General features: G+C 39.8%; 1 protein-coding gene across 1 annotated transcript; it reads right to left on the reverse strand.

The window, feature by feature from the left end:
* On the reverse strand, positions 11,075–115,907 carry RYK (receptor-like tyrosine kinase). The gene is given in 16 exon segments (XM_021069472.1): positions 11,075–13,119; positions 14,285–14,421; positions 33,511–33,670; positions 33,826–33,935; positions 35,178–35,310; positions 40,638–40,707; positions 57,264–57,350; positions 58,612–58,737; positions 62,392–62,492; positions 68,277–68,421; positions 72,283–72,336; positions 75,488–75,622; positions 77,625–77,724; positions 88,461–88,582; positions 115,662–115,742; positions 115,745–115,907. Coding segments are annotated over 16 exon segments (1,821 nt in total). The 5' UTR covers positions 115,893–115,907; the 3' UTR covers positions 11,075–13,007.

A 144,179-nucleotide genomic window follows, 5' to 3' on the forward strand; every position in this document is an offset into this window, starting at 1 on the left:
TCCACCGTTCTGGCGAATCAAGCTGTGCCACACTTGTCCACTGTGATGATCCAGCCGGGCCTTTGGTCGGGAGGATCCTGGTCACAGGATGGCTCAGGCAGCTGTGAGAACAGACTAGAGTGGGGGAAGCTGGAAGGCAGCTTCGTTAGGAAGGGGTCATGGTTGTCCAGGAAGCAGTGGTGGAGGCCCAGACCCGGGGGTGGGGTGATACAGTGAAGACAAGTGGGGGATCGAGTGAGGTGGGGAGACAGAGAGGAAACAAGGCTGGTCTCTCAGACCAAGAGGCACTGAACACAGTCATCTGAAGAGCGAGATTGCTAGTAAGTGTACTCAGTAAGTGTGTGACAGTTCAGGGTTTTCTCTAAGCCTGGGCAACCGCAGCCAAGACAGCAGATGTCTGCTTTCCTGGGAAGGGCAGAGGTTGGGCAGGGCCTCTGGGAGACTGACTGGATGGGAGCTCAAGAAGGGCCACTTCTCCTGCCCAGCCTCTGCAGGGACTTCCCTGAAAGATTCAGAATCAAAGTCATTGGGCCAGTTCTGGGGAGGCTGGGGGGAGGTCTAGCCTCATGGGATTACCTCAGGCCTGACCCCCAACTTCTCCCAGCTTCTGCCCTGGGAGCAACCGTGGTGGTGTCAGATGGGAGTCCAGGCCAGACGCCTCATCATCCTGAGAAGAAAAATCCCCCTTGACCTAATGTGATGCAGCTTTCCACAAGATGAACATTTTGGGTTTTTACCTCTGGGAAACGGAATATTTGTTTTCCCACAAACAGATTCTTGGATAGATAGAACTGGATTTGCAAATTAAAGTTTTAATAAAAACAGGGCATGGGGCGGAGAGGCAGCCAGACTGTTTCCAGCCGATGCCACAAATGGTTCCCTTACTGTCAGGATGAGGCTTGACCTCAGGGTGTGTGCAAAGCTGCAGCCATACCCCAGGACCAAAGTGCCACTGGGTTTACAGGGGCAGGGGGTGGGCAATAGAAGTTCATAGACACAGGTTCTCTTCATACCAATTAGAAAACCAAACTCAAGGGCAGAAGTGATGAACTCAGATGAACACTGGCCATGTGTGTCCAGGCAATCCACATCCTAACCCAGGCAGCATTCCTATTAGAACAGGAGGCCACTGTCTACCCCACCCCCATCGGGACCACGCCACATCTCTGAAGATGCTGGAGATGCCCTCCCCAGGTGTCCAGGCTGCGCAGGTTTTATTAGGCCCTTGAAGAAGGCTCTCTGGGGCTGGAACCCTGGGGTGTCCACAGCCCAGACAGAGCCTTTCCTCCATACACATGGCACCATAACCAGCTGGTTATATACCCTCAGACCCCTCTTTTGTTCTCCCTTGCCACCACCAGACTGTGAGAACAGGAAGGCTTCCTAGCCTTCTCCATTCCCAGGGTCTGGCAGAGCTTCTTAGTGCTCTAGTTGGATAAACAGACTAATGACCAAGTACTCAAGCAGCTGATCAAATTCCCTGGCACAATATAAACTTATCATTTCTGAGTGGTGAGGACACACAGCCAACTTTTATCTCCCTAACCATCCTCCCCTCCAGCAAACAGTGAAGATGGGGTTGTACTCCCCATGCCTTGCACCCACAGGTCATAGCCTCAGCACCGAGCCTGGCCTGGGAAGCAGCTGATTCTATCCTCCTGCACATGACTGACTGATGGATGGTAGGTAATACACAGGTTAGCTATGCTCTGGTATGAAAAGATGAGAAGAGCTGAGCCAATCAGATGGTCTGTCTCGGAAATTTGATATGAAAATAAACAAAGAAATGGCCAGTTAGTAGCAGATATGTAGTGTGTACACAGACAGTGAGAAAGGCCAAACTGGCCATATGTTAGCTACAGTTACAAACTATAAATAAGCAGAGGAAGAAGCTAGCTGGTACCCAGACAGAAGCCAAGGGGAGGTTTTAAAAGGCTAGAGATCAAGGACAGCCTCTTGGGCAAGAGAAACAAAAGCACAACTAAACAAGAGGGACTACGTCAAATTAAAAAGCTTTTGCACAGCAAAGGAAACTATTAACAAAATGAAAAGGCAGCCTACGAATGGGAGAGGATATGTGCGGACCAACCATACTCTAAGGAGTTAATATCCAAAATACATAAAGAACCCATACAACTCAATGTCAAACAAACAACCCAATTATAAAACGGGCAGAGAGCCTGAAGAGACATTTTCCCAAAGACATGAAGATGGCCAACAGACACATGGAAAGAGGCTCCACATCACTCACTGTCAGGGAAATACACATCAAACCTGAATGAGGTAGCACCTCACACCTGTCAGAATGGCTACTACCAAAAAGACCACAACAAGTGTTGGCGAGGATGTGGAGAAAAGGGAACCCTAATGCACCACTGGTGGGAATGTAAATTGGTGCAGCAGCCACTATGAAAAAGAGTATGGATGTTCCTCAAAAACGTAAATATAGAACTATATTTACTCCTGGGTATTTTTCCCAAAGAAAACAAAAACATGAATTTGAAAACATTTATGCACCCCCGTGTTCACTGCACTGTTATTCACAATAGCAAATATATGGAAGCGACTGAAGTGTCTATCCATAGATGAATAAAGATGTGGTATACAGACACACGCAAACACATAGATGGATATTAACCACACACAAAAAAGAATCGAATCTTGCCATTTTCGACCGCATGGATCATACTAAGTGAATTAAGTCAGAGAAAGATGAACACTATGATTTCACCTATATGTGGAATCTAAAAAAAACAAAAGAACAAACAAAATAGAAACAGACTACAGATAGAACAGACAGGTGGTTGCCAGAGGAGGAGGCTGGAGGTGGTGAAATAAAAAAGGTAACTCTGTGAAGTAATGAATGTTAATGAGCTTGACTGCAGTGATCATTTCATAATGTATATTTGTATGAAACCATCACATTGTACAGCTTACATATATACAATTTTGGTCAATTTTACCTCAATAAGCTGAAGAAAGATTTTTGAAAGGACACCTCTTGGAGATGACATGAGCAGTGGATTTTGCACATGAGGAGTCGCCTGGATGGACGGCAAGTGGGGGTACGGTGTGGCAGTTACAGAAAGGGTGTGTGTGTAACAACTGGTGGTTTAGTGCACGAGAGGAGAGGAGAAGTTGTGTGTGGGGAGGGAGCAGGGACTAGATGGGGGAGTGCACTGTGCAGGGAACCTCGAATATGCTCTGGGACAGCTCAACTCTGATAACTCCATCTCACCACGTCACCCTCCCAGACCATGCTCCACCATAGGTCTTGTCACCTCCCAGAACTAAGCCACAGCTACAGCCAATGCCAGATCCCACTCTACCCACAAACCACAAAGTCCTGTTCCAACCACTTACTCCTTTTGTCTCACATCTACTCCGCAGCCCTTCAGACCAGGCCCTCAATATCCTGGCCTCACTCCCTTGCCTGGCTGGTGCTCACAGCTGACTGCCCAAACTAGAGCTTACCAGCACCATAAGCACTCCTGCCCTGCTCTCCCCACACCTGTCCAGAAAACCCACACTCCTCCTCAACCCCACAGTCAGCCTTCTCTTGTGTGGCGGACTCCTAGCTGTCCCCCCATTCTCCTTCCACAATAAAAGTTTAAATGGGTCTGCCCGGTTAGATCCATTTCCCAGATTTCTTTGCAGATTTTCATGTCTAAGTTCCCACAGATGGAATGTAGGCAGAAGTGATGTATATACCTTCTCTCTAATCTAAAAGGAAACTGTTTGCTTTCCACTTCTGCTCTTACTCCCTATTAGGAGCTGGAACACTGATGGGGCAGAGACCCAGCTATGACCATGCAGCCACATTAGCACAGCCTATAGACTGGTGGAACAAGACAGAAGGGACCAAGGACCTTGTGTGGTTCTAGAAAATGAGCCCTCTTCCCTTTGGACTTCGATGTGAGAGATAAAAATTGATCTCATTTAACCTATTCCTCATCACAGCAGATTCTACTACAGTCAAATGCGGGGAGAACAACGTTGGAATGACCAGGGCAGCACCACCACAACCTCTCGTCTCCAGCCTCAGCTGAGATCCACCTTCACTTGAGCCTGCCCAACTCCCTTGTGAATTTCTCCTGGTAAAGCTTCCACCTCTCACATTTACCAGGCCCGTGGCCAACCTCTCTCTCTCCAACAGCAATCCTGTCTCTTAGTGCACTACAAATGTCAAGACTGCCATGCGGGGTCTTCCACCAGGTCCTCTGCAAGCCTGCAATCCTCTCCTCTTATCCCTATGGTTGGTCCTTTTCCCTGAGCTCTGATCAGACTCCCTGGATTAAACTCACAGCTCCACTACATACTACCTGTATAGCCCTCCTCGGCCTTTCTTTCCTCATCTGTAAAATGGAGACAATACTACCTAACAAGACTGTGCATATTAAATGAGATAATGTGTGAAGAGCAATAAGCACAATGCCTGGTGCATGGTTAGCGATCCCCACCTGCCACTAACGTCACCGAGACAGTGTGACCACATGACTACCTGATGAAGGCTCTTCACTGAGTCTCCATCACCTATAGAACAGAGTCAAACCACTCAATACTTTGGGCCTTTCATGACACATCTGCCATTTACCCCTGGACTCCTCCCTCTTGCTACTTCTGCCCTCAATGCTATATTCTAATAATACCAAAGTGTTGGCCATTAATAATACCACAGATCTAAAAAAATGAACATTCAATAATTAGGCAAATACATATGAAAATGCCCACTTTGGAGTATTAGTGACTACTCCAATAAATTCTCTTTCCTCAAAAACACCCACCTCCCTAAAAATCATCATGAAAAAAAAAAAGCCTATTTTTCACCTTGCGTATGGGAAGTGATACTGAATTCGGTTTCCTAAAGTAAGAGTTAGGTTACCCTTCTTTCAGATCTCAAGTGCGATGCTATGCGTTTGCGGGGCAAACGGCAATCTTTTTTTTTTTTTTTTTTTTGTCTTTTTTTGCTATTTCTTGGGCCGCTCCCGTGGCATATGGAGGTTCCCAGGCTAGGGGTCTAATCGGAGCTGTAGCTGCCAGCCTAGGCCAGAGCCACAGCAACGCAGGATCCGAGCCGCGTCTGCAACCTACACCACAGTTCACAGCAACACCGGATCATTAACCCACTGAGCAAGGGCAGGGATCGAACCCGCAACCTCATGGTTCCTAGTCGGATTTGTTAACCACTGCGCCACAATGGGAACTCCAACGGCAATCTTTATATCTACTTTTAAATCTTACTCTATTGTTCAAAGGCACTTGAAATGCTGCATCCCATGGAAAAGGAAGGAGGTTCCTTTCAGAGGACATACAATACATGAGGCAGATGGTGAGGCTGGCAACAAAGGGACGCCCAGGAGTAGGAAACGTCCAAGGTGGCCAGCAAGGGCAGTGGAGCCAGAGAAAGCCCTCAGGGCAGAGCTGGTCCCAGGTTTCCACAAAGCCCGGCAGCGCCTGGCTGCAGCCTCCTGTCTCTTCCTCTTCCTGCCTTCCCAGAAGAGGCAAGAAGGGCTCTAGGGAGTACTTACCACGAGACAAGAGTCTGCCTAGCTGACCAAGAATGTCTGTCAGGTCAAGTAAAGCTGCCCTCCTTTCAGTCAGGTCATCTGTGGCTCTTTCTAAGGGGGAAAAAAAGAGCAAAGGCCAGAGGGACACTGCCTAGAGATTCCAACACAAAACTTAAACACAGGTTTATCAAGACACTGCACTTCCTGACAAAGAGATTATAGTCAAGTCAAACCCACTCTGGCCTGAACAAGTCAGAGTTAGAGGAACTTTATTCAGAATATGAACTCTGGAGCTTTTCTGGGGCCAGGGCCTACGACCAATTCCTTCTCAAGTCCACGACAGTGTCCAGAATGTCCTGTTCTCTGAGTTATGCAGACAACATCTAAGGTGTTCTTCAGATGTATATTAAGTAATGCTGTCACCAAACGGTTTCAATTCAAAATCAGCAAACCTTACATGAATGCAAATAATCTAAACAAAGGCATACAAAATACAATCCAATAAATTCATGTGATATTTCATTAAATGAATAAACACATGTTTAAGCTCTTTTAATGAAAATTTTTAGAGACAGATAGCAAATCTCTAGTTTACTTCTAAAGGCCGTAGGTAGTTAAGACCATGAAGCTGGAGGAAAGGCACCTGGTGGGAGATACTCCAGGCCAAACACTGAGGAGAACAAAAATATTCTTGCAGGTCCAAGACTATAAAGTGGTGGCAGAATTATGAGCTGGTGGAAAATAGTAGAGCCAGAGGTCAAAGTAATAGCCATCACGACGGAATAGTGGTTTTGCTGGTCATAGAGGCTAAAATGTTAAACAGTAATTCCTTCCAGGCTTTCTCCTCAGATAATGGCAGTGCTCACCAACCTGATGACAAGCTGACTGGGCAATGCCTATATTGGCAAGACTTCACTGCCACTGCAGTGCCCCTCATACCTGACAATTCTGAAACATTAATACACTGCTAAAGGAGGCCAGACATCAGTCTCTTAGCCTACTTCTTCATGGGGGCAGATGTGGCTAGCTGCCCACCAATAGCCATCCCTACTTTCTTACCAATGGAAGTCCAATTTTATTCAAGGTAAGAATGTCAACTAAAAAGTTTTCTCAAATGTGTATAAACTAATGAACGAATTGTAAGTGTGTGTGTGTGTGTATGTGTAAATAATGGACATATATACCCATTACAAAGGAAAATTTGGCAATAAAAAGGAATGAAATACTACTGATTAATGTTACATGAATGAACTTCAAAAATGTTAGGCTAAGTAAAAAGCCACAAATTGTATGATATCATTTATATGAAAAGTCTAGAATAGACAATTCTAGGGAAGTAGAAAATGAACTTGTGGTTGCAGAGGGCAGGAGTGGGAATGGAATTAGAAGAAACCACAGGGTTTCTTTCTTTTTGTGATAGTAAAAATAAATTCAAGTGTGGTGATGGTTGCACAACTCTATGAATACACTGAAAATCAGTTATATACTTTAAATGGGTGGTATGTGAATTATATCTCAATAAAGCTGTTGAAGAAAATCTGACAAAACCTAATTTTCCAAGATGCCCGACTTCCAAGGTGTTCTTCAGATGTAATATGAAGTAATGCTGTAACCAAACAGCTTCAATTCAAAATTAGCAAACCTTACATGAATGCAAATAATCTAAATAAAGGCATATAAAATACAGTCCAATAAATTCATATGCTATTTCATTAAATGGGAGAGTAACACCTGGAAAACTATCTTCCATTCAAGTCAGTGAATTGCTTCATTTGAAATAATTATATTCATGCATAACTCCAAGTAAAGTTGACTTTATTTGAAACTGAATTTGCAACCAGGCTAATTGTTCCTGTGACCAAAGAAAAAGAAGGGAAAATGGGAGTTTCCATTATGGCTCAGCAGCAACAAACCTGACAAGTACCCATGAGGACACAGGTTTGATCCCTGGGTTAAGGATCCAGCATTGCTGTGAGCTGTGGTTTAAGTCACAGATGAGGCTCAGATCTGGCATTGCTGTGGCTGTGGTGCAGGCCAGTACCCGAAGCTCCAATTCGACCCCTAGCCTGGGAACTTCCCTATGCCCTGGGTGCGGCTCTAAAAAGACCCCCCATACCCTGCAAAAAAAAGGAGGAAAAACGAAGTAAAAACGTGGTGGTAGGGTGGTGATGGGGATGTGCTTAAGCTGGCACTGGAGTGGTATATGGTTTTCCCTACCAATTTGTCTATTTTATGCTTTACTGGTTTATATTGCATAAAACTTAAAGCTTTCAAATTTGAATATAAATATCACATTGTAATAAAACAAGGTATTTTAAATATGAGACAATGAATTAGACAGAATTAGCATTTTAAATTTTTTAAATTATTTTTGGTGTGCTCATGGTATGTGGAAGTTCCCAGGTCAGGGTCAAACCTGCACCATAGCAGTGACCTGAGCCCCTGCAGCAACAACAGATCCTTAACCCACTGAGCCACTAGGGAAATCCCAGTATTTTTTTTTTTTTTTTAAAGACTAACTGCTCTCATTTGCAAATTTAGGTATTTTTACTTACCAATTCATTAACTATTCAGTGCTGCCAGGTGTCAAGCACTAATTAAGCAACAGAGATTCAGACCTGAGCAAAACAAAAGTTCTTACCCTCGAGGAATGCATACAGCCAAGTGGTAAAAATAAGCCCCATTCTTAGCTTTGTTAGAATGCAAACCTAGGTAACAATGCTGAAGAGCAACTGTGGAGCCTGGAGGAGCAGGGTGAGGTGTCCGGGGAGTCTCCTGAGTAGCTGGGTAATCTGCAGGGGAGATGGCACAAGTAAAGTAAAGGACCTGTGAAATAATACCATGCGCTTAGGCAGGAAAACGGTGAGCTGGTTGAAGAACCAGGAGGGCAAACAGTAGAGGTGAGTGAGGCTTTGTATCTCTAGGAGTTCTGAATTCTACCCTGAAGGCTCTGGGAAGTGGCTGAAGGGTTTTAAGCAGGGACAACTGCTCAGTTTAGGAAAGATCACTCTGGCAGAGGCTGGATGGGTGGGTAAGGACCAAGGCCAGTCAAGCAGTTGCAGGGCAGTGGGGCAAAAGATGATGATGGCAACTAGACCATGACGGCTTTAAAGTCCTAAGGAAGTGAACTCACCACAGACAGCTTTGCACATAATGAAAATGCTTCAAGTACTGTGCACCACTTTCCTTCACCCTTGCATGTTCTCGCAGTAAAAACATGACTTTTACCACAACCAGAGACTGGCGCCTAGACTGGAGAGGGCTTCATGCTCATGGACCAAAGGACAAGAAGGAAGAGTGTTCCATACCCAAAGTGACTTTTCTCCCTCAGCTCAACCGTTCCCATCACCTGTGAAACATTTCCTGGTACTGTATCTTCCTCTGGAAAACAAATATGCCCTGTGTCCTGCCCAATACTTCTTTGATCTTGTCTAATTACTGCTCCCCTTCCCTGCATGGCAAAATTTTCAAGAGTGCTGGCTGCAGCAGGGTTCTCCACTTTCCCACCTACTTTTTGCATGTCAACTTGCCCCAGTTCCTACTGCTTCCATCAATAATTCCATAATGCCAAACCCCACACAGGCTTCTTTCTTCATTTTGAAACATCTTCTTCCCTGGGCTTCCATGACACCTCGTTTTCCTGTCTTTGTTAGTGCTTTTTCTAACTACAGTGGTTTCTCATCAGTCTTTGTTATTTCTTCTTCCTTCACTAGACCATTAAAAGTTGGGGTGCTAGGACTCAGTCCCAGGACCTTCTGTCCATCTACACTCTATCCTGAAGCAAGCTGATCCAACACCATAACTTTAAATACAGTCTATATGTTATACGCCTACCTTTATATGTTCAATGAGACCTCCTCCCTGAGCTGTAGATTCTCAGCTATCTACTCAAAATTTCCATTTTGATGACCATCTGGCATCTCAAACATGGCTTATGACAAATTACTCATTCCCCTGCCAAAGCAAAAACCTATTCCTCCTAGAGTTTTTCCATTTCAGTACATAATTTGGCCAAGATGCCCAAGCCCCAAACCAACTAGTCATTCCTGACCTCTCTCTTTCCTTCTTCAGCCCACCCTCCAAGAGCCAATGGATCCAGGTCCAATCTGCCCCTTCTAATCTCATGCACAACTCAAATTGGTCCAAAACCGCTGTTTTCTTTCCTAAACTAGGCACTAGTTTCTTATAGTCTCATTACTTTCACCTTTGCCTCTCTATAATCTAACCTTCACAAAAAAGTTGGCATAATTTTTTTACAATGACAAATCAGATCATGTCACTCCCTTATTTAAAACTCCTTGAACGAAATTCCATTGTATTTAGAATAAAATATAAATGTGTCCCACGGCTAACAAGGCCCTCCGTCTGTTCCTGCATCTCTCAGACCTCTTCCCTAACAATGTTCTAGCCACAACGGCTTTTCAGTAGCAGCAGCTGAAGAATGAACAGGGAGGGCCAGCTCTTCCTGTTTTAAGGCTTCTGCAGCTATGGTATGTCCCTCCTGCTTGGATTTTCTCATAGGTGGCTTTTGGTCATTCAGACCCTAGCTCAAATGTCACCTGCCCAGAGAAAACCTACTAAACAAGACATCCATTCTCTCCAATACCACTCTATTTTTTCAATAGCACTTACCAAAATCTTGCTTATGTTCATTATCTCTTCTCCTAACAAGAATGTAAGACCTATAGAGTTCCCACCGCGGCTAGTGGTAACAAACTCGACTAGTATCTATGAAGATGTGGGTTCAATCCCTGGCCTTGCTCAGTGGGTTGGGGATCCAGCACTACCATGAGCTGTGGTATAGGTCACGGAGGAGGCTCAGATCTGGCATTACTGTGACTATGGCATAGGCTGGCAGCTGTAGCTCCGATGTGACCCCTAGCCTGGGAACCTCCATGTGCCCTTTAGGGTGCAGCCCTAAAGGGCAAAAAATTAAAACAACAACAACAGTATATAAGACCCAGAAAGGGAGGAACATCATCTGTCTTGTTCCCTGCATATCTTGAGAGTCAGACATACATGGGCACTCAGCAAATAGAGACTGATTGGCCAAAAGACAAAAACAAACAAACAAACAAAAAACAAATAGAGATTGAGTGAATAACCCAATCCTCCTCACTTACAATGGAGGTGTTACATGAGCGGACTGAACATAATAGAGCTCTTGGTCACCAGTCAGCTTACATCACATCAGTGCTTTGTTAATTTGCTTCCTTCCGATAAAAATTACATTTTCCACAAAATCTGTTCAGTAATATTTACAAACCACTGGAACCAGACCAGCCATGGTAATCTTCTTTTTTGATCCACAGTGTTTTCCTTTTATTATGTTTCTCAACTGAGTCAAAGGCTTTGCCAGCCTACCCTTGCTCCAGAAACTATAGGACTACCTTCCATTCTTCTCTAAAGCACTTCTTTCCTCTCTCTTTGCCATTCCCATCCCACTCCAGCATCAGCATCTACTCCATTCCCAAATCTCACATTTTACTCCAACAAACTCCATACATATCCTCAGCCATGGTAATCTTGTAACTGCTCTTTTCATTGAAGTCAATGACTCCCAAGTAGTTCCGCAAGAAAAATCTATTTAGAGTCTTAAACCACTTTCCAAACAAATATACATACATAAAATAAAACAGCTTACAAACAAAGAGATATGGTTAAAAGCACCACATATCCAAGCAAACTGAGAGCACCTTTCACTACGTGCTAATTTGGGATAGAAGCCGACAGTATTTTTTTCTTTGAACTGATCTTGTACACAGAACTCTGGTATCTAAATGCACTAACCTGAACACATTAAAAAAATGCACTGAATGTTGGAAGGGATGCTAGAGTTGAACCACTCACCCCGTGTGCATTCAATACATAATAAACACTAAGTAAATATTTACTGACTGAATGCCTTCTGAGACTGTAGGTTGTGGACAAAAACATCTGTAACTCACACAGTTCAAAGAGCTTTAAAAAGAGCCAGCCCCTCAGGGGGCTGAGTATTTAACAAAGAACCAGTGTTAATAAATGGCACACAGAAAGATCATGTTCTTGGCCTGCTTGTGGCAGAGCATGAACTGTGTGAGCTATTTTTCCACATGTGCTACTGATCCATAAAGCTCCTGTAAGAACAGCAAAAGCCTCCAGCTGCTACACATTCTCTCCTCTGAACCTGTAAGGATGGGAGCTATAGGCTTAGCTATTTAAAAGGCCCATTCAACACTGCCTTAGGCCGACTATAGCCAAGGAGAAATATATACACATCCTGAATCTAATGGCTCTGGATAAAAGTTTCATTGCTGTAATACTTCTGTGTAATAATAATTTCAACTTTTTATTAAAACCTGGAGGCTGAGCAGAGTCAGCTGTATCTGGATTAGGGCTTGGGAGCCTGAGTGAGACACCTATGAAGTGAAACAGGGATGTCCAGCTGTTGGGTGTTCAAAGACTTATCAGCCACAATCATTCATTCATTATGAGCAATATTTTCAATACTGTCATAATATAAAACAAATTCTTTAATTTTTCAAGTGTTAAAAAAAAAACAATTTTATACTTAAGCCAGCCTTGAAGATAGTACAAAATTTACCAGTTTACATTTTTTACTCACAACAACTCAAGCACCCATTCTGTGCATAGCACTATTCTAGGTGCAATAAAAGCGATTCTTAGTCTTAGAAACAGGATTTCACTTTCTGGAATTCTGTTATCTCCTTTTCCAGAGAGTAAAAATAAATAAAACTACCATTGTTTACTACTGACCTGCCCCAAATCACTTGCGGCTCACAGAAATGTCAGTTTCTGCCAAATTTAGGATACTTCAAAGAACTCAGTCCCTACTTCCCCCCAAATAGGAAAGTAGAACACCTTTTCATTAAAAACAAAAACAAAAACAAAAAACAAAAAACCACACAATTTTCCACAAAAGCATAGTTTCGGTTTCTAGTAAGTATTTTTCTCTTTCTCCCTCTAGCTTTTCTTTAAGTTTTCTTCCTCCAATACTGCCTTTTCCTGTTCAAGGCAAACTGACATCTTTTTCTATTTTTCTTTTCCTAAGAAAAAGTACTATATCTTGAAGACAAACCATTCCCAAGACTAGTGATAAATATTTTTAAAACTTTAAAGGTGAGTCACCTACATTACCTTGATGAAGTCAAAAAATAAAAAGCAGATGGCACTAAGATAAGCTATTCCAAATATCTGTGTTTAAACAATTTTAAAAACTGTTTATTTATTCTGTAAGAATGTACCCCTAGTCCAAAGTTAACTATGTTTAAAAAATTTTTGGCCAAAAAATTTACAAAAACCTTTTCAGTTTAACTAATAAAAGTGATATCTATAAAATATTCCACATCATTAGGTCTGTCTTAAAAAGTTCAGATTCTAAAAGCGTTCCTAAGGCACGATGTTCTGGAAGACAAATGTGCTTCCGCTGGTGCTGCATGGTGTATGAAGCATCCGTGACAGGCACCTTCCTCCTGATGCTGCAGGGCTGTGAGTGTAGAGTCAGACATAGGCCCCCAGGGCGGCATGGAACTCTGTGAGACACTGTACCAGCTGCTGGAACTTGGGCCGCTCCTCTGGATCTAAGGCCCAACAACAAGCCATCACCGCAAATCTGGAGAGTGACAAAAGACAAAATCTAGCTAGTGTTGATACAGTACTTTTTGGTACCTTTTAGTCAATTTGATACCATTTATGTTTTCTGCCTAAACGTCGGTATGGAAAGGATGACATAGTAAAATTCAATCAATATTACTATCTGTTGGCAGTTCTAAAATGAGAAGCTAAAATGAGTTATCTGGATGTTATGTGTGGATTTCAATTATTTGTGAGAACATGTCAAAATACATCAGCAAATAGAGATTTTTTTTATGTAACTCTAAAACACAAAGTAATAATCTGTTATCCATACAGTTACCTCTTGAACAATGCAAGGGTTAGAGGCACTGACCTCTTCATAGTTGAAAATCTGCATATAACTTATAGTCAGCCTTCTGTATCCCCAGTTCTCCCACATCTGCAGATTTAACCAGCCATGGACCTTGTAGTACTGTAGCATTTACCACTGAAAAAAACCCACACAGTCCAAAGCCGCATTGTTCAGGGGTTAACTGAATGTAAGTTCTGAGAGAAAGAACCTGGAGAAAGAGGAAGCTTTATCTAAGATGTAAGAACCCTGGATCCATAATAAAATCTTTGTGAAAGCTCACCACAGAATAAAACTTAAGGGATTCTGGAACTGAGACCACACACATCTATGCACTCGATCACCCCTGAACAGCCTCCTGTCCACTCCAGTCTCATTATGTGGGAAGACAAGCTATGTGATGAAAGCAGGAAAAGAACTAGCTCACACACTAGACGAGAACATCTTCCTTATACATACAGCAATTGACAGCAGCCGGCTAGGCAAGACGGCAGTGAGAAAGGCTCTTTAACTAAAGATGTCCTTATGGCTGTATAAATAAGTCCGATCTCACTCACAGAGTAACCAAAAGAGTATTCAGTGTTTTCTCACTCTGTATATTTGTATATTAGTCTCTTGGATTAAATTAACCACTACAAACATGAAATGCAAAAGTTCTACTGTCAAATGCACTAAAGAGTGAATGAGTCTGCCTGACTTTTGTGGTTTCTCTACAAGAGTATAATTCAAGCCCAAAGAGGCATTACTCTCAAAAGGGAAACTTCTGGATGAGTGTGGACACCCCTTGCTTTTTCTTTTACCCAAACATTGTAGATGAAATGAAACCCATGTCTTCGAACCCAGAAAAACTTACAGTTCATCAGGACAGTTGATTGGCTGGGCTATTCGGTAACCATCTTTCAGGTACGCGGCCATCTCAAACGGGTCGATGTCCACGTAGGGTGTTTGCCCTAGAGTCATGAGCTCCCACAGTGTCACTCCGAAGGCCCACTGAGAAGAAGCATAGCAACACCATGAGGGGATATTTAAAACAGTTTTCAGAGAGCTGCCGCCTGTGATAAGCTATGGACCGAAAAATAACAGATCAACCAACTCTTAAAAGCAAAAAGATATTTACAAAAATACCCAGTTAGAGTCTTTTGCTTGGACAGAAAAGAACATTTTAATGAATGCATCCTTGAATGTGAATATTATTATATTATTATTTTACATTCTAAGATAATTATAGCTGTTGGAAAGAATTATTTTTATTGTTGATTACAAACTCCACCACCCAAAATTGTTAATTATGTCTAAAATTTTCCTAATATGAAAATGTGTTACTTTAAATACTATAGCTAGTCTGCACAGTTGAGAAATGGAAAATGTAAATTATATAAAACATAATATCATAGACTTTTACTATATTCAAATAATTTAACAGATGAAAGTATCCTTGAATTCATAATAAAAATCTTTCTACACAAAAACCGGACAGCCACATGTAAACTTATGAAACTGGAACACACTCTCACACCATGCACAAAAATAAACTCAAAATGGCTTAAAGACTTAAATGTAAGACAAGACACCATCAAACTCCTAGAAGAGAACATAGGCAAAACATTCTCTGATATCAACCTTACAAATGTTTTCTCAGATCAGTCTCCCAAAGCAACAGAAATAAAAGCAAAAATAAACCAATGGGACCTAATCAAACTGACAAGCTTTTGCTCAGCAAAGGAAACCATAAAAAACCAAAAAGACAACTTAGAGATTGGGAAAATATAGTTTCAAATGATGCAACTGACAAGGGCTTAATCTCTAAAATATACAAACAAGATATACAACTCAACAGCAAAAAAGCCAACCCAATGGAAAAATGGGCAAAAGACCAGAATAGACATTTCTCCATAGAAGATACACAGATGGTCAACAAGCACTTGAAAAAATGCTCAACATCACTGATTACTAGAGAAACGCAAATCAAAACCACTGTGAGGTACCATCTCATAGCAGTCAGAAAGGTCATTATTAGTAAGTACACAAATAACAAAGCTGGAGAAAAGGGAACCCTCTGCACTGTTGGTGGGAATGTAAACTGGTACAACCACTATAGAAAACAGTATGGAGGTACCTTAGAAAACTATACACAGAACTACCATATGACCCAGTAAACACACTCTTGGCCATATATATCCAGGCAAAACTTTCCTTAAAAAAGACACATGCACCTGCATGTTCACTGCAGCACTATTCACAATAGCCAAGACATGGAAACAACCTCAATGTCCATTGACAGATGAATGGATTAAGAAGATGTGGTATATATACACAATGGAATACTACTCAGCCATAAAAAGAACAAAAATGCCATTTGTAGCAACATGGATGGAACTAGAGACATTCATACTAAGTGAAGTAAATCAGAAAGACAAATACCATATGATATCACTTATATCTGGAATCTAATATATGGCACAAATGAACCTTTCCACAGAAAAGAAAATCGTGGACATGGAGAAGAGACCTGTGGTTGCCAAGAGGGAGGGAGAGGAGTGGGATATATTGAGAATTTGGGGTTAATGGATGCAAACTATTGCCTTTGGAATGGATAAGCAATGAGATATGCTGTATAGCACTGGGAACTAAATCTAGCCACTTATGATGGAGCATGATAATGTGAGAAAAAACAATGTATACATGTATGTGTAACTGGGTCATCTGGCTGTACAGTAGAAAATTGACAATACACTGTAAACCAGCTATAAAGGAAAAAATAAAAATCATTATAAAAATTTTTTTCCACATAGAAAACTCTGCATCCAAATAATTTCACTGGGTGAATTCTAGTAAACTTAAAAGAAAAAATTAATACAAATCCATATTAGCTTCCTAATAACAAACTGCCATAATAAACTACCACAAACTAGGTGACTTAATGGTATTTGTCTCATGGATCTGGAGACTCGACATCTGAAATGAAGGTGTCGCAGGGCCACACTCCCTCCTTCTTTGCATCTGCTGAGCTGCTGGTGTTTTGCCAACAATCCCTGGTGTTCCTTGGTTTGCAGCTGTACCACGTCAATCTTGGCCTCTGTTTCCACACAACACTCTCCCCTTGCATGCCAGTGTCTCTTCTTAGAGTAAAATTAGTCACATTAGATTAAGGTCTACCTTAAATGATTATGACTTCATCTTAACATTTTATCTGTAATGACCCTGTTTCCAAATAAGGTCACATTTGAGCTATGAGGGTCAGGACTTCAACCTATCTTTTAGGGGAAAACATTTCAAACCTCAGTACAATCCTACACAAACTCACTAAAAAAACAGGAGGGTACATTTCTCAACTTGTTTTTAGGCCAGCATTATTCCCATACTAAAACCAAAAAAATACTAAGCTTTTTAGAACTTAGTATCTTTTGCATTAATAGTTACCGTTAAGGTAGAACATGGCCCATTCTTTAGGTCTGTGCTTTGGGAGGAGAGAAGAGACAGGGATCAGATGGAGATGGATTTTTTTTTTTTTTAATTTCCATAGAGACAAGAGTCTATTGGAATTTCCCTTAAACCAAAAGATTCTATTCTGCCTAAAAATGGAACAAAAATTTCAAATTAATTAAAGTTAAAGGAAGGTGCCTGCTTACATATGAGTACTGCTCACCTTTAAACTTTATATGAACTTTCTAAAAAATCTTTTTTGGTTGTGACCTAAGCTGCAGCTGCAGCAACATTAACCTACTGAGCCAGGTCTGGGATCGAACCTATGTCCCAGCACTCCCAAGATGCCACTGATCCCCTTGTGCCATAGCGGGAACTCCATACTTTATGTGAACTTTTAATAATAATGGCTATTAGTCAATGTAATGCTTAATTTTTAAATACTATCCAATTTCCACAGGGAAGAAAAAAGAAAAAAAAACTGAAACTAGTTGGACAGGTGTTCCCACCCCATCTTTATAAGATGAGATGGGTCTGTTCTTACTCACTGATGGTGACAGCAGCTGTGGGGAAAGAATATTCACTTCAAACTAGATTTTGGAGGAGCAAACAATGAACATTGGTAACAAGTGGATATTGGCATTTGACGAGTAACCCCATCCACCAACAAGTGATATTCTAACAACTTCTGACCATAAAAGACTTTTACAGTAATGCTGGTGGAATCTGAGATCCAGGGTGTTCACGGGTACCATAACAGTATGACGTACATGAGCTGACTTTTAAAAACCGCTTCTTTCACGTGGTTTTGTCCCCTAAGGAGCCACCTAAGGTTCTCATATTACATACTGCGGCACTAATACACACCAAAAAAGAACAATAAAGCCAAAGGGAACATTGTGGTTTCATTTCCTTAGAAGCCAACAACAAAAAAGTGATTAATTATATGTTGGCTCACCCACTCTTTAAAAAAAATCAAGACCAAATAGCACTAAGATGATTTGTGGAAAACTTGTTCTCTAAAGTCTTCTGATAACGGAACCATTTAAAATTTAGACAGACTTATTCTATAATTTCCTCTCATTTGACGTCGTTGGAAAGGGGGCAATAAGAAGGTCAGGGTGTTTTTTCCAGAGTTTTATGAAAGACTCTTGTTACATCCATTAAAGAACATGCAGAGAATAACAATGTTCTCCTATTCATCTTATTCCTCTTTTCCCAACTTGCGTTATTTTATAGCTTCTTAATAGCTGGGATATAAATTGTTTTTCCACTAACAACATATACAGATATCAAAAAGGATATAAATAAAATTCTTCTTTATTCTTTAATGCAATGTTCACTAATGTTGGGACTATTTAGAGATTTCCATTCTGTCACTTCAGGAATTTATAATGTAAGGCTGACCTCAACATATTATATACAATAAGGAAAAAAACCCTGCCCTATTCTAAATGATCTCATCTGGCCACAGTAAAAGCATAATCAAGCACTCTACAGCTAGGCCTTTCTGTTAGTATTAGAAACCTAACATCCCTTTCTTATATACAGAAATGGGTTCAGGTGGCCAAAGTGCAATTAATCTAATCTGGGACAAGCTTTTCAAGCTTGAGTAATAAGAAAAAATCATCTGGGGTGTTTGTTAAAAGTACAGATTCCTCAGCCCCATCCTAGTAATTCTGAATTCTTGAAACTCAGTATTTTTAATAAGTGTCCTAGTTGGGTCTTAAGATCCAGTAAATACAGGAACTAGTCTTAGATGTGTTAGCAGAAGTGGTCAGAGAGCAAAGACAGTTTTTATTTTTATTTAGTATAGCTGGCATACAATAAACTATGCGATCTGTTCTCATATATGTATATACCTCTGAAACAAAGGCCACAAGATAATGAACATATCCATCGCTTCCAAAATAGCCTTACAGCTCTAACACTTTCCTCCCAGTCCTCCTACCACCACTCCTACTCTATCCCCAAATAACCATTAATCTGCTTTTTGTCACTGACATTAGTTCGCATTTTCTAGAATTTTATATAAATGGAATTATTCAAGCTTCTCTCATTCAGAATAAGATTCTGAGATTCCTCCATGACATAGCATTTGTTGACAGTTCACCCCTTTTCCCTTCTGAGAAGTAGTCCTTTGTATGAATATAGTAGTTTATCCATTTCCCTGTGGACGGCCATTTAGACTACTTTTTAAGAAACTGCCAAACTGTTTTCCAAAGTGAATGTACCATATTACATTCCCATCAGCAGTATAAGAGCTAACATTCCTTCTTATCTTTGCAAACACTTCAGTTTTCAATTTTAGCCATAGAAATGGGTGTATAATGGTCTCACTGTGGTTTTAGTCTGCATTTTCCAACAACTAATGATGTTAATCATATTTTCATGTACTTATTTGCTATCTATATATCTTTACTGGTGAAACGTATGTTCAATTATTTGGCCCATTTTTATACTGGGTTGCTTTTTTTATTACAGGTTTCCCTTGCTATCTGAAAGTAGAACATTCCCAGGAAACCTTTTGTAAACTGAAATGTTGTAAAGCAAAGCAACAATTACTTTAGGATACAACTTAGTAACATATGCACAAAATAAACTAAAATAAATCACAGATGCTAACAAACACAGTTCAAAAGCTATGGCAGCTTGATTCAAGATGCTGAGTGTGGCATCCAGGAAAGGAGCATGGCAGGACCACTGCTGCTGCTCAGGGTGAGAGACGCCTCTATAATGGCTGCTGTAAAGCAAACGCTTGAACACTATTTTTACCTTTTTTTTGTAAAACCAAAAATCCTCTTTGGATTTCTCTTGGTTAGTGAAAACAGGTACTAACATAAGTCTTTTATAAAAGCAAAGTGATATAAAGAGAACTTTTGAAAAGTGGAGAATACCTATACTGAATTTTGAGAGTGCTTTATATATTCCACAAATATATCCTTTATCAGATATATGACTTGCAAATATATTTTCTGAGTATGCTTTGTCTTCTCATTCTCTTAACACTATTTCAAAGAGCACAAGTTCTGGTTTGTTCTTTCACAGATCTTGATTTGGTGTCTTATCTAAGAAATATTTGCTTAACATGAAGCCCTAATTGTTCTATTGTTCTCTTCTAGAAATTTTATAGTCTTAGGTTGTGCATTTAGGTCTGTGATTTACATTGAGTTAATTTTTGTATATGGAGCAAGGTATGAATTAAAGTTCATTTTTTCGTAGTTGGAAATCCAGTTGCTCCAGGACTGTTTATTTAAAAGATAATCCTTTCTTCCACTGACTTGCCTTTGCATTTTTGTTGCAAATTAGCTGTCCATCCACATGTGGGTCAAGTTTTAGATACTCTATTCTGCTCCAATGATCTACCTCAGTGCCAACACTACTGTCTGGATTACTGTAATTTGAAATCAGACCTCCAACTTTCTTTTTTCAAAGGTATTTTGGCTCTTCTAGGTTCTCTGCATTTCCATATCAACTATCAACCCTTCAACTTCTACAAAAATAAAATTATATTAAAATAAAATAAAATAAAATAAAATAAAATAAAATGCCTGCAAAGATGTTCTTTGGGAATGTGGTGAATGTATAAATCAACTTAGAAAGAACTAAGTTCTTAATATTGAGTTTTCTGACCAACCAACAAGGTATACCACTCCAACAAGGTCTTTAGTTTTTCTCAACAATATTTCATAGTCTTCATCATGTAGGTCTTTCACATTCTGGTCATATTTATTTCTAAGAATTTCCTATTTTATCATGCTTTTATGTTTTTAAAGAACTTTAATTTGACTTTTATTAGTATAGAAATACTATAGTATTTAGCATAGAAATACAACTGATTATTATACACTGATCTTGTATCCTGCAATCTTTCTAAATTCGTTTATTAGTTCTAGTAACCATTTTGTATATAACACTGGATTTTCTTCATAGACGGTCTTGTCATTCACAAACAGTTAACTTTTTTTCTTCTCTTTTAGGGGCACACTGGCGGCATACGGAAGTCCCTAGGCTAGGGGTTGAATTAGAACTATAGCTGCCGGCCTACACCACAGCCACAGCAACATGGAATCTGAGCCGTGTCTGTGACCCACACCACAGCTCACAGCAATGTTGAATCCTTAACTCACTGAGTGAGGCCAGAGATCGAACCTGCATCCTCATGGATACTAGTCAGGTTCGTTACCACTGAGCCATAACAGGAACACCAACAGTTAACTTTTTCTTACCCAAATTTTCTTGCCTTTTATTTACTTTTCTTGCCTTTAGTGTACTGGCTAGAACCTTGAGAACAACACTGATGAGAGTGGGTGTCCTAGTCTTATTACTGTTATTGAGTAAAAAGAATTCAGCCTTTCAGCATTAAGTATGATATTAGCTTTAGGGTATTTTTTTCTTTTTCTGGGTTTTGTTTTTGTTTTTGGTAGATGCCTTTATCAGATTGAGATGGTTCTTGTCTATTCCTAGACTGTTGGGAATTTTTATTAGAAATGAATTTTGGGAGTTCTCATTGTGGCTCAGAGGGTTAAGAACCTGACAGTGTCCATGAGGATGCAGGTTCAATCCCTGGTCTTTCTCAGTGGGTTGAGGATCCAGCACTGCCACAAGCTGCAGTGTAGGTCACAGACGCAGCTTGGATCTGGCATTGCTGTGGCTGTGGCTTAGGCCAGCAACTGCAGCTCTGATTCAATCCCTAGCCTTGGAACTGTCATATGCAGCAGGTGTGGCCCTAAAAAGAAAAAAAGAAATGAAAAGAAATGAATTTTGGACTTTTTTCCACTCCACCTACTGAGATGATCATACAGTTTTTCTTTTTTAGTATGTTAGTAAATTGTGGTGCTTGACTTTCAAATGATAAAAGAAGCTTGAATTCTTATATTCTAAAGACTATGTGGTCATAATATTATTTTTAAGTAGATATACTTATAATCCCCAGATATGGGGATTATAAACTTGTTTAGAATTTCTGCATCTGCAGTTTTGTCAGGTGGTGGTTTAAGGTAATGTTGTCCTCATCGAATGTGTTAGAAAATATTCTCTCCCAAGTTTCTGAGAGACTGTAATATAATTTGTATTATTTCTTCCTTAAATGTTTGAAGGTATTCAAACCAGTTCTCTAGGGTTCGCTGTAGATACAGTTTTCTTTTGGGGCTGATTTTTAAATACATATAGAACTATTCAGATTATGTACTTCTTGGATGAGCTTTGAAAATTCTTATCCTCCACAGAGTGTCCACTTCACCTAAGGGTCTGAATTTACTGGGGAAAAGTTGTTAATAATATTCTCTTGGTGTTTAATACCTGTGAGAATCTTTAATATCATTTTGGTCATTCATTATACTGTTAATTTCCGAGTTCCTTTCTCCTGATTAGTCTGGCAAAGATTTACCATTAATGATACTCTCAGAGTTTAGCACTGGTTTCACTGACTTTTGATCTCTATTTTTTTTGTGTATCTTATTTCGTTGACTTCCATCTAATCTTTATTATTTCCTTTCATGTACTTGCTTGGGATTTAATTTGCTCTTGTTCTAGTCCCTGAAGGTGAAAACTAAGACACTAACTTGAGACTTTCCTTCTTTTTTAATATTAATGTTTAATATTAATGCTGTTCCCTGAACAGCATTCCCCAAATTTTGAAATGTTTTTATTTCCATTCAATTCTAAGCATTTTATAATTTCTCTTTTGATTACTTCCTGGACACATGCGTTATTTGAAAGTGTATTATTTAGTTTATAAATATTTGAGGATTTTCTACATTCCTATTTTTGATTTCTAATTTAATTCCACTGTGTTCACAAACCCTATTTTGTATGAATTAAATACTTTTTATTTAGCAATTTGATCATGCCCCAAAATATGGTCTATTTTAGTAAATATTCCATGTGAACCTGAAAATATACATTTCTGCTGTTGTTAGATGCAGTGTTCCACAACTGTTAATTAAATCAAGTTGGTTGGTACTGTCATTCAAATCTATATAGCCTTACTCATTTTCTATATCAATTACTGTGAAAGGGACACTGAAATATATTCAATTATCTTTTTAAAGGATTTGAGTGATAAGAAAAAAACTGTATATATTTACCCATGCAGTTACCATTTTTTCTGGTACACTTTGTTCCTTTGTATAGATCCATGGCATTAATGGTTTCTAAAGGACTTCCTGTAACATTTCTTATAGTGTGTGTCTGCTGGTGATGAATTCTTTCAGCTTTTGTATTTCTCAAAAAGCCTTTATTTCCTCTTTATTTTCCGAAAGATATTTTAGCTGGGTATAAAATTCTACATAAGTTTTTCCTTACAGTAAATACGTTGCTTTATTGTCTTTTCCCTTTCATTGCTTTCAATGAGAAAATTTCTTGGTTCTTCTTATGTTAACATTTTTTTCTGGTTGTTTCTATCACTAGTTTTGAGCAATTTGACTATATTATAATGTGTTATGCATTAGTTTCTTCATGCTTCTTGTGTTTGGGGTTTGTTGAGTTCTTAGATCCATGGGTTTCCAGTTTTAACCAAATCTGGAAACATTTCGGTTGTTATTTCTTCATTAGTCTTCTATCCCACTCTAACCACCCTGCCCCCAGCCTCAACACCTTTGGGGGCCCCAATTATACATTGTATTCAGCAACCTGAGGTTGCCCCACAGGTCATTAAGAGATCTTTCTTTAAGAGTTTTCTGTACCTTCTCTGTCCTATCTCATGCCTTACTCCCATCTCAGACAAGACTATACCCTTCTTGGGCTTCTGAGCCCATTCACCCATCATCTCTTTGACCTCCCCTCCAACAATCACATGTCAAATCTCTTTCTCCCTATTGCTTCCCTGGTCTAAAAGCCCAAACAAACAAATCCAATAAAATAAAACACAAAAACAGCACAAACTTTTCTTGATCCTGCCATCTAATCAAACTACAATCTTTTCACTCCTTCTCATAGCTTAACTTCTCCAAAGTGTAACTTACTTATTGTCTCCACTTTCTCACCTCCCATAGAGCCCTCAAGTGCATCCATCTTTAATGATTTACTAAACCTCCTTGTTGTGAAAAGGCCCCAATGATTTCCTCCTCCTTTCTGACCACTACAGTTATGTTTATAGACTAGAATCTCCTTAAAACTATTTCCTTTCTTGGTTTCTAAGAGATAGCTTCTCTGAATTCTCCTCTTACCTTTTTCTTTTCATTGTTCATCTTTCCTTTTTCACTGCTGAAAAATTAATATTCCCTATATTCTTCTCTTGGCTTTTTTCTCTCTTTATATTGACTACCTCTGGGATCAACAAACTCTCTTGTTTATTCAATCACCACTTTTATGAAGGTGATGTCCAATTTCTAATATCCCGTTTCTAGTCTGTTTTTCTAGAATCCCCAATCTACATTCTACCCATCAGTACCTTGAAGACAACATGCTCCAAGTCGAATCAATCACGGTTTCTCCCCAAACCAGATATTCCACCTGTTGTCCTCAATCGTGCTACATTTTCACAGTGCAAAGACTGCACTTAATTTTTCAGAAACATGGGCCCTGGGTAGAAAAGCATTGATATCTATGCAATATATCTAATAGTTAAGAGGGAGACCTCAGGCCACAAAGGTCAAATAAATCATTTACTCATAAATAACTTACAGTCAAGAGAACAGATGAGATCTCTGAATTAAGTCTATGGGATTGAGACAAGGAAAAATGTGAAGATTCAGCATGGAAATAGAAGAGCACAGTATAAGACTATTCAGGATTCTTTCACACAGTCAAGTACACAGCTTTCGAAGGAAAAGATTTAACACTGCTGACTGTGAATAATCTTAAAATACCTAGAAGGTATGTGTGCACACACACACACACACACAAACCAACTTCAATTCTATTAACTATAGAACACCTGCTAAAGGAAAATAATTAAGGCAGAGGTCCCCACTGCACATTCTAGGGATAATGACTTGTGCATGAAGATATAAGGCAGCATGTGATAGGTGCCATTAAGTAGATACAAAATTCTCTGAGGATGCAAAGAAGATCAAATCAAATGGCATTAAGTACCTGGTGAGCATGGACTGAGCAGGAATTCCAGATTAGGTGAAATGCAAAACATAAGGAAATGTACAGTAGAAAATATGATAAATGATGATAAAAAGGGAAGATAAGGTAAAGAACAGAAAGCTATGAAAATCAAGGGGAAGGAGTTTGGATCTCTCCTTACCAACTCCTTTAATTAATAGTTCACTCTGAAGATCAAAATATCATGGAAGAACATTCCTAGCACTGAAAGCATGCATTCACTTAATTTTCACTAACATTAAACAATTTTCACAACTTTCCAAAACTGTTGCCAAGCTGTACACAGGTACAGGTTTTATTACTATATACTCCTTCCTAAATACCTGATTTCTGAAGCTTCAGTATTCTATGATTTTAATTTTCCAGACATAGATTTTCCAGGACTTTCCAATAACCACAGCTGAAATATATATCTATCTATAGAATTATGCTACTTTAAAAAAGTATTGTTGGATATGTGGTGGTGGGCCAGGCCCCCACACATAGAGTGGAGGTGGGGGCCAGGATCTAATTAATAAACTTAGGAGTTCCCCTCGTGGCTCAGTGGAAGTGAATTTGACTAGTATCCGTGAGGACGCAGGTTCGATCCTTGGCCTTGCTCAGTGGGTTCAGGACCGCCGTTGCTGTGAGCTGTGGTATAGGCTGGCCGTTATAGCTCTGATTTGACCCCTGGCCTGGGAACCTCCATATGCCCGAAAAAGCAATAATTAACTAATTAAATAAATTTATACAAGTGACCTTTTTAAAGGGGTCTTTTTAGCAATTCTTCAATGTAAACTATTACCTCAAAATCTTAATAATCCTCTCTATTTATCACTGGGGCAAATATTTCTCTACTCCAGCTAAACTAACACACCCATAAGCTCCCGTTGTGACTTAGCAGTAATGATCCCGACTACTAACCATGAGGATGAGGGTTCCATCCCTGGCCTCACTCAATGGGTTAAGGGTCCGGCATTGACATGAGCTGTGGTGTAGGTCACGGACATGGCCCTGATCCTACAATGCTTTGGCTGTGGCCTAGACTGGCAGCTGGCAGCTCTGATTCGATCCCTAGCCTGGGAATGTTGGTATGCCACACAGGTGGCCCTAAAAAAATAAAGAAATAAACTAATGCACCTAGGTATACTATATATAAAATGCAATGAGTGCATCGGGTATAAATTTAGCACATGCAGCTAACTCATCTTCAAAAACAAGCCATCTTTAGGCACTGAGTGTTATAAATGACTACAATGAGACCAATTCTGCTATGAATCTGTCCTAGGATCTAACATTGGATGCTTACCAAGGCATCACACATATCTGCTATATGTGGTACTTTCCTCCCACTGTACCAGATGCTTAAGGACACTGCTCCATCAGAACACTGGGGCTATTTGAAGGTGAAATTAAACAGAATGATAACGATAAGGCAGGAAAGGAAAAGAAAGAGATGTTTCCATATCTCTTGAGGAAAATATCTATTCTTAAGAAGGAAAGCCAAATACAGAAAATACATCGAGGATAGTAACTATTTCATCACAAGACAGCAACTAGTCACTCTGAAAACATATTAACTGTTATAAATCTATTTATTCCTCATTCCCAGGAAATATTAAAACTATTTCATAAGACTAAATAATATTTTCTTAATGTTAATGATATTAAACTTTAAATCTTTATTTCCTAAACTAATGTCTGAATTAACTTTCCACTTCTCCAGCTTTTTCCTAACATCTTGTAATCGATTCTTCTTAATATGAATTTAATATTTAAGTAATAAATCTAAGATTGCTGATGTATAAAATCTGCAACCATAATGGAAACAAAATATATATTGGGAATCTTAAGCACTGTTCTAAAATTAATAATAAAGAAATATTAAAATAGAAAGTTTTCTGTCCTTTTAAAAATAGTAAGAATTCTCTGAAAACTGTAGTTCTCCCTTTGATACCACAGTAGTTCAGAAGACTACTCTTCATTGGCATATTATGAATGTGAGTTTCTCCTACTCAAGTCTGTTTAGGGTTGTGGTGGTGACCTTCATGGCACTGTGCAAACAGAAGTAGTAAGAAGCACTCTGCTACAGAGTATCTGGGCAACTTTACACATTTTCCTCCTTCTAGAGATAATCTCTAATGTTCACAGAAGAAATTAAGTCAAGGAAGATATCTTCATATGCTCTGCACCCTAAAAACTATTCAAATACTTTAGGGATTCCTGTTGTGGCTCAGAGGAAACAAATTCAACTAGTATCTGTGAGGATGCAGGTTCGACCGACCCCTGGCCTTACTCAGTGGGTTAAGCATCCGTCCAGCATTGCTGTGAGCTGTGGTGTAGGTCACAGACGTGGCTTGGATCTGGTGTTGCTGTGGCTGTGGTAGTAGGCTGGCAGCCATAGCTCCAATTTGACCCCTAGCCTGTTCAGCTCAAAAAGCAAAAAATAAAAACTAAAATAAAATAAAATACTTTAACGGACCTCTTTATTGCCATAAACTATACTGATAAGATTAGCATGCAAATCATTTCCTTGACTTGTTTTTCCCAAGAAAATGCTTTCTAAACACAATGTAATACCGTAAATACAAGAAAACCAAGAAAGAAACTCTTAATTGTGTATTCCTAATTGCATTTAGTCACTGAATAGAAGGTAACCTCTTAACAGCAGAATTATGTCAGCTACGGTAATTAGCGAAATAATTCAGAGAAGACATAAATCAAGAAATCTATTTTCAAATAAAGGAAAAGTCACCAAAAAAAAAAAAAAAATCCATGGCAGAACCATATCTGATGAAAACAGAATAAAAACAATATCCAGAAATTCTTAAGAATGCCTATGATGATGTCATATAATAATACTAGGGATTTAAAACTAGTCATATCTAGCTGTGCCTATTCCCCAAGCTCAATAGTTATAAGCTGACACTAACATTATAAGCATCTTGACATCGTAAAATATTGAATCTTTCAATAAAAACTGTGAAAACACAACCTACATATACAATGTATTATTTTTAAGATGGAAAACAATGTATTTCCAAATAAATCAAATAGAATTTGTAACTATTAAGACATGCAAAAATGTTAAGGTCTTTTTTTTTTGTCTTTTTAGGGCCACACCTGCAGCATATGGAAGGTCCCAGACTAGGGGCTGAATCAGAGCTGTAGTCGCTGGTCTACACCACAGCCACAGCAACATCAGATCCAAGCTGTGTCTGCGACCTACACCACACAGCTCATGGGAACGCCAGATCCTTAACCCACTGAGCGAAGCCAGGGATCAAACCCGAGTCCTCATGCATACCAGTCAGGTTTTGGCCAAGCCAAAATGGGCAGAGAAAATGTCCCCTCCAGGGCAGTAATATCATTTGTCAGATGCTACATAAATAGCTAAAATATGTTATTTTATATGAGCAGATATTCCAATGGCACTGGGGTTACAGTATATATTTTGCATTTGACTCTGAATTAAGTTTTATAGCCCAAAAGTAGAAATTTTTTTTTGGTCTTTTTAGGGCCATGCACGCGGCATATGCAAGTTCCGAGGCTAGGGGTCAAATCGGAGCTACAGCTGTGGCCTACACCACAGCCACAACAACACAGGATCTGAGCCATGTCTGCGACCTACACCACAGCTTACATCAACGTCAGATCTTTAACCTACTGAGCGAGGCCAGGGACCAAACCCGCATCCTCATGGATACTAGCTGGGTTTGCTACCACTGAGCCACAATGGGAGCTTCTCCCAAAAGCAAAATATTAAATGTAGCCTTTAAACCTTTAACTCCATCCATGAAGGAAAAGTGGGAATAGAGCATAATGATTATCTGTACACATTTTCAATATAAATGTTAAAAAGCAACTTTAACGTGTGTGCTTTAATGTAAGAATTCAAAAAAATATTCAATTCCACAAAAATGAAAGGCAGGGTTTTTATACTAAAGAGTCACACGGTAGTCAAAGGAAACAGAACAGTGTTCCCATTCCTTTCAATCTTACTTATCCAAGGCAAAAGATATTGAGGGGGAAATATATATATATATATATATGTATATATGTAATTTACAATAATCTAAAGAAGAAAAATCTGAACATTTTTGGATCTGAACATATTAACTATAAATCAACAGGTATTCTCACCATCACATTCTAATAAGTACAGCACGGAACAACCTGGGTCACACAGACATTTCAAGTAAGTTTATGCCCAGACATGCTAAAGGTAATGATGATGTAAAAGTAATTCTCCTGTTAATTCCTACCATTCAGTTTGTGGTGATTTTTAAAAATAAAGCTATAAAGTGATCAAGTAGCAACAAGGTATCTGGTATGACTATGACAGAAAGCAAGTTCTTATATAAATTATGTATGAACTCTTGCAAAATTTATAAAATATCAAAACCATAAAAATAAATAATTCTAAGTATGATATTGCTATGTCTGCTTAACTAAGCCATGTGTCCTCTACACGGACTTTACCAGCTATCGCAGGACTGCAGAGATGAAGATCACATTGCTTAGAGATGTGTTATCGACTATAGTCTCATTCGTTGAAATGTATCATCTAATTTCCCTGCAGAGTTCCTGTGAAATATGTAATCATAAATGCTATAAAAAATCCTAAAAAATTCCTATTACTGCTTAAATATACAATGGAATACTTGCACAGAAATAAAAAAATACATTAAGCAGTGCGTATTTGGGGGGCGTCCACTATGCAAGCAAACAGTACTACTAGCCATCCTGCACACCTCTCTGAAATATTAACCACCAATGCTCCTTTTGCTAAGAGAATAATCAATTCCCAATCTCTTGAAGTTACACAGCATCCTCACAGATTGTCATCTAAGTAAGGAATATCTTCTATTTCCTGCCCATTAGATCAGTTTTGGGTTCACCACGACTGCCACCTCATTTCTGCTAAGGCAACTATGCTATGTTTCAATGAGTAATAAAATCATAAAATTTTAAAATCAACAGTTGGAAGTTCCTGTTGTGGTGCAGCAGAAATAAATCCAACTAGTATCCATGAGGACATGGGTCCAATTCCTGACCTTGCTCAGTGGATTAAGGATCCAGCATTTCTGTGAGCTGTGGTGTAGGTCGCAGATGTGGTTGGGATCCAGCGTTGCCTGTGGTGTAGGCTGGCGGTTGTAGCTCTAATTTGACCCCTAGCCTGGGAACTTCCACATGCTGCAGGTTCAGCCCTAAAAAGCAAAAAAAAAAAAAAAAAAAAAAAAAAAAAAAAAAAAAAAAAACCAAAAAAACAAAAAAAAACAATAGTTCCAAAGAATATTAATAACCCAAAGAGATGAGTGAACTAATCTTTTATTTATTTATTTATTTTTGTCTTTTTGCCTTTTCTAGGACCGCTCCTGTGGCACATGGAGGTTCCCAGGCTAGGGGTCGAATTGGAGCTGTAGCCACTGGCCTATGCCAGAGTCAGAGCAATGCAGGATCCGAGCCGTGTCTGCAAACTAGACCACAGCTCATGGCAATGCCAGATCCTCAACCCACTGAGCAAGGCCAGGGATCGAACCCGCAGCCTTATGGTTCCCAGTCGGATTCGTTAACCACTGCGCCACCAAGGGAACTCCTAGAGATGAGTGAATTAATCTTTTAAATTAACTATGGAATGAGATTTTCATAGAAAATGTGAAGACAGTTTCTTTTACTTTTCTGCATTCAAAAATGCTCAGGTACAGGCTTTTCTACTAAAGAGGTAAATTTAAAAGCTATACAGCTCTAATTTGACTGATACTGTGTTTTAGAACCACGTTCTAAAACCAAAGTTAAAGTCAATTTTTAGCCATGAAAGCAGCTTTGCCTAACGTAGAAACTGGAAGAGAATTCCAGCCATAATTTAGAACTTCTGAATAGAGTTGGCAACCCTAAAAATAAGCACATTATCAAAGAGGATACAACTGGTCCTTACTGTCATTCAATAGAGCAGCTGTGTGCTAGCCTCAATCAAACTCTGCTTTCCTTTTTTTATATCATTTATGAAAAATAACATCAAAAATAAAACAAACACACAAAAAAACCCACTTCTTTCCCCTGAAATAAGTCCAGGTTCTCTTATTTATAACTGTGAGAGCTGTGTGGGCTGCTTTGCCTATCTGTACTGCTTTACTTGGAATTTTAACTTCTTGACATTAATGTTAGAGAGAGAAGCTTTATTTTATTATCACAGTTCTGAAAGAATAGACTAGGTCTAGTTTCTCACTGCTATACAAACTGAACCCTCAGGGCTCAGTACCTATGTAAGAGTCAGGATTTATTCCTCCCACCTCCATTCACTCACCCTACAGACCCTCATCTCTGGCTGGGAAAGGCTGGCAACATGAAGCACGTTTACATCCACTATTAACCTCTACAGCTGCTCCATGAAGCAAAACATCCTTCTTTTTTTTTTTTGTCTTTTTAGGGCCGCACCCGAGGCATATGGAGGTTCCCAGGCTAGGGGTCGAATTGGAGCTATAGCTGCTGGCCTATGCCACAGCCATGCAGGATCCAAACCATGTCTGTGACCTACACCACACTCACGGCAACACCGCATCTTTAACTCACTGAGGAAGGCCTGGGATCAAACCCACATCCTCATGGATACCAGTCAGCTTCATTAGCCACTGAGCCATGACAGGAACTCTGCAAAAAATGTCCTTCTTATTGTCATTCATATTTACTTTGCTCATCTGACAAATGTCAGATACACTGTTTGTATTTCAGAGACAAAGTATTTTAAAGACATGCATAATGGAAGACCTTCTTTTACAGAAAAAAAAATTTTTAACTACATATGTAAACTGTTCATTCACATCAAGTGAGCACATTTTATCAAGACATCTGGTATGCAGAAAAGCACAATATACCAAATAGCTAACCTAGCTTTTGAAAAAGAAAAAAAAATTTTTTTTGTCTTTTTTTTTAGGGCCGCACATGCGGTTCCCAGGCTATGGGTCTAATCAGAGCTACGGATGCCAGCCTACACCACACTAACAGCAACGCCAGATCCGAGCCATGTCTACAACCTACACCACAGCTCATGGCAATGCCAGATCCTTAACCCAATGAGCAAGGCCAGGGATCGAACCCACAACCTCATGGTTCACCGTTGGATTCGTTTCCATTGCGCCATGACGGGAACTCCAGAAAAAGAAAAAATTTTAAGTCAAAAGATTATAATAACAAGAGTGGGTTCTCAACAAATCATTCTCATTTCAAGAATTTCAAATTGGAATAACAGTTTTTCAATAAAGAAGTCTCAGATAATTTCAATTACTGAGCATAATGGTTTGAATAGTGGCCCCAAAGATATGTCCATATTCTAATCTCCAAACCCATAAATATCACCTCATATGAAAAAAGATGTGATTCAGTTAAGGACCCCTTACAGTAGAAACTTATCCTGGATTATGAAGTAAGTCCTAAATACAATCATATGTATCAGAATAAAACAGAGACAGAGGAAGTTCTGAAAGACAGACACATGGAGGAAAAGATGGTACAGGAACACAGAGGAAAGAGCTGCAACCTCAAGTCAAGGAATGCTAACAGCCACCAGAAGCTGGAAGGCAAGTAAGAGTTCTCCCTTAGGGTCTCCGGAGGGAGCATGGTCCTGTCTATACCCTGATTTCAAACATCAGGACTCCAGAATTCAATTGTGAGAGAATAAATCTCTGTTGTTTTACCACCAAGGTTGTAGCAAGTTGCTGTAGCAGCCACAGGAAACTAATATACTGAGGAAAAGCATGTATTAAAAGAGTAGTCCTTAAACCATACAAACTTAGTAAAAGGTTAACCCTATATTATAAATAAATGATATCAATAAGACACAAGATAAAATATATCTTGCGTAATATAGCTATAGTAAGCCAAATTTTTACAGTTGAAACTGAAGCAAATTACTCTAGGATTTCACATGTGACACCCCACAGATATCACTGAGTGATAGAGGTGAACTTCACAGGCAGAAGTTTTTAACTAATATCTACATATTCAGCAACGATAATGAAGTACAGAAAGCAAGACAGAGAAAAATAACCTTCCCAAGTCAGACTTAAAAGTGACAAGTTAAAAACAATTAAAATACTTGCAAAATACACACAAGTAAACATGGCTTCTGAAACTATACATCATTAAGTATAAAGGATCCCAATATATGATATGCTTGAATGGGCAGAACCACCCAGAAACTGACAACGGACCACAAATTATACCGTCCATAATACACAGAAGAGGTCATTTGAAAAAAGAAAAGAATGAATCTTTATTATCTGACAACAATTTAGTCATCTGGAAAGTTAAATAACAGAAATTATCAACTGCTTTAACTTAGCATCACCTTTAAAACTGGTATAGTGTCTACCTATCTCACAGTGCTAAAAGCCTCTTCAAAGCTTACTGCGAGGAAGAAATGTGATTGCACAGTGATGGTCCATGGTTTGGCACAGTTTGGGTCATAGCTTATCTCCACAAACCAGCTGACTAAAAGCTAACTATACTTGCTTTCTGAATAAAAAATTTTGGGGAACAGTTATTAGATTAAAACATTGAAAAGCATTTTAAAAACATTTGGAGCCTCTTCTCCATTCTATTGATATAGAGCCCAGCACTTACCACATCACTAGCACTGGAGAACTCATTATTAACCAGACTTTCAAGAGCCATCCACCGAACCGGCCTGTTTTCATTGTCCCCCAGACAATGATAGTCCATGGGGAACAAGTCTCTGGAGAGGGCATTGTCTGTGATCTTAACTTGAAGTGTGTCATCAATGCTGAAAAGTAAAGACATGAATATCGAATATGATCAGAGTATTTAAAAATATGGACCCATGGTCACTCTTAAATATAACAGCGGGACTCCTGGAAAAAACCCCAAATCCAGGGAGTACTAAACACCAAACAACAACAACAAGCTCAGAGCACCTACACACAGTTCCTAGCAGCCAGGTCTTTGTGGATGACTTCCCTTCTGGCCAGATAGCTCATTCCACAGGCAATCTGAATAGCCATGTGGACCAGGTCTTGTTGAGAAATTGCCTGTGGTAACAGAAAATGACAATGTTGGCAGTTAAGACAAAAATTATGATAGTTGCTTATTTTATTCCATCGTTTTGCTCCATCCCAAAATACATCTTTACACCTACACACAGTTTTAAAAAGCTACTTCTTGACCAAGAATATAGTCCCACTTTTATCTACTATAGTCCTTATCATTCTGCAATGTAATTTATCATTTATTTCATACTCTCTCTCATCTGTTAGGCTGATCTTCCTAACATCCAGCAGATACAGTAGCTTCTCAATAAGTATCTGTCCAATAAATGCTGAATAATCAAGGTACTATTGCAAATACTCATTATTCAACTTGTTCCTTTCTTTCACAGTAAGTTTTTATTAGGAGATTATCCCCTGGGGACCATTTTCAAACTAATACAAGTCTATTACAGCTCTTGACTGATGTGCTCCTCCAGGGCCAGTGTGTCAATACCACAGGGTGAGGAATAAAATTCTTCCCCAGGTGATGCTATGGGCCACGGCTTCCAACTACCTGCTGGAAACCCTGGCTTTAATCTGTCAATTTACCAAGCGTATCATACATATTAAGCCAAATATGCAATGAAGCCTTTGAATCTACTTTCTCCTGGCAACTGTAACAAGTACATTATTAGAAATCCTAAAACCACCTAAATGAGGCTACAAGATACGTAGACAGCAAGACACTCATTAGACTTTACTACTACCTACCACTACAGAATGGGTCTGGAATCTGACCACATGCTTCACAGCTATGAGCACAAGTAGTGAAGAAAAACTCTAAGATGACTGACATCTTACAGCCAAGCATATTAAAAATATCTTGAATTATCCTCCACAGCCTGCATTTCTAGCCATCACTAGCATTTTTTTTTTTTTTTTTGTATAATGTGGACCAAATGGTTCTTTAAAGTCTATTTCCATTCCTAGAAGGGGGATCTAGTATAAGTACCTTCAAAAAGTTATCAGGAAACTGACTGAGATGGTGTTACAGAGGGTTTGAGATGATTACAAATAATATACAATGGTTCTACAGGGGAAAGTTCAGCATCAAAAAGTGTAAGCATCAAGACATGAATCACAAACTATTATCCTCTAAATCAACAGTGATAAATATCTTCTGGTTCATTTTGAATTTCTTCTTGCAGGCCTCTGAACATTTTATATTCAAGAATATCAACATCTACTTTCAAAGATATTATTAGAAGCTACTGGTGTAACTGGTATTTGGGCAAATTTTCTCACCTGCGGATTATTGGCTTCTACTAATTTGCACTGGCGTAAAAACAATTTAAGATTCCCCCAATTCATGTAAGGCAATATCACCATGGGCTTTTCTCCTTCTTCTATACACACATGGGTAATAGGGAGAAGATTTCTATAAAATAATAAGTCAGGAGGAAGACAAGTGAAACATAAAACTCAGGGGGTTATTTTTAATAAAAAGCAATAAAATAAAGATAACCTAAAACATAACAAGAAAATTTCAAACATACTTAAAAACATATTACCATAAAAGTGCAACATTATAAATGCTCTTTTAGACTAGACTTTGTTTCCCACATATGTACTTTCTTGAGAGAGAGAAAAATTATAAACTCAAAATTGTTTCCTTTGGACTAGATTCTCTTAAGACAATACTCCAGTCACACTAAATCTTTACTTGGTAATCAGAGAGACCTAAAAAATGACTTAACTATGAGCATATGATAACATCACACTTGGTTCATCATCACACTTAAGAGAAAAAAAAAAAAAAGGTTCCAATGCAGTCTGCAGAAAAGAATATAACAATGAAGAGCTTGAAATTGTCACACGAAGCCAAGAAGTTCTTAGCAGGTCACATGGGATTTAGAATGAAATTTCTCAATCCTAAATTTACCATTTATTATCTACGTGACCATCTCTCTTGGCCTTACTTTCCAAACCTCTAACATGGGGATCTCACCAACTATACAATGTTGGTGTGATGTGCACATAAAGGCAAAGATGCAGTTAAAAAAACAAAAACAACAACAACAAAAAAACTTGTCCTTTTAAAATTTCCATGGCTCACACAAATACTTTCATCCTATTGCCTAATGACATCTCTTCCAACTGTACCCGAAAATAACAATTTTTTCCCAAGATTATGTAACTTTTTACACAATTATCTCATTTCCCCCACTAAGCTAAAAACTCTTAGATGGTAAAAAATAAAGTGAGCCCCCCTTTTTTTTTACACCCAATGCTTTGTATTCTGTGCCACAGAAATAAGCATTTAATAAACATTTGACAAGTAACATGAAAAAAGTCTTAAAAATTTTCTTCCTCCTTAACTTAGAAAACTCTACTTCTAAGGATATTAATGAGGAAATTATCAAACATAAGAAAGCTACATGAACAAGGATAGTTAATGCAATAACTACTAGTAAAGAGTTGGAAACAATATGAATGTCCAAAAGTAAGGAAATACGGCCAAATAATAGGACAGTGTATAACAATCACAAAGACATGTTAAGAGAATATGAGTAAGAGCTTATTTTATAGGAAGGGAATATATAAAACTCATATTTGTTTGCAGGATAATTATAAATACAGAGTAAAAATAATAAAACTCTGCACAGAAATATACAGGGGTAATTGTCTTTGAGTTGTGGGACTTAAGATCATTTCCACCTTGCTCTTCTCTCTTTCTTGAATGGTCTTAATTGAGTATGTATCTCTTTTAAAAACACAGTCACACAATTCTGACCTAACATTGCACATGTGGAAGTTGTGGGCCCCCTTGTGCTGTGCAGGAGTTACTACCAGGGAAAGCACTGAGCCTGAAGAGCTGGGAAAATGAGGACTCAAGAGATCAGTGAACCTGTATGAGGTAACCTCTCTGAGGTAAGGCTTCTGCTTGCACTGCAGCCTGAGTGGCAGTGAGGATTGGTCCTACTTTGTAAGTGAGGGAACCCACGGAGGGGGAAAAGGGTGTACTAATCTGCCGAGGACAGAGAGCAAGCACACAAAAGAACAAGTTCACGTCTTCATCTGATTCTAAAACGCTTGTGCTTTCCCTTGGGTTACTGGACATTCCCTCCCAGTGTAGCGAGGTGAGTACAGGGGAGAGGACAGAGCCTCTTTTCACACCAAGTCCCACACATACTAAAATGACTTCACAATAGGAAGGTGGAAGGAGGGAGAACTGGAGGAAGGTCAAAAGGTACAAATTTCCAGTTATAAGATAAATACGTACTAGGAATGTAATGTACAAGCTAACGACTATAGCTAACACTGCTGTATGATATATAGGAAAGATGTGAAGAGAATAAATTCTAGGATCTCTCATCACAAGGAGAAATTTTTTTTTTCTTTTCCTTTTATATTAGCTGAAGCTATGGTTACTTCATAATATATGTAATCAAACCATCATGCTGAATGCTTTATATTTATAAAGCATGTCAATTCTTCCTTAATTAAAGTGGGAAAAAATGACTACAGTAGGCATGCACTCAGATTTAACTGAATATACCATGATTTCAGGGGTAACATAAATAGCTGCCCAGTCTTTTAACTCCCCAAAAATTATTTCTCTGCTCCTCTCCTCATGACTGAAATTCACTGAGCAGAGTGAAAGGAATTTGACCCAAGCACAGTAAGTCTGCTGCATAAGAAGAAATCACTTATTCTATCACCAGAGGATTAAAAGTACTCCAGGAAAAGTTGTAACAAGCTGCATGAAAATGTTTCAAAGTACAAATGACTTCTTCATTCTGCCTTTTTTATAAAGATAAGGAAGGTAAAGAGGAAGGTCTGGGATCTATGAGAAGAGTGGATAAGGGCAGAAGCAGGTACTACAGAGGAAAGGCAGGGGAGCTGAGGCAAGAACTATGTGCGATTCTCAGTCTTGCTGAGCTGCCTGCAGTGTAACAGAAGTGAACATTCAGCAAAGAGCTTGCCATCAGGTACTGCTGGACCAGTGGAGAGTCAAAAAATTATCCTCACAAATTCTAATGGAAAAAGGAGTGAGAAGAATTTCAAAATGCTTTAAAATATTGCAACACTTTTTATCTCTTAATCACGGAATGTTGAAACATGAAGTAAAACATAATGAACTAGTTTTAAAAAAAACTAGTTTTTAAAAAAAGATAAAATCTGAAACCAGGTGTCACTTTTTGTTGAGTATATTTAGTTTGCTTGATAAATTCTATAATATAATCAATGAAAATCATTATTTCATTCTTACCCTCCTGCCTAGCAGAGTTACAAGTACAAAATGGACACTTACTGAATGAAAACAAAGGAATGAATAAACAAATACATACACACAGCCAGGAATAGCCTAGACATCAAAAAGAGGTCAAATAGAAATGTGTGGTAGGCCCTAGTCCCCTTAAAAATTAAATAAACTGCTACAGTGAATAGAAAGAACCACATACTTTCTATATATCGACACTGTTTTGCTCATTAAAGACTAGAAGTCCTGGTATCACTTTATGGCCAGGCAGAACAATTAACCAGGAACAAACCATAACTTGTCTTTAGAAGACTTTCCCTAATCACTGAAAGTGCAGTAACAAATAACCCTAATTCAGTAAGCCATCCCATTCCACCATCTCAGGGTACCCTGGGGCTACTAATTCATCCTGGGTGGATGCTGGAAAACCCTACAAGCTTAAAGCTGCCTGATAAAATGCTGCAAATGCTTGCTCTGAACATTACTGAGCCAAAGCACCTTTGGGCTACAGCGGATATAAAATTGCTTCTTGAGAAAATCTTGGCTTTGTCTATATTTATCCCTGCCACCCACTTCTGTGCTGAAGTAGTACAGAATTTCCATCAGGGTAAAAATACCAGTTAAGCACCTAAGTACTAGGTTAACATTATATAATAGTATTAAATACTTTGGTTCTTCCCCCTAGGGTCAGCATGATAAGTCAAGTGCTCCCAACATTGTTAATATTGTTGACAAAAGGATGAAAAGGACAACTGACCATTACTCAGGTCTTGTTTTGTAACTCAGAGGAAACAAAATGTGTGTTTTAGAAAACACAGGCTAAGGGACAAGGTATCTATCCATTCCTCTGCAAATGAGTTTATTCTTGGACTGAACCAGCGAATCAGGCCAATGGAAAGTAACAATTCTTAAACCATGTGACTTCAACTCTTCAAAAGGACATCTTTAGTCCCTCATTACTGTATGGTCAATTTTTTTCAAAGGTCTCTGGCTATCCAATTTTCAATGAAACTAAAAAGCATATCTATTCACTATCTTAATCAACATTTCAAGTATATGACAACCCTAATGAGACATCTGCCTCAGAATCTGAAATCAGAAAAAGGTTTCTCCCCCAAGACACATGTATGTTTCTTCTTCTTTTTTTTTTCTTCTCCTTCTAATACTAAAATTTATCTGACTTCAGCATTGCTTGCCCAGAAGCTTAGTGTTGTTTTATGTTCAATCACAGTGAAATAATTGTTTCCTTACTGTTGGCTTTTCTTTTCCACCACCACAATGCCAAAAAAACTTTCATTTTTACTACTATTTTATTGATCTTACTATAACTGGCTTCTTTTTAGGTTCTCAAATTCTGTTGAGTATGAACCAAAGAATAAATAAAATTCAAAAATAAAACTCTGTGTAGTCATATTTTGGCAGAACTCAACTGCTCAAAGCACATAGAAATTACCATGCATAATGCCTTTTGCACACATCACTTTTTTTTTCCTTCCAGAAGTCCAGCCACTATTACAGTTTTAAACATAATAAATTATGTCTATTTACTTACCAAAATTGTAGCCAAATTTTCAGTAGGCACACAAATTAAGCTGACTCTACACAGTGCTTTAAAAACAACAACAAAACCTCGCCAAAACATTGATACTACTGCACATTGTGATACTACAGTTAAGCCTTTTTTGGCTTAGAAGACAGAATCTTTTATTATAGCTCTGTAAAGAGGATTGATATTAAGCTTTTTTAAAAAAGTTCTTCACATAGAAATATAACTATTTTTAAAAATTCATACTGCAAACCAAAGAAAGAGGCTGGTTAAATAGAATATAGTGTATCCATTTAGGGAATAATTATGCAGTCTTTTAAATGTGGATATAAATTTATAGTTACATGAAAAGTGAGATACAATATTTTGCTAAATCAAAAAATATGTTAACTTTGCTAAAGATAATGGTATTGTGACTATATAGGAAAACATCCTCAGTTTTTTGGAAAATTCATGCTGGAAATGCATGAAATTGTTGAAATATTCAACTTTAAAATATATTCACATTCAAAATTTCTATATATCTATATTTACCTAAATAGGTGACAGATACATACACATGCACAGCAAAAATGGCAAATTGTTAACATATCAATGAATTTAGGAAGTGGGCTTACTGATGTTTATTGTTCTTGTCTTTGGTACGTCCTAAATTTCATAATAAATATTTCTAGCATATGTATATCATTATCCTACTTTTTAAATATAAATATAAACTCTTTCCTGAAAGCTCAGCTGCAATTATCCAGATGTGGGTTTACATACTTCTCTTTGCATTTTATAATGTTTTTAAATTTTGTGCAGTGAACATGCATTTCACTTTTATATTCAAGAAAAAAAAATTAAGCTATTCCAAAAATGCCTTCAAATCAGAACACATCACAACATTCTTTAAAATATAGTATACAATGATACCACGCTTAATACTTAAATACTGGGTGGTTTCTCCTCTTACCTGTGATGAAGACCTCGTAGCTTACAACTTTCAGTGAGCATCATTGTCACCTGAATTTCAGAAGCTTGATCTATATAAAGAAAAAGACATTGTCATAAATAGTATGATAATATATATATGACATCAATATTTTCTGGTATTAGTATGTAACTAAATCAGATTATATGGTAAATTTTTACTAAAAGTTATTTTTACTAAAAGTTATAGATAGGTCTATTTGTAGAAGGTAGAGTCTCGCTGGCGAAGTCAACATTTACAAAAGCCATTAAGGATAAATTTGACTACATAAAAATCAGAAATCAAGTAAGGTTCCAGAAACAAAGCAGAGAAAGTAATTAATAAGTTGGAAAATATCTGCAACACATAAAGCATATAAAGGGCGAATTTCATTTTTTCCCCTTCTTTAAAGAACTCATAATGCTGTGCAGTAGAACATGACAGAACACTGTAAATCAACTCTAATAAATTTCTTAACAAAAGAACTCGGGAGTTCCCGTCGTGGCGCAGTGGTTAATGAATCCGACTAGGAACCATGAGGTTGCGGGTTCGATCCCTGCCCTTGCTCAGTGGGTTAACGATCCGGCGTTGCCATGAGCTGTGGTGTAGGTTGCAGATGCGGCTCGGATCCCGCGTTGCTGTGGCTGTGGCGTAGGCCGGTGGCTACAGCTCCGATTCAACCCCTAGCCTGGGAACATCCATATGCTGCGGGAGCGGCCCAAGAAATAGCAACAACAACAACAACAACAACAAAAGACAAAAAGAAAAAAAAAAAAAAAAGAACTCATACAATAAGAAAAAAATTGAAAAAGAGGCAAAGTATATAACATATAGTTTACTAAAAAAAAAAAAAAAGAAACACAAATAACCAGCAAATTAAACAATAAATTTCCACATCACTTCTAAGTAAAGAAATCCAAATTAAACTAGGAGATAGCATTTTCCTCACCAAACTGAAAGAGGAAAAAAAAAAAAAAATCAGCTACCTGCCAGATTGGACAAGTGAGGAAACAGGCTCATCAATACCATCTTGGGGGAAGCAACATCTAATAAAATTTAAAAATGCATATACCCTTTACCATAATCAATCCTATTACTAAAAGTCTACTCACAAAAGTTCACATATATTTACCTATATATAAAATAAACCAAGAATACTGCTCAATTTTAACAGCAAAAAAACAAAGAACAACCAAAATGCCCATCAACAGAGAGCTAGTTAAATTAGCAAGAAAGAGAAAGACAAATACCATATCATATAACTTATATCTGGAATCCAACATATGGCACAAGTAAACCTTTTCACAGAAAAGAAATTCATGGACTTGGAGAACAGACTTGTGGTTGCCAAGAGGGAAAGGGGTGGGATGGTCTGGGAATCTGGGGTTAATAGATACAAACTATTGCCTTTGGAATGGATAAGCAGTAAGATCCTGCTGTATAGCACTGGGAACTATATCTAGTCACTTACGATTGAGCATGATGGAGAATAATGCGAGAAAAAGAATGTATATATGTATGTGTGACTGGGTCACTTTGCTGTACAGCAGAAAATTGACAGAACACTGTAAACCAACAAGAAAAAATAAAAGGCATAAAAATAATGGAAAAATAAAAGGCATTCATTTAAAAAAAAGAATACAATGCAGTTACCTTAAAAAAAAAGTCAGAACTGTATGTTAGTGACAGAGGAAGATGATCTGCAAGGTATATTAAAATTTAAAAGGTGAAAAACTGGAGTTCCCATTGTGGCGCAGTGGTTAACGAATCCGACTAGGAACCATGAGGTTGAGGGTTCGATCCCTGCCCTTGCTCAGTGGGTTAAGGATCCGGCATTACTGTGAGCTGTGGTGTAGGCTGGCAGCTACAGCTCTGATTAGACCCCTAGCCCGGGAACCTCCATATGCCATGGGAGCGGCCCAAGAAATGGCAAAAAGACAACTACAACAACAAAAAAAGGTGAAAAACTATGTGTGATCAGTTATATTTCAAAAATGAACTTATGTGAAAAATCAGATATATCTCAATGCATTTTCTTCCTTACTCATGGAGTCATAAGAAATTGTTTATGGTTATTACTTTTAAAGATGGGAGAATTTACTTCTTACGCCTTTCTGTCCTGTTTATACTTTCTAACCTTACAAACACACAACTAGAAAAAAATGAACACAGGCGTTCTGACTGGAGATGATGGTATATTTTACTGTTTTCTTTTTCTTACCTCTATGTAGTTAAAAACAAACAAAAAGAATTTATATTCATAGAAAAACATTTAGTTTAAATTAATAGCCAAAATTAGTGAGGATGGAGTTCCCGTCGTGGCGCAGTGGTTAACGAATCCGACTAGGAACCAAGAGGTTGCGGGTTCGGTCCCTGCCCTTGCTCAGTGGGTTAACGATCCGGTGTTGCCGTGAGCTGTGGTGTAGGTTGCAGACGCGGCTCAGATCCTGCGTTGCTGTGGCTCTGGCGTAGGCCGGTGGCTACAGCTCCGATTCGATCCCTAGCCTGGGAACCAAAATAACAAAAAGACCAAAAAAAAAAAAAAAACAAAAAAAAACACCAAAAAAAAAAATTAGTGAGGATATTCCATTTTGTTTTCAGCTTCAGAACTCACGGTTTTGGCCTAGGTAACAAAACAAAACTAAAATTGACTTTTAGTTCAATGTTTTTGAAATAAAACATGATAAAGCAATTTACCAATATCTTTAGTCTGCATCTTCAAAAGAATCTAAAGCCATCAAATATGTGCACAAATATATAAGGATTCCCCATTTTATAGGGACCACTATCCTAATAGTATAAAAGATTTTCTCCCATTTGAAAAGAATGTTTCATTAAGTGAGTAGAGAATTTACATTAAAATTTGAAAATGAGTTTTAATTTTTTAAAAAAAATGGTTTTTAGGAATTCCCACTGTGGCACAGGGGGTTAAGAATCCAAATGTACCAGCTCGAGTCATTGCAGAAGTGTGGGTTCAATCCCTGGCCCAGTGAAAGGATCTGGTGTTGCTGCAGCTGCAGTGGAGTTCGCAGCTATGGCTTGGATTCAATTCCTGGCCCAGGAACTTCCTGGACATTTAAAAAAAAAAAAGGTTTTTAGATATCAAAAACAAAATTAAGAGCAGATCCTTTAAAGTACTTTCAAAGAAACCAATAATAAATTTGTATGTCAAGAGTTAAAAAAAAAAAAGTAATAATTTATTAAGTCATCTGATAGAAAGATGTGCAAAAAGCCAAGACCCACATCCCAGCCCTACCTAGTAAAATGCTGAACCAACAATAAAATCCTGACCACTAAACTCAGGCACCATGGTTACATATTCACTGTTTAAAAGTAGAGCAGCCCCAATCAGGCCAGCAGACAGAAAATCCAAATGAAAAAACATGACAATGGAGTTCCCGTCATGGCTCAATGGTTAATGAATCCAACTAGGAACCGTGAGGTTGCAGGTTCGATCCCTGGCCTCACTCTGTGGCTTAAGGCTCCGGTGTTGCCGTGAGCTGTGGTGTAGGTTGCAGACACTGCGCGGATCCTGCGTTGCTATGGCTCTGGTGTAGGCTGGTGGCTACAGCTCCGATTAGACCCCTAGCATGGGAATTTCCATATGCCACAGGAGCGGCCCTAGAAAAGGCAAAAAGACAAAAACAAAACAAAACAAAACAAAAACAAAACATGAAAGCAATACAAGAGATCTATGGGATAATATAATATATATGCATAATAGGGATTCCAGAAGGAGAAGAAAAAGAAAAGGGGATAAAAAATATATTTGAAGAAATTACAGCTGAAAACTTTCCAAATCTAAGAGAAACAGATATTAAGATACAGGAAGGTCATAGAGGGCCCCAAACAAGTTGAACCCAAACAGGTCCACACCAAGACATATTATAATAAAAATGGCAAATTTAGAGAGAGGATTCTAAAGGCAGCAAGATAAGTGAAACCCCATAAGGCTATAAGGCAATTTCTCTAGAGAAACACTATAGGCCAGAAGAGAGTGGCAAAATTTATTCAAAGTTCTAAAAGGGAAAAAAATTGCAGCCTAGAATATTCTACCTAGCAAGTATATCATTTAAAATACAAGGAGGAATAAAGAATTTTTCCAACAAATAAAAACTAAGAGTGCAGCAAAACTAAACCCACCCATGGCACATGGAGGTTCCCAGGCTAGGGGTCTAATTGGAGCTGTAGCTGCTGGCCTACACCAGAGCCACAGCAATGCGGGATCCAAGCCGCATCTGCGACCCATACCACTGCTCACGGCAACGCCAGATCCTTAACACAATGAGTGAGGCCCAGGATCGAACCCACAACCCCATGGTTCCTAGTCGGATTCATTAACCACTGAGCCATGATGGGAACTCCAAACCCATTCTAAAAGAAATACTGAAAGGGCTCCTCTAAATAAAAAAGAAGTAAGAAGAAATAGGATGGAGGAAATCACAATTGGAAAGCAATCACTTAAGTAAGCCAGAATACAGATGTAAAAGGAAATATATCTAATTAGATCTGTAAAAGGAATCCAGATCTAAAAGGAAAAAAAAAAAACTATTGTAAAAGTGACAATAAACAAAAGGAACAGCAAAAGGACAAACATGAAAATGTTAAAAAAAAAGGACTTCAAAATCATAAAATGTGGGGAAGGAAAGTAAGAAAATCTACTTTTTTATTTTTATTTTTTTAGAAGATGTCTGAGCCTACATGATCAGGCTAAAGCAAGCAGATATAGGAAAGGGTTAACATACTTGAAAAACAGGGCTACCACAAATCAAAACCAAGCATTCACAAAAACTAAAAAGAAGAGGACACGAGCATAAAATAAAAGGAGATCATCCAATAAAACAAAGAAAGGAACAAAGGAGAAACAGAATCAACTGGAAAAAAAAGGTTTAAAATGGCAATAAGTACACATTTATCAATAATTATCTTAAATATCAATGGAATGAATGCTCCAATCAAAGGACAAAGAGTGGCAGATTGGATTAAAAAAAAAAAGAGCCTACAATATGCTGTTTACAAGAGACTCACCTTAGGGCAAAGGACACATATAAACTGAAAGTGAGGGGATGGAAAAAGATACTTCAAGCAAACGTAAAGACAGGAAAGCAGCAGTTGCAATACTCACATCAGACCAAACAGACTTTAAAACAAAGGCCATAAAGAAAGACAAAGGACAGTATTTAATGATAAAAGGATCCATTCAAGAAGAGGACATTACAGTCGTCAAAACATATGCCCCTAATATAGAAGCACCCAAATACACACAACAAATATTAACAGACATAAAAGGAGAAACTGATGGGAATACAGTAACAGCAGGAGACTCTAACAAGCCACTCACACCAATGGAGAGATTCTCTAGACAGAAAATTAATAAGGCAACAGAGATCCTAAATGACACAATAGAAAAGATAGACTTAATTGACATTTTCAGGACACTGCATCCAAAAAAACGAGAATATACATTCTTTTCAAGTGCACATGAAACATTCTCAAGGATTGACATACTTGGGGCACATAACATACTGAGACACAAAATAACCTCAACAAACTCAAGAGTATTGAAATTATTTCAACTATCTTCTCTGACCACAATGGCATGAAACTAGAAATCAATCACAGGAAAATAAATGAGAAAAATTGTCTACACAGAGACTATACAACATGCTACTAAAAAAACAATGGGTCAACAAGGAAATCAAAAGGGAAATTAAAAAATACCTCAAACAAATGATAATGAAAACACAACCATTCAAAAATCTATGGGATGCTGCAAAGCAGTTCTTGGAGAGGAGTTCATAGCAATACAGGCCTTCCTCAGAAAAGGAAAAAAAAAATCTCAAATCAACAACTTAAGCTACCACCTAAAAGAATTAGTAAAAGAAGAACAAACAAAACCTAAAGTCAGCAGAAGGAAGGAAATCATAAAGATCAGAGAGGAAATCAATAAAATAGAGATTCAAAAAACAATAGAAAAAAAATCAATAAAACCAAGAGCTGGTTTGTTGAAAGGTTAAACAAAACTGACAAACCTCTGGCCAGACTCATCAAGAAGAGAGAAAGAACTCAAATAAACAAAATAAGAAATGAAAATGGAGAAATCTCAACAGATACTGCAGAAATACAAAAAACAAACAAACAAACCCATAAGAGAATACTATGAACAAATATATGCCAACAAATTTGACAACCTAATAGAAATGGACAGCTTTCTAGAGACATACAGCCTGCCAAAATGGAATCAAGAAGAAACAGATCAATTGAACAGACCAATCACTAGAAATGAAATTGAATATGTAATAAAAACACTCCCTACAGACAAAAGTCCAGGACCAGATGGCTTCACAAATTCTACCAAACATACAAAGAGGAACTTATCCCCATTCTTCTTAAACTTTTCCAAAAATTGAAGAAGGAACACTCCCAAAGACATTCTATGAAACCACCATGACCCTAATACCAAAACCAAAGATACTACCAAAAAAGAAAATTATAGGTCAATATTTTTTATGAATATAGGCACAAAAAGTCTCAGCAAAATTTTAGCCAACCAAATCCCACAATATATAAAGAAGATCATACACCATGACCAAGTGGGATTCATCCAAGTTCACAAGGATGGTTCAATGTATGCAAATCAATCAATTTCATACACCACATTAACAAAAGAAAAGGCAAAAACCACATGATCATCTCAATAGATACAGAAAAAGCATTTGACAAAATCCAACATCCATTCATAATGGATGGAGGGATCATACCTTAACATAATAAAAGCCATTTACAACAAACTCACAGCCAATTTAATACTCAACAGAAAAAAGCTGAAAGCCTTCCCACTAAAATCTGGGACAAGATAAGGATGCCCACTCTCACCACTTTTATTCAACAAGTATTGGAAGTCCTAGCCACAGCAATCTGACAAATAAAAGAAATAAAAGGTATCCAAATTGGAAGAGAAGAGGTAAAATTATCACTCTATGTAGATGACATTATACCATATATAGAAAACCTTAAGGACTCCACATAAAAACTACTGCAACCGATTGACGAATTCAGCAAAGTAGAAGGATGCAAGATTAAGAAATCGGTTGCATTTCTGTATATTAACAACGAAATATTAGAAAATGAAGACAAAAATACTTTTTAAAATTGCACCCCCCAAAATTAAATACCTAGGAATCAACCTGACTAAGGATGTGAAAGATTTTATATGCTGAGAACTATAAAACATTAATCAAGGAAATTAAAGAAGATTCAAAGAAATGGAAAGATATTCCATGCTCCTGGGTTGGAAGAATTAATGTCATAAAAATGGCCATACTACCAAAAGCAATCTACAGGTTCAATGCAATCCCTATCAAATTACCCATGACATTTTTCATAGAACTACAACAAACAATCCAAAAACGTATATGAAACTATAAAATACCCAGAACTGCCAAAGCAATCCTGAGGGGGAAAAAAAACAAACAAACAAGCAGGAGGCATAACTCTCCCAGACTTCAGACAATATTATAAAGCTACAGTAATTAAGACAGTGTGGTACTGGAACAAAAACAGACATATAGACCAATGGAACAGAATCGAGAACCTAGAAATAAACCTAGACACCTACGGTCAATTAATCTTTGACAAAGGAGGCAAGAATATAAAATGGGGAAGACAGTTTCTTCAGCAAGTGGTACTGGGAAAACTAGACAGCTGTATGTAAATAAATGAAACTAAACACAAAAACATTCTCTGACATCAACCATACAAATGTTTTCTTAGGTCAGTCACACAAGCCAACAGAAATAAAAAGAAATGGAATCTAGTCAAACTCACAAGCTTTTACACAGCAAAGGAAACCATAAAAAGAAAATAAAGACAATCTACAGAATGGGAGAAAATAGTTGCACGTGATACAACCAACAAGGGCTTAATCTCTAAAATATACAACTTATACAACTCAACAGCAAAAAAGCCAATAACCCAACTGAAAAATGGGCATAAGACCTGAATAGATATTTCTCCAAGGAAGATATATAGATGGCCAACAGGTATATGAAAAAATGCTCAATATCACTAATTATTAGAGAAATGCAAATCAAAACTACAATGAGGTACTACCTCACACCAGTCAGAATGGCCATCATTATACAAGTCAACAAAGAGAAAAGGGTACCTTCCTACACTGTTGGTGGGAATGTAAGTTGGTATAACCGCTATGGAAAACAGTGGAGGTACCTCAGAAAATTAAATCTATAACTACCATACGACCCAGCAATCTCACTTCCAGGCTTATATCTGGACAACACTTTCATTCAAAAAGATACATGCACCCCTATGTTCACAATAGCACTATTCACAATAGCCAAGACATGGAAACAACCATGTTTTTTTTTTGTTTTGTTTTGTTTTTTTTGTCTTTTGTCTTTTTGTTGTTGTTGTTGTTGTTGCTATTTCTTGGGCCGCTCCGGCGGCATGTGGAGGTTCCCAGGCTAGGGGTCCAATTGGAGCTGTAGCCACCAGCCTACGCCAGAGCCACAGCAACGCAGGATCCGAGCCGCGTCTGCAACCTACACCACAGCTCACGGCAACGCCGGATCGTTAACCCACTGAGCAAGGGCAGGGACCGAACCCGCAACCTCATGGTTCCTAGTGGGATTCGTTAACCACTGCGCCACGACGGGAACTCCCAAGGAAACAACCATGTTTGACAGATGAATGGATTAAGAACATGTGGTAGATGCACACAATGGAATACTATTCAGCCATAAAAAAGAACAAAATAATGCCATTTGCAGCAACACGGATGGAACTAGAAAGTCTCATACTAAGTGAAGGAAGTCAGAAAGAGAAAGACAAATACCATATAATATCACTTACATCTGGAATCTAATATATGGTACAAATGAACCTATCTACAGAAAAAAACAAACTCTTGGACTTGGAGAACAGATTTTTGGTTGCCAAGGGGAGGGGGAAAGAATGGGATGAACTGGAAATTTGGGGTTAGTAGATGGAGAGTATTGCATTTGGAGTCGATAAGCTATGAGATCCTGCTATATATATATATAGCGCAGTGAACTATATGTTCCACTTGTGATGGAACATGATGGAGGATAATGTGAGAAAATGAGTGTGTGTGTATACATATATATATGTGTGTGTGTATGAGTGTGCGTGTGTGTGTGTATACTGCAAGTTTGATCCCTGGGCTGGAACTTCCATGTGCTGTAGGCATGGCCAAAAATAAATAAATAAATAAATAAATAAATAAATAAATAAATAAATAAATAAATAAAAACAACATTCCAAAAGAATATATCTCAGAATTACTCAATCAGATGGAGTTATCTAACAATTCTGAAGCAAATACTGTGGTGAGCGCACTTCCTCTGTGTTTCTCATGCAAAAACTATGACTATATCTTTGCTAAGGACTCACTGTGCTTTCTCTTGTTTCCGTCTAGCTCAGAGAGAACATTATAATTACAGTGGTAAGACACAGAAACAAGCGAGTACAATTCAAATGTGTACAGAAAGAGAAATCTTATCTTGTGCAACAGCCCCAGTATCTGCATTGTGTTCTCTTATCACTATTATTTCCTTTTTTTCCCCTTCCAATCCTAAATCGACCCAATTCTGTACAGACAGAAACCTTTTCTGTTCATTCAAGATTCATTCAGAACAAACTGAAAACAGCCCAGTTCTAAATTATCCACAGAATATTTACAAATCCCAGAAGAAGTATTAGAAACCCAGGTTAAAGGAAATATTGAAAGGGCTTCTCTAAACCAAAAAGAAAGGAAGGAAAGGGAAGAAAAAAGAAAAGAAAAAAAAAAAAAAGAAGAAGAAGAAGAGGAAGAACTAGGACTGAGGAAACTGCAATCAGAGAGAAGTCACTCAAATAAGCCAGCATACAGATTTAATCATGAACATGCTTCAAACAAAATAAAATTAAAAAGAAAAAAATAAAAAAGAGTCATCAAAACCATAAAATGTGGGCAAGGGATGTCAGGAGGTAAATAACCTTTTTTGTTTATATGTATGTCTCTCTTCTTAATTTTAATATAGTAATGAAGTGTTTGAACTTACAGGACCATCAGGCTAAAACACACATTTATGGGAAGGGGTTAGCATACTTAAAAAACAGGGCAATCACAAGCCAAAACCAAATATTGCATTTGCAAAAAATGAAAAAAAAAAACCACTCAAGCAGATAATAACAGGAGACCATCCAACCAAAAAAAAAAAAAAAAAAAAATGGAGAACCATAGAATCAACTGGAACACGAGGTTCAAATGGCAATAAATAATCATCTATCAATTATCACCTTAAATGTCAATGGACTGAATGCCCCAATCAAAAGACACAGAGTGGCTGAGTGGATAAAAAGGCAAAACCTTCAATATGCTGCCTACAAGAAACTCACCTTAGGACAAAAGATACATATAGATTGAAAGTGAAAGGGTGGGGAAAAATATTTCACGCCAATAGACATGACAGAAAAGCAGGAGTCGCAACGCTCATATCAGACAAAATAGACTTTAAAACAAAAGGCATAAAGAAAGACAAAGAAGGACACTATTTAATGATTAAGGGATCCATCCAAGGAGAGGATGTTACTATTGTCAACATATATGCCCCAAATACAGGAGCACCCAGATACACACAACAAATATTAACAGACATAAAGGGAGATATTGATGAGAATACAATCATAGTAGGAGACCTAAATACCCCCCTCACATCAATGGACAGATCCTCTAGACAGAAAACCAATAAAGCAACAGAGATCCTAAAGGAAACAATAGAAAAGTTAGACTTAATTGATATCTTCAGGACATTACATCCAAAAAAAGCAGAATACACATTCTTCTCAAATGCTCATGGAACATTCTCAAGAATCGACCACATATTGGGACACAAAGCGAATCTCAATAAATTTAGGAGCGTAGAAATTATCTCAAGTATCTTCTCTGACCACAATGCCATGAAATTAGAAATCAACCATGGGAAAAGCAAAGAGAAAAAACCTACTCCATGGAGACTAAACAACATGCTACTAAAAAACCAATGGGTCAATGAGGAAATCAAGAAGGAAATTAAAAACTACCTTGAAACAAATGATAATGAAGACACAACCTCTCAAAATCTATGGGATGCTGCGAAAGCAGTGCTCAGAGGGAAATTTATAGCAATCCAGGCCTTTCTCAAAAAAGAAGAAAGATCCCAAATTGACAACTTAACCCTCCACCTAAACGAATTAGAAAAAGAAGAACAAAAAAGTCCTAAAGTCAGCAGAAGGAAGGAAATTATAAAGATCAAAGAAGAAATCAATAAAATAGAGACTCAAAAAACAATAGAGAAAATTAATAAAACCAAGAGCTGGTTCTTTGAAAAGGTGAACAAAATTGACAAACCCCTGGCCAGACTCACTAAAAAGAGGAGAGAAAGAACCCAAATAACCAAAATTATAAATGAAAAAGGAGAAATCACAACGGATACAGCAGAAATACAAAAAACCATAAGAGAATACTATGAACAACTGTATGGCAACAAGTTTGACAATCTGGAAGAAATGGACAATTTTCTAGAATCTTACAGCTTGCCAAAACTGAATCAAGCAGAAACAGACCAACTGAACAGACCGATCACTAGAAATGAAATTGAAGAGGTCATAAAATCACTCCCTACAAATAAAAGTCCAGGACCAGATGGCTTCACAGGTGAATTTTATCAAACATATAAAGAGGAATTGGTGCCCATCCTCCTTAAACTCTTTCAAAAGGTTGAAGAAGAAGGAATACTCCCAAAGACATTCTATGAGGCCACCATCACCCTCATTCCAAAACCAGACAGAGATACCACCAAAAAAGAAAACTATCGCCCAATATCATTGATGAATATAGATGCAAAAATTCTCAACAAAATCTTAGCCAACCGAATCCAACAACATATCAAAAAAATTATACACCATGACCAGGTTGGGTTCATCCCAGGTTCACAAGGATGGTTCAACATACGCAAATCAATCAGCATCATACACCACATTAACAAAAAAAAGGTCAAAAATCATATGATCATCTCAATAGACGCAGAAAAAGCATTTGACAAAGTCCAACATCCATTCATGATCAAGACCCTCGCCAAAGTGGGTATAGAGGGAACATTCCTGAATATAATCAAAGCCATTTATGATAAACCCACAGCAAATATAATCCTCAATGGGGAAAAACTGAAAGCCTTCTCACTCAAATCTGGAACAAGACAGGGATGCCCACTCTCACCACTGCTCTTCAACATCGTTTTGGAAGTCTTAGCCACAGCAATTAGACAAACAAAAGAAATCAAAGGCATCCATATAGGAAGAGAAGAGATCAAACTGTCACTGTATGCAGATGATATGATACTATACCTAGAAAACCCTAAGGACTCAACCCCAAAACTCCTTGAACTGATTAATAAATTCAGCAAAGTGGCAGGATATAAGATTAACATTCAGAAGTCAGTTGCATTTCTGTATACCAGCAATGAAACATTAGAAAAGGAATACAAAAAAATGATACCTTTTAAAATTGTACCTCACAAAATCAAATACCTCGGAATACACCTGACCAAAGAGGTAAAGGACCTATATGCCGAGAACTATAAAACTTTAATCAAAGAAATCAAAGAAGATGTAAAGAAATGGAAAGATATTCCATGTTCCTGGATTGGAAAAATCAATATTGTGAAAATGGCCATCCTACCCAAAGCAATCTACAGATTCAATGCAATCCCTATCAAATTACCCATGACATTGTTCACAGAACTAGAACAAACAATCCAAACATTTATATGGAACCACAAAAGACCCAGAATCGCCAAAGCAATCCTGAGAAACAAAAACCAAGCAGGAGGCATCACTCTCCCAGACTTCAAGAAATACTACAAAGCCACAGTCATCAAAACAGTGTGGTACTGGTATCAAAACAGACAGACAGACCAATGGAACAGAATAGAGAACCCAGAAATAAACCCTGACACCTATGGTCAATTAATCTTTGACAAGGGAGGCAGGAACATCAAATGGGAAAAGGAAAGTCTATTCAGCAAGCATTGCTGGGAAACCTGGACAGCTGTATGCAAAGCAATGAAACTAGAACACACCCTCACACCATGCACAAAAATAAACTCAAAATGGCTGAAAGACTTAAATATACGACAGGACACCATCAAACTCCTAGAAGAAAACATAGGCAAAACACTCTCTGACATCAACATCATGAATATTTTCTCAGGTCAGTCTCCCAAAGCAATAGAAATTAGAGCAAAAATAAACCCATGGGACCTCATCAAACTGAAAAGCTTTTGCACAGCAAAGGAAACCAAAAAGAAAACAAAAAGACAACTTACAGAATGGGAGAAAATAGTTTCAAATGATGCAACTGACAAGGGCTTAATCTCTAGAATATATAAGCAACTTATACAACTCAACAGCAAAAAAGCCAATCAATCAATGGAAAAATGGGCAAAAGACCTGAATAGACATTTCTCCAAGGAAGATATACAGATGGCCAACAAACACATGAAAAAATGCTCAACATCGCTGATTATAAGAGAAATGCAAATCAAAACTACCATGAGATACCACCTCACACCAGTCAGAATGGCCATCATTAATAAATCCACAAATAACAAGTGCTGGAGGGGCTGTGGAGAAAAGGGAACCCTCCTGCACTGCTGGTGGGAATGTAAACTGGTACAGCCACTATGGAGAACAGTTTGGAGATACCTTAGAAATCTATACATAGAACTTCCATATGACCCTGCAATCCCACTCTTGGGCATCTATCCGGACAAAGCTCTACTTAAAAGAGACACATGCACCCGCATGTTCATTGCAGCCCTATTCACAATAGCCAGGACATGGAAACAATCCAAATGTCCATCGACAGATGATTGGATTCGGAAGATGTGGTATATATACACAATGGAATACTACTCAGCCATAAAAAAGGATGACATAATGCCATTTGCAGCAACATGGATGGAACTAGAGAATCTCATACTGAGTGAAATGAGCCAGAAAGACAAAGACAAATACCATATGACATCACTTATAACTGGAATCTAATATCCAGCACAAATGAACATCTCCTCAGAAAAGAAAATCATGGACTTGGAGAAGAGACTTGTGGTTGCCTGATGGGAGGGGGAGGGAGTGGGAGGGATCGGGAGCTTGGGCTTATCAGACACAACCTAGAATAGATTTATAAGGAGATCCTGCTGAATAGCATTGAGAACTATGTCTAGATACTCATGTCGCAACAGAAGAAAGGGTGGGGGAAAAAACTGTAACTGCAATGTATACATCTAAGGATGACCTGACCCCCTTGCTGTACAGTGGGAAAATAATAAAAGAAAATCTAGTGAGACTGAACCTAAATGTCAATCTTTAAAAGTGTTGTGGGGTTAGAAGTGAATGAATAAAATAAATACTGAACAATATAGCAGGTTAAACCATTAGTTTAGAAAAGATAAAAGGTGTAAGCATGTGTTTGCATTTGTAGATCCTTAAACAAGCAATTCTGTGATATTAAAAAAAATCAAATTCCAAAGATTTTTTTGTTAGATTAGTACAACCCAACTTTTAAAAATAAGAACAAACCCTTGGGACTTTCCAAGAACTCCTTTAAGTACATTTAGAAACATAAGTTCTTATAAATTAACTTTGTAAACTTCATAAAATTGTCACCTCCTACTCATAAAACTGAATATAATTTTGCCCTCAATAACTTCATATGAAATGCTGAATTTGTTTTTCCAAAATTAATAATCTGGTTATCTCAATTTACATCAGACACTGCCAGACATTAAGCATTCTTTAAATTACCACATTTTTATTTCTCTTAAAATAAGCAAATAGGGGAGTTCCCGTCATGGCGCAGTGGTTAACAAATCCGACTAGGAACCATGAGGTTGCGGGTTCGGTCCCTGCCCTTGCTCAGTGGGTTAACGATCCGGCGTTGCCGTGAGCTGTGGTGTAGGTTGCAGACGCGGCTCGGATCCCACGTTGCTGTGGCTCTGGCGTAGGCCGGTGGCTACAGCTCTGATTCAACCCCTAGCCTGGGAACCTCCATATGCTGCGGGAGCGGCCCAAGAAATAGCAACAACAACAAAGACAAAAGACAAAAAAAAAAAAAAAAAAAAAAAAAGCAAATAGGCTTAACTAAGAATTATTCAAGTTTTTACAAATATCAATTATAAATCATTACAATTCTAGTATTTTAAAAAGTCTTGCTAGTTTACCAGTATTAGGCAACAAGCCATATAAAAAATATTCCAGTATATTTTGATAAGGAATCTCTAACTGAAAAATTTATATAAATTAATAAGTGAAAAATTAAGCATCATATTTTTCCAAAAGGAGAATATGTGAAAATAGGCATTCTGGTCATGAAAATACAAACTAGTGCTATCTTTTAGAAAACAATCTGGCAACATCTATCAAAATTTTAAATGTAAACACCTCAAATAGCAATTCCAACTATGGCTATAGGTGCAAAACTGTGCAAGATATAAATACACACACACACACATGCACTCATGCACACACATACATGCACAGATTTTCTGCAGATTATACATAACAGCAAAAAAGTGGGGGAGAGGGAATGAGAGGAAGGCAAATAGCAGCTATTCACATAAGGTATGGGAGTCACTTTTTTCTTTACAGTACTCAGTATGGGGAGGTGGGAGTGGTACTGAGACAGAGGGAAAGCTGCTAAAAATGTTCTTTGAGAGGAAAAATCAAAGAAGTTTAACCTAGGAAAAACATAATAGAGCAAAAACGCAAAAAGTAAATAAATAAATAAATAAATAAAATAATAAAATGGAGTTTCCATCGTGGCTCAGTGGTTAATGAATCCAACTAGGAACCATGAGGTTGCGGGTTTGATCCCTGGCCTGGCTCAGTGGGTTAAGGATCCAGCGTTGCCTCAGATCCCACATTGCTGTGGCTGTGGTGCAGGCCGGTGACTATAGCTCCGATTAGACCCCTAGCCTGGGAAACTCTATATCCCACAGGTGTGGCTCTAGAAAAGACAAAAATAATAATAATAATAAAAAAATAAAATAAAATAATAGAGCAAAAATGAAGTCAGTTTAACTGACTAACATCTAACAAATGTATAATGTCTTAATTTATTAGCTTCTATTTTCTATACCTTAATGAGAATAATAACACATCTAAAAAGTACATGCGCTATGGAGTTCCCGTTGTGGCTCAGTGGTTAATGAATCCGACTAGGAACCATGAGGTTGAGAGTTCGTTCCCCGGCCTTGCTCAGTGGGTTATGGATCTGGCGTTGCCGTGAGCTGTGGTGTAAGTCACAGATGCAGCTCAGATCCTGCATTGCTGTGGCTGTGGCGTAGGCCTGTGGCTACAGCTCCGATTAGACCCCTAGCCTGGGAACCTCCATATGCCGTGGGAGTGGCTCAAGAAAAGGCAAAAAGACAAAAAAAAAAAGTACATGAGCTAAATTAACATGGATTGATTTAAAGATCGAGCACACACTGAGAGTTTGAAACAGAATTTTGCTGGCATAAACCACCTTAGGAAAGTATTATGGAAAGAGCATAGGAAATAAAATCCTACCTTTAACTGTTTTTACAAATGCTTGTTTTTCTTTACTTGGATCTTTTTCATCTACTAAAACCCCATGGAAAATACGCCCAAAAGTACCTAAAAGGAAAAATAATAATTATTGAGATCATATGATAATGTCCATAAAAACTTTCTGGTGTAACATAGCTTAAACATCACAAAGGCATATGTGATCAATATTACTCCAGCCCTAGTGTAAAAAGACTCAAATCTTTGGTTTTTTTTAAGGACTACTACAAGTTCTTTGTAACTACACATATACTATATTTAAATTATTTAAGTATATGAGAATTTTTTCCTAAACTATCCTAAATAAAGTAATAATATAGCCAGGAACACTGGCACTCAGTAACATGGTATTCAAGAAGCATTTTTGAGTTTTTAGGCTCAGCTTCACAGCAATGACAAAGGAGAAAAATGGACTCTTCACATATAATTCAAAAACAGACCCTCAAAAAAATCTGCTTCCGTTAATAACTGTTTGCAACTTGGGAGAGTTCAAGTCCACCTCTTACTGTGACTGATGTACAAGCATCCCAATCACACGCATGATACATACTCATATGTATCCAAAACATTCCAAACTGAGTTATGGAAGGGGGAAAACTAATTTTCCACCAACCTGAAGAGCACAATAAAGTATTTTATTATTAATTCCTGTCCTCTTCTTTTAGCCTCCTCCCTAATCAATAACCCTGAAACTCAAATAAGAAAGCAAGGACCAGCAAGTGGGGAAGGGAAGGGTACTATCTATCAAACAGCAGTCACGTGTTAGTTCATTTAACGAACATCACTTCATCTACTCTTCTTAATTGGTCTAAGAGTAGACAACATTGTCCAAACTTATAAAAAAGGAAGAAACTGGACATGGAAGATAGTAAATGATTTCTCCAAAGTCACATAGGTAATAAATTGTGGGACTGATTTTGGAACTTGAGCACAACTCCAAAACCCATGCATAGCCCTGCTGCTAGAACCCTCACACTTTCCATTACAGAGAAAATTACTTAGAACACTCCAAAGAGGCCTACCAGGTAGTGATCATCTTTAGATAAGAACTAAACAGAAAATATACTTTGAGGTGACAAATAGTGTTTACTATTAAATAACCATGCTTTCATATACTTGAAAACCAAGAACTGCACCAAAGTAATATTAGGGCAAATTAAAGATCTTTAAAAAAGGGAAAATAAAAATCAGCTTTATAGAGGAAATAAACTGTGCACGCTTTCTATCCTTAGACACAAAATGAGATGAAATTCTTAAAATTTGAAACACCAAAATTTATACTACTAACATTAAATCTTCCTTGAAAACCTGATTTTGAGATAATAAATACCTTCTTGGAGTACATCTTTTAGAGTTATCCTCTCCCTGGATATTGCAATATCCTTCACCTTAGCTTTGGCCTCCAAAAGAGTGACACTTTTCAGGTCATTCTTCTCTATCCGCAAGGTAGGATAACCTGAGGAGCCAACAAAGCCAAACCAAGAAATATAAATACCCTTATTATGGCATCAGAGCCAACTAGTTCAGTAAGAACCTCAGGACTCAAGTAACAGGAATGAATGAATATAAGAATCATAAAAGGAAAAAGGCACACACACAAGAAGAGGGAGAAGTACTTACGAAGACCATACTAAATTAGAAAAAAAGTACTTTCCCACTTACCCCAAAATCTTAAAATGCAGAATCAAAACAAGAAACACAAACTAATATTATATTACCACCATTTGCCTTTCGGCCAAATGAAACAAGCTTTGACTCATGGAATTTAATTTAATCGCTCACATGGACTGCTTTTCTTCCCAAAGATTTTCTAATATAAACTTCTAACAGAAAAACTTTTCAAATGAAGAGATGTTTGTAAAAATATCTTTTCTAACAAAAACATACAATTGATTTAATCATCTGGCATTCATACAGCTTAGTCACACCACTGTGAGATTAACATTTGTTTTTCAGTCCCCTTAATTTTCATTCATTCTTAATATGATGATAGTAAAACAAAATTTCTGGCCACAAATTACAATTTTCATCCCAAGAAAATAGGTTAGAAGAAAAGGAAGACCCAGTGTTAATAAGCAGAAATTGGAATGGTATTTGGGGAAGAATGGCATTTGGAGGAAGAAAAATCCCTAAAAAATGTGTGGACCTAGACAATGATCATCAATGGCTGCTGGAAGATCTACATTAAAGGCTTTAGAAAATTTTATAATGGGTGGATTAGGCTGACAAACTTGAATTTGACCATGGTTATGTCTAGGTGTGTGCGCATATGTTTTTATGTGTGTTTAATTCTGCCTGGAATTCTCTTTCTTGCATCTGTGGTCTACTGTGTTTTGTTATTCTGGAAAATTCTTGGCCATTTTGTCTTTGAATGTTTTTCTGTGCCTTCCTTTTTTTATTTATAAGCTAATATATTTCCATTGGGTTTTTTTTAAAGCATTTTTGTTTTTATCATCTATAAGAAATGAATTTTCTATCTTCCTTAAATTAAGATACTGTCTACAAAAACAAACATCTTATCAGTGGCAACCAAAAGAATTTGTCAACTAATAAAAAACTGGCTTTTTACAAAGAGTATTTTGCTTTTACCATATATTATAATAATTTACTTATCTACCTCCTTAACGTTATTCCACAATCAAGAATTGACTCTACAAAACAGAGATAGACATCTAAACATTAAAAGCAATGATGTGTTGGAGTTTCTGTTGTGGCTCAGCAGGTTAAGAACCCAACTAGCATCCATGAGGATGCAGGTTTGATCCCTGACCTCGCTCAGTGGCTTATGGATCTGGCATTGCCATGAGCTGTGACTGTAGATGTGGCTCGGACTTGGAGTTGCTGTGACTGTGGTGTAGGCTGGCAGCTGCAGCTCTGATTTGACCCCTAGCTCCAGGAACTTCCATTTGCTGCAGGTACAGCCATAAAAAGAAAAAAGAAAGGAAAAAAAAAAAAAAAAAGCAATGATGTTTCTTAGGAATAAATAGTCTGAGCTACTCTCACATCATATTTCCTGAAGAGCATGTGTCTTTCTTTCCTTGGAAGAGATGTTAATTGATGTTATGATTTTGCTTAGATTTCTTTTTTGTTGTTGTTGTTACTCAATGAGTTTATTACATTTATAGTTGTACAATGATCATCACAATCCAATTTTATAAGATTTCCACCCCACAATGCCAGCACATACCCTGATCCCCCGAACTGTCTCCTTTGATTTCGTTTAGATTTCTTTTAAACTAGAATGCCCCCTGCTCCCCTTTCTTTTTTTTGTGTCACATCTTATTAAAGAAACTGGGTCAATCATTCTGAAGAATGTCCAGCATCTGCCTCTTCTAGTGTCATCTAACTTGTTCCTCTATCCCTGTATTCCTTGTAAACTGCAAAGAGGAGATCCTGGGTTCAAATCCCAGCAGTGCCTTCAGTGTTGGTCACTTATGCGATGTTTCCTTTATGCAAGGAAGAGCACCCTGATCCTCTGGGTATACCCCTTGTAAACCGCAATTCTGCAGTCTTAGTTAGATCCAAGTTAACTCTTGGAGGGAGATAAGAATACTCCAACTAGGGGTAAAAAATACCTAGTTGTCCTACTTTTAATGATGCCAAGTTTCAGCAGTAGATTCAGGCAGTGATAGTCAGATCCCTCAAATGGTAAAGTTCCCTACTTCCCTTTGTTTATAGGGTTTAAAACATTGATCTTTTCCTGAATCAAATATTTTATTAGGGGATGCAAGTATGACTTTCTAATTCTGTCACATTTATTAGCTGGGATTCTTTTGTTAAAAAAAAAAAAATTCCTTCAAACCATCACCCATCTGGTTACAGTGAAATACAGCTCATGTAGCTATTGTCAGAGTAAGGTATTATTGGTGGCTTAGTTAACTCTCACAATAATCATTTTCTAAAAAAGTATCATTACAAACGTGGATTTTTATACATTTTTACATTTCACAGTTACACAGTTTCAATCCACTGCAGTCATTTTTTTCTTTTTAATGCTCAATGGTCCCATTTTAGAGAACTCTTGTCTTTAGCAGCCGCCCTGATTTTCGGCTCAGCAATGTTCAGGCTTAGCTTACCCATTCCTAACTGAGTCCTGGAATCATCTGTTTCTCCAAAGAAATCTGGTTCTTCTTAATGGGAATTAGTTTTGAAAAACCACAAGAGGACACTGAGTGAAGAACAGATATTCTTTATTTTTGGCCACACATGGGGCATATGGAAATTCCCAGGCCAAGGACTGAAACTGAGCTGCAGCTGCAACCCACGCTAGAGCTGCAGCAATACCAAATCCTTAACCCACTTGGCTGGGCTGGGGATCCAACCTTCACCTCCACAGTGACCTGAGCTGCTGCAATCAGATTCTTAAGCCACTACAACACAACGGGAACTCCAAGAACATTATTCTTAATTTTAGTTTACTAAAGAGTAAATGTTAGCCCAAGGAAGGAAACAGTTAACTGTCTACAAGAACCTAATTAATCAATAGCACCACTGAGTTGAGCCCTGACTTGTGGTCCACTGTCTATGCTGATGATTGTGCTGTTTCTTATTGTATGGTGACTGAGTCCTCATTATGTCTAAATTATACTCTAAGAATTATTATCTTCCTGCAAACACCTACATGTCATAAAAGCTTTCATCAAAATCCTGCTCAAAAAAAGAGATCAGATCCATGCTCTCAACTCTAGTGGCAGCTAGTTTCCCATCATGAACATAAAACAATGTAAAGTCCTTACCACAGCCCATGAGGTCATCAAATAATTCATTAGAATCCAAGTCTCTGTGTCCATGCAGCTCAGTGGCTTCTTCTATAACTTTCTGAAAACCTTCCTTCTAAATTTATATAGACGATTCAGTAGCCCTTTTAATACCATCTACAGAGACCTCTGCGAAATTAACCTAGCAATTAAGCTTAAAATTTTAATACTCCAATTTTAGATGTTTCATTCAATCCTCTAGAAAGCAAAAGTTAAAGCCTAATTGTGTGCATGTTAGATATTATATACATAGCATGGTACACGTCCCACAAGTAACTAGGCACACAGGACCAAGGACAGACAGACCATAGACAACTTTAGTAAATCATCTTTAGAATTAAATTAACTCTTACTGGTGATAGGAGTTGCATTGTTGGGTGTGTCGGCTCTCAGATATTGAGTCGTCTGGGTAGATGGCTGAGACAGCCCTTGGGAACTACTGCTGGCACTGATGCTGCAAACAATTTTTAAGAGAGAAATACTTGGCAAGTCAGCTTCAATGAGAAATCTCCTTTTTCCATACATACAAAATGCATGTAGCCCTTATAAGCAGCTTAAAATTCTAATGGGGATCACAACGATGCCTGGATCTCCATCACAAATGCTCCATAGTGAAACTGTATCTACTTCATAATTCAGAGTTCTATTTTTTCTTTCCTTTCTATCTCCACAATCATCAGGCAGGTTCATCATATCAAAGTCATTCACAAATGTGGTTCTCAGACACCACAGACAGCAGTCCTGAACCTCACACAATAATATGTTAGGGAACTATGGATGATTTCTTAGGAAAACAGTTCATGCCACTGAGTTAGACTGTTCTTAAGAGTAGAAAAACAGGCCTCTTAGCTTGGGAAGGGATATCCTACCTGGTGGAATCTATTTAATCACACACATTTTGCTTCTTCTACTTTCCCAGTCCCACCTTTTTAGAATTTATGGAACTTACTAGAAATCTCTAGCACTTGAAGCACTCCATTAATACCATATTCTTTAAGTAAATAATCAGGACCCCAGAAAATGGTAGGCTCAAATAACTGTGAATACCATACTCAAGATTACTACAAATTAATGTCCTCTTGTCTTGTCAGTGGTCAACAACAGCCTTATCCCAGGACACCCTTAAGCACATTCCAATTTCACTGCCTCAGCCCTTACAATTTTGCAGTAGTGGAGAAGTAAAGCAGAGAAATTCAGCATGAAGAGTGAGATCAAAGGCAGGATAGACCTTCCATGCCTTGCTTAGCTATAGGATCAGAGGCACCTAACTTTCCTAAATATGCAAAACCTTTTAACTGACGTCTCACACAATATTCTATATTTTTAAAACCTGATGATTAAAACAAATATATAATGACAAAAAGCTGCTATTCAAGAACTGAGTTGCACAGGTCTACAGATATAGTCTGTAGAGGACAGTACAGTGAAGAGACGAAGACCATAACCTTGAAATCAAAACTGCCAGCACTACATCCATTTTATTTTATTTTATTTTTTGCCTTTTAGGGCTACAACTATGGCTTATGGAAGTTCTGAGGCTAGGAGTTAAATCAGAGCTGCAGCTATAGGTCTGCGTCACAGCCACAGTGACGCCAGATCAAGCCGTGTCTGCGAACTACACCATGGCTCATGGCAACGCCAGATCCTTAACCCACCGAATGAGGCCAGGGATCAAACACACATCCTCATGGATACTAATCAAGTTCATAATCCGCTAAGCAACAATGGGAACTCCAGCACTGGAGTTTGTTTACTGGCTATATGACTTTGAGTAAACTTATGCTTCTGGAGCCTCAAATTCTTCATGGAGAGAATGAACATAATACTACCTCCTGAAAAAAGTTTGTTAGAACAATTACAAGAAAGTAAAGCATTTAGTGCCTTGTCCTCGAACATACATTAAAAAATTATTACTAGTTATGCTTATTATTACCAATAATATGCATTCCCAATCCTCAGAACCACAGGGCATCTGTTCCTGGAGTTCTGAGTAGTACTCAAAGATCATACAGGAAATCAAAGTCCAGGATTCAATTAATGGGGAGGGAAAAAAAGCATCACATCCCCAAAGAGAGGGGAAATAATGGAATGCAATTTACTTACCCATAAAATGGGATTAAAAAAACCTATCTCCCAGAATTTTTGCAAGGCTCAATTCTGAAAGTACTATTTAATATTACCTGCAACCAACACACAGGTTGGTTTGACTGAATAAATATGCACTGGCTCCAAGCTACTAGTTTTACTGGTGTTTCCCTTCAGTAACTCAACAGTAGGTGGCACTGTCATACCACCTCAGAATTCCTGGAAAGCCTGGGCATGCTGAGATAATAGGAGCACATCCAAATCAGTGGTCCCTACAATGAGCACAGCACTATGTTAAGTGGTCAGAACAAACCTTTGAAATACCAGAGCTACTGTTATGAGAGATGCAGGAAACAGTTGGGGATTGACCCCTGATACCTATTAAAGTCAATTATCTACATAGCTAGGTAACATGAAGTAAAAATGAGATAAAAATGTACATCTGCTAGCACTTAATAGTTTAAAACCAGTCTAAATAAATTATCTCATTTGACTTTCACAAGCAAGTAAGATCAGTTATGAAGACATTAACCCTGCTTTAGAGCTGAAGTTATAACTTTGGGCAAAGATCATTTTCCTTCAGAGTACTTATTGTAATTTATATTTTTCTATTTTTTCTGTGTATTTGATTTATTTATTCATTGAGCAACTATTACTAAGTGTCTACTAGCTGCCAGATACCATGCTGGGGATATAGCATTGAACATAATAGACAAAGATCCCTGCTCTCATGAACCCTGCATCCTAGCAGGGATTCCTGGTTTAATGTCTGCCTTGCCCAAGCAAACTATGAACTCCATGAGGGCAGGAAGAGTATCTGTTTGTTCGCTCCTCCTGCTACCCCATCGCCCCCAGCACCTAAACCAGTGCCTGGCATGAGAACCCTCAAATAGGTCCAAATGAAACCTCAGTGAGAGCTCAATTAATACTTCCTAAATCCAAAACAAAACAGAAAAACACACTTTCTTGGCATAGAAAGCTGTAATAAACCAGAGAGAATGGCTGCTTCTGATATGAGTTATTGACATATTCTTAAAGAGGTAGAGTTATTGCTATAACTGAATGGTTTCCTGACTCTTTCTACTCACTGAGAATTCTTCCTGCAACATTCATTCAAGGGATACCTAGCAGACACTGGATATAGAAACAAATAAGGGGAAATAAAAGGGACCTTGTCACCAGTAATAGCAAGGGTGGTGAGGTAGAGATAATGAAAATGAAGATATTGCCAAATAACAAGTTCAAGTATCTCACAAAAGAGTGAATTCTCATATAGTCACAAGCGAACAGGGAAAGACTGCAGTGCAAACAGGGTGCAGACCAATCCTTCTATGGAAGGACTTTACTGAAGCTCTACAACTCAGATGCACACATGGGCTCCACCTGCCCCTGGCGTGAGCACACCTCAGGCAGTTTTATTCTCTGCCTCTAAGTAAGTTCTGTGTATAACAGGACTCTGGCTCCTGAGCGCCAGGAAAGGAAGAACTCTCTACCATCCCTGTGCAAGGAATTCCACAGAGCCATGGGTTCTCAAACTTCATAGGGCTGCTGTTAGGTTTAAGTGAATGAATGGATGTAAAGCCTGGAATAGTGCCTGGCATATAACAAGCGCATTCCACAATTACAGTACTGAGATATCACAATACAGCTATTATAACAATAACAAGCCCCTCCTGTTGATCTGCCCTGGTCCTAGGCAGTGCAACTCCGAAAAAAGTTATTTAATCTCTTTAAGTCTATTTCTTCATCTCTAAAACAAGGACTGTATTTCAGCCATAGGTGGCTATAAGTATCAAATAAGATAATAATAAATGTAAAGTTCTCGGTACATTACTGGTAACCAGCACTCAATAAAATGGCAGCCATCATTATCTCATTATCTCAGTGGTCCCAATGCAGAGAGAAGAAGCAAGTGTCTCTTAAATGCTATTAGATTACTGGATGAGAACTCTCTAGTGACCTCTATTAGCTCATCTGGCAGGTAACAAAAGCTAGAACAACAGGATAAGAGCTGAAGAAGAAATTAGTCCATCACTATCTGCATACTTCAACTTTCTGAAAAGAAAAATCATATTAATGGCACTTAATACATGCAGGGCTTGTTTTAAGAGCCTACAGTTTTATTTCACTAAAACTTCACATAATCCTACTAAGTATATGCCATGATCATCTCTGCTTTAGAGATGAGGAAAACTGAGACATAAAGAGGCTATATAACTTACTCTATCTGGGCCATAAAGCTAGTAAGCAGCACATCCAGAATTCAGAGATGCTCTGGCTCCAGTCCATGCTCTGAACCACCAAGCTGTGTTCTAAAAACAAGTGATGATGAAAGCTGCTTCTATTCAGGCAATGTCTGCAAACCTTTGCCTGAAAACTAAAGAGGACTGGAACACCATTTCAGGGTAGTAAGGGATTATTTCAGCAGCAAAGGTATGCCCCATGGAATCTGAAGTTCTCGCACAACTCCGGTCTCTCTGGGTTCAGAGCCCCTGCACACAAGCAAGCATTCAAGGAGAATGCAAGTATCAAAACCCCTCAAAACCATGCCCTTCAGTACCTGTAAGTATGCTATATCCTCTCTCAAAGACCAATCAAAATGTTCCTATTACCTCACTTTCCCCTCCTTTCTCTCTCTACAAACTTAGATCTAATTTCAATACCACCGAATATATAAAAAACATATTCTAGAACACACCAGCTGTGTATTTCTCTTCTTATTCTGAACTCCTTCCTCTACTCAGATGCAGAAAGTATAACAGTAGGGACAGAGAATACTTAGGGGCAGGGATTAATCCAACCAAGGCTCGCTGTCCCTTGTGTCTTTGTTTATGCCACACATAGGCTTATCCACTCAACGTATGACACCATGCAGGACTAAGGAGTCAACAGTAAGATACGCTGCTTCCCTACCTGGAAAAAGCTTACAAAAAATGATTTTAGAAGGAAAAAGTACAATAATTGTTACCAAAAAGAAAGAGATACAGAGAAGCAGAGACGGAGGGAGAGAGACAGAGAAGAGGGAGAAATTGATGGTTGAGAGGCATGAAAGACACTTCATGCAAGAAATGGCAATGAAGTTCAAATATGAAGAACAGACAGGGTTTGGACCAGTCAAAAATGCAGGGAGCCCTGTGGGCAAAGGACAGCATGAACAAAAGTCCTGGAGGGCAAAAGTGAGGAACGAGTAATCATTTGACTAGAGCATGAAGTAAGGATGAGAGACTCATTCAAAGAGCATGGGAGGCCCATCTCCACATAAAGGAGGGTGCTTTGAAAGCCAAGTCATAAAGCTGAGACTGTCTTCAGTCAGCAGCTAGGAATCACTGAGGAGGGGAAGGAGAACTGTGTACTGGGAAAATAAACCTGTCTATTGTCCCATCTTTACCTTTCACCCTATCCTGGCTATAATGTCCTCCTGCTCATCCTGACTCACCCAGGCCAGGACATGCACCTTTTGTATTTTCACACTATAATAAACATATCATGATCATCAAATGTACAAACTTTTATAATTACAGGTTAATGTCAAAGATTAAATACTTGAAGCCATAAAATATGTCATTATTTTTTTATTCGCAGCACTTAGCATAGTATCTAACCCAGTTCATCTCAAAGGCTAAACATTAGTATCATTCAGGAAGCTTTAGTAGAAATACTGATGCCTAAACACCAACCTAGACCAATGACATGAGAACCTCCGGAGGGTGGGTCCAAGCACCGATATATTTTAAAAGCTTACCGATGACTCTAATGTGCAACTAAGTTGAGAACTAATGATTTAAATCACAGGAGGTTCTCAATAAATACTAACAAACTGGAAGGATGGCTGGATGGCTGAACTAGGAGGAAGAAACGAGGCTATTGTTAAAAAAAGGAGTCTAGAATAGAGTCGTGTCAAAGAGGGAAGGAAAGAAACTGACCTCTACTTCTTCCCACCACCTAATAAACTGTAATTTCTGACTTCACAAATTTTAAAAAATAAAAACATAGAAACACAAAGACAGTAATTTTTCCTCTGGGGCAGGCTTAGCCACCCTCCTTTCTTCCCTGGACCACTGTGCACCAGTGTGCATGGGAACGTGTGGGCTCCCACAGAAATGCAAAGAACTGCTTTTAATCTTTTTCCTTTCCCAAAAAGTATATACAATACCTGTCATCCAGTTCAATCCTTTTCATACTATGAAGGTGCAAAACAGCTAATATTATTGCTACAAGGAATATTACTGCACAGCAAACCCCTACGCTGATATAAAACACACGCGTAGAAGTGGTTGGAGCTGCATGTACGGGATCATCTGAAATAAAAATGAACAGCACATTAAGTTTTTTAAACAAACATCATCAATTGCTTTGTGACCCAACATACACAACGTGACCCTGTTCTTTGTAAAAAAGATCTTCCTTTCATCTGTCCATTCTTTGATAAGATCAGCTACCAACAGCATGCTCATGTAAATTCACACAATTTTTTAAAATGTCTCTGTTGTGGTGTTTAAAAAGGGTTTTAAACAGAACTTTTGCCTCGTGAGTAAAATTCACAAGTGGTATACATGTAATAAGCCATCCATAGCAGTGCTTCTCAATAGGGTCCCGATAGGGAAATGGTCTAAGAGTGTATCCAACGGAGTGGCCACTGGGCACCTGTGGTTATCAAGCACTTGAAATGTAGCCTGTACAACTGAGGAACTGAAGTTCTAATTTCATTAATTAAAGTTAAATAGCCACACGTGGCCAGCAGTTATCATACCGGACAGTGGGATCTATAGACCCTCCACATTTCCTCAACCCTGACGCATGGGGTGGAGAGATCAGCATTTTTACTACCAATGACCACTAACTCATGCGGGAAGGAATATACAGCAGAGCGACCCAAGAGCTAAAACAAACAAACAAACTTTAATTTTTTTCTCTTTTGAGACTAACAGAAATTATTTTGCTTATCTTCTTTTAAAGATAAAAGCAGAAAAACAAGACTCTACTCATGAAATAAAATAATATTCAACTTTATAGTATTCAAAAAAAAAAAAAAAAAGAGAAAGAAAGCCTTAGCAATAGGGGAGATAATTCAAAGACACAGACACACACACACAGGGGCAAGTGAGAAAGAGACACACAAAGATCCACCTATAAAAGCAAGCAAAATGGATGACAGAGAAACAGAACTGGTGTAACTGAAGATTCGGGTACATTTTGATGACTGCTCACACCAGAATTCTACTGAGGAATTTACGTTTTATCCTAAATGAGATGGAAAGTCACTGCAGGTCTTCAAGCAAAGGAATGACAAACACACAATCATATCATCATACTTGGAAAAAAAAAAAAGATAACTGCATGCCGTACAAAGAATACTCTGGGGAGGAGCAAGAGCAGGTGCAGAGAACAAATCAGGTTACTACAGCAGCCCAAGAAAGAGACAGCAGTGGCTTGGATAAGAGTGTTATGGACAAGATAAGAAGTTCATGGACTGGGAAGCAACAAGAATACTTCACTAATGGATTACAACAGGGTGGAAAGAAAAAGAGGAATCAAAGCTTTGGCTTAAAAAATTAGGTAGATAAGGTACCTTCACAAAGAAAAAGCAAGCAGGTTGAGGAAAGAGAGAATCAAGAGCACCTAGTACATATCTACATGGTGATGTCAAGTTGACGGACAAGTTTGGAGTTCTGAAACTAGGTCAGGATTAAAGTTAAAGCTTTCAAAAACTTAGAAATAAGATTGCTTTCTAAAATTTAAACTGCGAAACAACAAATGATAAACCAGAACAACTCACTGCAGAGAGACCAAATGCAAATGGCTTCAAGGGCAGCTAGACCTGACTGCAGCCTGAACAAAGGCATGACTTTCCTTTTTTTTTTTTTTTTTCTTCCCGTCTTTTTGCCTTTTCTAGGGCTGCTCCCATGGCATATGGAGGTTCCCAGGCTAAGGGTCTAATCGGAGCTGTAGCTGCCAGCCTACGCCACAGCCACAGCAAGGCAGGATCCCAGCCTCGTCTACAACCTACACCACAGCTCACAGTAACGCCAGATCCTTAACCCACTGAGCGGGGTCAGGATCGAACCCGCAACCTCATGGTTCCTAGTCGGATTCGTTAACCACTGAGCCACGATGGGAACCCCAAGGCATGACTTTCCTTAAGAATGCCACAGGCTATTCTATCTTGGAGGGTAGGCAGGTCCCAAAGGCTCTTGTTGGTAGTACCTTTCTCAGCACAATCTAGGGCAGAGGAGAGGACACCGCTCTGCTGGACAGAGCTCCCAAATGCACCTTGCTTGATTACCTCCAAATTCCAGGCTTGTATATGCAAGGTTCCTGTTCCCTCACTGTGACATTTCACCTCCACCACCTGATCACCCTTCGGGTCTCAGCTAAGAAATCACTTTTCTCTGACCTTCACTCCCTCAAAAGAAATTACATGCTCCTCTCTTCAGGGTTCCCAAGCACCTGTGCTTGCCTCATCATAGCTTCCACATGATACGGTATCACCGCCTACTGCCTTGTCCACTTCCTCTGTTACATTAGAAGCCCTTGGGGGCTGAGAGTCTGTTTTGTGCACACATTAATCCTCTGCTTCAATCATACCACACGGCATACCATAGCCTCTCAGTAAATGTTAGATGGACGGATACAAAGAAAGGGAGGGGAGATGAGAGGGAGCAAGGGAGAAACAGATAGAGACCACGGATATGAAATACCATATTCTCCTTAAAAGAAATAAATCTTCCTAGCATAAAAGAAATTGGTAAAATCACCAAATTTTTAAAAATAATTTGGGGAGCAGTGATATTTTTTAAAAGAGTTTTATTTCCTTCTCAAAGACAAATGAAATATTCTTCAAAGGCAGACAAATCTCGTATCATTTTACCTCAAAAATGGTCTGCTTTGAGACGTCCCAATGCTTTGTGCCTCCTGAAGTGATGAAAAAGATAAAACAGGAAGCACATGCTACCATCTATGAACCATTCTTGCCAAAAGAGTTGATCCTCAATCTAACTAGGTATAAAATCTAAATATCAGTTTAGAAGAGAAAAAAATATATTAAATGACACCATAAAAATGCAGATGTGGGAAACGGTATGACTCAAATGACTCATTTTCTTCAACAAGTAAGTGATATAAAAGGGAAGGGAATAGTTTCTGATTGATATAAAATACATGTCAATTTAATACAATGTGTGTAGACTTCATTTGGATCCTGATTCAGGGATGAAACTGTACTAAGACAGTTTTGAAACAATTTAATTTGAACACAGACTAGCTATTGATAAATCAAATGCAAGTGAATGGGTGTTGGGCAACTGTGGGTTGTTTTTTAATGGCTTTTTTAGAAGTTATCCAGGAGTTCCCGTCGTGGCACAGTGGTTAACGAATCTAACTAGGAATCATGAGGTTGTGGGTTCAATCCCTGACCTTGCTCAGTGGGTTAAGGATCTGGCGTTGCTGTGAGCTGTGGTGTAGGTCGCAGACATGCCTCAGATCCCGTGTTGCTGTGGCTGTGGTGTAGGCTGGGGCTATGGCTCCGACTGAACCCCTAGCCTGGGAACTTCCATGTGCCATGGGAAGCGGCCCTAGAAAGGCAAAAAGACAATAATAATAATAAATAAATAAATAAAAGTTATTCATACTGAAACACTTATGGGTGAAATGATATTGATGCCTAGGATGTACTTTAAAATACTCTATCCCTCCCCAACTACCAATCATTTGAAAGAGAAGGGAAGCAATGGTACAGGATTGGCAAATGTAGATTTTTATAGAAATTAAGGTGATGGTCATATCAGAAAAGGAAAAAGAAGTCTCTGTAATATTATCTTACACAACCATTACCAAAAAATAAAAAGCTACTTTGAGTTTCTGTTCCATAGGTTTAAACAACATGGTATCTTTAAGCTTGTATTTTCACCTGGATGGAATTAACTGAGAGTTACATTCAGGCCACAATTTAGGTTTCTTAACCTTCTGCTAATAGATACAGATCTTATACATATTTCATGTTCATACTTTAACAGAACATCCATGAAATAAAACAGCATGGCATCAATCTTCTGACAAAATGAAAGCCACAAAGCCTCCAAGCTTCATGAAATCATGTTTATTTGCAATCAACCATTTTTCATCCCTTAATGATGGAAAAAAGATAATACAGTAACACTTACAAATAGTTCTGCTACTGTTTTTGTCCAAGGCTGAAGTTTTTACTTCTTCAAGTTCTGAATTTAAAAGGAGATAAAAGATGCTTTAGAAATTCTTTCTTTTCCATTAAAATCCTTAAATACTCTATTTTCTGAATTTTCTCTAACATAGTGCTGTGTTCTAACACAACATTGCCTAAACTAAGTAATAAGGTATTTGCTGCAAGATAAAAAATACTATATTACTATTCTGATAATTATCACTATACTCATCAGTCAATAGTCTACAACTTGTATTATCCAATAGGTATTACTTACAAATGCTCAATGAAAAGGGGTTTCTGTGGTCAAGCAGTCTGGGAAAAGCTGCACATTATAACCTTTGTGGAGGTGTGCACATTAGCAGAGAATAAAGGCACTAAGGAGTTTCAGAGTAACAAAATTTGTCTGATCCAATAATTTCCACCTTCATATGATAAAGGATACTTTTCTTTCCAGTAACAACCATTAACATTCAATACAGGAAAGGTATGTTTTCTGTTGCAGACAGTTTTCAAAATGTAGTAAGCTGGAAAACCACAGAAATCAATATATTACAATCATATAAAGAGTCATGAATGTGAACTGGATGATTAGGTTGGCCAGAAGTATGACCACCAAATAAAAAGGGCAGTGCTATATTAAACTTAAGTCTAAAACAGAATAAAAAATTATATCAACTGTTAATTTTCATGTACATATTAAAGAAAATTGAGAAGGTATGGGATCATTCTGAATATCAACAAATCATTAACCTTAGTGGATACTAGCACTGGTGGGCTCCACAGATCCCATTGCACTTGGCCATTATTCTGCCTTTAAGCACAACAGATGAAGCACCATGGTACGGGCACCACCACCTCTCTAGGGATCAGGATCCAGGCATCCTGCCCTTCTCACTGACTGGCTGTGCAAGCTTAGGTGGCGACTCCAGGTTGCAGTCTCCTCATAACAACCTCATAATGACTAGATACAATCAAGAGTCTCTAAAGTCCACTTTGGCTCTAAAATTACATGAAAGTAAGTACATAACTGGATACATAAGAACTGACAAATGTATCAAAACACCAAAACTAAAAAGAAGCTAACTTTTCATTTAAATAATCCTCATGCTGGATAAAGAAATTGTGAATATGTGTACTTACACACACACACACACACACACACATACACACACACAGGAATACTATTCAGCCATAAAAAATAAGGAAAGCCTATCATCTGCAACAAGGACAAGGGCCTTATACTAAGTGAAGTAAGTCAGACAGAGAAAGACTATGAGATACTCTATGATCTCACTTATATGTTTATAGAATCTAAAAAATTAAAAATTAAAAAAACCCAAACATTAAAAAAAAAGGATCAGATTTACTATTATCAGAGACGGGGGTGAGGAAGGAGGAGGAATTGGAGGAAGGTATTCAAAAGGTACAAACTTGCAGTTATAAATACGGGGACTATAATGCACAGCATGGTGACTAGAGTTAATGTTGTATGTTAACTGTATGATACATGTGAAAGTAATTATTAAGAGAGGACCTACTAAGAGTTCTCATCACAAGAAAAAAATTTTTTCTTTTTTTGCCTTACCTATTGTACATATGAAATGATGAGTGCTGGAGTTCCCGTCGTGGCACAGTGGTTAACGAATCCAACTAGGAACCATGAGGTTGAGGATTTGATCCCTAGCCTTGCTCAGGGGGTTAATGATCTGGTGTTGCTGTGAGCTGTGGTGTAGGTTGCCGACTCGGCTCGGATCCCGCGTTGCTGTGGCTCTGGTGTAGGCTGGCAGCTACAGCTCCAATTGGACCCCTAGCCTGGGAACCTCTATATGCCATGGGAGCGGCCCAAGAAATGGCAAAAAGCCAAAAAAAAAAAAAAAAAAGAAAGAAATGATGAGTGCTTAGTAAATTTACTGTGATAATCATGTCTCAATGTATGTAAATCAAAGCTATTATGCTGCACACCTTAAAGAGTCATGTATGTCAATTATATCTCAATAAAACTGGGAAAATATATAGAATAATTGCTTATATTTATTCTAATTAAAAGATTAAAACTTAAAAAAAAATGCCCATTTTAATGCAGTACAGCTTTTTCACTGGTATGTAGCTGGACATTAACCATTATAACATGTGTTCTGGTCCCAGGTAACACTCAGCAGTAACTTCAACTAGGAAATGTGTTGACAATGAAGCAAGAGCATGGATTTGCAACCCAGCTACACCACTCAGCTATCTGGCTTTGGCGAGCTGGTGGGATTCTCTGAGCCTCAGCCTCCTCCTCAGAAAATGGAGACAATGAGAGAACCTATTGCCTAAGGATGCTGTAAGCATTAAATAGGTCTCATGTGTGTAAAGCACTTGGAACACAGTAGGCACCCAGAGTTCAGAGGAGTTTTTAGCTTTTTTTTTTTCTATCTTAGATCCTAACCAGCTCTATCTATGTGACTTTATAAATTCAGGTTGCTTTAACCTCTCTGAAACTTAAAGTGAGTAGGTTGTACTAGATAACCCTGAAGGAGAATTCTAAAATACTTTGGCTGGAGCTCTTTTATAGACACAGTAATTTCTTGAGTAACAGATTATTCAACACCCAAATCTCCACATTTATTATTCACATATGGCATTCTAAGCTTCAGGACAGCAGATTCAATTAATCTAAAATAAACCAACCAACCAACCAACCTCCTGAAACAGGTTTTTATGCCATTTTACAGATGAAAAAAACAGAGACTTAGGTGAAGAAACCTGTTCCAATATCCTGCCAAGAGCAGAGATATAACTCTAAGACGGGTCTTTCTGGCCCAGGGAAATGCTTCTACATAACAGTAATGTATAAAGGAAATAATTAATACTCCATTACTCAGGGGCTCCTATCAAAAGTACCTGACTTTTTTACCTCTTCAGCCACTTTAGTGCTATTTCACATTCCCAAAGGAAAACATTCTTAGCAGTTCTGATAAAAGATTTTGAGAGAGCAGGGACTGAGTGTGGCCTGAATGAAATTCCTGTTATAAACTACCTGGTGATTATCTCAGAATTTCATCAGTTAGCGCTCTCTCTTTTCTCATTTGCAACTATACCCAAGATTTGATCATAAATCTGTAAAAAGAAAAAAAAAAATGAAAAAATCTATTTCTGACCTCATATCTATATAAAATGCATATTTTGGTAAATAAATTTCTTACTTTTGTAGCACATTTTCCTTCGTTTAAAATTTAAGACTGTAAAGTTTTTTGAAGAATTTACTGTCAAGTTGAGCTGCATTAGTATCATAACCTCAGAATCTACTTTGCCAGTACAGGAAAGCTCGACCCGAAACACTGTTTAAAAGAAAAATAAGAAAAAAAATTTTAATTTTCTAAAAATCAACATTAATGCCTATTAAATAATTTAGAATGTATTTTTGTTGCAATAAAACTAAAGATAATGCATTCACATAAAATACTAAGCAGAAACTTTCAGAGAACTTATCTTTAGACTGCATGGCTTTAGATATTATTTCATTCATTACAGATACAAAATTCAGCATTAAAAAACAAACCAAGAGGAGTTCCCGTTGTGGCGCAGTGACTAACGAATCTGACTGGGAACCGTGAGGTTGTGGGTTCGATCCCTGGCCTTGCTCAGTGGGTTAACGATCTGGTGTTGTGGTGAGCTGTGGTGTGGGATGCAGATGCGGCTCGGATCCTGCATTGTTGTGGCTCTGGTGTAGACCAGTGGCTACAGCTCCGATTAGACCCCTAGCCTGGGAATTCCATATGCCACAGGAGCGGCCCTAGAAAAAGGTACAAAGACCAAAAAAAAAAAAGCAAAAAAACCAAGACATAAAGGACAAAAATTATTTTCAACTTTTGCTTATGATTTTTAATATATCACTTTGTCTCATAAGTCCTCTTATTACTAGAAAGCAGCAAACTCCGCTACCTCACTGGTCACAATCAGCAACAGTTAACAACAAAAATTACTTGCTAAAAAGGAAAAAATTCACTGCCAAAATACATTTATATATTGTTCTTAATGAAGAGGTTAAATATAAACCTATTAATCAAACTCAAATTTTTTTTCAACTATGAATTAAAAAAAACTTTCTAGCAGAAACTGTCTTTAATCAATTATTGTAGCAGTGGGATAAAAGACTTTGGTGCACACTTTTTTTTCAATCTTTCAGTTTAAGATCATTTTTCTACAAATTGAGAATACATCGTTCTACCATCTATACAAGCAATATGAGCATTTCTGAATTTCTTTAATGACGCATAAAAATTAACCAGTCTTCCCATGTTCTCTTAAAAGTTTAATTTATGTCACTTGTTAACAGTGAGTAAGATTGCTAGAAAAAGTTCCACAACATTGGGGCTTATGCTTTCAACTTTTAAATTGTTCATTTTCTTAAAATCACATCTTTAGGAGCCTTTCTCAAAAGGCTGGCTCAAAAGTAGTTCAACTGGTGTAAATATGACACTTCAATCATTTACTTAGACATGTTCTGAGTGTCCATCCTGCTCCAGATGCTATGCTAGGCACCAAGGGTAGACAGCTGAAAAAGACAGCGCCTGCCCTCAGGGTGGCCACAGGCTAGCAGAGAGAGATAAAGAATTACAAGTTAATGTGATCTGTTCAAAACATTTAAATATAAGATCCGATAGGGCAAGAAGAACAGAAGAGTTATTAGAAAGAGAGGAGTCAGGAAAAGGAGAGTAGAGATTTTGAGTCTTGTAGAATATTTGGTATGAACAGAAATTCACAAGCAAGAAAGATGAAAAGATTGTTCCAAATACAGGGACCAGCATATGCAAAGGCCTGGCTATCAGAATTCGTGTAGTGTGGCACTGCTGGGACACTGGCGCAAACGCTGCAAAGAAGCTGGACAGGCAGCCAGGGGCAGATGGTAAACACACTACACTGGCTGGAGAGTCTGGAATGTATTCAGGTGATGGGACTGGGGGCACTAAGGAGCTTCATCTCACATGGTCAGAAGTGAGTGTTAAAGGACCATCTGGGCTGCAGTACAGGAACTAATCAAAGAAAAACAGACAAAGGGACCCAGGTGGGGGCCAGCGATGCAGAGAAGGAGATAAAAACAGCTGAGGGCAGACAGTTCTGGAGGGGATGGAGAAGAGGGAATGTTTTAAATAGTCCAAATAATCACTATTTACAAAAATTATACATTTTAGACCTATGTGTGTGTGTAGAACACTACAACTCAGTAGTTAAACTGTTCTTTGAATTTAACTCAAAGGGTATAGGGAACCTTTGAGGGTATAGTATACCCTATAGGGGACACAGTTAAGAACAGTATGTTAAACTGTCATTGAGACTCACCTGATAAAGTGCGTGGAACTTCCCCCTGAGCAGAAATGTTGACCTGGGGCATATCCATAGCCACAAAATTGTCTACTTGGAATCCCAGCTTATATTCAACCTGTAAAATGGAGAAATAAACAAATTAGATCTATGGTAACAGAAAGGGCACTAACAGCTTGACCTCACTGATTAGATCATTAATTAATGAATGCATAAGTCTTTCATAAATATCAATAAGCTGGCTTAAAAAAAAAGTTCAAGAGTTCCCATTGTAGCTCAATGGATTAAGAACCCAACATAGTCTCTGTGAGGATGCAAGTTCCATCCCTGGCCTTGCTCGGTGGATGAAGGATCCAGCATTGAGGCAAGCTGCAGTGTAGGGCGCAGATCCAGCACTGCTGTGGCTGTGGCGCAGGCCAGCAGCTTCGGTTTCAATTTGACCCCTAGCCTGCTCCATATGTCACAGGTGCAGCAATAAAAAGAAAAAAAAAAAGGTTCAGGAATTCCATGGTGGCTGAGAGGGTTAAAATAATAATAATGATAATAATAAATTTTTTCAAAAGTTCAAATTTGTCAGGAAAAGTCCTAGGAATGTTTGTTGTTGTTGTTGTTGTTTTTTAAACAGTTAAAGGAACCAAGCCAGAAGAGTTTAATATACACAAAGTTGCCAAAGTAGAAGCCACTAATTCTACTCTATTGAGTCAGGGTAGATTCTATTGAGTCTGATTCTGAGACTTTTCCCCACCAGTGTTGCCTCTTATATGACCTATTAGATTACTGTCTTGGGGGTGTGTTTTTTCTTTTTCTTCCAGTTTTACTGAAATATAATTGACTGTATAAGTTTAAAGTGGTTATAGCATAATGATTTGATTTATATGATGAAATGCTTATCATGATAAATTTAGTAAACATTCCTGATCTCATACCAATGCAAAATTAGAGAAATAGAAAATAAATTTTGTGGTAACTCTTAGGATTTGCTCTCTTAAAATATTCATATCTGGAGTTCCCTGGTGGCCTAGCAGCTAGAGATCTGGTGTTGTCATTGCTGTGATGAGGGTTCAATCCCTGGCCTGGAGAATTTCTGCATGGCACAGGCATGACCAAAAAAAATAAAAAATAAAAAATACAGCATGTAGAATTGTCACGTACCAGTTAAAAAAAAAAAAAAAAAAAAACAGAAAGCTCATACATAACATACAGCAGTGTTGATTATATTATCATGTCATACATTCCATCCCTAGCACTTATTTATCTTATAATGTTTGTAGTACCTTTTCACTGCCTTCATCCAATTCCCTTCATCCCCTTCCTCTGGTAACTACAAATCTGGTCTCTTTTTCTATGGGTTCATCTGTACATTCATTGGTTTTTGAAGTATAACTGACCTACAACATTATGTTAGTTCCTGTCATACAACATAGTGGTTTGTTCCTATTCATTTCAAAATGATCACAGTAAGTCTAGTTATGATATGTCACCACAAAGATATTATGTAGTTATTGACTATACTCCCCACACTGTAAATTTCATACCTCTGACTCATTTATTTTACAACTGGAAGTTTGTATCTTTATCTCCCTCACCTATTTCTTTCTTCTCCCCAGCCCCTCACCTGTTTTGTTCTCTGTACTCGACTCTTTGTTTTGTCATGTTTGTTCATCTGTTCGAAGGAATTTTCAATTGGGTAAAATTTCAATCCAATAATCCATCATCCTCCATGTGATGCCCAAAACAGTACCACCACTCTCCTGTACAATCTGCCATCTAGGATTCAGAAGTCCTACTGAGGACCACAGCCCTTGTCGGAGAGGTAGATAGATACAAGAATCAAGGAGTTGAGATGTGTAATTTACAGACAATGACTAGTAACCAACGGCTTCTGTAGTTGATGAAAGCCAAGCTAAGGGCCTGCATGGGACTGATGGATGAGGTCAGTTGCAGACCCATTCACCTCACAAGCAGATTCCAAGGCACAAATTTCTCATAGAATATCTAAGTCACATTCTCTAGTCCAGTTTTCACTGTTTTGAAAGTTTATGTTTGGATGCCCATCTGACCTCTCGGTCTATCTCTCACGTGATTCAGAATTCAGAAAGGAAAAGAGATGACTAGGAAGACATCCCTGAAACGCCAATATTCTCTATCAATAACCAGGCCTACATAGGTGGCTTAAAAGAACCAATCAGCATCACTCAAGAAATACAGCCCTGTTGCTAGAGATGTTCATGAAAGAAACAGCTCAAACTGCAAAGCAATGGCTGAAATTCCAAACAGCTGCCACCTTCAAGACTTTCAACAAGGACTTATATTTCATGTTATTCTTTGTCCTGCTCTGGAGTTTCAAAAAGAATGCCCCCCCCCCCATTCAATTCAACAAGGGCTTTTTGGTGAAGCCTGGGATTGGCAGAAGCCAAAAGGCAGTGGGCTAGCAAAAGAGTAGTAGGAAAGGGGTTCAAGAAACCATTATTTAAGAAACTTAACTAGAAAGAATGGACTCAGGTAATGGTGGGGGGCAGGGTGGAGGTGGGGGAGGTAGATTTCAAAATCTTGCTTTCTTCTTTTGTCAATGGGAGATACTCAAATATTTCTGTATGCAAATGAAAAGAACCACCAAATGGGACGTGACAAAGATGACAGAAAACAGGGAAAGAGTGATCTCCCAGATTGCAAAAGCAAGCATGGACACCTGGGCACTGACTGAGTCAGGAGGTGTTTTAACCCATGGATAAGAAGGGCTTAATCCAGGAGTTGCCGTCATGGCTCAGTGGTTAACGAACACGACTAGTGGCCATGGGGTCTTGGGATCGGTCCCTGGCCTCACTCAGTGGGTTTAAGGATCCCGCCTTGCAGTGAACTGTGGTGTGGGTGCAGACGCGGCTCAGATCCCATGTTACTGTGCCTGTGGTATAGGCTGGTGGATGCAGCTCCGATTTGACCCCTGGCCTGGGAACCCCCATATGCTGCAGGTGTGGCCCTCGAAAGACAAAAGATAAAAAATAAATAAATAAATAAATAAATAATTAAAAAAAAAAAAAGAAGAAGAAGAAGGGCTGAATTTAACTCCCTCTCTGGGCCTCTTCACTTTTTCAAAAATTCCCTGAACACTGCAAGTGTATGCAAATATTAAATTATTGCTTTACAGCTAAGATAGGTATACAAACAATTATTAAATGCTGTATCTGGTAATTGCCAAGTTCACAACAAAGGGAATGTTCTTGCTGCTGCACATCAGTGAGTTAGTGGTACCCTGGCTCTCACCTTAGCTGCCACAATACCATCACTGCCACCAGGGGGTGCGAGAGAGCTACAGCCTAGCGAGTTTGGGCCAAGAAGAAGCAGGCTTTCCAGCAATTCTCATTGACAGCTAACTTTAAGAGAATGCATTGATTATAATATCCCTATATTCAGGCTATCTCTAAACAGGACAATGCATGAAGAGGTAATTTATGCAAGAAATTAAGCACAGTCAGCACGAATTGGGTTGGAAACGAGACTGTGCAACCATCAGGTAACTTACTTATTTTTCTAAATTCTAGTTTTTATAAAATGAGGCTAATACAACCAGGATATGAAGATCAAATAGGATAGTTAATACAACACACCTGTCAGTCTGGCACTGATCCCATCTGATAAATACAGACCCCAGTGGCATCAGCAGTCATTTCAGAGTAGCCACCCTAGGCCTTACTGTACTTCCCCATAAGCACCAGCCTACTTCTGACCCCAGAGATTCTAGCACAAGCCTAGCTATGCCCTGCCAAGAACAATGCTGCAGCCCTTCTGTTTTATCCCCCATCTTGGGAACCCCATTATTCTGAACAGCCTTCCACACTCTCAGCCCATTCACAAGAGTCTTCCTTACTTTCTCCCCAGCCTGGCTTTCCCATCATTCAGTTCCTACAACTCTTAAACCTCAAGGCCTAGAAAATAGGATCAGCATTCTTTGAGGATCATTAGATCCTTTCTATACATCCCTTCCTCAGGCAAAATTCCCTACTCTCTGAAGCTCACAATTGCTACTCATAACTACTGATTACGATGATGGCATGAGTATGGCTATTTGTCTTGCCATCATCATCAATGACACACAGGACTTTGCAGAGGGTCACTTTGCCTCCTGCCATCTTCCCAGTGGCTTCAATATTAAGTAATCAGTATTCCTTGTACTGAAGAATTGTTCCATAACCAAAACAAATGCAAAAATTCTACTGTATCAAAGATCCCATTACCTCCAATTCCTACAAAATCAGTTGTCTTCAACACTCTGATTCAACCAACTGAGAAGCACATTTATAAGCCAAGGGCTTATGCTTATAGCTGGGATGCAATGGCCAATAAAGCTATTTCCATCCTCTCCAGCCTAGCCAGGGTCCTGGTGTCACTTTCCCATAGCCTGTCCCCAAAGAAGACTATGTTACTGACACAGTCGTATTGCCATCCAGACCCTGACCACCTCTGACTCTACTCCTGCTGCCCAGCACTGCTGAGGGAAATCACATCCCAAACGCAAAAGATGCTCTTACACAAAGACGAGCCCCAGGCTCAGCAATCCCTTCCTCACTCATGCCTCTCTCCCTGGTCTTCTCACTCCAAAGCTCTCAGGATCTACAGTCCCACCACCGGCCGCCCTCCCCACTCCCCTACCCTTGGACAATGCTCTTGTGCCTTTTGGCTGGGCCACAGGAATGCCCTTTCTGAATTTCTCTTCAGCACCAGGCAGATCTGTTAGAGCACTCAACCTCTGCACTCCAATCCCAAGGGCAGATTTATTATCCTCTCCAAATGGTAAAACTTTCTCTCCTAGTACACTAGGTTCTAGACTACATCGCCATCGATGGGATCTTGTACCATCAATGCATCTCTCTCACTCTCCTGTGTCTTCATTCTCTTCCATATGTGCAATTACCTATTAGACATATCTACCTAATAATCTCAAAGTTCTCAAGTTTAACAGATTCAAATCCAAAGATTATGCTTCCCCATACATGTTGTCTCCTTTATTCTAGGTCTTGGTTACTACAAGCAGAGGCACAGCTAGCAGGGGACCAGAACCCCTGGGGCAGAAGAGAGTGAGCAGCAAATGGGGTCAAAGGCCCTAATGCACTGCTGAGGGCGGGGGACAGCAAGGGGGAAAGAAGAGCTAAAGGGAGGGAAATGAGCTTCTGAGTGGAGCTGGGTAGAGCCAGGGGCATGGGGAGAGGTGGTGAAGGGACTGAGTACCATTTCTGAGAAGCCCCATCCTTCGACAAGAGCACCCTGGAACACTAAGATGTGTGCTTAGTGCCTGTGCTTTGTTTCCTCTCTTTTTGAGGACGTGCCTAAACATGTAAGGCATTCTTCTCCCTCTGGAATCTTTAGAACATAAAATTTTAAATTGTAGTTTCTAGGGTTAGAGAAGAAACTGACAATTATTAAGGTCCAATTTTCTCTACTTCCACATGTATCGATCTAATGGAATCCCATTTGCCAATGATCCTTCAAAGAAACAGACCTGCTCTAAAGCTAACATTTATAATCTACTTGGAACAAAGGAAATTTGAACAGCAGTTGTTTATCAGAAAAAAAGAGTGAGCCAAAAATACTTCAGAAAAGAACCTAGAGAAAATATAAATATTTGAATAAGCTAAGAAATAAACATTTTTGGTAATCTTCCCTTACTTGGAAACAAATGGCAATTGCAAATAGGCAGCTGATGAGTAAAGCCACTTCCTTTTGGAAGATGGTACAGCTAGGAAGTGAACATGCTTGCCTACAGCCAAACAGCCTTTTAATTTCTCTGAAATTACCGAAAGTGCTGTCTTTCTCACAGAAACTCCACTCGGCAGGGAATACAGCAGGCTGGCCCCTGGAGCCATTGTAGAAACTCTGCACAAGTTCCCTGCAGACCCTCCCGACAATGATGAATTCCTGAAACCAGAGACCAGCTAGGGGATGGGAGTGAGTAGGGAGAGTATTCTGCTACATGTTGGTATATTTTTGCCTTTCAGCAAGCTAAAATATCTACTGACACTTAACAGATGCAGTTGTAGGGTTTTTTTCTCAATACTGGAGAATGATCTGGAACATAGAAGAAAGTAATTAATTGTTAAAACCACCAGTAGTCGTTTTTTGTTTGGCTTTTGTTTTGGTTTGGTTTTTTGAGTGTGTGGCCTTGTGAAAGAGAAGCAATACCAGAGTTCTCATCCCATCTGGAAATGCAATTAACCCAATGTATTTACCAACCACTCACTAAGGCAGTGTGACACACATGTCAAGAATAAGACACAGCTCCAGCCCCTGAGAAGACCACAATCTGTTTAGCAAGATGAAACACAGTCACGTAAACACTGGAGAACAACACTATTATCAAAAGCTTTGATGTGTTAAAAACTAACCTTAAATTATCTTCAATGTGAAGTGACATACCAAGATGCCTGGAGGTTTTGGGGAGAAAATATCTCATTTTCTGGCAATTCTTAAAAAGCAAGAGCTGCAAAGGTTAACGCCTGGGAGCCATAGCCCTCCTGAAAGTTCCTGACTGCATCCCAAAGCTGACATAACCAAGTGAAGAACTCTTCACCATGTCCCTCCTGCCCCCTTGTAGGACTTCCCCATTTCAAAATATGTATAGATATATACACATACATACGCACACACACATACAGATGGTTATGCACGCACTGACTATCTTCAGGAGAGGAGACCAGAATCAGGAAACAGTGGCTGTCAGTGGAGGGGAACTGTGGCTAGACTGCTTGAGGATGGTACTGGGAAGGTGTAGGGGGTTTATTTTTCACTGTATAGCCATGTGCCTTTTGAATTTTGTACCATATGCATATATGAAATACTCAAAAGATTAATTTTTAAAACAGACAAACCTCAATTAATCAACTGTGTTAAAATCACCAGAAATTAAGACCTAAAACTGGGATTAGGAGCTGCAATGGAGGCCAAACCTTAAATTAGATTAACATACACATAATTCCTTAGTTTTTCTTACGGTAAAACATTTTAAGATATAACATGATTAGTATTTTCCTCTGAATTCTTATACCTGCTACAGATGAACTGTGAAATAAATTTAGCTATACTTTCAAACTATGAATTCTATTCATTTTTCCAAATTTACAACTTTATTCAGAGTACAATGTCTGAAAAATCCCACATGTGAAACTGGTTCGTCAACTAGTTTGTCAAGTGTACCTAACCTATGTTTTCACGATTCGAGATACAGGAAATCCACCATGCCTAAAACAGCATATTCTAACTCTGAAAAGTTCTAAATCCGTGTGTGTTAAGCTGTGCCCTGTGGCTTACTACCTGTGTATCTTATGTAACCAGTTAAGGAGTGCCTGCAACTAAGTACCAGGTGACATACCAGGCATGGAGGACACAGAGAAAGACGCAAAGAGGTTCCTACCCTTAATGTGCTCAGCATCTTGGAAGGAGACAGAAAAGATTACTAAAATACTAAACTACTGAAATATTCTTAGAGTATGATGAGAGCTACAAGGGAGGAAAGAGAAGTCACTGTGAGTACAGAAAATACAGATAAAAAAGAGGTGACAGCGGGTCTGAGTTTTATGAGATACACAGGAATTAATGAGGTAAAGAATGAGGAAAGGGGAGTTCCCTTTGTGGCTCAGCGGATTAAGAACTGGACTAGTATCCAGGAAAATGTGGGTTCCATCTCTGGCCTCACTCAGTAGGTTAAGGATCTGGCATTGCCATGAGCTGTGGTGTAGGTCATAGACATGGTGAAGGTCATAGACATGGCTCAGGTCTGGCATTGCTGTGGCTGCCACAGCTCCAATTCGACCCCTGGCCTGGGAACTTCCATACGCTGAAAGGGCAGCACTAAAAAGGGAAAAAAAAAAAAAAATAATAATGAGAAAAGGGCATTTCTGGCAGACCAAACAGCAGCAATGTCACAGAGCATAACACATTCGAGAACCTGCCAGACAAAAAAAAAAAAGCACCAAACAATTATCTGGAGGGCAGGCAGAAAAGAAAGACTGGGACAAGATCACGAAGGCTTCCTAAGAAATCATAACTTTATTGCAGTGGCAACTGACAGCCCTAGAGCAGCTTTGTGGGGGGTGCTGCAAGAGGTCAGTCCAGAGGCAAGGAAACCAGACTATTTCCCTATCTCTTTAAGAAATTATGTGGTACATATACACAATGGAATATCACTCAGCCATTAAAATGAATGAAATACCAGCATTTTAGCAACATGGATGGACCTAGAAATTATCATGCTAAGTGAAGTCAGCCATACAATGAGACACCAACATCCAAATGCTTTCACTGACATGTGGAATCTGAAAAAAGGACAGACTGAACTTTGCAGAATAGATGCTGACTCACAGACATTGAAAAACTTATGGTCTCTGGAGGAGACAGTTTGGGGAGTGGGGGGATGTGCTTGGGTTGCGGAATGGAAATCCTGTGAAACTGGACTGTGATGATCATTATACAACTACAGATGTGATAAATTCATTTGAGTAATAAAAAAAAAAGAAATTATGAAAGCCCAAACTAAGGATGAGGCATTAGGTCTTGAGAGAGACAGGAGATATGAATTTAAGGTGTAATTATGACAGAGAGTCAATTGGACTTGGAAGTGAAGGAGGAGTCTGAGATCCCTTCTAGGCTTCTGGCCTCAACGTGTAAACAACTGGTGATACCCTCCAACAAGTCAGGGTATTGTTGCCTTACAAGACCTATCACACCAGCAAGAGCAGCCCAAATGTGCACCACAGAAATAGTTTAGAAATCATGCTCTACAAGATAATGTGGAGAATATGGAACACAACAGAGCTATACTAAGGCTTCTCCTGACCCGACCGGTACCCAGGCCAACACTGCTTCCAATTTAAACACATATATTCACCTGAGCCCCTTCTTCTCTCCACTCTCCTCCACTCCAATCTGCTCCTTGTTACAGGCTCCTAAGACTCCTTAGGCACCCACTATAAGTCAGATCCCTGAGATTCACTCCCTCCAAATTAAAACAAACAAACAAACAAAAAAAAAAAAACAGTATATGAATGAATATGTTTAATTCTCTTCAATTCTAACTGCTACACCCCACAATGCCTTTTTATTCCTAAGTTCCTACCCATACACTTGCCCAGGAAACATTCTCATGGTATTATCAGCATTCTTTTCTCTCAAGTGGGCCCAGAAACAATCAAATTCTGTTCAAGGTCAGTAGTGTACCCAGAAATGAATCTCTACTATTTCATTAGATTTTTTTCCTATTTTAAAATACATGCAGTATTTGGTTTTATATTCATGAATATTAAAGGCAGGAAAAGTAACAAAGGACTAACTGTCAATTTTCTGGAGAATATAAAAAGCTTCTCTGCCGCAAAGATGTTCATAGAAACAATGGATATCAGAGCTGCAAGGGAACTTAAAATTCAACACCACCACTCCACAAATAAATTCCTTCCACAACACTCCCACCAAATAGTTACCCAGGGCAGAGCTGACCTCTTCCAGTGTGAGGAAGAGGCTAAAAGTGAAACCCAAACACAGATGCAAAAACTAGTGGTTGAGGGAGTTCCCTTTGTGGTGCAGCAGAAACAAATCCAACTAGTATCCATGAAGATGCAGATGCAGGTTCAATCCCTGGCCTCGCTCAGTGGGTTAAAGGATCTGGCATTGCTGTGAACTGTGGTGTAGGTTGCTGACATGGCTCGGGTCCCGAGTTGCTGTGGCTGTTGGCATAGGCCAGCGGCTACAGATCCGATTCTATCCCAAGCCTGGGAACCTCCATATGCCTCAGATGCGGCCCTAAAAAAAAAGACAAACATAAATAAATAAATAAAGTGGTCAAATTTAAATGACCTGTAACATAGAGTTCCTGTTGCGGCTCAGTGGTAACAAATCTGACCAGTATCCCTGAGGACGCAGATTTGATCCCTGGCCCTGCTTAGTGGATTAATCCAGCATTGCTGTGAGCTGTGGTGTAGGTCACAGACTCAGCTCAGATCTGGCGTTGCCATGACTGTGACGTAGGCCAGCAGCTGCAGCTCCAATTCAGCCCCTAGCCTGAGAACTTTCATAGGTTGCAGGTATGGCCCTTAAAAAAACAAACAAAAACAAACACCATAACAAATATCAGGACAGATACCACTTTATAATAATTTATAAAATAAACTCTAAACTCTATAATAAGTATTCTTATTTGCTTTTAGTAGCAAAAAACTATTTTTATTTTCCAAATAAAATCCTACTCAGAAGCTTATATATAACGCTGATAAAAGAAACTGAGGTTGACTTGGGGAGGTGGGCTCTCACTCTTTCACTTAAGAGAAAACTTGTTAATATTACAGCCCAGACTCTTGGAGGAAATGTGAAGAATTCAGCAACAACTAAACCAGGAAAGAGGTTCCTTACAGTTAAAGCTTAGCCACAGCACACATGGGTGTCTGCATCTGCTGTTCCTTAATTTCACCATTTCTCCATAAATAGGAGAACTATATTCATCACCTCAAACATGTCTAAAATACTTATCTTATCAATTCCCCTAGCCCCCACTTATGTCACTTCATCAAAACAGAACCATCATTAGCAGGTGCTGTTGTCCCCTCTTCAAGCTAAAGCTATTTCAAAAGCCTGAAAAGATTTGTGTTCTATCATATGCTAATCACATAAATGATGGCTACTTTCACTTTCAAGGATTTGAGAAAGTCTAGAGGAACAGGCTCAAGCTTTAAAATATAAACCTGAAAAGACCCAGTACAGCCCACCACCCACTGATCCTCTTGCGCACTGGCAGCCTACCCCTTAGATACAGCCCTTATCTCAGTCCCTGGGCCTGAGTGGTCCTGTATTGGCATCTTTGGTTAACCACTCTCTTACCTTGGACTTTGCATGCCAAGTGAAGTGCAGGAAATTTGTTTCGCTGGGTACTAACAGGTTAAAGGATAGGGCGTAGTGACTAATAAGGTCATTTCTCACATAATAAAGTTCTGCATCAAGACCTAGGAAAGAAAAAAGAAAAAAAACATTAAATGCTTAAAATAACCTCAAAAGCACTAACCATCAGTATTTCAAACACTGATAATAATAATAGAGTAAAAATAACACTGATGTACAAATGTACATCACAAACGTTATCTCACACGTGCTGCCTTATGAAGCAGAAAGGACACCGGGTTTCATCATTGCCAGCAAAGATGAAGAAACTCAGCCTCAGAACAAGTAAGGGGCTCTCCAGCTAAGCTTAGGGAGGCTGGACCCAGAACTCTAGTAGCCACACTATATTCCAAGAACTAAGGGACACCCTTCCTTCTGGACACAGACCTTCTCAGAGACACATCTACAAACAAAAGCCCCTTCACCCTGCAAAACTGATGAGGATTTAGGAAGTGAGTTACCTGGATGAAAACAATTTGCGTGAGCCAAGGCTTTAAGACTATATAGTCAGAGATGATCTCGGCTTCTGTCAGCACAACGTGCCGGCCACTCTGATAAGGGGTCCAGTCACACCACCTGCCGCACAGACACACAGCCGCTTCCCTAGCTAGACAACAAGGTGGAGAACACCATACTTCTTGTATTCTAAGGACAGCTCTCTGCACAAAGCAGATGCTCAGTAATCATTTGTTAGACAAGTTAGTACTGCAGATAAAAGAGAACCACAATGCCTAGGAAACAATGCTTAAAAGATTTCAAATTTCACTCCTCATACCACTTTCTTGGCCAACCTCCAACACCTATCATGTTTCTCAATTTTGTGATACCCCTTCATCCTACCTGTATTAAGTATTTTCTTTAAAATTAATTCAAAATTTTAAAGGCAAAATTTAATCACTATCTCGAGTGGAAAATCAGTAATTATTGTGAAAAAATATGAGGTAACCAAAAAAATCAATTAAAAAGAGAACAAAACAATATTACTAAATGCTGGCTAAGTACTATTGCCCACAAGAAGGCAGTGAACCTGAGCCCAGCTCATTATTTACAAGAGAGAGGAAGAGGATAATAGCAAGCATTTGAGAGAGGTAAAGATTCAAAGGTTTTCTCCATGATAATCCAAAAAAACTGAAATAAAAGCAGGGGTGAATTCTCTCAGCTGATCTACAGTTATTTAAAGTTGTGTCCAGGTGTCCCTCCCAATAACGCATGACACATATTCCACACACTGGAGCGAAAAAGGTATGGCGAAGCCAACTGAAATGTAAATTTCATATTTATTGAGCCTTATACCAAGAGTCTGAAACACCTGATGGCATGCAAAGAGGCCAAAATAGGGAGCTCACGCCTCCTCAGATACAGATATGGAAACAAATAACTCTGCTACAGGCACTTCTGTAAAATTAGTTTTCTCATTTCTGAACTAAACTGAACACAATCATTAATCCAGAAATGAGATTTAAGACTTACATAGGGGAAAGCTGCTGCACTGGCTGGGTAGCACTGCTGTATTTATCCTATAGAGGATATCAAATGCAATGAGAGAAAGTTAGAGCCTTCTGCAAAAGGACAGGATGTGCTAGCAAACATCTGGAAGGAAGGACTGGTGGGGCTGGAGAAAGGGGGTGGGGGGGGAGAAGGTAAGAAGGTGAGAGAAAAGTAAGAAGGAAAATGCAACAAGAAAGCTGGGTGCAGGCAGTTCCCACTTTGGAGCAGCAGAAACGAACCCAACTAGTATCCATGAGGATGTGGTTTCAATCCTGCTCAGCACTGCTATAAACTAAGGTATAGGTTGCAGACATGGCTCGGCTGCCGTGTTGTTGTGGCTGTGGCATAGGATGGCAGCTGTAGCTCTGATTCGACCCCTAGCCAGGGAACTTCCACATGTCCTAGGTAGGGCCCTAAAATGCAAACAAAAAAAAAAGGAAAGAAAGCTGGGTACGAAGAAAGCATCAGCAAACACAATTGTAAACAATTTAAATTTTGCCTGTTTTTAAAAACATCTGAGTCTTACTCTAGTCTAGATTGATGCTGTTCACAAGAGACACTGAGAAAAAATTTTTTAAATATATGCCAGATTAAAAAAAAAAAAAAAATAGGAGTTCCTGCTATGACATAGTGGGTTAAGGATCTGGAGCTGCTGCAGCTGTGGCACAGATCAACCTATGACACAGCTACAACTTGGATTCAACCCCTGGCCCCACGCCTGGGAACTTCCAGATGCCACGAGTGCAGCCAAGATAAAAAAAAAAAAAAAAAAAAAAAAAAGGAAACATGGTAGTATTGACATGAGACAAACTAGAACTCAAGGTAAAAAGATTTTATATTAATAACTTAATTAATTAATATGAAATTTATGAGTAAGAAAAAGTTTGTATTCATAAAAACATAAAATACAGTGTTGGGGAACCATTGACTGAAACCACCCACCATGGCCAGGCAAAATAATAACTGCTTGTATGAGTTGTCTCACAACAGGCAGCCTTGATAAAGAACATGGTGCTCTCCGAAAACCAGAAGAATTTGGGAGGGCCCAGTCAGAGGGAAGAGATGACCAACCTCCCAGAATCCTTGTCACTGGAATCCACCTTGTCTGAGAGATGCACAGGCCACCAGGAAGGACCCTGAGTCAAACCAAAAATGGGCTGAGCAAGACAATTAGCCAGAGACAACTCAGAAATTAACCCCATTCCCATAAAACCTGAGACTGCGAGCCACAGGGCAGAGCAGCTCTCTTGGGTCCCCTTACCCTGCTGCTCTCTGCCCACGTGCCCCTTCCCAATAACATCTTTTGCTTTTCGTCAAATTCATTTCTGAGTGTTAGACTAGAGCCGATTCTTGGGACCTGAAAGAGGTCCCTTCCTAAAACAACAGTAGTACAACGAGCAAACAAGCTTCGAATACAGAAAGCAAAAACCAAAAGGGAAAAAAATTAAGAAGATATAAACAAATCCATAATCACAGTTGGAAACTAACAAACTTAAGAAAACAGTGAAGTTCAAAACAGATAAAAACTTAGTGCAGACATACAATTTAAACAATATGACTATGGGACATGACACAAGGAAGGTTCATCATGAATTAAACCACACACATTTTAAAAAATAGCTTCTGGAGTTCCCATAGTGGCTCAGTGGTAATGAACCCAACCAGCATCTATGAGGATGCAAGTTTGATCCCTGGCCTCTCTCAGGGGGTTAAGGATCCGGCGTTGCCATGAGCTGCGGTGTAGGTCCCAGACAGCTACGGTGTAGCCTGGCAGCTGCAGCTCCAATTCAATCCCAATTGTGGTGTAGCCTGGGAACTTTGATATGCCCTGGATGCAGCCCTAAAAAGACCAAAAAAAAAAAAAAGGTTTCTAACTTGAAATAATGCAGGCTACCTTCTGTCATCAAATTCCACAATAAAGAAATTAACTAAAAGGATAAAGCCGAAAGATGAGTATTTGTAAAAATAAAATGGTTAAACCCTTTGCAAGACTGATTAAGAAAAAAAGAAAAAGAAAAAACAAATTACCAATGTTAAGGAATGAAAAGGTACTACAAATCTTATAGATGTTAAAAAAAAGAGTATTATGAACAATTTAAAGACAATTAAGTTCAATAATTCAAATAAGAGAAAAATCCTTGAATTTACCAAAACTGACAAGAAGAAATTAAAACTCCAAATAATTAGGAGTTCCCGTCGTGGCTCAGCAGAAACGAATCTGACTAGTATCCAAGAGGATGCAGGTTCCATCCCTGGCCTCACTCAGTGGGTTAAGGATCTGGTGTTGCTGTGAGCTGTGGTATGGGTTGCAGACGCTCAGATCCTGTGTGGCTGTGGTTGTGGCGTAGGCCAGCAGCTGTAGCTGCAATCAGACCCCAGCCTGGGAACCTCTATATGCTGTGAGTGCCACCCTAAAAAAGCAAAACAAACAAACAAACAAATCCTCCAAATAATTAAAAAACTTCCCCTAAAGCTCTAGGTCCAGACAGATTTTATCAAACATTTTAAAAAGATATTAACACTAACCTTGCATAAACTCTTTCAGAAAAAAGTCAAAGAAAGAACTTCCTAACTCATTTCGTGAATTACACTGATATCAAAACCAGATGAAAATATTGTAAAAAAAAAAAATTAGACTGATCTGATGAAAATATTGTAAAAAAAAAAAAAATTACAGACTGACCTCCCTCACAAACACAGACACAAACATCCTCTACAAAACATTAGCAAACTGAGTCCAGCAACACAGAAAAAGGATAATACACCATGACCAAGTGTTTATTAAAGGTAATCCTTTAAAAATCAATATAATTAAACACAGTTTAAAGAATAAAAAATAACGCAGACTGTGTCAATAGATGTGAAAATACATTTGGTGAAATTCAAAGCCTAATAGTGATTTAAAAAACAAACAAAAAAACTGTGGGCAAACTAGGAAGAGAAATAAACTTTCTCAGTTTGGTAAAGAGCATCTACAAAAACACTAGCTAACATTATACTCAATGGTGAATTTAAACTCTTATTTCTAAGATCAGAAACAAGCCAAGGATGTCCATTTCCAACACTTCTATTCAACCTTGCAGTGGAGGTCACAGCCAATGTTTAAGATAAGACAAAAGGATAAAGGTTAGAGAGGATGAACCACAGCTCATAGATGATAGGATTATATATGCAGAGAAAACACTAGAAAATCTACTAAAATATTACTAAAACCAATTCATGGACTTAGCAAAGTCTGAATGCAAGGCCAATACTAAAACCTCAATTACGTTTCTCTATATTAAGCAACAATTGGAAAATAAAATTTAAAAATCAGTACCATAACATTAAAAAACAACAGTATCTACCAAGAAATAATTCTAACTAAAGATAAGTAAGCCCTCTATACTTGAAAACTGCATAACATGGCTAAGAAAAATCAGAAATGACCTAAGGAAGTAGAGAGATACCATTCTCTTAGATGAACCTCAACATTGTTAAGATGTCAAGGATCTTGAATTGATCTATAGATTTAAAGTAATCCTAACCAAAATCTTTACAGACTTTTTCAAAGAAACAAATTAATTCTAAAATGAAATGTGGTGCAGCAGGTTAAGGATCCTGGATTGTCACTGCAGCAGCTCAGGTCACTGCTGCAGTGCAGGTTCAATCCCTGGCTGGGGAAATTCCACATACCTCCAGCGTGACCAAGAAAATAAATACATAAATGAAGTGAAATTTAAATGCCAAAACAACCTTGGAAAATAAAAAGACAATGTTGGAAGACTCATATTACCTGATTTACAACATAATGTAAAGAGCCAGAGTAATCAGGACAGTGTGGCACTGGTGTAAGGGTAGATGTATCAGCGGAACAGAGCAGAATCCAAAAATAAACCCACAAGTGTGAGGCCAAAGGAATTTCAACAAAGGCACAATGTCAGTTCAATCAAAGTGATGCTAAACCAAAGGGATAAAGGTATAGATAGGGGGAAATCTTGAGCCCTCCTTACATATCACACAAAAACTGATTTGAAATGTATTATAGACCTAAAAGTAAAAGCTAAACGCTTAAAGCTTCTAGAAGAAAATATAAGTTAATATCTTCACAGTCTGGGTTAAGCAAAGACTTCTTGGACTGGCCACACTATAACCAGGAACCCAAAGAGAAAAAACTGATAAATTGGTCATCATTTAAATTTAAAACTTCTGGAGTTCCCTGTAGGCTCAGAAGGTTAAAGAGCCAGTGTCGTCACTGTCATGGCTCGGGTCACTGCTGTGATGTGGGTTCAATGCCTGAAGTTCTGCATGCTGCAAGTGCAGCCAAAAAAGAAAAATTTTTAAACTTCTGCTCCTTAAAAGACATTAAGAAAATAAAATTCAAGTCGCATACTGGGAGAAAATATTCACACCTATCTAAAAGGGCTTTTTTCGAGAATATATAAAGATCTCTTACAAACCAAAAATAAAAAGACAACACAAATAAAATGGGCAAAAGATGTGAAGATATATTCTGTAATAAAAGACATGCAAATGGAAAATAAACATATGAAACAGTGCTAAACATCATTAGTCATCAATGAAATATATATTAAAACCACAATGAGATGCTGTAAGGATCTGGAGCAACTGCAACTCTCCTACATTGCCAGGAATGTAAAAATGTTCAACTACTTTGGAAAACTGGCAGTTGAGTATACACTTACTCTATGACCCAGTAACTACACTCCCAGGTAATTATCCAAAGAAATGAAAACATACGATTCCACAAAAGAGTACTACAACAACAACAACAAAACTCACATGTGAACGTTTTATTCAGAATAGCCCAAACTGGGAACAACACAAATGTCCATCCCAGATGAATGAATAACCAATTGTGGTATATTCATACAATGGAACGGTATTCAACAGTGAAAATTAACTGTTGAGACTTCGTAACAAAAGGGATAAATCTCACAGACTATATGAATGAAAGAAGCTATACAGAGAGTAGACTCTATATAATTCTATTTATATAAGCTTCTAGGGCAGGCAAAACTAATTTGTGGTGATAGAAATCAGATCACTGCGGTTGCTTAGGAAGGGAGTCGGGAGGGAGGTTGGTGAACTGACTGCAAAGGGAATTTCCTGGGGTGATGGAAATGTTCTGCATCTAATTGGGGTGGTGGTTACACAGGGGTACACATTTTTAAAAACTCAACCAACTGTACATTTAAGCTCTGCATATCTCATTATATGTGAGGTTTACCTACATTTTTAAAGAGGGCAGAAAAAAAAGTCAACTGCAGTTTTTACCTCTTCCCTAATCTCGAAAAGCCTGCATACCAAAGAATGTTACTAGCGCCAACATAAAAAGTTTTAGAAAAAAATAATCTTAAGCAATCAAAAACTTCCAAATTTAAACTTCAAACATCATTCACAGGAAAATAAAGAATTTTGTTCCTAATAAATAAGTTATAATGTTATTACTGGGGATAATAACAATGATGTGTAAATATTTAAGTTTTCCAAACATAGTTCAAAGTGTCAAGAACATCTGGGCATTCTGTAAATTCAACTCCACATAAAGCTCCTTCCCAGTAGCTTTGTTACCTCATTCACTGAGGATTCTGGAACCAGTTTATAAAATTTCTAACATCCTTCTCCTATGACTTATTACGGCAGACTCCCAATGTACTTGAGACCAATCTACTCTCAATGTTTCTTTTATTCCTCAACTCCAACAACCTTCATCCATACTAAAGCACCCCATTTCTGTGGACAGTGGCCATACACAAAACTGCTCTACCTCCAAAATCTTGAACTGCAATATCTCAGTAGTTAGTAGCTCTTCAGCTCCCTTATTGTTACAACAGCTATCTTCTGGGCATAATATCTCCAGTGTTTATAATCCTCTTGTTTCTTCCATTCAATTAAAATTATAGCAATCATTTCCTTACTTTCTTCTTAAACTGACCTCAATCTTAACTACTACAATTACTTTCTTACCACACCCTCAACTTTCTCCCACAACCTGCATCAAGGCATACATAACCCACTCTGAAAACACCCCATCCTGAACTAGCTTGACTCTCCTACGCCTTGTCTTCTCTGGTGCTGTAAGTGAATGCTGCATAATCCTGGATGAAGTCATTCCCACAAATGATAGTCACCATAAAACCATGACTTCTATGCTCAACAAACAAAGTTAATATTCATAAGCTGCTGACTCAGAGTTTGGAGCCCTGTGATCCCTATCTATAAACAGTTAATGGCCAAAATAAATTGAAAATTTGAAATTCACTACCCTAGACTGAGGTATTGAAACTCGAATATAATCATTAAACAGAGCTACTACTTCCCAGCTAGATTTTGAAAGCATTTGTTTTGAAATAGCCATTTTTTATTAACTAGGGTAGTTACTTCTAGTTTGAAAAAGTTTGAATTTCTTCAAAGAAACCATTAAAATGAGATTCAAATTTTCATAAATATAGTCTGTTCTGTCTTAAGACAGGTTCCTATTAGCTTATAAGTGGTTAATAAATAACACCAACACAACATAAAAACTGTGTTGCTTTACACTGTGCTGAATTTTCCCAGGCAAGGGGAATTGGAATAGCAGGTAAAGAATTTCAGCTTTCAGGGAGTTCCGTTGTGGTGCAGCGGAAATGAATGCAACTAGTATCCACAAGGATTCGGGTTCCATCCCTGGCCTCGCTCAGTAGGTTAAGGATCCAGTGTTGCCATGAGCTGTGGTATAGGTTGCACACGTGGCTCGGATCTGGCGTTGCTGTGGCATCGGCCAGCATCTGCAGCTCCAATTGGACCCCTAGCCTGGGAACTTCCACATGGCACAGGTGCAGTTCTAAAAAGCAAAAAAAAAAAAAAAAAAGTGTTAACTTTCAGTGGAAAAGGAAAGACCCTCACACAGCTCAGCTACTGCCAGCTGGAACCCTCTCAGCCCTATTTTAAGAAAACTACAAGTATCTGCACCCAAGGGCTCCCTCCTCAGAGGAGAACCACCAATCTCTGCATGTTTCCTGGACTCAGTAAGCTGTTTTCAACTGCACTATCTCAAGATCATGCAAGCCAGTGACTTTCCACCCTATTAAGTTTGAACATCTTTAACTCTCCTCTGAAGCAGCCCCAGCAACCCTAAGTGGTTTGACTGGGCTGTCCAAGTTATCTTATAAATTATCAATCATGCTTTTGTTAGTACTTGGTTTGAAAATTGCAGCAATCTTGAATGGTTTGTCTTTAACCGTATTTTTCCCATAAGTCCTGATATTTTCAGTGACTTGGGAATGTTGAAGGATTTTTTAAGGAATATATTTGGTGTTGCAACAGAAATGCTTATATTCTTTAAATATAATACTGAATGTTAGGCAGGGTGTGGCAAGCAAGTAATTTGTGAACATATAGGCTTTATATTTATATTCTGACCCAGTAAATCCACTTCTAAAAATTCATCATAAAGAAACCAAATATAGATACAAATGTTTATGCATAAAGATATTAGTCAACCTAATATTTAAAATTGAAGAGAATTAACAATATAAATGACCAGCTATAATAGGGCAGTGACTTATACATCCATAACAGATAACAGGTTTTCATAGTTTCTTTTCCTTTGGAGAAGAAAAGAAGTGGGAGAAGAAAAGAAGTGGTACCCCAAGTCATTACATCCTTTCAGTCAATCTCTTCCTGTTCATCTAGGTGACATATTGAGCTTCCCTTTGAAGACAGATTTTAATGACTGAAAAACACTGAAACAGACTATGAAGCCATGAATAGGACTCTTACAAATAAATTTTAATGAACTGAGTTTGCTTAGAGAGTAACATTAAATAAGAATAGGTGGAGTTCCCATTGTGGCTCAGCAGGGAGTTCCTGTTGTGGCTCAGTGGTTAAGGAATCTGACTAGGAACCATGAGGTTGCAGGTTCGATCCCTGGCCTCGCTCAGTGGGTTAAGAATCCGGCGTTGCCGTGGGCTGTGATGTAGGTCGCAGACATGGCTCAGACCTGGCATTGCTGTGGCCCTGGCATAGGCTGGCGGCTACAGCTCAGATTGGACCTCTAGCCTGGCAGCCTTCATATGCCATGAGAGTGGCCCTAGAAAAAGGAAAAAAGACCAAAAAAAAAAGAATAGGCAAGATACAAACTACAAATAGCAAATTTTTAGCAATTTCTGGCATCTAGAATAGTTCCCATGCATGTTATAATAGTTCCCGTGTGTTCAGTAAGTGTCCAATGAATTAAAGTTAAATGTACATGTATATGCACCCCCAATGTTCATAGCAGCACTACTTACAATAGCCAAGACATGGAAACAATCTAAATGTCCAGTGACATAAGAATGGATAAAGAAGGAGTTCCTGTAGTGGCTCAGTGGTTAACAAATCCGACTAGGAACCATGAGGTTGCGGGTTCGATCCCTGGCCTTGCTCAGTGGGTTAAGGATACGGCATTGCTGTGAGCTGTGGTGTAGGTCACAGACACGGCTCGGATCCTGCATTGCTGTGGCTATGGAGTAGGCCGGCAGCTACAGCTCCGCATACAACCCCTAGTCTGGGAACCTCCAAATGCCGCAGGAGCGGCCCTAGAAATGGCAAAAAGACAAAAAAAAAAAAAGAATGGATAAAGAAGATGTGGTATATACATACAGTGGAACATTAGCCATAACAAAGAATAAAATAATGCCATTTGCCACAACATGGATGAGTCTACAGATTATCATACTAAGTGAAGTAAGTCAGAAAGAGAAAGACAAATACCATTTATCACTTCTATGCGGAATCTTAAAAAAAAAAAAAAAGGTACAAATGAATTTATTTACAAAACAGAAATAGACTCACAGACATAGAAAACAAACTCATGGTTACCAAAGGTGACGGGGGACTGTGTTAGTTAGGACTTTGGGGTTAACACATACATGTTACTATATATGACATAAACAACAAGGACCTACTGTATAGCACAAGGAACTGCATTTAATATCTTGTAATAACCTATAATGGAAAAGAATCTGAAAAGCAATATATATAAACCCAATCACTTTGCTGTATACCTGAAAACTAATGCGCACTGTAAATTAACTATACTTCAATTTTTTAAAAAAGTTTAAAACAAAAGAACAAAGAATCTGCCTTTCAAAAAAAATGTACATGTATATGCACAATGTGTCTGTTGCATTTCTCAAAAAAGATGAACAGTGGCTGATTATAAATGGTGGATTATGGGTTTATTTTTTATTGCATACTTTTATTCTTTTTCTTTTCTTAAATTTTCTATGAAAGTTAAAGTGGGAAAAATAAAAATTAGTTTTCAAAACTTGTTTAAAGAAATATGCATACAGCTGTAGCAATTCACTAAACAAAAACCCAATTATGGCCTAAAATAATCCATGAAGTCCAGTGAGAGGTAGAGAGAAAGCCCTCAAACAACAAAATTCAATAAGAAAAATCACATTGGTAAAGATAATACCTTTACTATATCAAGATTAGCACTAGCAATAATAAATTATTAATGACTAAATTATTACTACCCTCCTTCAACTTTCCCATAAAATACCCAGAAAAAAGGTAAAATTTGGTAGAGCGCTATGAACTGAAAAAAGGAAATCAAAGATCAGAAAGAATTTCCTCATGCCACACTGGCAATGGGGCTGAAATGGGAAGAAAATTCTTGGACTACCCACGCTCATTGTCTGCATGAGGATAACATGGGAAATTCTGAGGATGATAGGGAAGGCGACAAAGCTATAGTTTTCAGGAGAATAAGAAGCAGGCCAAGGAGTTCCCACTGTGGTGGAGCAGGCTAAGGATCTGGCATTGCCACTGCTGTGGCATACATTGCAGCTACGGCTGGAATTCAATCCTTGACCTGGGAATGTCCATATGCCTCGGGTGTGGCCATTTAAAAAAAAGCAGCAGCAGCCAGATGGAAAAGGTCCCATGTTTTATTAGTCCATTCACATAAAATGTCCAGGAAGGACAGATACATCCACAGTAATAGAACACAAACTGGTGGTTGCAAGGGGCTGAGGAACAGGGAGATGAGAAAAAAAAAAACTCCTTAATGGGTGAGGAACTTTATTTTGGAGCAATGGAAATGTTTTGAAACTAGACAGGGTTAGCGGTTGTACAACATGGTATATGTAACTAAATGTCACTGAATTATTTATTCACTTTACACCGGTTAATTTTGTCACGTGAATTTCACCTCAAAAAATTATTATTTTTAAAAAAGAAAAGAAAAAATGGTACATTACAAATCAACTATACTTTTAATAAAAAAATTAATTAAAAAAGAGAAGCTGGATCCTGCCCCATAAATGGGGAGGGAGTGTATTTAAAATTGGCTTCCAGTGACTGGAAAGGATTATAAGGAAACTTTCACTCAGAAGGGGAGCACCATGAAAGCTGAAGAGATAAAGCAGCACCATGAAAGAGTCAGAGGAAACTTCAAAACAAAACTAGAGCTCCACAAGATAAAAGTGAAAGGGCCAGTAAAGAGAGAACAGGGTGGGCAATCTAGAGTGGATAGAGGGTGGAAAGGGGCTCTGCTGGAAGGTGACAGGAACAAGGGTGGACAGCCATGGATTGAAGAGATAGCATTTTGTTGTTAGAATGCATAGAATTTTTCTACTCTAACCCAAGATGAAAAACATTTTAGTTGTTCATCTGTAACAACTATCTAAGTTTCTCACTGCCAATGCCAGTAAAACAGGAATGTTGCTCTCTTGTTAGAAAATATGAGATTTGTTCATAAGTTATTTTTAAACAGCCCAAATTCCAAGCTGAAAAACCAAAGTTATTTCTGCAAAACTCTCAACATCCATCAAGGAAAATTCATTTTCCCCTAGACAGTATTAAGCTCAAACTTAATAAGACCTATATCTACATGACCTGGCCTGTGTAGCTCAAGTTCAAATAATTTAATAGTTCAAAACTTTTTCCAAACAATTTTAAAAGTTAACTATTGGTTTCCTAAGGCCATAACAATGGTGGATTAGTGCCAATGGCCAAACCACCTCCCTTTAAAAAAGAGCCACCTTTACTGCACGTAACAAAATATATTCCAGGGAGCTGTTCACACATCTGTCTTCCCCGCTACCTTGCACACATCACGAGCAAGGCTGGAGTCTTAAAAACGTTAGATGCATGAATGGCTGACTATTGATAAAAGTCAACTATACCAAAGAAGGATTTTCAGGGAAATTATTTTTTGGGGGGGAGGGGCACCCAGGGCATATGGAACTTACCAGGCTAGGGGTCGGTCAAATCAGAGCTGTTGCTGCTGGCCTACACCACAACCACAGCAACTCCAGATCCAAGTCGCATCTGGACCCAAACCGCAGCTCACTGCAATGCCAGATCCTTAACCCACTGAGGGGGCTAGGGATCAAACCCCTATCTTCATGGATCCTATTTGGGTTCATTACTGCTGAGCCACAATGGGAACTCCGGGGAAATTATATTTTAAAGAGAACATCAGTTACGGCAGAAAAACCAAAGTGATATTGTAGAAAGAGAACTAAAGCAGAATTTCTGCTAATAAATAGATGAGTAACCTTTGGCAATCAATGTTTTTAATCACCTTCTCTAGGTATCAATTTTCTCAACTATATAACAAAAAAGTTAAATCAGACAAAGTTAAAAGTCTCTCCTCAGCCACAAATTTCTATTATTCTATGATATCATCCATGGTTTCCAAATGTCAGCCAAAACTCTACTATTCTGTGATATCATCTATGGTTTCCAAATGCTAGTCAAAACTTAAGTTAAAAATTTAGTCAAGTTAATTTTCTAGGTTCTGAGGATGGTGTGGTATACAAGCCAGAAGAAAAAAGCCAAAATCACTTACTATGTATGAAACCACTAAATAGTCCATATTTTAAACAATGCTGAAATTAAATAAATATGGAACTCTTATTTCAAATTTCCCTAGTTTATGGAAACTAGCAAACTGAAATAGATACAATAAAGTAACAATTTGTCCATCAGAAGCTTAGAGATCTAGCTATAGTCAAATAATACCTAGAAATTTAGCTAAGACCTAATATTTAACCACATCATAAGACAGGGAATTTACAAATGTTAGACAGTAAGAAACGGGCATCTATGTTTCATAATTAAAAAAAGAAAAAGCACATAAATCTTCAATCCCCATAGCTGTTTAAACAATAATCTTGTAGATTATATAAGATTTTTCACGTAGTCTCTGCCCATTCAGATTTTCCTCCTACTTTTCTCCCATAACCTTAAGTGCCTGGATAGAATTGAGTACATATACACACACACAGCGTATAAAAAGAATTAAAGTGAGATTTTAAGAGAAAGAAAACATGCATGATCAACAAGAGAAGACAAAGAATATATGCCCCTTCCTTCTACCTCCTTCCTACAGGCTGCCTCCTCATTCTCTGCTTAAAACTGGCCTCTGTGAGGGAAAGGCAGTGGACCCACCCTCTGGTCCCTGAGAGGTGGCTAGGGGGTCAGTGTCATAGAAGGGAATCTCCTGATCCTCTCAGGAGCATATATTCACTTCTTTTCCCCCTTCACTTTTAATTTCAAGTAGATGACTCAAATAATACTGTCACCTTCCCCATCTGAAAATACTATAACGGATGGATAAGAAATTACAAAGAGAGCTGACACTAAAACACAGGATCAGGGAACAAGATTTCACATCCAAATAATATAGCTGTCATCTTAAAAAACCTATAAAAACTCCCCCAGAGATACAATTTGTACCACAACTGCAAATGTGTTAAAGGTGCTTCCCAATTCCTATCTTAGGATAGTAAGTAACAAAACTACAACCCAAATATCTCTAGAACTATGACATCAAATATGAGGCATACATACCCTGCCAGAGTACCAGAATGTTCCAGTATCGGATAAAATGGTACTCTGGAAACAATTTATTATTGGCCCCCCACTCTATTTAAAGAAGAAAATGATCTTAACAGTTCAAATATGCATTTCAAGTACAGCTCTATAGCAGAGATGGACTAATTTACTCGATTTGACATAACCACCATTCCACCTCTTTTCACAGCCAACTCCTAGTAGGAACATGCACATTCTCTCAAGTCAGCTGCAGAGGCCATTAGTAACTCATTTGAGCTCCTGGCTGTTATGGGGCTCGAGGAACAATTGGGAACTCACAAATATCACTTCTCCCTGCCAGCAACTCCAAGTGCTAACCTGGAGTCCAGTTCCAGCTACCTGAATTCTTTTCTTAGGCAAGTCACTTGGCTCTCCATAAAAGTTAGTTCCCTGACGGCAGGGATCTTAATTTGTTTTACTCACCAAAACATGCCAAACCCCTAAAAAATAAGGCTGAGTGTACACTCAATAAACACTTGTTCAGCAAGTGATAAATGTTGCTACCCAGAGCAATCAATCAACCAGGTACTAGCTAAGTGACCTCTCTTTCTAACATTCTCTGATTTTGGTTTTCACTCAAAAACATACAAATCCCCCATCAGTAACTAAAATAAATTATTTTGAGGATTCTGCTGGGAGTCACACAGGAAGTCCTATTTTGAGGATTATGTAACATTTTCATATACATTATAGCAACTATGATAGTAGACATCCTGTTATACATTGAAAAGCATCTCATATATGAGGAAACCAACACTCAAACATTAATTACTTGCCTATCCTCATAAAGCAGGAGATGGATTTAAAATTCACATATGCAGATTCCAAATCAAACACTGTCTGTCCCATACCATGTTATCTACTATAAACCCTCATTTGCGCACAGGTGCCTGCACACATATACAAACCTTAAAACTTTTTTCTTGAAATTGGACTAAATTCTCTCCTTTAGCAAACAATCTAAGGAGCTAACTTTAGAAGAGGTGTAAACAAGCAAAAGAGATAATCCTTGGAGTTCCCGTGGTGGCGCGGTGGTTAGCGAATCTGACTGGGAACCATGAGGTTGCAGGTTTGATCCCTGCCCTTGCTCAGTGGGTTAAGGATCCGGCGTTGCCGTGGGCTGTGATGTAGGTTGCGCGGACTCGGCTCGGATCCTGCGCTGCTGTGGCTCTGGCATAGGCCGGCGGATACAGCTCTGATTCGACCCCTAGACTGGGAACCTCCATATGCTATAGGAGCGGCCCAAGAAATGACAAAAAGACCAAAAAAAAAAAAAAAAAAAAAAAATCCTTGGCCATTTTCACTTCTGGACAAGACAGAATAACAAGACCAGATTAACCTTCTTATCTAAAATAACCAAAAAGCAGACAAAATACATGAGAGTTCAGAAAGACAGAGAAAGCTAGCACATGTAGGACACAGTACCAGAAAGGAGAGAGCTGCACAGAGAGAACTTCCAAGGTCTGCAGAGCTCCTCTAGCCTTCTTCAGGTGAGTGCTGATCAAAGCATGCACAAGGAAGGTACACAAGGCCAGAGAAAAAATAAAAAGTTAACAGTGCATAGCACTCCATAGGTTTTGGACTACCACTTATTCCCACCAGCCAGACTGGAAAATCTCATGAGTCATAGGTCACTGGAGAAAGCACACAGGAAGTGTCTTAATTGTGGAGACCTACCCTGAGGACTGCTCCTGTCCTATCTAACAAGTTTTAAAAGCAAGACCTGAAAGGATCAGACTGTTTCCAAGTAACTTAAATGCATCCCAGAACAAAACCGAAGAATATTTATATGAATACAAAAATATCTAGCATCCAGGAGGATATAATTATCATGCCTGCCATCTAGTCAAAAACTACCAGGCATGCAAAAAATAAAAACAAATAAATAAACAGACAGATAGATAAATCAACTGAAATTAAGCCATAACTGGCAAAGATGTTAGAATTAGCAAACACTGAACAAAACTGTACCTCACAAAAAATTAAGTAGAGACATGGAAGATATGAAAAGATCCAAATGAAGTTTCTAGGGATGAAAACTACTATGTAGGAGATGAAAAAATTCACTGTCTAGGATTAACAGCAGTTTAGCATTTCAGAAGAAAAGATCAGAAATTCTATTTTCCAGCTTTTAACTATTTTGCCTGACTCTCTCTTGAATACTTTACATTCCTCAACTGTAGTGTGGTCCAGCAGTCTGCTTTGAGACTGCTATGGTCCAAACCATGAGGTAGTCTTAATGCAGAAGGTAAAAGATAGAATATGCTGGGTATAGTGATATGGATGTGTTTGTAGATGGTAGAAAGCTATGGAAGTCAAGATGGGGGCACCTTATGGCAGGGGATAGAGACTTGGGAAGATCAGGCAACTTCAAAGGGAATAAGTTATTAAAATTAATTTATGTAAACCTCTATTCACTTTTGGATAATAACTTAGCAGGCAATGGTAAATAATCAAGAAATGATGATCCCAGTAAGGCACAAGACAGTGAATCCAAAAAAGGGGGGGGGGTGTAATCATTTATTCATTCACTGAACTTTAACTGAATATCTATCATATGCCAGGCAACTGTTTTAGGTGCTGGGGATATAGAGTAGAAAATAAAAAAAGATCTCTACTCAGACAGAATTAGCTCTCAACAAAAGTATGAAGTACTTAAAAGAAAACCCAGTGATAGAAAATAATGGCACCGGGGGGTCAACCCCAGGAAGGCAAGGCTCTCTGAGGAAGTAACAATTTAAGAGATCTAGAAGGCTCCAGCTATATAAAGATCTGGGGAAAGGACATAAGGCTGAGCAACCACTGACTGCAGACTCTAGGGTGAGAAGGGTTTGGCACCACAGAAACTCAACAGTGGTATAGTGGGGAGTAGGGACAAAAGAAGAAACATGTCACAGGCAAGAATCTCTATATTAACATTCATTTACAAATCAGGAAGTTCTATGCCTATATATTTTATATTTATCAATCACTGCTAATTTCTTAAGCGTGATAATGTTTATAATAAATTTTAAAGAGTATCTTCTAGAAATACATACCAAAAATTTTTGTATGAAATTTTATTGCCCAAGTTTGCTTCAAAAGAATCCAAGCAGAAGATGGGAGGAGTGAGGACGAGGGAGTGGACTGGGGAGTGGAGAGGTATAAACCAAACAAAATGGGCCATGAGTTGATAACTGTTGAAGCTGGATGATGGACACACAAATGTTCTACTTTTGAATGTTTGAAATTTTCTATAATAAATAGTTTTTTTTGTTTTTTTTTTTTTTGTCTTTTTAAGGCTACACTTGCGGCACATGAGGGTTCCCAGGCTAGGGGCTGAATCGGAGCTGCAGCCACAGCAATGCCAGATCTAAGCCACGTCTGCGACCTACACCACAGCTTAGAGAAACGCCAGCTCCTTAACCCACTGAGTGAGGCCAGGGATGGAACCTGAGTCCTCATGGATACTAGCCAGATTTCTTCCACTGAGCCACGACAGGAACTCCAATAAATACATTTTTAAAAGCCAATTTTTTAAAATACAAGGGGAAGTATTAATAAATATAAATGCCCCCTTCACAGGGGATGTTTTAGGGCTGTAAAACTATTCTATGTAATACTATAGTGAAAATATTTGCAAAACCCATATAACTTCAACGAAGTAAACCTTAATGTATGGAGTTTTATTTACAAAATTTGGGGCAGGGGAGCTGGATGAAGGTAGTCAAAAAGTACAAACTTGTAGTTATAAGATAAACAAATACTAAGGATGTAATGCACAACATGAAAAATGCAAATAACACTGCTATATGTTATACAGAACATTAAGAGAGTAAGTCTAAGAATTCTCATCACAAGGAAAAATCCTTCCTATTTCTTTAATACTGTATCTACATGAGATGATGATGTTCACTAAATTTATTGCGATAATCATTTCATGATGTAAGTCAAATCATTATGCTGTACACCTTCAACTTATACAGTGCTGGTGTCAATTATATCTCAATAAAACTGGAAGGAAAAAGACTATGTAGGTCAGGGAATCCCAGGATGAAATACAGAATGTAGCAGACGCTTCTTTCCAGAACCAGCTTTTATGGGATTCAGTTGTACCCATAAGCTTTCATCAGGAGGCCCTGCAATGCCCTCAAAGTCTAACAATTCCTGTCACAGTACAAAAAACTTAATATATGTGGGATCCACACACCCTTACCTAGGAAAATGCCTTAAGGTGTTCACAAAATAAGGCTGAGAACTACTGATATTTCATTTGCCAGCAACTTCCTAGCTGAAAAATGAGCTGTTACTGTTTTTAAACCTAATGGTAATATCTCACTGCCATCATTTGCCTCCCCTGCAAGGATATTACTATACAGCCATTACCACAAGTATAATAATAATACCACCAGTGAATTTTACAACTCTGAAAGAAAGTTGTGACAGGTACTCCCTTCAAAAAAAGGAAAGGTGGCATATTATGTCTAAGTCTCCCTTACAATATCACTTTATTACAACACTATATTTCATTTAATCTAAACTACACCATTATTTTCTGTGCCACTAAGAAAGAAAAAAACTGTCAATTAACTGATGACTCACCATTGATTGCAACATGGTCCCCATTTCAGAGATGGTCAAATGTGAAAAAGCCATACATCTTACACTCCATGAAACATGTCATTCAAAAACTTCACCAGCTGAACCCCAGCTCAGATCTCCTAAGCAAATTGCTCAGAGTAGGTCTAGCAATCTATATTTTATTTAAGCCCCTCAGATGATTCTGGTTAAAGACTAAGTATACTGTTAACCTTCAGAGGAGGCACAGTAAAGAAAGCATGCACTTGGGAGTCACGGAGCCCCAGACATCTCTGCGACCTCCCACGAATTCTGTAATTTCCCAGAGCCTCAGATTTATCTATAAAAAAATGCCAATGCCATCTACTTCCAACAGTTGATAAGAGAAAATATGTGAAATAGATGACACATTTATATAAAAACATGTCCATTATTTATGAACAAGACACAACATATTTATCTTATGAACAAGAATGAGATCTATGAAATTCCTTTTCAGAAATACTCCACCACTCAGCACTGTCATTTGCTGGGCACAGTTAAAAGACTCATTCAGTAAGTACCTATAATGTAATTCAGCAATACTCACACATTTTTTTGGCACATCACATTTTTTTTTCTGGTCTTTTGTCTATTTAGGGCCGCATCCAAGCATATGGAGGTTCCCAGGCCAGGGGTTGAATCAGAGCTACAGCTGCTGGCCACAGCCACAGCCACAGCAACTGGGGATCCAAGCTGTCTGCAGCCTACACCAATGCTCAGGAAATGCCAAATCCTCAACCCACTGAGCAAAGCCAGGGATCAAACCCGTGTCCTCATGGATACTTGTCAGATTAGTTAACCATTGAGCCAGGACAGGAACTCCCAGCATATCACATTTTTAAAGGTCCTACATAAATGAAAACTTTTTAACAAGTGATTAGAAAATACTTGATGGAGAGCTGCTTCTTGGGACTGAGATGCTGTCTCCTGGGCTCAAGTCCTAATTTCACCCCAAATAAAACTTAACTCTCAAAAAAAAAAAAGGAAGAAAAAAGAAAATACTTGATGTACAACAGTAACACACACACAAAAAGCATACTTTTAAGCATGATACAATTTTAGAGTAGTTAATGGCTCTATTTCACATCAAGTTTTTATTTTATTTTGTTTTAGTATGTGTAGCTGGCAAGTTTTTTCAGAACACTGACATAACTGTATTAAACCCCCCAAAATAATGCTGCGTAACCTCTCAATTCAGGATGCTCACAAAAATACCCATGTTTGTTTCTAAAGTGACCCTTAAAATCCAAACAGTATTTCAGACAGCACCTTCAGAATTGATTAGTCAACTCAGGATATGACTCATAGGGGACAGGTTTAGCCATAATTGGAGAGAGTTCTCCCACATGTGTAGCATGAAGAAGGAAAAAAAAAAAACCCTCAAAACCCACAATTGCACAATGTCTCAGTCTTGCTCTCCCAATGAAGAACACATGGATTCAAATTAATGCTGCAGCAATGCCACCAACCCCACCCCAAATGCTGAGGGTTAAGAGTTTGCTGCACAGTGCTAACCCACCTCCACTGGCACCCACCTCCTCAGAGTCTGGGCAGCAGCAGAATATGCAGCAGGCCAGCAGAGAGGACATCCTCATTGCCCCCCACCCACCACCACCAAAACACTTGGCCTGAGGCTGATGACGGAGAGAGGTGCTGGGAGGAAAGGAACACATGGCTCATCTCATTTTTCTTTCCCTCAACCATTCCCCAAAAATTAAGAACCCTCAGTTCAGCTGCCCAAATCTGAAACTCTAGATTCCTCTGTGGCTCCTCCCTTTTCTTTAGCCCTTAGGTCTCCTCCACTAAGTCTTCTCCCAACTCCCTGCAAATTCCTCACAAATCCACCCCACCCCTGCAACTGCCCTAGCTGATCCCTCTTATCAGCACAAGGCTGACTCTGTCCCATTTCCCAGATCTAGCTTTTCAGTCTTCAAAACCACCCTTTCCACTGGGGCCAGTGTTATAACCTAGGTCTATCTGTGTACTCTCCTTTCCTAAATTCAACAGTTCCTCATTCCCTATAAAATAGAATTCAAATTCCTAATCCAATTTCAACATATTTCCCACCTTTATATTCTACTCCCTGGCTTTGCCAAATTTTCTCACCTTGGCCACATTACATTATTCCTACTCCTTGATTTAGCACACATCTGCTTCCATACATCTATGGCTTTGTTCATGCTGTTTTCTCTGTGACACATGGAATGCCCCTCTTTTCTGCCTTTCAAGCTCATTCTTCAAGATGAGGCTCAACTGTCTCCTTTACTGGAACACCTTCCCTAAACCCCATAAGCCTCTCCATCCCCACTTCTACAGTCAAAAGCAATCACTCCCACAAAACTTATAACTATCAGCAATGTAACTCTTATGTCAGCATTTTAGTTGTAGATACAACTGTTAATCTCCCCTATGAAAGTCTGAATTCCTCAAGAAAAGGAATTTAGTAATTCTGAATTGCCATTTCCTCTCACAGTGTATGGTACTTGGTTGGGCTTCAAAATCTTTTACTGGACTGATTTGGGAGGGCAATGATCTCAACTAGTAGTGAACTGATTTTAAGTAAGATGTGAACAAGGCTTTACTCTTCTAGAGGGTATTTAACTCAGATGCAACTTATGGAAAGTGAATTTCTAATTGGTGGGAGGTGGAGTCTATTCTCAGAAGTCCCCCTGACTTCTACAGATTTTCTATCACTAACACCACTGTCATGACCAGTTTATAGCATTCCCCCACCCAACAGCATTTTATTTCCAAAGCCCTAACACTGCCCCAGCCACAGACCACTTTCACCAGCTCTGGACTTCTAGGGAACTCAGCTATCAGAGTTATCAATTAGGTAGAAAACAGGAAAGGATGCAGATAACAGTCAAGACTACAAGTGAGCGCATATGGCAGCAGGCCTGCAGGGTCTACTCCTTGAGCATTCTGGTTAATCACAGCTCCTCCAGAGCTGACAAAGAGGCAGCAAGGATTCCAGACTGAGTCTATTCGCTGCCCCTAAAGGTCCCAAATCAGAGGCTTCATAAGTAAAATGGGGAAACGGATGCCTACACTGCAGCCTCGGCAGGGTCTGGGGACACAGGGATGACAGAGAAAGGTTAAAAGCTCTGCAAGCCTTTAGAGTCTTTATACCAATGCACTTCCAACAGGACTGCACACCTGCTACCAAGGAACGAACTGGTTACACACCACCTCCAAGTCTGCTCTCTCTTCTATAAAATGCAAGAGTACACACCTCAAACAGAGATTACCTTTGTATTTGACACAGGCAGACGACTGCCACACATCAGCAGCGCTCTGAAAAGCATCAACCATTACTGCAGCCACACCACCACTACTCTTCCTAATACTGACATTGCCAAAAAACTATTGTTATCTTCAATAGTCAAGGTCCAATACTAACTGCCACTTACACATTGTGGAATGACCACTTGCCTTTATCCCCATTTCCTCCCAGGACTCCTCTAAAATGATAGTAATGAAATCACAAAGACATTAAACCACAAAGACAGAAGGGGAAAGAAGACAACAATGGGTCACACATTTCAACAAACTTTTTCAAGATGGGAAGCAGTTGAAGGAATGATCACTGCCTCTCAGGACCCCTGGAGAGGCTCAGCCATGGATGGACCAAGGGCCACCAAAGGCAGGGCTGAAGCTCAGGTCTATCAAAGAGAGAGTCTTTGATGGAGGATATTCAAAGCAGTTGGATCCCTAGATCCAACAAGAGACCCAAAGTTTTTTCTGAACCAGAGGCAGGAGAGCTATAAAGAGTAGTCAAAGTCTATAGCCTGAACAATGGCACCCTCCATCTCTCCCCAAATACATAACCCCAACCCAGGCAGCTGGTGTATCACCAAGCACACCAGAGGCAGCAGACTGGAGATGTCTTCACTTCAGACACTGACCAATTCCAGGCAAGATGTGAAGGTGCTGCCAGGGGTGTGAAGTTGGGGAGGTGGGGGTTCCCAATGAGAAGTTCGCCTGCATTCCAAGGGAGGCCACTAGACCACCTGCATGCACAGACATGTTCATGCTCCCCTAATCAACTTTTCAGCATCTGGCTCTTAATTACAGACAGCCAAGGATCAATAGATATTTGCCATCTAAACAAACATAAAAAGAACCTTGAAATGAACAGGGACTTTGGAGGAAGCAGAAGAAATATTTTTGAAATACTAAACATATAGAAAAAATTAAAAACAATAAACAAATACCTCAGAGATAAGATAATACATCCATAAAATCAGAATTACATGAAAGCAAAAAAGGAAATGGAAATAGAGAACAAAAAGGTTCTAAAATTTTAAATTGTCATTAAAATTTTAAAAATGAAAGAGTCTGGAAGGCAAAATTGAGAAATTTCCCCCCTTTTTCCCATCCCCAAATACAAAGATATAAATATGAGGTAACATAAGAACTTCCAAAGATCAATGCCAGGAGATTCAATAACCAAACTAGTAGAAATCTCAGAAACAAAAAACAAAAAGTGATGGGTAGGAAATTATGAGAAGTAACATACATTTTTGGAATCTGAAGGATATGAGTCTCCATATTGAAAGGGCTCACTAAGATAAGAGGGATAACAGACAGATGGAAAAACCCAGACAAAAGCTGATAAAATTACAGAATTTTAAAAAGACAAAGACCCTGAACTTAAAAAACAAAGACAAAATGGCATCAGAGGAGTTCCCCTTGTGGCTCAGCAGGTTAAGGATCCAACTTAGACTCCATGAGGATGCAGGTTCGATCCCTGGCCTCTCTCTGTGGGTTAAGGATCCTGTGTTGCCACAAGCTACAGCGTCAGTCACAACTGCCATGCTGCCGTGCCTGTGGTATAGGCCTCAGCCTCAGCTATGATTCAGCCCCTAGCCTGGGAACTGCCATATGCCATAGATGTGGTCAAAAAAAGGAAAACAAAAGGAATCAGAATGGCTTTGGATTTTTCATCAGAAACCCTCAAAGCCAATGTGTAAAACTGTGCAACAATGCCATCAAAATTGAAAATCTATACTTTTTTTCAGTCTAATAGTCTGAATTCAGCCAAATCACCTATAAAGCATGAGGAGAGGATAGACACCTTCAGACATGCAAGGCCTCAAATTACTTACCTTCCCTGCAACCCTTCTCAGGAAGCTACTGAGGATATACTTTAGCAAAACGAAGCCAACCAAGGAAAAGGAAGACAGGAGATCCAGGAAACAGCTCAGAGACAGAGAGAAGGGTACAGAATCTGCAGGATAAACAATCCTACTGTCCAGACTGGAAGAACAGAAGGCTCCAAAGCAGGGAATCTTTAAGAGAAAACCAAGTGAAACTGAGATAATTTTACGTATTACCTGGAAAAAGATACTAAAAGCAATCAACATATTTCTTGAAATATATGCGAGAATGCAGCCACGGATACATAAAAGACTAATAAAAAGTTTAAAAGTCACTTGTTTGTTCCACGAAAAACAAAAACGTATTGGGAAAAAAAATAACCATGGGTCACTATTTAACTCAGAAGGGAGTTGATATATGTGTGTATGCATATGTATATATACATGAGTATGTATAATAAAAATATACAATATAAATACATACACAGTAATGTAAATGTGGACTTCTGGCTTTACCAAAAATGACCTAACTATATTGGGGGATTTGGGCATGAGAAGAAGGCAACTACTCAATCATGATTACTAGGAAGTCAAATGCTTATTCCATGTTGATTTCAAAATATGAAAAGTAAAAAACAGGAAAAAAATAATTAGCTTGAGATAGCAGATTCCACTGAAAAGTAGGGCCTGGAAGATAAAAATGTCAAAGGTAGAAAGACTATCATTTTTTATTTACGTCTTTTAGCACTATTTGATATTTTTTAAACTACGTGCATGTATGAATTGGTTTAAAACAATAACATTCTTGTGTCAGGAACAATTAGTTCAATTTATAAAGTTGTCACTACCAACTTCATTTATAAGTTCCATACTTGGAATTCCAAATTCATTGTCTTAGACATAGTAAAGTGATGGTTAGTTTCCCACGTCAGCTTTCATAGGCATTTAACCCATAACTATGTAAAAACATGGTACACAGGATCTCGAAGTCGTTTTAAACATCCTATGGGAAACTACATTCTGAGAACTCAGTACGTCTGGTATACATCTCAGCCCCACCCACCTGCTCCACCTCAGCTTGGGGCGGGGGCCAAGAATACTTTAAAATTAGATGAGGGAGATGGAAAGGGATGGAAGGAGAAGACCTCGATTTGGCAGAATGGAGCATCAAGAGACACCCTGTAGCAGGTCAATTCTATCTGCATTAGAAAAAATTCTGCAGGAGGTCCCTCCTGTCCCAGAGCTGGACCAAGGTTGTTCAGTGAGGAAATCCTTCCTCCTCTCTTCCCAGCAACTCATTTCTGGGCATAAAATGGATGCTCATCGATTGGGTAACAAATATATCATTTCAAGTATTAATTAGCAATGACTTATTTTCCACCATGCCATAATCCAACTTCCATAAAAACAATACCTTCATTTCAATGAAATCTGTGGCCTATATCAGTATTACTTTTTGATTTTCTTTAAAAAGACTATAAATGTGTGACCTGGAGCAAGCTACTTAAAGTCTCCCTTTCCTCATCTCTAAAATGAGAATAATGATATCCATCTCACTGGCTCACAAAAAAATTAGAGGAAATTACATGTATAAAACATGCAGGGGCAAGTATAAGGCAGGCACTCAATCACTGTCGTATTTGGTTGTCCCTTCTCCCATCCTAATTGGTTTCTTACATGGGTTTCTTAAATGTAAACAATGTCACAAATTACATACACACTTTTAACCAAAAAACATTTACAAAACCATGCATAATACATTAGTATTTCTTAAATTAATGTGACATGAGTCAATTTATAAGCAATCGTTATTTTTCCTAACTTAGTCTTGTTTCAAGTACTAATTCAATTGGCAGTTTTAATTCAGCTAAACTAAATCCAGCTCATTCAGCTAGACTAAAAAGAGGATTTAGAATTGCAGGAAATTTTTTTAAAAAACCAACATTCTTTTTTGGTTAAAGACTACAAACCCATATATGCAATGTAACAATGTCTAAACACTCTGCTAAAAGCAATTTCATTTCCACACTGAGTCGACCTCAACAGACCTCAAGTTTTACAACTTAAAAAAATAAAAGAAAATAATAATGGATGCTTAAAAGAAATATTTTTCCATCAAACACTCAGATGCACCACAAATCTGAAATGAAACAACGATGTTTTTAAAAAATTATCGGTGTGGGGAATGTCTAGCTATCTGCAACTACCAACGTCTTTCCATTTGAGGCCATTTCTATCAGACCTTTCTCTAGAGGGGTCATTTCCAGAATCCACAAAGTCTGGAGAACACCATGATTTTTCAAATTAATTCCCAAATGATAAAGCTAATGAGCTAGAACAGAACCACCAACTGATCCAAAATGAAGTTCTCCTTCTCTTACATGATATTCAAAGTAGGAGAGTGGCCCAGAAATACAGGATCAGTCCAAACTCCAACACATTCAAGACAGAATCAAAAAGATACTGAAGAAACTAAAAGATCTGCTACCTGGAGATTCATTCTCTATTCATTCTCTCTAAAATAAGCCTATCAATCCAAGATTTGGAGACTGGCAGAAACATGTACTGCCCTTATAACCAATCTCTCTCTCTTATTTTCCAAAAAAAACCCTATGACAACCGAAAAATATGAGCACAGCTGTGTAACTTCTACTGGGGCATCAAAACAACATCCCAGAGTTTGCAGGTTTAACCTAAATAAAACGTGGATTTCGAGGTAACCCAAAATCTAGGGCGCTAGAGTAACATGCATAGGAAGGGTCAAAGAAACTTGGAGCGGTAAGGAAGAAAGTCTGTCTCGAGAAAAGGCGACAGGCTGAAGAGGCTGTTAAGGAGGATGGAAATGGGTGGATCTCCGGCGGCCGAGGGATCCCCGGGTCTTTTCGCCGCGTGGGAGGGAGACCGGAAGGCTGGCCCGGGGAGGGGGCCGGGCAGGGACCACACCTCCTGGCCAACAAGGCAGGCAAAGGCCGAGACCAGAGGCAACCCGGGGCGCTGGGACCGGACCTGCCCGCGGTCCACGACGCGCGGACTGGGCCGCCGGCGGCCGGAAGCAACGGGGCCCGGCCCGACGTGCCCGCCCCAGCGCAGGCGGCCCCACTCACCGATAGCCGGCGCACCTCGTCCTCGCTCAGGTAAAGGCTCACGCTGGGCCCCGCGGCCGCGGGCGGCAGCGCAGGGGCCGCGGGGCCGGGGCGGCGGCGGCGCCTGGCGCGGGCAGCAGCGGCAGCAGCGCTAGCAGGAGCAGCAGCGGCGGCAACAGAGCCCTTAGGCCGCCCGCCCCCGTGAGGCGGCCCCGGCCCGGCGGCCCCAGCCGCGCGGTCCCGCGCATGGCCACAGCCGCCGCCGCCGCCGCCGCCGCCGCTGAGGAGGAGCGTGGGCCGCCCGCCGCGCTGCCTCCGCCCCCCACCCCCGGCCCCGAGCCCCTCACAGCCCCGAGCCGGGGGCGGGCACCCAGTTCATCGCGCCGCCGGCCCGTTGCAGCCGGCCGCCGCTTCAGACCGCCGGAGCGCGCCGCCGCCGCCTCCTCCTCCTCCTCGGCCGCATCGTCTGCTCCTGGGGGCGGGCCGCGGAGGCGCGCGCGCCGCCGCCGCTCCAGAGAGCGCGCACGCACGCACCGCCTGCTCGGTGCGGGCCAGGCAGGGTAGAGCAGGGACCTCTGCGGTGTTTCTGTTGCTGCGCGGGCGAAGGCTTCCCTCTTCACCCTCTAGTGGAGCTCTTCCCCGCCCCGTGTTGTCACTATCCTCATCTTTGCCTGTCTGTTGTCTGGAACACCCACACACACCCACACACCCCCAGCGGCGGGATAGAGGGTCCAAGCAGGCAGGCCCAACTGCGATTGCCAGAAAGAAACATGCTTTTTGTTTGGCGAGAAAATGGAGAAAATTAGAAATCACCTTCTAGCCTACCAACGGAGGTCAACATTAACATTTCTGTATCTGTTTTCATGGATATGTACTATATACATTTATTTTCCAAAAAGATCTTGCTCAGCAGATTTTAATAACCTTATTCTTACACGTTACATATTATTTTTAAAAATCGTTCTGTGACTCTATAATCAACTTGCATTTGGGATTGTTAACCCGAGGTCCATGCTGGGCTTTAACAGTACCGCCCCCCCCCCCCCCGCGTGCCCCGCCACACCATGAAATTGTGTGCCAAAACATGTGTCTGTCTCTCTGTGTGTGCTCAAGTCTGGTACACGTGTGTTTCTCACTGCGTTCTGTGTGTGGGCTTGAGCACACACAGAGAAGTGATATGTACATCTCATCATTTGTTCTAGGGAGTCCTGTTCTTCAAAGTGGTTAAGAATCACGGATATACCTTGTCTTTCTTAAAGGCAGCCAGCGAGCTGGTGCGCCTGGCGGTGTATTTAAGTGAACCACCCAGTCTCTGGTCAAACCTGCTCCACATCCCCTCTCTCCATAGATTTTCAGGCGTCTCTGCCCGTCCTGGTCCCTAGCACTGGGGAGAGGTCTCTGCCCTGTCCCTATGCCTCTCCCTAGGCCCCCACCTCTGGGAAGAGCTGCTGCGGACCTGGCAGGCCCACCTTCAGTGCAGCACTCGGGCTATTTTTATCCTCTCTGAAGAGGAAGAGAAGAGAGGGGCTGATGAGCTGGAAGTCCTGACATTTGCTTTTCTCCTCTTCTAGTGAGAGGGATGGATTCCATTTAGAGTTAAACCGGTCTTGATTTGTCAAGCCTCAGCTCCCCAGCACAGAATACTGTACCCATCACCCTACAGGAGGCAGGAAGAGGGTGAGGGCTGAGGAAAAGTGTTCCACCAGAGATCGACAGAACCGCACAAATACTTTTAGAATCAGCAAAAATACTTTCTTTGGGGCAGCCACTGCTACCTATTAGGGAACAGGGGCTCTGGCAAGAAGGGCTTGGGGCGGGAATGTGCTGTGTGAACAGGCTCTCAATTCAGACAGGAGGTGTTTTTGCCTTTTTTTTTAAGAATGGTTCCCCACATTTTTGAAAATGACTCACAGTCCCCAAGTAAGGAAGTTCCTGTCTTCAAGGCAATCTCCTCTTATCAGTGACTTCTGGAGGTAGTCTGTGATGTAAACAGAGCATAGGGCTGTCTGGCAGTCAGGCCTGGCTGGGTTCTGGTACTAGTTAGTGGTGTGACCTTGAAAATTACAGAAACCCTCAGAGCCTCTGGTTTCCTCATTCATAAAATAGAGGTGATGATGTCAAATCACAGGGCTTTTACAGGACTTAATTGAAGAAGATGTCAGTAAAATACCTTGGCAAACACTGGAGGGGGTGGGTGTCACATCCATTATTATTTCTATAATTAATCCCTTCCCTCTAATGACCACTTCCTGGAAAGTTTCATCATCAGATACCTGCAAACCCTTCAAAGCCGGGATTGTCAAGAACTTCATTCAGATTAGCACCATGGCTGGCCCAGAGCCAAGCTCAAAACATTAATGCCAGGTGTCATGCTTGGCACTGGGACACACGGGGTAAGGAGCTTCCTTGAGGAGGTACGATAAACATTAGTTACACATTTTCATCAGTGCCATGAATAAAAAGTGAGTGGCTTTCCACGTATGATTCCCAGATCAGTAGTAATACCACCTGGGAACATGTGGAAATGCAAATTCCTAGGCCCCACCCCATACTAACAGAGGTAACAACTTCAGAGGGTAGCAACACACAGCAAGTGGCATGTACATCATTTGTTCTTTCTTTCTTTCTTTCTTTTTTTTTCTTTTGCTTTTAAGGGCTGCACTGGCAGCATATGCATATGGAAGTTCCCAGGCTAGGGGTTGTAACCACCACCCTGCACCACAGACACCGAAACTCCAGATCCAAGCCGCATCTGCAACCTACACAGTTCATGGCAACACCAGATCCTTAACCCACTGAGAGAGGCCAGGGATCAAACCTGCATCATCATGGGTCCTAGTCGGGTTCGTTAACCACTAAGCCATGATGGGAACTCCCTCTTGTTCTAAGGGACATGAACCATGTCAAAGTCCCATTTGTTTTAAAAAGTCCCTGTTCCCCCAAAGGTATCACAGGCCCTCGAGGTGTTGCTGGCCACTCTTTCAAGAAGATCTCAGCTCTGCCATCTCTCTTGTGGACCACTTCAGTTGCCACCTCACTGCCTCTCTGCTTTCCTCTTATTTCTTTAGTCTGTTCTCAAACACAGCTGCCAGAGCCATCCCATTAAACCTTAACCTGATCATGTCACTTCCGGCTCTTAGCCTGCCAATGGCTCACTAATTCATCTACAGTAAAAAACAAAATCCTTACAAGATGTCAAGGCAGTTCTCACTCTTTGCCTTCCTCCCTTCCCGTCTGATCTTATTTTTTCCTTCTACCCTCCCCCTACTTAGCTGCAGCTACGGTGACTTCCTTGCTCTACTTCCAATACATCCGACATAATCCTGCCTCAGCGCCTTTGCACCACTGTTCCCTGTACCTGGAATGCTCTTCCTTCTGACATCCTTGTGTCTTGAACTTCCATCTCTTCACATCTATACTCAAATGTTAACTTCTGAAAAATAAAAATGTTAATTTCTAAATAAGACTGAAATTGTTCTTGCCAATACTCTAACTCCCCAGAAGAGGAACCAATTCCCAGTCTCTGCAACGTACTTGCTCTCACACAACCCCCAAGCCATCTCTGAAGAAGGAGTCCCCTCTCCCTTGCCCATCAAGGTGTGAGTGGCAGCTTTTGAAATGTCCCAGTAAGCCTCAGTGTGAAACTGCTGGGAAGCCCTGACCCCCAGCCTCCTAAGGTTTCTTTGCCTGGAGGAGCTAAAGGCCAGAGTCGTCATCCTACTCCACCCACTGTCCCCGCTCTTGGTTTTGCTTATCGCAGTGGTTGACCTTATTCTTTTATGGGAGACAGATTTCAGAAGGCCCAGAAAATACCATCATCAGGACTCCTTTCACTGCTCCTAAAAATGGCCAGCCTTGGGCCTGAGAGGCAGCAGGATGGGTGGGTGTAAGCACTGGGCCAGCCAAGGTTGGGCGGGGAAGGGGTGAGGCCTCCGGGTCATGTGTAGTCTGATGCCCCTTCAGAGCCCAGCTTTCTTGTGTGCACATGGATAGACACAGGGTTCACAGAGCCCTGGGAACAGCTCCCTGACCCGGACTGTGCTCACTCAGCTGGGGGCAGCATGTAGAAAGGGGTGGCTCTAAGTTGTGAAAAGAGCCCCATCCTCTGCAAGCAGCATTTGGGAACACTGCTCTGCACTATGGAGCAGTTTACCATTTAAATCTTCTCCCTCCACTTGCATTGTGAATGCGTCAAGCAGCACCGAAGTACTCGGTGGAAAATATGAGCATCCTCATTGATACAAGACATTTTCTCTCTCCACCACCGTCCAGTTCGGTGCATGTTCTTTTAGCCCTTTCTCAAGACATTTACCTACATAAAAAATGTATTTAGACATGCAACTATTTGTGTGTGTGGTTTTCTTTCAGTTTTACAGAAATGGGTAATTGTTGACACGGTTTTTGTTTTCTCTGATCAAAAGGATTTAAGCTCTTAAGGCTCTTGCATGACAGAACATACAGAGGCATTTTGGCTGGGATGGACCATGCTGGATTTCACAGGTCTGGTGATGGACCACACATCCTGGTACATGCATCTCTGTGCCCATATATAGATGTTTCAGAAGGGTAGATTCTCAGAAGTAGAGATGCTGGATTCCACTAAATTGCCCTCCAAAAGACTTTTAACAGTGTACACTTCTACCAGTGGCATAAATCAAAGAGACAAAGTAATATATCAGTGTTTTTCATTTTGCTTTTGACAGTCCAAGGAAAGGAAAAGAATTCATTTAATTTGCATTTCCCTCATTACCAGTGAGGTTAAGCATCTTCTCATAGGTGTTTATTGTGCATTCAGTTTACACTTTTTGCCTTTTTTCCAGCAGGTGGTTTGTTTTTTGTACTGAAACCTTATCATTTAACTTTGCTTATGATGTCCTTAATTTTTTTCATTTTTTAAAATTTTATTTAAGTACAGTTGATTTACGATGTGTAATAATTTCTACTATACAACAAAATGATTCATTTATACACATACACACATCCGTTATTTTTTCAGATTCTTTTCCCATATAGATTACCACAGAATATTGGGTAGAGTTTCCTGTGCTACCTAGTAGGTCTCCATTGGTCCTTATTTAATTTAAATTTTGGATTTTTATTTAATAGCTCTAACAATCTATTCCATTATGTCTCCTGCATTTTGTGTCTTGCTTAAGAAAAACTCCAAAATTAATAATTTTTGTGGAGTTCCCACTGTGGCACAATGGGATCAGCAGTGTCTCTGCAGTGCTAGGACCCAGGTTGATCCCTAGCCCACTGGTTAAGGATCCAGTGTTGCCACCGCTGTGGTGTAGGTCTCAACTGCAACCAGGATCTGATGGGCCTGAGAACTCCATGTGCTGCAGGGTGGCCAAAAAAGAAAATAATAATAGTAATAATAATAGTATTCTTTTTATTTTTCTAATGTTTTCATACCTTAAAAAAATTAGTTCCTAAACCCATCTGGAATTTATGTTTATGTATGGCATATGACACAATTTTATTTTTTTGACATGGAGAGCTATTTGCTCCAAACACTATTTATCGTATTTATCAAATATTCTACTCTTAGTCATTGTAACCAATTTTATTAGTAGGGTTCTCCAGAGACAGAGCCAATAGGACAAAACTATAAATAAGTAAGTGAATATATGTACATATGTATAGAGAGAGATAGGGAGAGAAAGTGAAAGAGGAGGGATAAGAGGAGATTTATTATGGAAATTGGCTCACATGATTATGGAGGCTGAGAAGTCCCAGGATCTGCTGTCTGCAATCTGGAGAACCAGGAAAGCCTGCAGTGTTATCCAGCCTAAATCCAAAGGCCAGGAAGGGGTAAGGGAGGGGTATAGAGAATAGTGTACCTTAAATCCTAGTCTAAGGCCTGAGAACCAACAGTGCTGAAGTCAGAAAGGAAGGAGGAGATAGATATCTCAACTCCAGCAAAAGGGGCATTCGTACTTCCTCCATATTTTTTTTGTTTCAAGCCATCGCTGGATTGTGTGGTGACCCACCCTCGTTGCTGAAGATGACTTCTTTATTCAATCTACTGATTCAAATGTTAATCCTTCACAGACATATCCAGAAATATATGTTGCCAGCTACATGAGCATCCCTTATCCCAGCCAAGTTCACACAAAAAATTGGCCATCGCAAGCCCAGCTCTTATAAACCTGGCACCCATATGCATCTCCTTAAACTATATTTAATCTCTAAATAAAAACAACGCTGTGGCACAACCGGATCAGTAGCATCTTGGGAGCCCTGGGACGCAGGTTCGATCCCTGGCACATTGGGTTAAAGATTCAGTCTTTCCTCAGCAACTTAGGTTGTGACTGTGGTTCAGATCTGATCCCTGGCCCAGGAACTCCATGTGACTCAGGGTGGCCAAAAATGAAAAAAAACAAAACAAACCAAAAAAACAATAACAAGATTATATCGCTGCCAATATGATACAAGTATCTTGTGTACAACTGAAAACACTATTTTCTTCCCTAGAAGTGGAGGTAAAATCCTTGAGTAATGTTTATTCTTCTCCTGATATCCTACAACTTAAATACTGTGATGTGAAATTCATAACACTGATTAAAAGTCAGTACGGCTTAAGTTGTATGATAAATGAATTAGGAGTGAAAGAAGACAAAGATATTTATGTAATATATGAGTATATACCCACAAAAGTGCTCATAACAAAATAATTGTTTTTCATAATAAAATAAGTACTTGGGACAAGTGGTTCTCCTATGAAAAAAATAAACAAAACAAAATTCATGATAATTATAGTTCTCATTTCCGTAGCTGGTCACATGGTTATAATTAGTGTTTATAAATTCCTTCTTCTACTACCTATTTTGTACCCCTTTTGCCTTCATCAAGCATGTCGCTGGTCAAGGTTCTTTATCTAGTAGAGTCTGGCCATTGCTAATCCTTCCTGGATTGGGTAGTGATAGTTTTCCATTGACCCTAATCATAGGGCCTGGTAAACCAAGGGATCCTAAGTGATCTCCTGTATTCTGAACATACTCTTCCTTACTTGTCTTCTGGTTTCCATTATTGCTTTTGAAGAGTCAGTTGTAACTCTGACTTTGACAGATTATCTGTCTTTCCTTTTTTTCTTTTTCTTTTTATGGCCATACCTGCATACCTGCCACATATACAAGTTCCCAGGCTAGGGGTTGAACTGGAGCTGCAGCTACCAGCCTACACCATGGTCACAGAAATACCAGTTCTGAGCCACATCTGCAACTTAAGATCTTTTATGCACTGAGTCAGGCCAGGAATCAAATCTGCATTCTCACAGACCCTATGTTGGGTTCTTAACCCACTGAGCCACGACAGAAACCCCTATCTGCCCTTTTTTATAGAAAGAAATCTTTTTTAGTGATGTCCCACAGTTTCACTAGGATATCTATAAATGTGATTGTCTTCCATTTACCTTGCTTGAAATCTGAGATTCTTGGATCTGATGTCTTTAAAAAAAAAAAAACTCCAGGAAATTCTCAGCTCCATTTCCATTATCATTCCCAGATGGGTAGATAGATATGAATTTTTTCATAAACCGTTTGAGAATAGATTGGAAACATCATGAGACCTCATTATGCATTTCCCAAAATGGACATTGTCTTTATAACCATAGTACAATTTTCAAAACGCAGAAACTTAACATTGATACGATAGTATTTTCTAATCTACCGTTCATATTCAAATTTTGTCAATTGTCTAACAAAGTCTTTATAACTCTCTGGATCCAAACCAGAATCACACATTGCACTCATTTGTCATGTCATTTTGGTCTCCTTAATCTGAAATTTCCTCAACTTTTCTTTTGCCTGAGGTTCTTATATTTTATAGAATGGTCCTCATTAGTGTTGTCTGATATTTCCTCATGATTAGATTCAGGTTACACATTTTTGGCAGGAATATCACTAAAATAATATATTCTTCTCAGTGCATCATACGAGAAGGCACATGATGTTGGTTTATTGAGTATTCCATTCTTAATTGTTGTAACCAATAATATTAGCCAGGGATCTCCAGAGAAGCAGAACAAATAGAAAATAAATATTAAAAATAAGTAAATATATATGTGTATATTATATAATATGTGTATATTAACTTTGATTGCTTAGTTAATGTGTTGTCTGATACATTTCATTTTTGTAAAGTTACTATTTTTGCCTTTGTAATTAATTAAAAATTGGGGAGGGAGATACTTTCAGGTTATATAAAGCTCTGGTTCTTCATCAGAATTTTATCCACTAGTTTGATCACCAATCAACAACTTTGTACCTCTTATTCCTTCTATATTTAGTTGGCATTCAGCCGTAAGGGAAAACTTTCCCTTTTCTCCTATTTATTTAAAAAATTTATTTAGATCAGTATGGATTCATGAATTCTTGTTTTAGTCAATGGATTACAATCTATTACTATCATTACACATTTTCAGACTCAAAATATACTTGAGGATATTTGAGACTTGGTTAGTGGGAGCCCCTGCAGCTGGTTCCTATGTCCTTTGGTATGTCTGTAGCATTGGTTGAGCATTTTCTTCTTTATGAAACAACAAAATACTCTTTATCTCTTCTTGTACTTTTCTGTCCCAGCCCTGGAATCACCTCGTTTTTCTTAGGCACCTCAGTTCCTTTTAGTGGAGAATGGTATTCAGAAACCAAGATTTGGGAGCTAGGTATGCTTATTGCTCCTGGGCTATTATTGATTCTCGGCCCTCCGAAGAGACACAACAAGGAAAACGAGTGTGTGTGTGTGTGTGTGTGTGTGTGTGTGTGTGTGTATGCCTGTGCCTGTACATGCATGCCTACATGCAGGGATCTGTAAAATCATGACTTTGCATCAATACCTGTGATTTCATTCTCACACCATTTCTTCCACATCCTCTATTTGTAACTCCCTTCTCTGACAGGAAGAAACTTGGTTCCCATTACCTTTGATGTATCAGCTTATTTTTTCAATCCTTTCATAGATAAGCAAACACTTGGCCCTGCTTGCTAAAAGCTTAGCCCAGACACAGCTTCTCCTCTCCCAGGGGTACCAGTCGGAGCTCTGTCTCCATGAAGGGGAAAAGAAGAAGAGAGGACAGTTAAAGCCTAGGCCCCTGACACACCATCCATTTACCTCTTGGGTACAGTGGCCAGAATGTCAGTCACTAATTCCTTTTTTTTTTTTTTTTTTTGCCTTGCCTGAAGTCTGTGGATGTTTCCAGGGCAGGGACTGAACTGCACCACTGCTGTAACCAGAGCCACAGCAGTGACAACCCTGGATCCTTCAACCCACTGAGCCACCAGGGAAGGCCTACTAATTCATCTTTTTCATTGAAAAAATTGCCATAAAGTTGGTTTAAATTTACAAATTCTCAAGTGGTTGCTTTTCTGGCACAGTCAGTTATGTGTTTTTTCATAATAATCATAAAATAATATCTAACATGTATTGAACACTTATGTTTGGCTACCTTACCAAGTGAGGGTTTTTACACAGATTATCTCATTTAATTTTCACAATAATCCTATAATATTAGTATTATTTAAATCCCCATCTTATAGGAAATAGAGGCATAAATTCAGTGCCTTTCCCAATGCCTTCCACACATCTAGAAAGTGGTAGAGGTAGGCATTGATTTCAGGTAGTTTGATTCTGGAGCCCACAGGCTTAGCCGTTTTGAAGCAATTGCTCTTATGCATTTAGACTCTTCTCTGAGCTCTCACTTTTCCCCCAGACATCAGTCTTTTTTTCCCATTGAGTTTGCTGCTCTATTTTAAGGTATCAGTTTTCCTCAGATATCTCCTGATTCTTAACTGCCTTCTCCTCCTTGGACCTGTGAACCCTGTTGGTCTTTGAAGTGCAGGTTCTGGGGAGAGAGTCTGCCTCTGCTGAGTAGTGGGGGACCTCTGCCAGCACATCGTTTGCTATGAGGTCTCCATGTCTGTTCTGGGGATTACTTGCTGCATGGACATCCATCTGCCTTGGCGGCCCGAGTGCCCAAGTACAGATTTATCCTGGGGACACCACCACTCCCAACCCCTGCTCAGCACCAGAGGAGCTGAGAGAGGATTCCACCAGCCCTGTTGCTTTAGATGAACTATCCTGATGGTTGACCCTGGGACCCTCCCATCCCTTGGGTCTGTTGACTCTGAGCTTTGATCCATTGAAGAATCACTCCTACCTCCCAAAGCAGGACTTTTTTTTTTCTGTCTTTTGTCTTTTTAGGGCTACACCCATGGCATATGGAGGTTCCCAAGCTAGCGGGCTAATCAGAGCTACAGCTGCCAGCCTACGCCAGAGCCACAGCCACACCAGATCCAAGCCACGTCTGTGACCTACACCACATCTCATGGCAACGCCAGATCCTTAACCCACTGAGCAAGGCCAGGAATTGAATCTGCAACCTCAGGGTTCCTAGTTGGATTTATTTCCACAGTGCCACGATGAGAACTCCCCAAAGCAGGACTTTTTTAGGTTTTCACTGTGGTTTTCTCTGATCTTCTTTCTCTTCATTTGATACCATCTGCTTTCTGTCTTTCAGGGGATTTCTCAATTTTTCAGATCTATTCAAAATAAAACAATAGTTCTGCCTGGCGAAACTACTGTGAACAAAAGAAAAAAAGAAACTGAGGAAAAATCTACAATTCTCATCCCAAAGAATTGTGCTATATTGCCAGTTGATATAAACAGTGTGGGGAAAACAGGCTCTCTTGTCATAAGTAATGGGAACGGGAGTTCCTGTTGTGGCACAGTGGTTAATGAACCCGACAAGTATCCATGAGGATGCAGGTTCCACCCTGGCCTCACTCAGTGCGTCAAGGATCTGGCGTTGCTGTGAGCTGTGGTGTAGGCCGGCGGCTACAGCTTCGATTGGACCCCTAGCCTGGGAACCTCCATGTGCTGCGGATGCGGTCCTATAAAGACCAAAAAAAAAATTATAGGAATGAAAATTATTCACGTCTCCAAGGCAGACATTTTGACAGTTGTCTATCAAGTTTACAAATGCACATAATCTTTGACCTGCAGTTTTACTTCCAGTACTTTGTCCTAAAGATATATCTGCACATTCAGGCAATGATATGTGGACAGAGTTATTCACTACATTATTTCATGATAGCAAATGATTGGGAAACGTGCTTATTAATAAAACAGCAGTCCAATAAGCTATGGTGGGTCTGCATAGTTATGTGCATGTAAGGGAATATGAGAAGGCAATTTATATATGTATACAAGAAAAAGTAGGAGCAATATGCAGAACATGCTACCATTTGCACAAAAAAATGGGGGGAATGGAATATAAAATACATGCTTGTACGTGCATAATATAGATTTGGGAGGTTACACACACACACACACACACACACACACACTCATCCACCACCACCACCACCACATGTTGATAACGATTGCTTGGGGCAGAAGAACAGGAGCAACATGGGAGAGAAACTTAATGTACATTCTTTGGTATTTTTAGAATTTTGAACAGGGTGAACAGATTCTCATTTCCCTCAACAACTTTTTTATAATTCTCAAAAAAACCCCACAAAAAAACCAATGTGGTTCAATGATTAGACTCTTATTTTTCCTGCGCTCTTATGGATGCTCCTCCCCGCCCCCATCTTCTTCTCCTTCTGCTCTTCCTCTTGCTTCATGACTTTATAAGATCTCAGTGAGGGGGAAGGACAGCAGATATGTGCACCTAGTTTGCTACCTGTGTTCTCAGGTGGCTGTGGGGTGAGAACCCTGAACCCTAACCACTTGATGTAGGCCCCCAGAACTTATCCCTTTGGAGAGAGAATTCTGCAAAGAGACCGAGTATAGTGAGGATAGCATTTATTAAGAGAGAAAAGAGAGAAGATAGGTGTGCAGAAAATACAGGCACAGGCAGGCTTGGGGTGGGGGTGGTGCATGGAGAGGGAGAGAGAAAGACAGAGACAAATAGAGAGAAAGAGGAAGAGAGTGACACGTGCTTTGGAGATCCTTTAAATCACTTACTTGTATCCGGGCTTCCTCTGGCCAATCATCTTGCTTTGTCTGGCTTTGGCCTGATTCAGGGCTCCTCCCTGTGTGCGCAAATATCTTTTAGCCAGGATGGATTTTAGCACAAGGTCTCTGGGAAGTTGACAGAATGTGTTATGGGCTGGTCCCCATCTTTTCTCTGCCCACTGAGGAACCTGTAAGCGTGTCATTCTGGAGGTCTCATTGACCTCAAGAATGGGAAATAGATGGTCTCTATCCTTTATTCAAGCAGGATGCAGCTTTTATCCTGAAGTTATCTGTCTGCCAGGAACAGAGTACATTTGCTCAGTCTGGGATCCATCTGTCTCCTGCTTTACCTGTTTCCATTCTCATCTCTAATTATTAACCTTCAATGTTATGGTCTCATATTCAAAATACCATAAGCCAGTGTATTATGACTATGAGAGAGAAAAAGAGAGAGGCTAATTTTAAGGAATTGGTCCTGTGATTGTGGGAGCTGGCAAGACTGAACTTTGTAGGGCAGGCCTGCAGGCTGGAAATTCAGGGAAGAATTGATGTTACAGCCTTGAGCCTGAAATTTGCAGGCTATAAACGGAGGCAGAATTTCTATGTTGCAGACTGGAGGCTGAATTCCTTCTTCAGGGAACCTGAGTCTTAAGGCCTTCAAATGATCAGATTGAGGCCCACCTACATGATGGAAGGTCATCTGCTGTATTAAAAGTCTGCTGAGTCAAATGTTAATCGTATCCAAACAATACCTGCACAGTAGCATTTAGACTGGTGTTGGACCAAACAGCGGGGCACAATCACTGAGCCAACTTAGCACCTAAAAATAACTGCTGCAGCCAGTGTTCCTCTTCTTGTTCTCCTCACTGCCCATGGCTCTCCAGGGTTACTCATTGTTATTGAGATCAAGCTACTTGCTTGAAACATGCTGACGCCTATGCTTACTTACACAGAGTTCTCAGGCACCCAGAGATGGTAGGGTGTTTTTACTCAAGTGTCAGAATCGCCCTGTGGTTCTGCCAGCCCCACACAGAGGGAAACTCCACCAGTGAAATCGCAGAAAGCTTTTCAGGACTTAGTAGAGCATAGGTTCTTCTGTCTGGGTGCAGAAAGAATTCAGTGAGAGGCAGAGTGACAGGTAACAAAAGAGTGCATTAGCACAGGATGCTTGTGAGATTTACGAGCGGGCAGGCAAGAGGGTGCCACCCTGAGAACTTAGTGGGCTACAGTTTTATTTTATTTTTTAATTATTATTATTATTTTGCTTTTTAGGGCTGCACCCGCGGCATATGGAGGTTCCCAGGATAGGGGTCCAATCAGAGCTACAACTGCCGTACTACACCGGAGCCACAGCACTTGGGATCCCAGCCACGTCTGCGACCTACACCACAGCCCATGGCAACACCGGATCCTGAACCCACTGAGCGAGGCTAGGGATCAAACCCGCAACCTCATGGTTCCTAGTCAGATTCGTTTCCACTGCACCACGACGGGAATTCCTGGGCTACAGTTTTATAATCAAAGATAACATGGGGAGGGGGAGAACAATTTTTTCCTCATTCTTGAGTAGATGTCACGCTTCCATCATCAGTTCCTTCTCCACATTGGGTGGGGGAGTTTTCTTGTCCCTAGGTGTTCAAAGTGGGACTGTCTTGGCTTAATGGAAATGAGCAAAAAGGTGGCAACGTATACTAGAATACAGTCAATCATCTCAGGTTTCAGTATAATATCACCTTTCCTCTATATTTTTGTTTTTAGTGTATGCAGAGGAGCATGTCCTAGGAATCACTAGCTTACTGACCTCACTGGGCAGGAGGCGGGTCTCATTTTACCATTTCTTTTTTGTTTGTTTGTGTATTTTATGGCTGTGCCGGCACCATATGGAAGTTCTTGAGCTAGGGATTGATTCTGAGCCACAGCTGCAACCTACGCCACAGCTGTAGCAACGCTGGATCCTTTAACCCACCGAGCCAGGCTTGAACTTGCATCTCCCCGGCAACCAGAGCCACTGCAATTGAATTCTTAACCCACAGTGGGAACTCTTCAACAAATGTTTTATTTATTTTTTTTATATTATCTCATGCTTCTGTTGCATGGTTTTGTCGCTAAGCAATCCTGCTTGGTTTTGTTGCTAAGTAATCTGATATCTTGAGCGATCACTAACTTACAGTGGTCTCCTATGCATTTTTTTCTTCACTTACAATCCCCTAGGGGGATTTGCTATTTAAACACCTACTTTGTCTCTTTACTCTGTCCCTCTTACCAGGACTAAGATTTCACTGGACTGAATTTCCCTTCCTTCCTCAGCTTCATTGATTTACTGAAGCTGTCTCTAACCTTTTCCTCTTACTACATATCATAACAAACAGTATATTTGCAACACAATGAACTCTTGAAAAGATTCTTCTTCTCATCCTTTTCCTTCTCCTTCTCCTTCTCCTTCTTCTTTTAATGATGCTCTTAGGAGTACCTGCTATGGATTCATCAGCTAAAGTAAGAAAAGACATTTTTTTTCCCTCCCTGTGCAAGAGGATATTTTAGCCCATGGTATCTTTAAATGCTCAGGGCAGCCTGGCTCTCCTGAGCCCCAGAAGAGTTACTAGATCTGTGTTCTCAGGAGCTTGATTAAAGAAACTAAATTGGATGAGTTGGGAGTGGAGGTGGGGCTAGGTTAGGGCTTCCAGGGAGTGAGGGATGTATCCAGTTGCCAAGAAAACCTCACTGAGGCTGGGGAGGCAGAGTGTCTCAGGTGTTGTGAGGAGATTGGATGTCTAGGGACATGAATGGTGGCCCTGGTTGCCACAAGGGCCTCTGTAACTGAGCCCTGTCTGGGTAAAGGCCCTGGGAGGGACATTTCAGAGTCCTTCCTGCAATGGCAGTGCTGGTCAAAGCTGAAGCCCAAATCTGCACTGCAGGAGTAACGCTGGTGGCTTTCCTAGGAGTCTTCCATGACCAGAGGCTCATCTTTCCCCATTGTTCTGGCCAGACAAGCCTGGGCTTTTGGTATGAACTGAGGGAAGAGGAAAGAGTCATCAAAAATGATATAAGACTGTTTGCTGACCATTATGAGTGGGCCTCAGAGTCAGATGTCATCCTTGCAGTTTGAATACTGTGGAGCAGTCTTACCTGATAGATATGTGTTTTTCTGTTTGTTTGTTTTCATCTTTTAGGGCCGCACCCACAGCATATGAAGTTTCCCAGGCTAGGGGTCAAATTGGAGCTGTAGCCACTGGCCTACACCACAGCCACAGCAATGCAGGGTCTGAGCCACATCTGCGACCTGCACCATGGCGCATGGCAACACTGGATCCTTGACCCACTGAGCGAGGCCAGGGATCAAACCTGCATCCTCATGGACGCTAGTCAGATTCGTTTCCACTGCGCCACGATGGGAACTCTGGTGCATGTTTCTTATATCTGGAGTCACTTTACTCAGATTCCTCCTGCTAGATTCTCTCCTTTCTCCAAAGCCCATGGAATTCCTTCCCTTACTCAGAAGTTCCCTTCTCTTCAGCATCTGTCTCTACCCAATTCTATCAGGAAATACAGGAGACCCTGCAGGATTCAGGGGGAGGTTCTCTTTTTTTCTACAGAGAGTATCATCTTTATGGGCGGTCAGTTTGCATTACCCAAGCCCCCACTTAATGCAATGTGTGCATTTCCTCCAAGTAAGTGCTTTTCTGCCGGGAGAGCCAAAACTCTGTCCCACGATGCATTAGCTTGGTAGGAGGTTTACAGTTGCTCTGCCAAACTTTATCTGGCAAGTTTGGGAAACGTGGCATACCAATGCCTGCTTTTGGAGAATCAAATGTACATTAATACAGTAAAGATTGTGAGATGTCCCAGTAAGTTTTACTTAACTCAGTAACTTCCAGACTTACTTAATTGCCAGACACTTCCTCACGATGCACCTACTGACATCATCAGCTCTGCAGACCACGTTTGAGAAACTGGTGCAGAGGAAGGAGTGTTGGGCTTGGAATGAAAGGAACTCTATCCTAATCCCCAGGGCCCCCTTGACAGGGTCACTGTACTTCCTCGGAACAACCTCTTCCAATTTGCAAAATGAGACGGGTAGATTTGATGTTGTTTTCAGATCTGAAATTGAATCTGCCTTTTTATTTGACCACAGTTAGAAAACTGGGGCCTATGGGAGGAGCTGAATGTTTATCCAAGCCTAAGGGGAGAGCACTGAATGGCAGTGGGACAAATGTGGGCTCTGACCCCCTCCAGCTCTGCGACCCCAGGTGTTGTAGGTCCTTGGCTGTAAATGACACCAATTCTGCAGCAGGGGGAGGAGAGGAGGACATGAGGCTGTGCATGTAAATCACCCAACTGGTTGCCTGGCCCAGAGGAAGCCTAGCTGTGAATCGTTGCTCTCTTATGCCTCCACACTAGGAGAGTTGCGACGTTCTTGGAGATTTAAATAGAACTGGTTTGAAACCCCACCCTTGCTTCCACTCAGGTTCCCCCACCCCCACAGAAAATACCCTTGTGGGGAGTTCCCACTGTGGCTCAGCAAAAAACAAGCCTGACTAGTGTCCATGGAGATGCAGGTTCGATCCCTGGCCTCGCTCAGTGGGTTAAGGATCTGGCATTGCTGCGGGCTACGGTGTAGATCACAGATGAGGCTTGGATTGCACATTGCTGTGGCTGTGGCGTAGGCTGGCAGCTGTGGCTCCAATTCTACCCCAGCACTGGAACTTCCATATGCCACAGGTACAACCTTAAAACAAAGAAAAGAAAGAAAATACCCTTTGTTCCTAGGATTCACAGGCTCCAATTTCACCCTCCACCCTTGCTCTCAGTTTCCTATTCTGAGCAAATCCAGACTGAACAAAGGCCTTTTGTTCTCTTCCGTTTGTAGAATCATGGGGGGCAGTGTTTACATAGTCAATTTTACTAAAGATGGGTGGGGTTGAGGGCAGAATGGGATGGGTTCTGAACCAGCACAGACTGTCCCAAAACTCGAGACCTTCTGAACTCTGATCTGGTACAAAACAGCCCCAATCCCACCTGGGCCCAACTCTCTCAGCCACCCCCGGAGCTGCTGAGATGGTATCTCCCCTCCAAGGTTTCTTCAACTCTCTTCCCATTTGAGATGCCTTTTAACTCCCCCATCCTGGCTGATTTCCCCAGCATTGGAGTTTAACTCTCTCTGTTTTCTCTTCTCAACTCTTCACCTTCTGCTTCCACCCAGGTGTTTTGTCAAACAAAGAGCCTTGTGCGCAGGAGGAATGCACGCCTGGGGGGAAGATGCAGCTGCAGTCAGTTATGATTTTTAAATATCAGCTTTCCACCCTTTCTGCTACATTTATAATGATTACTGAAATCTGCCTAGGAGAGACGTGACAAACCAGTCAGTTGGATGGATCATTTTGGTGAAGATTTAGATGATGGACTACAAGATCAGAGGCTGGGGAACCAGGCTGCAGGGCCTTCCCAATAGAGTAGGGAAGATTAGGCTGAACAGGGCATGGCAGGGAGAATGGGGGACTTGCTATGAGAGATATTTTTGGGATATGATCAGTAGTCTTGATGACAGAGTAAGGTTGCTGGGAGGAAGCAGCGGCCAAGGATGAATCCCAAGTGTTTGTACTGGGAACAGGAGATGGTGGTACCACTGTGATGGATAGAGGCTACCAGTGGTACTAATGATATCCCTTCTCAGCATCCTCTCCTCATTTTTCCACTGCTAATGATAGGCACCGTTTATGGAGCACGTACAGCAGTTGAGACATTCTGATGAGTGCTTGACCCACATCAAGATATATGAGACCATTTACTCCTATACGGAATGCATTATTATCCAATTTTCCAGAGGAGAATGCAGCGACTTTCCCAAAGTTTCACAGATAACACCATGCACTTTGAACATGTTTAGGTCCTGAAATAGTGATTTTGATCCAGGACGCGCTGAGTTTGGAGTTCCTGCAGAACATCCTGACAGAAATGTCCCACCAGCAGATGGAAATGTAGGTCTGAGCTCCGCATAGAAACTGAGCGAGAGACAGCCATCTGTGACGGCAGGAGAGGCTGGGGTGATTAGTATGGGATGAATCAGGGAAGCTTATGTAGAGTGAGGGGAAAAGAGAGGTGAGATGAACTCTGGCACATCCTCATACGGGACAGGAGAAGAAGAGATTACAGAAAAGGAGGCGTGACCAGAGAGTAAGGAGAGCCAGCAGAGTGGCCGTGCAATCCAGAGAAAGTTGTGACATGCCTGCCAAGCCCTGCCGGGGAAGCCAAGAACAGATGCATGCCCAAAGTATGTGTCAACCAAGGGGGCAAGGGAGGGTGAGACAGACGGCTCTGGGAGCAAAGTCTCCAAGAAGAGGACCTTGACTTAGAGATCAGTCCATAGAAAACTAAGCAAAGGAGGAAAAGGGCAATTAGTAAATCTAAGGAAAACAAAAAGTTGTTCAGTTATAAGACACTGTAGGTCTCACCAGTATTTATATTGTCAAAACAGTGTAAATCAGAAATATCAATGGGGGAGTTCCCATCGTGGTGCAGTGGAAATGAATCTGACTAGTATCCATGAGGACACAGGTTTGATCCCTGGCCTCACTCCGTGGGTTAAGGATCTGGTGTTTCCAAGAGCTGTGGTGTAGGTCGCAGATGTGGGTTGGATCTGGTGTTGCTGTGGCTCTGGCGTAGGCTGGCAGCTGTATCTCTGATTAGACCTCTAGCCTGGGAACTACCATATGCTGCAGGTGCAGCCCCAAAAAGCAAAAACCAACAACAACAAAAAAAAGGAATTAAAAAAATTATATGGATGTATAACTTTGATAAAAATTAAATTTAAAGGATTGGAATGGAATATAGAAGGGTTAGTTGGGGCATGATGAAGGGGTTCTGCTCACCCCATGAATTGACCTCATTCCAACTACATCAACTTAATAAAAACCCATGTAACTCACGAGACAGGATAAAATATGAAGTCTTAATTTGCAGCAGACTAATAGCTGAGGCAGCAAATAGCAGGTTCACTCCCCTCAACCACCACAAAAAGCCTGCTAGCAGCAAGAAAGGCAGGCGCCTTGCTCATCATTTCAAAGAAGTTCTGTTCTCTGGTGGACAGGAGGCAAAACAGTCTGGAAAGTTTGCAGAAACTTGGAGAACTGGTTTCCACTGTGTGTGTATGTGTGTGTGTGCATATTTCTTCCACCTCCATAAAAAGAGCTTTGTGCTGGAGCAGGACAGAGACAGGAGACAGAAGTACAGAGGAAGAGCAAGGATGATGAGCGGTGAACAGTCCTCCCCTCAGTGCGAGTTCTGCTGTGGGAAGAAGGCCAGGGGGAGGAGCATTGCCCTAAGCTTCCCTTAGGAAGGGAAGGCTTGTGGGCTCAGTGTCAGGGCTGCAGTTGCTTAGATGGGTCTTTCACCTTCTGATCAGGAGAAACAAGAGGGGTGACAGTGCATTGAGACATGAGTGGGTCCCCAAGTTTTGCAAGCCCAAGAGTGGCTTGGGGGTTTCCGTGGGCTGGCAATGAGCCACAGTTTAGCTGAAGGAAATTGAAAGCTGGCTTGCTTGGGAAGGGACAGCTATCCATAGGGGCTTGGATGAGCTTGGCCTGTCCCAGGAGGTAGAGGGACAGGCCTGATCCTTAGCAGTAAGGGAAGGATGAGGCTGGGCTTTGTGGGATTGGGCAGGATGTGCCATTGACAAGAGCTGCTTCACTGACATCTCTGAGAGAGCACCATGGACCATAGGACATCAGGAGCTGAAAACAGCCTGGGACCCAGAAACCTGGGAAACCAAAAAAGGGATCCATTTCTGCCTCCACATGGTGACTGTGCTGATGGGTGAAGTTCTCGGATGACGCTGGACCAGGCAGCAGTGCAGAGGAAGAGAGGAGGATGCTCTGAGCTCTGATTGGATAATCATCCTGCAAGAGCTAGGACTGTGTGCCCCGGGGTCAGCTGGTCCTTCAGAACCACACGATCAGAAAACAAGGCCAGCCCAAGAAATTACAAAGTTCTATTTTACACACTTGAGTTTTACGAATGGTCATAACCAGCTATTATTTTCATTACACAGTTAATATCTTTTGACTTGAAAGGCCACATAGGCCTGAAAACCTAGTTGTCCTAACAGTTTAAGAGCTGTACTGAGTACATACTAAGGGCCAAGTGCTTTACCCGCAGACCCTCATTTAATCCTCCTACACCCAGGGACGTAGCCCCATTATGATGCCCATTTTACAGGTAAAGGAGCTGGGATTCAAACATGCTTTAATGTGACCAGAGTCAGTAGTAAATGGTAGAGCCTGAATTCAGACTCAGTCTATGCAGATTCCAAAACCTGAGCTGACATTGACAAATGATGCGTCCAAACTGTGTTTATAGCCAGAGTCTGGTTTCTAGAAAGCAGCTGGTGTCTGGACATCAGTGAATGAGCATCCATTTCTGGGATCCTACCAGCACTCCAGAGAGGTGTTGTTGGGACGGGAGGTACGGTCAGTGGTGTGGAAGGGCTGCCAGGGGAAAGCCACAACGTGAGGCTTGGTGCTCTAACCTGCTAAGAGTAGCAGAGGCAACTGTAGAACAAGAACTCTGAAAGTCTTCAAGCTTAAGGCATGTTTTGTCCTAAAGAGATTTTGAAACAATTGAGGAATTTTTTAACTTTGGAACGCGTTCAGTAAATTTCTGTTAAGTGAGGTATTTAGTTCACATTCTTTCAACTTGTGCCAAAGAGCTGTCAACTTAAATCATGAAAGATCATAACATTAAAAGCTCTCTGTTCTGGCAAGATTCATCCAGCCCTGGGCATTGCCCTATTAAGTGCTTCCACACCTGTCTTCTCTCTCTCTCTCTCAGGCCCCTGTAGCGGCTCTCACCTTTATCACATCCAGCCTAGGTCACTGCAACAGCTTCATTCACTCACAGGCATGGGCTGAACACTGCTCTGGGTCAGGCAGCAGGCTGGGGACCAGAGAGGAAGAAAATGGGGTTCCCGGACCCAGAGATCTCTTGCTCTTACTAAGTGAAGTAAGTCAGACAGATAAAGACAAAGCTCAAATGATACCACTAACATGTGGAATCTAATTTTAAAATGATGCAAATGAACTCACATACAAAACTGAAATAGAACCACAGTCATAGAAAACAAACTTATGGTTACCAAAGGGGAAACATGGCGTGGGGGGGTTAATTAGGATTTTGAGATTAACTACTATACATACCAACAGGGACCTACTGTATAGCACTGAGAACTCTACTCAATATTCTGTAATAATCTAAATGGGAAAGGGATCTCAAAAAGAATATGTGTATATATAACTAAATTGCTTTGCTATACACCTGAAATTAACACAACATTGTAAAGCAACTATATTCCAACTGAAAAAAAGAAAGAAAGAAAGAAAGAAAGAAAGAAAGAAAGAAAGAAAGAAAGAAAGAAAGAAAGAAAGAAGGAAAATATAACTCCTACCCTCCAGGAGCCCCCGGCCTCAAGAGAAGATGAGCACTTGTGCATGATTGCCACTGCCCACCCCAAACCCCCTTCTCCACTGGTAGTAGAATCCCCGCTCTGCATGGCTGCCCAGCTGGGCTACATTTCCCCAGCTCCCTTGGGCTTAGCTGAGGCCATATGACCCAGTCCTTGACAAAGGCATATGAGGGAAATGATGTGTGCCTTTCCAAGTCCCAGACATCAGGTTCACCTCCTCTGTCTTCCCTCTTCCGGACTGGCTGGAGCCTGGATCTGGTGGTGACCAAGTTTCTGGCATGCCGTCAATGACATTGCCTGAGGGGACAGCAGAACAATGACTCAGAAAGACCTGGGTCCCTGAAAGATCATGAGGAGCAGGTCTTATAACTATTACATAGCAGAGAAAAATAAACATCTACATAATTTCAGCCACCATATTTTGGGAACTCTTTTTTTACAGACACGTACCTTTACTCTAACCATAACAGAAACGTTTAAAAATAATGAGTAGCCCAAAGTATTCCTGGTGCTATGATAAAAATGGAAACATAAGTTCAGATTGGGGAGAGATAGGAAAGTGGAAGAAAGAGGAGGAGGCTGCCTTGAACTGAATCTTGAAAGATGAGTGTTTTCAGCAAAGTCTTTTTGGGAGGATTTTTTTTCTTTTTAAGGCCACACCTGCAGCATATGGAGGTCCCCAGGCTAGGGGTTGAATTGGAGCTGCAGCCAATGGCCTACGCCACAGCCACAGCAACGCAGGATCCAAGCTGTGTCTTGAGACCTACACCACAGCTCACGGCAACGCCAGATCCATAACCCACTGAGCAAGGCCAGGGATCAAACCCGAATCCTCATGGATACTAGCTGGGTTCATAACCTGCTGAGCCACAATGGGAACTCCCTGCTTTCAGCAACTCTATTCACATTTTTTTATTCCCTTAGTTTGACATTTTTGTCCAGGTTACTTCTTTCAGATATGTTCTCTCTCTACCCTACTCCTCCTACCCAGGCTTCAAGTCTCAGATTAATTCTCATTTTCTCTGGAGAAGCCCTTCTGTACCAGCTCCCCAGGAGTGATATTTTCCTTCCCCAAAGTTTCATAGCACTTGGTCCCTATTAATTTGATATCTCCTTTACTTCTATCTGGCACATTTTGGTAGTTTTCCCACACTTTTTCTGGGTTCCCCAAGGGTATACCCTGTAGGTCTATTGCTTTTGTAACAGTCCTACCTCAAAACTTAGTAGATTAAAATATCGAATTATTTTTCTTGCTCACAGTTCAGGGAGTTGGCTGGGCTCAGTGGAATGGTTCTCCCTTAGGGCCCTGCATGCTGTTGCACTCAGATAGCAACTGGGGCTGGAGTCAGCAAGGCTTGCTGTGTTGTTCAAGACTGCTCACTCACGAAGTTAGTAGCTGATACTGCTATCAGCTGGGAGCTCAGCAGGTCCTAGTAACCAGAGAGCCTACATTTGGCCTCTCCATGTGACTAGGGCTATCACATAATTATAGCTGGATTCCAAGAATGAACACCCAAGAGGATTGTGCAAAAGCCTTGTGACTTAGCCTCAAAAGGCCCAACATATCACTTCCGCCACATTCTTTTGGTCCAGCAAGTCACTAAGGCCGGCCCAGGCAGGGGAATTAGACTCTGGATCTTGATGTACATCAGGAAGATGGAGAATTAATGACAACCATCTTAGGAGACTATCTTATAACATGTAATCATGGGCTTTGGAGTGATGGTCACCACTAAATCAAAACAAGTGACCATGCTGCATTTCCCCATCTACAAATCAGAGCCCCAGGGAGATGATGTTTCCCTCCTCCTTGGGTCAATAAGAAGGATTCAGCGTGATTTTGGCATTCACCTGGAGATGGGAGAGACATTCAACTGCCAAGCTGTCCACCCAAATCTGGACAGTTCAGTGCTGTGAGGTAAGGGGTTGCCAGGAGAGGATGGAAGAAACCATGGAGAGCACATGTCTCTGGGGAATTGAGGATAAAGTGTCTGTTCATCTGTGTTCCTTCTGAGTCACTCACCATCCATCCTTGCTCACCTAACAAGGGGGTAAAGACAAGGACCAGGTGGAGCTGAAACTGAGAAGGGTTGCATGAGGCTCAACTTGGAGGAAGGCTTTAACTTATCCTATGGGGATCAGCCCTTAGCCACTCATTGGAATCAAGTTGAGGCCTTTGACTAAAGGAGGAGGAAACGGTTCCCCACTACCTATCACCAGCCATATCAGCCTCTGAACTCTGTAGCAGTGTCCCCCTCTGAAGAATGCTCCCCCAAAGTGTCCAGAGAAACTATGACCGTGTTGTTACATGGCAAAGGGGAATTCACTTGGCAAATGGCATTAATGTTTCTGGTAATGTAATCAAATGTCCTTACATGTGGAGGAGGGAGGCAGAAAGAGAATGGGAGAAAGTAGTTGCAAACAATGCAATTGACAAGGGATTAATCTCCAAAATAGACAAACAGCCCATACAGCTCAATATTTTTAAAAAAATCAAAAAAGAGCAGAAGCCCTAAATAGACATTTCTCCAAAGAAGACATACAGAAGGCCAAAAGGCATATGAAAAGATGCTCAAAATGGCTAATTATTAAAGAAAGGCACACAAAAACTACAATGAGGTATCACGTCATACCAGTCAGAATGGTCATCATCAAAAATTGCAGAAATAATAAATGCTGGAGAGGGTGTGGAGAAAAGGGACCCCTCCTACACTGTTTCTGGAAGGTAAATTGGTATAACTACTATGGACATCAGTATGAAGTTTCCTTAAAAAACTAAAAATATGGGAGTTCCCATTGTGGCACAGCGGAAACGAATCCAACTGGTATCCATGGGGTGCAGGTTCGATCCCTGGCCTCGCTCAGTGGGTTGCCATGAGCTCTGGTGCAGGTTGCAAACTTGGCTCGGATCTGGCCTTGCTGTGGCTGTGGCATAGGCTGGCAGCTGTAGCTCGGATTTGACCTCTAGCCTGGGAACTTCCATATGCCTCGGGTGTGGCCCTAAAAAGACAAAAAGACCAAAAAAAACTTGCAATAACATATAAGGGAAAAGAATCTGAAAAAGAATACATATTCACATATATATTCTTTATATATATATATACTTTTACTGTATTGTACATCTGAAACTAACACAATGCTGAATCACTTTACTGTACACCTGAAACTAATACAACATGGTACATCAACTATAATTCAATTTAAAAGAAAAAGAAGAAGAGCCAGAATCAGATGAAATATGGTGATGAAATCAGAAGTTTGAGTGATGTGATTGTGGCTTTGAAGATGGCAGGGGGCCACGAACCTAGGAATGTGGCAGCCTCCAGAAGCTGAAAAAGACAACAACCAGATTCTCCTCTAGAGCTTCCAGAAAGGGCACAACCTAGCTGACACCGTGATTTCAACCCACTGAGACCTGTTTTCAACTTCTGACTAGACAGCCATATGTAAATCAGTGCTGTTCAAAGCCACGAAGTCTGTGGCGAGTTTCCACAGCAGCGATAGGAAACAAATGCAAACTCCAAGGACCTCAGGGATTCAAATGGGTGTCCTGTCGGTGGGGACAGTGGGCCCCCTCGCATATTTTGACTGGTGACATTCAAGAGCAGGAACTATCTTGCCGGGACCAGTTAGGACAGCTGGGGTGGAGAGGAAAGGGGTAGAAATAGAGCAGGTCAGGCTGCTCAGGCTGAGAAAGCCTGGAAGAGGAGGGGAGATGAGGGGGGAGGGGCCAGAGCAGGGCACAGAGGTCCAACTATGGACTTTAGAAGTGATCTCTCAAAGTGCAGTCCTGGAGGGAGCTTCATGAAGACGACGACTTGCCCTGTTCCTAAGAGGAGGGACCAGGAGCGATTGCCGAGGTGGGTGGCATGATTTCCCCCACTGGCCCTTTTGGAGAAACGTTCAGTAAAGCGGTCTTCTTCTCTGAGATTTTGGAGGTGGGTCCATATGTGTTTTGGATGCACCTCTCAGCGAAGTGTGGCCACAGAGCAGCCAAAGTTGCTGATTCAATGCTTGTCTCATTTCCTTGTTAAAGACGGAAACTTAGGCCTGCCTGGCAGCTCCTGCCCGTGTTTAAGGAGGAAATTTAAAAAGCCATAGGAGCTGAACAAGCAGGTCTTGGAGAAGCGGCCAGGTTTCTAATTCAGTACATTTGAAAGGAGAAGCAGAGTTATCTAGAGTCCTTCATACCAACAAATATCCAGAGGAACATCACGTCTGGTGCTTTGGGTTTAGAATTCAAAACCCAAAATATGTTTTTTCACCTCTCAGAGCAGAAATTTCCCTCTGAAGACTTGCTCAAAATAATGGAGAAGAAAGTTGAGGTTTGGTTTTCTTTTTTATTATTATTACTTTCTGCTTTTTAGGGCCGCATCCGAGGCATATGGAAGTTCCCAGGCTAGGGCTGAATCACAGCTACAGCTGCCAGCCTACGCCACAGCCATAGCAACGCTGGATCCTTAATCCTCTGAGCAAGGCCAGGGATTGAACCTGCGTCCTCATGGATACTAGTCGGGTTCATTAGGGTTGAGCCACAACGGGAACTCTGAGGTTTGGATTTTCGAATGGCTGTTTATTGTTCCTTCCTCTCTCCTGGAGAATCAGGACAACAGCAGGGTAGAGGGAATGACATTTGCTGCTTCTCAGTCTCCATTCTGTTGGTGAAGGAAGAAAGCCCCACCTCCCTCCCCTCATGGATGATCAGAGCATTAGGGACAGTTCTAGCTTTGCTCTTGTGGGAAGGTAGGGGACAGTGGGACACTGCTCACAAAATTATGAGGTGGAAAGAGTTTCCAAGGCTGCGCCATCTCAGGGCAGCCTGCTCCAAGGTCTGTCCACTCAGTGAGGGCTCTCACACATGGGTGGTGCTGGGCAGACCCCCAATCTCTGCTGTAAGATCCTCTGCCCAGGAATGGGGCTCCATTTCCCTCATCTCTCACTTATCTACACTTCTGGCCCCCACCGCAAGAGAAGATTCTTGTTTTAAAAAAATTAAGCCCAGATTTAAACTTAACATTTTATTTATTTTTTTAATTTTTAACTTGAAGTATAGTTGCTTTACAATGTTGTGTTCATTTCTGCTGTACAGCAAAGTGATTCAGATAGATATAGATATAGATGTTCTTTTAAAAAATATTCTTTTCCATTGATTCATCATAGGACATTAAATACAGTTCTCTGCTCTATATAGTAGGACCTTATTGTTTATCCCCTCCATGTATAATAGCTTACATCTGCTAACCCCAACCTTCCACTCCATCCCTCCCCCAACCATCTTCCCCGTGGCAACCACAAGTCTGTTCTTTTCTGTGAGTCTGTTTCTGTTTTGTAGATCGGTTCATTTGTGTCATATTTTAGATTCCACATATAAGTGATATCATATGGTATTTGTCTTTTTCTTTCTGACTTTACTTAGTATGATAATGTCTAGTTGCATCCATGTTGCTGCATATGGCATTACTGCATTCTTTTTTATGGCTGAGTAGTATTTCACTGTGTGCACAGGTGTATATATGTATATGTATACACCACATGTATGTATATCTTATCCTTTCATCTGTTGATGGGCATTTAGGTTGTTGCCATGTCTTGGCTATTTTGAATAGTGCTTCTATGAACCTTGGGGTACATGCATATTTTTGAATTGTAGTTTTGTCTAGGTATGCACTCATGAGTGGGATTGCTGGGTCATACGGTAACTTTATCCTTAGTAGACTTGATCCTTTAAGCTAACATCTTCCTCTGCCACTGTCATAGCTAGTTAAAAGATAATATATTAAAAACATATGCAAAATATAAAATAATATACATTTATTTTCCTTCCTCTTTATAATCCTCACACAAAGTAATCCATACTCCTGAAACCTCCATAGCTTCCTGAACCAGAGCTATACTCAATATAAAATACTGTAGGTAGATTGTATAGGTGCAGGTTGTGGATTATGCCCCAATTTGATTCTTCCACGCTATCTCTTGTTTTCATCCTTGAAGAATTTCTCAAATGCATTATCAATTTCACTGAGAGATCCATCTATTAAAAAGTTCCCCCTTAGTCTTGCACATATGATTTTAGTAGTTACTAATGATCATTAGTCAGTATAAATTTATGATTTTTTTTTTTGGCCACTCCCATGGCATGTAGAAGTTCCTGCCTGGGATTGAACCTGAGCCACAGCAGTGACAATGCCAGATCTTTAACTGCTAAGCCACCAGGAACTCCAAAATCCACGATATTTTTAACTTTCTCATTCTTTGTATTTCTATTGCTGCATAATAAATTATCCCAAATTTAGTAGCTTGAAACCCAAAAAGTGTTATCTCATAGCTTCTGTGGGCAGCAATCTGAAAGAAGCTTAACTGAGTGGTTCTGGTTCAGGCTCTCTCATGACAGTGCAAACAATCTGCTGACTGGGGTTGCAGTTCTTTGAGGCTAAAGAGCTCCTTCAGGCTCATGAACATGGTTGTTGGCAGGGCTTAGTGCCTCCTGGCTCTTAGCTGGCGAACTCAGTTCCTCACCTAGGGAGCTGCTTTCTCCATGGACCATTTGAATGTTTCACAGTATGGCACTGCCTCAGAGTAAGTGAAGAGAGAGAGAGACAGAGAGAGAGGAGAGAGAATGGAGAGAGGAGGGAGACTGAGAGAAAAAGACGGACGCCAAAGTCCTTTCTTTTTTTTTTTTTTTTTAACTGTCCATTCATTTATTGAGTTGCCTCAATATTCAAGTCACTGGGCATACAGCAGTGAATAAAGTGGAAAAAAAATGACCAACTTCATGCAACAGGCTAGAAGTCCCATTTTAGTTGTCTCACATTGGTAAAATAACAACTCTGCTTTGGTTAAATATCAAAAGGAAAGGCTCTTTGGGAGAGATTTTTGAGACTGATGATTTCTCCTACCCAGTTCAAAATTTTATCATGTAGTTTATGTGGAAAAATTGCAAGGGAAATCAATTTTAAATAAGTTAATAACAGAAAAATGGCAGTTATTATAGGAAATAATCCAAATATTCTGAAGCTACCAATAAACATAATATCTACCTTAAATATACATTGCATTCTGATTTAATCTCAGAAGTGGCATGCTATCATTTCTACTACGTTCTGTTAGTCAAACAGACCAA

This window comes from Sus scrofa, chromosome 13, assembly GCF_000003025.6.
Source record: "Sus scrofa isolate TJ Tabasco breed Duroc chromosome 13, Sscrofa11.1, whole genome shotgun sequence".
In the NCBI taxonomy this organism is placed as follows: Eukaryota; Metazoa; Chordata; class Mammalia; order Artiodactyla; family Suidae; genus Sus; species Sus scrofa.